The sequence below is a fragment of the Melopsittacus undulatus genome, chromosome 6 (assembly GCF_012275295.1).
Source record: "Melopsittacus undulatus isolate bMelUnd1 chromosome 6, bMelUnd1.mat.Z, whole genome shotgun sequence".
NCBI lineage: Eukaryota > Metazoa > Chordata > Aves > Psittaciformes > Psittaculidae > Melopsittacus > Melopsittacus undulatus.
In genome coordinates this window covers 3,739,244-3,883,422 of record NC_047532.1, presented here as the reverse complement: position 1 = coordinate 3,883,422, position 144,179 = coordinate 3,739,244, and the positions used below count along the sequence as shown (strand labels likewise).

The following is a 144,179-nucleotide window of genomic DNA, read 5'->3' as shown; positions in this document are numbered from 1 at the left end:
AGTATTTGCGTAATATTGGTGTGCTCTGGTGCCTATTGTGTTATCCATCGAAGATAAAAGCCAAGATTTTTGAGATTTATTGTGGGAGGGGTGAAAATTGACAAAGTTAATCCTCATCTCCATTTATTGCTTTTGTTTGGGGTTTGAAAAATGTCTTAATCTTCTGATCTGAGGTTTTGGACTGTTTTACTCCTTGGGTAAAGTATGTCTGCAACTACATGAGTATACGAGTATGAACCCACAGCCCTGCCCTTCTCACATAACACCAACCCAACTGTGAGCAAGAATGCAAAGCATCCAAAGCAAAAACAAATAATTGATTTTAACCCGGCAAAACAGTTTTTAATGTAGTCACATTGGACGACAGTTCAGCGTGTTCAGAAAAGACAGCGAGCCCCATTTCATTACAACTCAAAGCAAAACCTCCCTATCTGTCCTCACACGACCTCAGCTCAAAAGACAGAGATAGGACATCACATTAAGCCTGAAGTGTAGCTAACCACTGGTTGATCTCTCCACCAAGGTCAGTTCTATCTCCTACAGATTTACTTCTCCTGTTTCTATCTTCTTTATTGGTTTGTTTCAGGATCACAGCACCACAAAATCAGGTGTCTTAATAATAAATTAAAACTGAAGTAAATTCCCACTGTATTAAATGGCAAAACTCCCAATCCCTTAAATAGGTCCCTGAAGAAGTCATACTGAACACATACTACTGGAATTAGACACATTTGAGTGTGCTCTAGTGTTTAGTGTGTTCTAAAGGTACACTTCATACTTTTCACAGGCAGACTCCCACCCACTTCATGTTCTTTAGCCAGCACTGTTACTCCAGCCTGTTCTTTCCCAGCTCTGTTCTCCCCTCTGCCAACAGCTAGGATGGGACAATGAATCTGAGTCCTAATTTTAGAGGCAAAAATAGGAGTCAAATGATGCTTAAGGTTTATCTGCTATGATATTTTTGTTCCACGTCTCTAAATGAGGACATTCAGACTTCCCCTATTAAAACACCTAGCTTGAAATTAATACGGTATTTATTTTAATTCCATGTACTCCAGTGTTGCACAGCATGGCCAGGTTGTGTGCTGGTAAATTGTGCTGTTTGAGGTAGCTGTCACTCAATAAAGGCTGAAAAGTTGCTATATAAACTTTTGGGGTATGATCAGGGTGGAATGGGAAATGCTGTAGAAGCATCAAACAAGACAAGTGAGCTCTTGGGCCAGTTCTTTCATAAATGAATTGAAAAGACATTATGTAGGAGTATTTATAGTTGTGGCTGCATAACTATCTCATAAACTAACACAGAGCAGTCACCAACTAATCAATCTTCACAAACTCCTTCCTAGAAATAGGAAGATTTGATTATAAATATGGTTATTTAGTTAGCAAATATTACTCTTAGAGACGCACGTACAGCTCCAAATGATATGGTCCAGAAAGCTGTGCTTTGCTGGGATCATGTTTTCAATTCTGTGCTATTAGATAATATTTTCTTGCTTGGAATGCCATATTCTATATTCACACAAGCAAAGACTCACAAACTCCTTGGGTTTAGATCTAGCCAGACAGTGGCATTCTTTCAAGAACAGTCCAATGATAGCATTGAAAACGTTAGAGGATGTTTACAATCAGAACTGATTACCCACAAAGTTTAACTTTGCCATTTATATTAATGCAAACCACTTGTAAAATCATGCAACCAAATCCTACCGGTAGCACTTCTCACTCCCTTCACGCTTTGTAACTTACTATAACCAAGTCTAATTTAAAAAAAAAGAAAAAGAAAAAAGTTATTTTGAGCTTCAGCAAATGTGTTAAATTTCTGGAAATAAAACCCCTGCTGCTCTTTTGTGTGAAGGGTTCAGGTTATAAATCATGGATTGTTTTCACAAGTGGGAGGGGAAAATGGCAGGGGTCTTATGAATTCAGAGAACAGCCTGGATTCTCTGTGATTTTGCAATCATAAGCAACTGAAAGATTCGATTGATAATAATGGTCAAAGCCTACAGAGACTGAAGAACTGACAACAGCTTTTCCCACCCTGATTTTTCTTCTTAATTCAAAGTCAGATATATTTCAGAGACTTTTGCACTGATGAATCCCTGCTGAAGAGACCGGGCTCTTGCCATGACATCAGCTTATAACAAGCTCCCTATTTCCTTATAGTCAGCATGTGCTGGGAATTACTTACCCCATCTAAATGATGCCCATGATGAGGTCACTCTTATTAAGAGAAAGCTATCATGAGTACTATGCTCGGGGTGAACATCACTCATATCAATACATAGAGTCCCTTAGAAAATGTAGTTTTCAAGTAAATTAGTGACTTTGTAATTTAGTAAATTCAAGGAGTTAAGCAAACCCTAGAGAAACTGAGGAACAGAGAAACTCTTGACAATTGCAGAACTGCCTTTGAGCCCTAAATGTTGAAACCTGGAGCTCTTTTTGCCTGGCGTCTGCACCAAGTAGTATATTTCTTAAGGGACATTTTATCTTTTTGCCTATGATTAAAATTCTGAAAGGAGCATTTGCCAGAACAGGACCTCAAGAATGAAGCTCCAGCAAAATCAATCTGCTGGAAAATTCTTGAAGCCAAAATTCCAGTACCAGACAATGGGGCTTCTCCTGGATTACTCAGCTCAAGCCTACCAGAAGCTCACTGTCTGCCACCATTCCCTTACAATACATTTTCCTGTAAATCTACATAATAGACATGATAAAGTCTGAAGGGTTTTATGAAAAAGATCCATGAAATAGGATTTCAGAGGAAATTACCAGATCAAATACTGTGTAAATCAGTGTATTTGCACATTAGAGGGACATCTCACCCGACAGAGGAATGAGCACTTCGATCTGGATGAAAGACACAAGAAAAACATATGAAAAATATGCCGTTCTCTGTTTTTAGTGTAAGGAAAAAGGTTTTTTTCTCATCTTTTCCTTTTAAATTGCATTTTTTTAGAGCCATTCCAAGTTATTCATTGCTACTCCTGCAGAACAACCTGTGAAATTCGAACACAGTTCCAAATAGAGCTTCCCAGGGGGCTGCTTTGCCCAGAGGTTTAGTAAAGAGAGTAGAGCAGCTGGTACTATGAGTTCTACTTCAGGGCAATGGGATGAGTAGCTTTTATTTCCATAAAGCTCAGAAGATGCATCCAAAGACCTTGCTTGTAAATAAAGACTGCTCTGGTCTAATACATGAAAGGTAGTCAAGGTGAATTCCAGGATCCCTTTTGGGGCTCCCTCAATCAGCCAACACGTCTTAAAGCCACTGCTAATGGTCTCTAATATGTTACCTAACATATATTAACAAAAAATAGTGAAAAGATACAGATTTCTCTCTTGTATCGAGTCTCACCTCCTTCCAGTCCTAGAGCTAAGGACTCTTTCTCCCTGTACCTATTCTGCTCTGAAATAATTCTGGTAAAAGAAGGTTTTGTGACCAAAAAAAGCAGCAGAGACACAAAGTTCTTCCCAAGAACTCCTGGTCCCCTGGATGGGAGAAACTGTAAAATTCCAGCGCTGCTGCCCTGGAAATCAAAAGAGATCCCTGTCCGTTTGTGCAAGACTTGTGAGAAGCCAGCCTGCCCCTGCTGACAGCACAACAGTCATTTCCCTAATTGCCAACGGAGAGAGAATCCTAAAAGAACGCTGGTGATTAGGCTTGGGAGACCTCGGGATGATGTAATGTTTGACAATAAGCTGTTGACTTAAACCAGGTAGTCCAGTGAGTTGAAAGTACATTTAATTAAACTATTTTATAGATCAAAGGGTTTTTGTGTCTGACAAATCTTCAAGTGCCACATAATCATGCACTTTACAATTTGCCTTCTGCACAGGAGATACCAAAATCAGGGAGGAAATGAGAAAATTCAACATAACCCCTTCAAAATGAGCTTTTAAGTTAAAATAGACTGATGTGCTCTTTCTCACATCTTAAATTTTGCCCTATATGGTAACCACTTTGGATATGCTTCTATCTTCTCAATTATAAAATCCCATGAACTCTTCACTGGAAACACATCATCTTCCACTATCTACCTTGGAAAAAACTCATTTTTTCCAAAATAATAACAAATAAAATAGGTTGAAAACAATCTTAAGGCAGTGATGGAACTCTTTTATGTAGTGAACAGGTGGTCTCTGTGCCAATACAGTCCACTCAGTCACAGCCTAACATGTTAATTATGTATATAGCTAAGCAGATCTGCATTGGCTTAATTATTCTGCATGATAATATGAACAAAGGGCCTCTGTTAAAGTAATCAACAAAAATGTTAGCTGGCTGAGTTTCCTCAAATGTTCCAAGAGCAATGAAAGATCTGATCATTAAGGATTTACTGCCCCTCAGAGCTATTTTAAACCTGTTCCCTTCATATCACAGCTGGCCCTTTGAGTAGCCTCTCATTCTTTTCATCTGAAAGCCCCAGTGAGGCTGAACAAAAGAATGTTCCTCGTTTGGAGTGAGCTGTCTGTGTCATCCAAGTGATGTTCACTAGCAGGAGATGTCTATCTTAATGAGCTTGTGGCCAGGAACTGTGCTGCCACTTTCTAACTTTTGTCCAGTTCACAGGACTCCTGATGCAGGGCAAGATGGATGTGTTAGAATTGTAAATGAGCCCCAGCAAGTGCACAGGGCATCAGGACCCCACCATAACAATTAAGCAATAGTCTCTGCTGTTGTGGGCCTCTCCTGCTGGATAATTGACCACGACGGGAGGCATGCAGAGAACCCACGCTGAAGGTGAGGACACATAACAGCAGTGAAGGTTCATTATCGTGCAATGAAAAAGAAGCTATCACCAATGGGAACTGGGTTTTAAAGGACCCAAGGGTTAAAACTTTCACTTTTTGGAGGCATTTATGAGTTTCTCCTTTGCCCAAGAGAAGCCAAGTGTTTCGAAACATGCTCCATTTTAGTGGGCCCTGGGAATCAGATCAATGATAGTCATGTAAACACTCCGAACCTACCCACATATATGGTAGAAGAGAGTCCAAGAATGCTGGCAAGCTGTGCAGAATGTGTGTCTTTAGTAAAAAGCTAAACATTCTGTCACTGTAAAAGCTTTCCATGTAAAATCTGGAAGCTCAGGAAGAAAACCAACCGCCAACATATTACAGCAAAGGAGGATCTCTGTGGTACCCAGTGAGGGCTGAAATCCAAGTACATTTTGATCCCACCTTCCTGTAAGTGCCCTTCATCAGATCACACTCCCCATCATGCACAACCTACTCTCACAAAGATGACACAGCACAGCAGCCCCTGTCCATGCTGCATCTTGAGAGATAAAGCCCCACCAAGGAGAACAGAGGTGGGGGGAAGAGGACTACAGGAGTCATCAGTACCAAGGTGGGCATTTCCATAATTCATGTCTTGAGTCATTCTTTAAATACTCATTTTCTCAAGGGAAAATGAACCTTCCCAACTTCTCAACAAAATACACAAAAATGTTGGTGATGAACCCAGCAAGAAAGAATTCAGACAGTTCTAAAAGCCTGTTAACTTACTATACGAGTGTCGGATTTACTCAGGGGGGCACAGTGGGCTCTCCTGTACACCCCAGTGAGGTATGTTTCATCCATGTGACTGAGCAGAAGCTCTAGCACTGTATAATGCCCATGTCACCACCACAGCTAACTCAGTCTCACAATCCAGTGTATATCATTGTGATATTCCTTCAGCACAGTCTTTACTCCTGAAGCTGCATTCTTACTTTTGCACCCAGCCTTCTGCTTCTTGCTCTGCCAGTTGTCCTAGTCCTGTAGCATTCACCCTGGTTCTCTTCCCTGCCCCGTCACTCTTGCTAACAGGCCTTACCATTGTCCTTAGGCTTGTCAGTCCTCTTTGCCTTTCAGCTCCTGTGCCCCTCAGACTGCATATTCCTTTTCAAACATCTCATTTATGCAGTTGATCGTATCAGTGAACAGGCAGTGGTGACAGATGATCATTTTGAATAGACTTGTGCCAAAAAGAGCATAGCCGAAGGGAGAAAGTGTGGTGTCACACTGTACAATGGGAAGCACTGGCCCTGCTAGCCTACCCTGCTCTTCAGGAAGGTGCCTGTAGATGAGATACATTGTTAACACCCTGAATCATTAAACAAAGCAATAACAAATATACATTTTTCAATTCACACTCATTAATAAAGTCAAACCCATTCTAGAACTGACTATTCCCACGATCCTTCTTCCCTCATCTACATTCCAGTCCAGTTCCTGAAGCTTTTGCTTTACCTCATCTCCATTTTCTCTTTTCACAGATTCAATTGGTTTTGGCCACCAATTCAAAAATGCTGAAGGCTACTGGAGAACAGTGGGGGCTCTTCTGTCATCTTGTTGGCAAGGGTTGCCGTTAAAAAGTTAGCCTGAAGAATAAAAGGACAACTAAAATGAGGCAAAACAATGACTGAAACTCCTACAAGGCACCTGTGGTTTTAGAGAGCTGGACAGTGGGAATAGTTGTCCTGGTTTCCTCAAGTCTACCCTTCTGAGACATAGACATGGTAGGAGGAGGTGAGGAGGAAGGAAGCAAAGGAGAAGGGAAAGAGAATTTTTACAGTTGGGCAGAGGGCAGACATGAGGAGAGGATCTATAATGGGAAAGAAGGGGTAAAGAAAGCACCACCCTGGTCTTGTCTTGTGTCTTGCTGAACAACTACTGCTGACCGGCTGCTAATTCTTGAGCAGTTTCCTGCAGCACTTTAGTGTTTGTTTGCATGCAAGCCTTTCTGCTGGAGCCTTGGCTCCCCTGTTTGGCACACCTCCTCTGTAGGGTGAACCTTATTGCCAGACATACTTCCTCCCCCACAACAAGTAGAATGGACTATGAAATATTCACAGCCACATGCATGGTCACAGCACAAAAATGATTCCCTGAAATTGCTCACAAATGTCAAAATACATGGCATAGGAATGGCATGATGCCCTGCAGATAGCAGACCTCCACCAGTCCTACCTATGAGAGCTATACTGGGCTTGTACCGAACCCAGTATAGAAGGACACCATCTTGTACAGCTCAGCTTTCCCTGTCATCCAGCAGATCACCCCCAGCACATGCTGAAACAAGCAAGACATCTCAAACTCCATTGTGGTCTCACTCCAAATATACAAATCCCAGAACTTGCCCTGATCATCAGATTTTATTTGGGGCAAGGAGGGTCTGAAAATACCTACAAAGCTCTAGAAACATCAGAACCTCACCAGAAACTGCATGGAGAAACATTTTCTCATCCTGTACATTTCTCTGGCCTGCAAAGTCCAAAAAATGAGGCTAACTTAACAGTTTTCCCCACTGAACTTATTTCTATGCAATTCACATTCATTTATTAATCTTGCCATCTGAAAATACAGCTCTTTATTAGATTTGTTCTGGTCTTCATTGGGAATCACTAATAGAATTTATAACCTTTGGTTTAGGGGAAAACCAGCTCCAATTCTCTAGCATGGATTTGCCTTCACACAGTCAGCAAGAGGTTCCCCAGGAAAACATGTATGGATGTGATGTGAACCACTATGTTAAGGTCAGAAAGTTACCACCAGGCACCAGCTACACCCAGAGATCTTAACAAATCCTTGCTTTTCGCCTTCTTTGATCTAGTGAATAGCAGCAAATTCAAAACTGGTAAACCCCCCCTCTTTGAGAACACTGCTGCAGGAGACCACACACTGGCGTCCAGAGTGTTAAAATCTATTAGAAACGTATGTGAATAAGACAGTCAATAACGAACCCTCTAATCAGTTCACTTTCATAATGGGACAGCAAGAAAGAAGCAAATGAGAATGGAGTTCTGGCAGTGCACAGTGTTAGCATTCTGGCAGCATTTTCCATACACACAGAGCTACCAAAATAGAAACAACAACCATCAAACCAGTTTCAAACAAATAAACTTGCTTTCACTAGAGATAATAACACTTCTCCCCACCCTGAAAAAACATCCTTTTATTTGTCAAGGCAGGAAAATAGGTCATGACAGTTTTCATAAAGCTTGGACCGTTTTCAGCCGGCTCTAACAACAATGACAAACGACAGCTGAGAGACTTAAAGCCAGTGTAGGAGGGAGGGGAGCTCTGCAGCGACAGGGATTCGTGCTTTCCTCTATTGCACTGCTCTATTCTTTCTCATTTTTGTGTTTAGAAAAGAATTTATACACACAGACATCCAGGCCTAACTTATGCCTGTTTTCAGGCAGCTCATACCTCTGTCTATCTTGCCTGCCTGTCTCTCTTATTAACTCCAATCTGAGTTAACTTCTGAATAAGCCCCAGCCATAGTTTTCTTATAGGGAAAAAAAGAAGTCTTTGAAAAATATGACATTCATCTGCCGTTCTCCACTTTGTTTCCTTTTCCTTATGCGCTGGGTTTGGCTGGGATAGAGTTAATTCCCTTCAGAGTAACTGTTATGGGGCAATGGTTTGGATTTGTGCTGGAAACAGTGCTGGTAACACAGGGATGTTTCAGTTACTGCTGAGGAGCACTTACAGTCAAGGCTGTTTCTGTTTCTCACTCTGCCCCACCAGTGGCAGGGGAAGGGGGCATAAGCACATGGGAGGGAACACAGAGAGTGACCCCAACTGACCCAAGGTATATTCCAGACCCTACCAGCATGTAAAGCATTGTGATGGGGATGCTGCTCAGGGACTGGCTGGGCATCAGCAGGTTGATGGGAAGCAATTGTTTTCACTTCCATCACTTGTCTTTCTTGTGGTTTATTTTTCTCTCTGTTATTTTGTTTCTTTTCCTTACAATTTATTATCATCATCATTACTATTACCATCATCACCATTATTTAAGCTGTTTTATCTCAGTCCATGAGTTTTGTCATTTTCACACTTCCAATTCTCTTCCCCATTCCACCGGTTCCCTATGTCCTTTACAGGAAGAAAAAACACAGAATGGTTGTGAAAGCACAGAAGGGAGGAAGCAGGTCTGTCTGTCTCTGGTCTCCTGGAAATGCTTCTCAGCTCCTTCCTGTGCAAAGCTGGCCTCTTGGAGCTAAAGAGGCAGCACCCAGACTCATTGCTACCTATCTGCCAAATCTTCTTAGGTCCCTGCTGGATTATTTGTGGCATCCAACTTGATGCCAACTTGAATCAGTTACAAGTGTGCTAATTCTCAAGAAGATTGATAAAGACTGTGAACCTGAGTACCAGAGATTCCTCATCCTTTGGTCAGGATGTTACTAACTGGTAAGACAGTCAATACAGACTCTCTTCTCTCAATACAAAAATTATCTATCTATATTTACACTAGAAATCCAACAATGAAAACTATATTAAGGTCAAAATATCCTGCCCTCGTTTTGTTTCTTGCTATGTATATTCCAGAGCTGCTGAATTCGTCGTGGTTATCATCTCAGCTCTAGGAACAGCATCTCAGAGTAGCCCTGGTCATACCTATCATGAACAAATTGTAAGTAAGTGGGTGGATATGGTACACAGTGTGTTATTTATTGCCTTGATGCCAATTGTGGTTAGTTTCGACAGTATTTGTTATCCCCAGGTAATCTGCCTTTCACCCAAAAAGACTCTGAGTAGGACAATTGTGTTGATGCTGTGTGGCCGAGTCCACACCAGTGAATGAAGCTTAAGATGACTTGAGCTGCCTTCTTGTGTGTAGTAGTGCTTACAACCAAATGGAGCTGGGCAGCAATGACCTATAAGACCCGATTATAAAGCCAACCATGCTCTGAACACATTTCCTAGTGCAAAACCTAGCCTTTCCTTATGCAACATATTGGGTAACATCACCTGCCATGTATATACTTCAGGCAACATCCTTTCCAGGAAAGCCTCTGTTCAGGGCTGTCCCCATGGTGGCTACACACTGCTTAGTTCTCTTATGGACTGTTGGATTAGCAGCAGGGAGATTCTATCAACAATTTTCTCCTCAGTGAGTAGAAGACCTTGGTCAAGGATGGTCAGATCCACTCCATCCCAGCATTAACAAAGCACAAGAGCAGAGTGAGCCAGGACACGTTTACAGAGGCTTTGACCTGCGTTTCCAAACTGGGTTCTGCGTTTGTGCGGATTCAGTCACCTGGAGAAACCCCAGAGCACCTATTCCCTAAAAATGCCTCTTTCCCCAGTATCTCAAATTAGACACCCAAAGCATAAATAAATTGGCAGCACTAATATTCAACTTCCTATTTTCACTGGTAGCAGCTTTTGCAGGGATAATTTAATTCTTCTGTTTCATCTAGCATTGAGGCTTGTAAACTCCTTTGAGGATCCCTACCAGGAATTCATCAACATGAAGGATATATACTGGGAAGATCATAATCAAGTCAATCAAGGGGAGAAATTCAAAAGCTTTGCCACTAAAGGAATCAAACATAAAAGCCTCCCTGGGGGGGAAGAGGTTTATGTACCATGCCTGGCCAATGTTAAGAAAATTAAAACTCGTTTCACAACATAAAAGAGCCAAAGTGTCAAGTCACTAAAACCAGTTTCCAGTACAGATGCCCTTTTCTAGACTGGTTTATGAGGGAAATACAGATTTATAATACATTTAAAGAAACACAACTGACAAAAACATAACTAAGGGATATATACAAGGAAGACAGCAGAGAACATAAATTAAACAAGGACAATTTAAACGCAATTTAGCAGCCGTCCATGTTGCTATAACTAAAACCACTTCTGTTTACATACATGGCAAGCTTCTGACTTTTTTCAAAGGAAATGTTTGCAGAGCAGATACTTCTAAGGAAGCTGCCCAAGGTAAAAGTTGAGGTTTGCTCTTATTATTTCCCAGAGTCTATTCAGATGGAAGGGTACCAATGCATAAGAAAGAGAATCCAGGCTACTGCTGGGTTTTGTGTGGCAATGAATGGAAAATGTACTTGGGTTTGTTGCTTTTAGTTCTCCTGAACAGGCAATTCTCCTCTTCCCTCCCCCTTGTCTGGTTCAGTAATCTTGTTTTGAAAGCCCTCATATTTAAGGTGAAGCACATTTAAAATACATTGTTCAGAGCAGGATGCAAAGAAACCACTTTTCTGAAGGAGGCTGTCAATGTAACCTCCAGAAAAGGAGAACAAGATATAAACTGATAGCTACAGAATGCATGTCAAAAACAAGGTAGCATTTTCCTTGCATGCAAAAGGGATGATGGACTAGTTCCTTTCCAAAAGTGTCACTCCCCTTTGAAACTGCGCCATACAGAGGGCTCAACAGAAATGAAACAGCAAATCTGGCTGAGCAGAAAAATGGGGCTCTTTAAGCTTGAGGAAGTAAGATGATCTCCAGCTTTACATTAGCAGTGTTTTGGGAAATGCAGCTACATAACTGGGTAAACATTTTGCTGCCTCCAAGAAGAGCCATAAAGAATCTGGTGGAGATTTTTCAAAGCTGCCTTAGGGGATGGATGTCTAATCCCCATTAAAATTAACAGAAACTGGCTCCTCGAATGCAGTCAATGGCTTTGAAGAATCAGCTCCGTGGGGGTAATGTGTAATATCAAAGGGTAGGGATGAGTTGTATGGTTAACTGCATCGCATGGGACTGACTTGTTTGCTTGAATAAAAAGGAAGGAGGGGAGGAAGAAAACAACAAAAATGGAGAATAATAATGATAACAACAACAACAGCAATAATAGTAGTAATAATAATAATGACAACAGATTGAAGTAAATACCCAGAAGATTTTTCCCAATGGGGTTTAGATACTTTAAACACTGTGGAAGGTTTTCTCATGGAGACTAGAATACTCTGAGTGAACTCAAGGCTCACATCTTTTCTGGCATGATGCTACAATTTGACAAATCATTATTGGCTGGAACAATTTATTTATTTTGAAGTTTGCCAATTTTCTCATTTTATGCTCTTAAGGTTAAAGAGAAGCTTTTAGATACCCAGTAAGAATGAAAGAAAATAATTACAGTGTCATGGATGTAAATGGTAGGAACATTCAACTATCCAAGTGACAGCCCTCTTAAGGTTGATGGGTCTTTCTGAACATTAATAATCCGGATCACTTTGAAACCATTTCCACCAATTGGACTTAAAAAGCAATTTTGATTGAAGACTGGTCCTTGCCTTAAATTATCACAGATGTTTATGAACTGCTGGTCTTAGTAAGAACCAGTAACAGCCACTAAAACATAGAGGCAACAACTTAAACATTGGTAAAAAGAAAGTATTTAACACAGAATAAGAACTGGAAGAACTCACAGACATGGGAGGTAGTTGAGGAAAAGCTTAACTGGATTCACTGAAATATTAACGAGTACAGGAGTAAAAATAGCCACAGTTCCATAGGACTTGGTCAACAGCTCAGCTTTAAGAGTTTGTCATCATTTATTCAGGTGTGATTCCAAAAAATACACTGTGTACGGGTGGTACATTCTGTTTTCCCAGTCTTATCGAAGATACAAATTTCTTTCATACTTACCTGAAACAGATACTTTTAACCTCTTGATGACCAAGGTCCTTGGTCCCATTTTGCAGACTGGGAAACTCAGGCTCAGGGAGATAATGCAGTTTGCCCAAGGTCTGCAGCAGAGTCAAGGACTGGTCCTTGCTCCTCACATGTCAGCAGCTGCCCATGCCCAGGTCCTAGAACACATTACCCATCGCTCAGCAATGAGGTGCCCATGTCATGCTCTGCAGCGTGGTTCCATGCAGGCTCACCTCTCCCCCTGATCCCACCTGCACCAGAGGTTGGCACCATTAACCATTATGGGCCTTATGTGAAGAGAACCACATCACTGATGCAGCCACAACACCCAGTCCCATTGTCTTCATTATTTTAAAATCACTTGTTCTTATTTTTTTGCACAGAAAACAAGCTCTTCCCTACAAAGATTCCCTCAGCAAAAGATAAAATGGGTTGTTTTGAGGATCAATGAGGCTGACTATGTACAAAGCATTTTTCCTTTGGCCTCTTTCAATACTTGGAGGTGGCGTTTGTTGTAATGCAGAAAAACACACGTGAGTTGAAAGGAGAGATCTGACAGTATTAAGTTTCCCTTTCAATTAACAGCTCCTGCCTTCTCAGACATCCCACACTTGGTGTTTCACTCAGCTTTTCGCCTGACCTCTGGCTTAAGGGTTTGATTTCTGCAGAGTAAAATGAGAGTGAGTCCATTCCTAGGTGCCAAATTGGGGTAAAAGTCACCACAAAAAACATGAATAATGCTCAACGCTACCTGAGGTAAATTAAGTCTAACTAAACAAGGCACGGCAAACAGGGTGAACTCACACGGTAAGGTGGACTTTCACACAGAAGGCAGCTATAAACTGAGTGTGGCCTGCAAATCGATCAGCCCCCTGCCTCTACCTAATGAGACCCTTTTCTTTATTGCATTTTTATAGACTTATAAAACCAGCAGAGGATGGATTATATGGGCCGTCTGTCTGCCCTGTCCATCTGTCGCTATGCCACTGGTGTTCTCCCTGTAGACCAGGATAGTGCTTGGCAGGAGTTGGGACTAAGGGAATATCGAGGTGATTGGAAGACTTTGAAAGAATTAACAAAACAACAGCTCCTCATGCTAAAAGACTGAATTCCAGCAGTCCAAGTTTGTAAAAGGACTGTAAAATCCAAACGAGTCCAGGAAAACTCCTCTGGAAGTGCAGCACAAGCTTTGGCAGCCTTTTGTGTGAGTGCGCATGTGAACATCAGCCCTAATTCACATTGAAAACACAGACAGTTTCTCAGAACTCTTAATTGTAACATAATGACTTAAAAAAACAGGTTATGTCTATTTGGGTAGAATTATTTCAAAGTTCTGGGATAATGACTTCATTTAACATGCATTACACAAAAGACATTTTTGGAGCTATTCCCATAGAATCAAAGCTTTCCTGTTCACGTAACTCATTTTTGTGATTCTTTATTTTGTCAGTGTTGCTGTAAACAATGTGCTGCCCGTGGCAGGGAGGGGAGAGGAGAGACTGTTTAAGGGAAAATAGTCATCCCTCCACAGCATTTTGTAGTTACATTTACCAGCTGCATAAGTGTTCTGATAAACTGCCAAAAAGGGTCACTATAAAGCACAGCTCCTTTAAAGTTTTAATCCCTATTAAAGGAAATTATCTGGACCCTCTCCAGAAACATTTTGGGGGTGGGGGAGAAAGGGGCAAAAGCTTCCGCAGAAGATCAAATGTTGTTGATTATAAATTCATTACCAGCATAGCTGCTAACTTCAGTAAATTAACAAGGAACTTTTATTACATCCAATCAAGCTCTTGTTAAAGATAACAAGTTCTTTTCATTCCTTGTATTTGTATAACAGTCACTTTTCTGGAACTCATCAAAGCTCTTTGCGAAGCCATGCCAAAGTACCACTCTCTCTTTTAACAGCTTTAAAACAAATAATGAAACCTTATGATCACAGTGCAAAAGCACTGATTATGTTAAAATATTCCAAGAGAAAAGAGTTGGAATTACAGACAAATCTGCCCCAGGATCAGCAAAGAGGCAGCAGAAAAGTCCTAAAATGATGAGGTTTTCACACTTGTGTTTTATTGGTTTGTTTGTACAGAACAAGCTTGGTTAAACAGCCTTTTGATGAAACCTGATAGTGTAACAAAGATCCATTACCGTCTCACTTGAGAGCAGGCTTTCACTCAAGTATTAATTGCTAAAAGGCTATTTTACATAATCAGTTTAACCATACGATTATGGGAAGAATCCCTTCAGCTAATAATCAAAAGTGGGAGGGAAGAATGTTTTCCTTTGAAGCTTCTCACTAATAATACATTTTACAGCAAGTGAAGGATTTTCTAAAAGCATAAGTACTTCAAAAGGAACTCTCTTGGTGACAGGCGATTGCACCAAGATCCCTTTCTTCCATGCCATGATCTAAATACATATTTTTCCTCCATTTCATTTGTCTGCTGTCCAAGTTCACCAGCGATGAAAGAAACCTTGCTGGAAAGTATTCCAGGACTTTCCGATGCCTACGGAAAGCAGTGTCCAGACTGGACTAGTCCAGGATGAGAGGTTTTCATACAAAACTTCCATTTATCCCTACAGTAAAGTATGATAAAAGCAAACACAACCGATGAGATTCATCCCTTAGTAAATGGCAATGCAAAACAGTTTTTCCCAGTCCCACCCCTCTAGCAGTACTAAAGAAAATCAAACCTAATGACTAATATGTGCCTTGTTAGGTAGGTCAGCTACAAATTCCTCTATGTAATTTGTCTTCTACAGTCAATCAGTAGTTTCTTGCTTATTACTAAGATTGCTTTAAACTCTTTGTTCTCACAAGCTGTTTAAGTAGGAGCTTTTACTGAAAGTGCACCTCTTTTGTTTATTTCTTTTCTATGTCCCTTGGCCAAAATGAAATCCTCATGCACAGAGAAGCTGAACATGAAGATGGTCATTTCTTCTCCTCCCAGTAGGACACAAGCTGTATCTGGGCAGCCTTCCATTATCTGTTGTCCCGACATAGAAGTGTTTGAAAACCCTCTGGAGAGGCACAGTCCAAAAGTCAAGAGGTGAAGCTGAGAGAGCAGCCACCTGCAGTCTTTTTATATCTGCACAATATCAAATACATTCGACTTAAAATGTTCTTGGACAGCCCTAGCATCCTGTAATTATCATGCAATGCATCCCTCCTCCTGAAGCAGCCTAAGGTTCATTGGCTCTGCTTGGATAAAAACAGTCCTCGCTAATAAGACCAACATTATGTAATGAGCTAAAGGCCTATGGAGCAGCTCTGTGGTTCAAAGCATAAGCACCCATTTGCCTCAGGAGATCCAGTACTGCCACTGGCTTTCCATGGAGCCTCAAGCAAGTCACTTCATCTTTGTGACATCTCCTTTTGCTGTGCTGACTGAGAAGGAAAGAGCTCCATGTACTCTGGTTTAGCACTTGCTCCTAGCCCAGGTCTCCCAGGTTAGCTCAGAACATGGACAGAGCAGCTTTTTCCTTGGAGTCACTACTAGCAGTAGTTACAGCACTGGCCGTGCTGTGTTTGCTCTTCTCTCTGAGCCTGTTCCTCTGCAGTCTGTTAGCACTGACCCCTGAATAAATCAAGCTGTATACTTGGACAATGGGAAGTACTGTGGTAATTCACCTTTGAACATGAGGGGAGAAAAGCTCTGGACACAACCTGAGGCTTGAGAGGTGACAACAAGTGCCCCACATGTTGCACTGACCATGAAAAGCCTAACTAAACCGGGTTTTACTGGCACTGCTGGAAGGCGAAGGGCTCCTTGCAGAACATGCTACCCTGTTACCACAGCACCGGTTCTTTCCCACAACATAAAGGTTCTCTGCAGAAAACAGGAAGACAAGACTTGAAATCAACAAGTGGTGTCCTTCATACCCAAGGATGCATCGTCCCAGTAAGATTAGGATGGAGAAGAAAGCAAGCAAATAACTAACCTAAGAGAAGACAAGAGGACTGAAAAGAAGTTGTGCAGAGCAGACGAGGGACTGATGATGGAAGAGGAACTACAGAGAATGAAGACAATTGGGCTGTGCTCACCAAAAGTCTCCCGTAAAGGGCTGTAACAATAAATTTTCCCTGTGTGCCCAAAAGTGCCACAAATTAGCTCTTCTTCCTTTTAACCTGTGTTTAAACAAATCTGCTCTCATCCAAGTTTGATGGTACATGACCTGTAATACCAAGAAAACTCAGTCAGCCTTCCCTTTAGAAACAGCAGCAGTCAGTGCTGACAGAGCTGCTCCTTGGGTTGGGACAGTTTTGCTCTTTACAAACAGGAAAATGTCAAGAAAGCAACAGTGCCACAACACATAAAGAACATACTGAAGAGTCTGCTCACAGCAGCAGGCGGCAGAAAGAAACACTCACCAAAACTGGGCACATCCCCCAGTGAAACACAACATGAGTATTTGGGTTTTGTATTAAAAACTTAAACCAGCCCATGAACAGAAAATATTAAATAATGAGTTGTGTGATAAGATAGGTAACACACATAGATACATTTCCTCCTTTGAACCATACGTTTATTGGCTGATGCAGGATACGTAAGCGTTCTAAAACTCTTCCCAAGGGGTTCGCGAAGTCAAGCCATGATGATGATGATGAAGCGTTCTAAACCTTGTACAAGTCAGGCACAATCTCTGCCATTGATATTTATCATGTGTTCAAATGCTGATTGAAATTTGAACCTCTAAAACTGAAAAATGCCCTTATTAGTTATGGAAAAAAGTTTCCTTCTGATACCAACAGCAATTACACATTAAATACAAGCTAAAGCTCCTGTGTTGGTTTGTTTTTCTCCTTTCTTTGTTTGCTTTGTTTCTGTACTTGCCTTTCATCCCATTAAATTCATTGGCCAAATTAGTCACTGTTATCTGGTTTAAGAATCATTTCATAATTAACCAAATGGAAAAAAAGATCAGGTTGTTTCCAATTCCCTAAACCCCAAACCTTATCCACCCACTCCAACATCTGCAGATGGTAAACACAGCATGTCTCTTCATTAATATCAATAATGTTAGTTGTTAATATCTACACACAATGATCTTTTGATCTATACTGAAACTATTTGTAGGGCCTAGTTCTGCACTCACTGCTCAGGCAAAACTAGCTCTTGAATCAAAGAGAGCTTAGCTCAATTAAAGGCTACAAGGAAAGAGCTCTTATTTTGCTCTTGGCACTGATGGTGCTGGAAGAATCCCATAAGAAGTAGCGTTATTGTGGGGATAGATGCTTTTGTGTTCAGCAGCTGCAAGAAGGTGTCTCAGCTCTGTGAGTCAGCCTTGTTCCAGTGAAGCAACTACTAGTGGTGATACATGAAGAGAGTTTTTCATGCAGCCAACAGGTTTTTGTAGGGATTGGGTGCATTCTGCTACATTATCTCTTATATTTCAGAAGGAATATAATTAATAATAATCGAGTGTGAGAGATATTAAGGACTGCCTATTTGAAAAATAAGTCAACTTCTCCTTCCCTAAAAGTTGAGCCACATCAAAATACTCTTTGTGATCAACCTTGGCCTTTTTTGAAACAGATTTTAAGTCTTGGAGCTTTGTGTTCCTGAGCTTTTCTCACAAGGGGCTCAAGAGCTGCTTCTGAAAACTAGGATCCCTGCAGAATCAAATTATTCTATTAGCTGAAGCTGTCAGGAAGAAAAACTCCTAAAACTCCTTAAAAAGCAGTTTAAATAGCTTTAAAATAGTTTTATAATAGCTTAAAATAGTTTAATAGCTTAAAAAGCTATTTCTGTATGTTCTACAGATTCACAATTTGCTTCCATACCAGTGCAAGGGCAGAGAAAAGAAAATCTCTGAAATACTTTCAGTTGTGTGCATTTCCTGCTGGACAGATTTCATCTACAATTTGATAATCTGCAATAAAGAGGCAAGACTTGAAGCAAGAGCAACAGGGAGCTCTTGAAAGTGAAAACGTGACTTGGAGAAAGTCTTCACAATTGCTTTCAATAGTCAAAAAAATGAGTGCCAGCAACAATTCCACTGAATTTAGTCAGAAAGCATCAGAAATTTCTAGCAACCTCTGCTCCCCAAAACACATTACAACCCCAAAGATACGAGGTCTCAAACTATGCATTCAATATGCACCTATGTATTCATTATCAAAAATCCACAGGGAAGAGGTAAGGGACAGACTCTCACTTTCCCACAGACTTCTGTTATTGCTGTAGCAGGTCAGAAGTCTTCCAAACTTCCAGTTATACTCACTCCTTGTTTAAGAACAGTTTTAATTACTGCAATATGAAGCCTACCTTTATGCAATGTAGAGTGACTATAGGTGCTGAACTGGTTGTTACCTACTAAGAAAAGGAAACCACTTGCTGCTGTACTTATTATCCATCTCCTTATTCATCACTGATTCACATTCCTCTAAATGTCAGGAGCTAGGGGAGAGGCATCTCTGTTTTCAGTCTGACAGTAGCAAACTCTCATAGGCTGCTATACAATGAAAACCTGGTCATTATAAAGACCTAAGTCCTTTCCAGTTAGTGAACCCTCTCTGAGGTGGCAGGTGTGGTTTTGGGGTTCTTCCCCAAAACTTGTTTTTACTCTGCAATTCAAACACAAACCAGTAAAAATTGCTGGTTGTGGGTTGCATCTACTTGGAGAGAAGGCAGATTCACAGGGAACAGTGGCTGGAAATGCAGTTACTGAAGAGAGAAAAGACCCCAAAAATGACACTTGACAGAGGTACGTTTTAGTTACCCCAGTAAAACAGTACACAAACTGGGCCATTAGGACATAGGCCTGCTTGTTCAAGAGGAGGGCTTTCTCCAAAGATTACACCAACAAATCAAAGTGATGATGCCTCCAATGTGGTTTTAATTTCACAGTCACCAATGGAATAAAGGTGATTCTTCCTTCTAGGGAATAATCTACCTTTATTGCAGTAACTGCATTTAAGGTATGACTAAGCATTACTGTATAATTTTAATAAAACATAACAAGTCAGACTACTCAATCATACCTCAGTAATGACATGTACTTGCTGCCAGTTCAGTCCATGTCAAATATCAATATATAGAACATATATATATATAGCTGCTGAAATTTTTATGATATATAAATCATGCTTATTCAGACATATCCTTAGAGATAGCCAAGCTCATCTTTCTTGTACAAATTCCTAACTCAGAAGCCATATGATGGATTTTTAAAGCTAAGAGAAAAAACTGCATTTGACTATTAGATTTTCATGGTTATACTCTAATGTGCATCGTATCTATCACCAGACCAGGGAGAATATAGGAAAATGTATGCTCTTCATCTCTGATAACATGCTTATACAATTCAGTTCCAAATCACAACATACCAGATAATGTTAGTTGAACAAATCAAGAAATGACGAGCTAATGGGAAGAAAGAGCTCATGAGAACTATCAACCAGTTTTCATCCACAGCAAGAATGTCTCAAGGTCTCTTTTTGGCCTTCAAAATCACGAGTTTTCTTGCCCAAGCCCCAGTGGGTAGCTCAAAGGCTATTTGTTTTCTTTCTTCCTCTAAGTTTCCAATTGAAATCCAATTGTGATATTTATTATTCCAATAGCAACTGGTGAAAAAACACAGGAATTTCCAGGACTGAGCATAAAAATGACAATTAAAAAGCTCTTGAGAATCATTCTCCAGATCTAGTTCTCTCTCTTGACAGTATCACCTCTACCAATCTCTTCTTAGAGAGAACAACCTTGAAACACTGTCCCTAAAGATGCTTTTAGTGAGCTAATCCCTCTTTTTGCAAATTCTAACCCAGCAAACAATCACATCTAAGCAGCAATGTTGGTTAACACTCAATTCCTACACATATTTGAAGAACTCAGTACCGTTCTAGAATAAATATAGTGGATTTTACACACAAGCAAACATATACACTGATACACACAAAGGCACATATGAGGCATATACCTGAGATATAAGCAAATAGAAATATTCTCTGGTAAAAGATTCTTTCTGCTAACAAAAAGGAACATAATAGCAGTCCAAAATTACCCATCTGCTTGCCAGTGGCTGGAGTCTATAGATGCTGTTACCCCTCAGTAAGAGCATCAGTGTGTGGTAACAAAACTTGGCTGGTAGCTTACAGGGAACCTATTGACAAATAAGGATTTATATGATGGTATTTATCTTAAAACATCCATTTTCCATCAAGAAGCATACGAGAAGCAGTTATTCTGAAGCTTTGAAGGGTGCTGCAGAGTATCTTCACTGCTTCTTTCATTAAGCCTTGCTGGCCTGGTTCCCATCTGAACTCCTCCACAGGCCATGGCACAAGCAAGGGGGATTATGCTGATGCAAATAACAAACTTCTCCATTTAAGACATTTGGAAAATGTCCATCTGAAAATCCATAAAGACATATCTACATCCAACAGGCCACTGGGAGTTTGAATCAATCCACAAGCTTCACCTCAACCACATCAGTCGAGAATAATTTTTACATATGAAGCTCACAACCTGAAACTACAGGGTATAAATAACACCACAGAACAAGATCATTACACCAATCATTCTGCTGTACATAGGAAGAGACAGCATCACAGAGAGAGATTTAGAACTTCTCCATTAAACTTTGGTACTTCACATTTCGAATCTGCACAGTGCTTTAGAGAACAGAACATACACAGGGAGGTTAAACTCTGGTTTGGTTAAAAAATATCCCACTAGGTTCCCCTTAAAACTTCCATTAGCCATTCATTGCTATGCAGTACATTTGTCAAGTGAGGGAAAAACCCACCAGGGTTAATGCCTTAAAATATGCACCATCTAAAGCAACACTTAAAGTCATGCTTAGAGAGAAGAGATTGCTCAATACCCTCTTACACTGTGTGGTTATCACTGCTCACATTACCATTAATCCCATTTGTAGGCATCAAGACAAAAATGTGACTTCAGAAACCATCAGCCACCTGCATTACACATTGACTTCAGTTTGTTTTGCAGGCATTTGTTTCAGATGGTACCCAACTTCAGTCAGAGCCCCTCCACTTCTGAGTGCTCTTTCAAAGACAAATGTTGAACAGGCCCATTCCTTCCTCCTGTGCAGTGAATGGATTCTTTGAGGAAATGGGAGTATTAACTGTGATAGAGCTACCCTTTATTTCAAATTCCTTCACACAGAGATCACTGCTTCTGGGACCCACAGGCCCACGTATTATTCACAGACCACACACTGGGAGGAGATGCACTGACCTCAGGTCTGTTACATCACCATTAATGTTACTCCACCCAGGATCCGAATAGTTCATTTGGATGAAGTTTCAGAAGTTATCAAGAGCAGCCTGCATAATAAGCCACAAACTTGGGCTGATTCAGGTTTGAAAGTCTGAACAGTGCTCCAAGAGTCAAAGAGATCAAACTTTCCTTATGTTTCTTCTTGGTGTTTGGGTTTTTGTAACTCATATTCCCTGTTTTATTGCTTGGTCACAAGGAAATGAGGCAAACCTTTCATCTGTCCTCATTTATCTCATCTATCATGTAGAGGAATCATACAAAAATCCCTTCTGGATGACATGGCCTCCTGAATTCTACAAGCTGGATGGGAGACTCTGCACAGTCTCCAGAGGCAGACAGGAGGGCTCTCCAGCTGAACCAACACAAAGCAAGGGAGAAATTACTGAGGATTCCTTCCCTTGACACAGGGGATCCTCTGGGTGGGTGGATGGCAGGATAACCCACTTAACACAACAAATGCACGTCCTTCCCAGAAGGGGCCTGTCAGGCGTGGTAAGGCAACTACATGGACTGGGAGCAGACACAATAATGTAGAACGGCTTTGAGCAGCAGGATGAAGGACTGCAGCCCAGCCTTGAGTGTGTGTTCAATTAGACTAAAACCAGAATGTCACCACGACTGAGGGAACACAAACAGACTTGGCTTCCATGTCCCTGCCTCTTCAGATGTACTGAGCATAAACCCAGCAAGACTGAGAACCATGTTTTAGGGTTTTCATTCCTCAACCCACTTGTCCTTTCACGTGCCCATAGGACAAAAGGTGGAAGTAACAGAGAGGGTTAATGGCTTCACTACAGTTGACTGGCATTAAAGCCGGGGCAGATGTGGGCTTTAATTAGAAAGCAGCTGCACATACATAAACCACAGCAATCTTAATCCAGAGAGTGGCAGTGTGAATACAGACTCTCTTGCAAAAGCACATACCTTTAATCTGCATTTGTCTGTGTTTTTAGAGGGAAGGGGTTTCAGGAGAATTCCACGCAGGAGCTCACAGGAGATAGAAGGAGAAAGTACAATATGTGTCTAGAAATCAGAAAAGGGTACTAAGAATGTAAACAGAAAAGAATAAAAATAACCACATAGATCAAGTTACTCAGCACCAAAACAGAACAGTAAAGTTTTCCATTACCTTTCACACAACAGAGCTCTGAGCAAGACTCCAGCTGTTCTCTTGGCTTTCCCCTGGGCATTGATTAAGCTGGACATCCTGTGAACCCCCTAAATCTGGCAGTTATATCTAGAATATCCCAGCCCTTTAGGAATTCAGGTACCCAATTTGCTAGAAATACTGCAGAGGAGATCATGAATATCAGGTATACTCTGTTCAATTTTACCATGGTCCACTGGGTAGAATGTCCATTAAGTCTGAAGCCCACAGGCTTGTTCACCCTATGTGTAAGCATATGCCTGTGTACTCCAGAGAGAACAATTTTATTGGTACTCTTCAGTATCCACGGAGGAGCGTTCACATCCTGCCTCACCATGGGGCTGCATACGTACTGTAAATGGGTGCAATGCACTTCATGTTGTCAGCTTCACTCAGCTCTAAGAGTCTAAATCTTTAATGAGATCTGAAGGTCGAGAAGAGGGTAACTAAGCTGGAAATTTGTGTATCTCAATATACCAGTAAACCATTGTCCTTTCTGTCTTGAGAGATGATCCATGTGCAGTCTTACTCTTTGGATATTTACAGCCTACTAATGTTCCCACTTGGATGAGAAGCCCCTGGCCCTCAAAAAGAAATAGAGAGGACAGAGGACAGTCCTATCAAGAATTATAGTGGGCCTGGAAGCTTCTGTGATAGCACATTGTGCAGTGCAAATAGAGAGCCATGTGGTGGGTTTGCAAGCTGCATGCCTTACAGACAAGATGAGAGAAGTTAGCTCTCCCATAACAGCTCTGACATACCTGATGCCAAGGCTAAGCATTATTCTTGCAGTGTCAAAAGGCACAGGCATCTTTAAAGAGAGCATTGGGTTTGCATGGCAAGCTTTTGGTAGTGGGGAACTACAGGGGTGGCTTCTGTGACAAGATGCCAGAAGCTTCCCCCATGCCTGACAGAGTCAATGCCAGCTGGATCCAAGATGGACCCACCACTGGCCAAGGCTGAGCCCATTGGGAGCAATGGTGGCACCTCTGGGATGATGTATTCAAGAAAGAGGTTGAAATTGCTGACCCACAACAGCCAGGAGAGATGAGTGAGTATGTGTGAGAGAAACAGCCCTATGGATCCCAAGGTCAGTGAAGAAGGGACGAGGTTCTCCAGGCACCAGAGCAGAGGTTCTGTCGTACAGCCCATGGTGAGTCAGGCTGTGATCCTGCAGCCCATGGAGGTCCATGGTGGAGCAGATCTCCATCTGCAGCCCAGGGAGGACCCCATGGGGAAATTCTAATATTGGCTTTTGTCATTTTTCAGCTCTAACAAAGTGCCTATTTCCATACTGATGAGGGGCCTGATTTCCTTGAGTGTCCAGCAGTTTCTGTGGAAACTGCTATATAAGAATCTATCCTCTCACAAGTGACTAAATATGCATTTGAACAGCTAAAGCTTGGCCACTCTTCTTAACAATAACATCTTGATACTTTGGTTTACATATCCAAACAGCTGGGGATGGTGCAAGGCTGACCAGGAAAGTGAAGTGGGATTACCACAGAAAGCCAGTATTAATTGTATTATTGTGAAGGTCAAGGTTGGTAACCTTTCATGTGCAGGCTGAGTATTAGAGGAGAACAACTCCTGCAGAACCTGACAGATTTTCTTCACTGCAGCCAGGTGGGGAGGGGGATGCAGAAGCAAACAGTCATTCATAGAGAGGAAACAAGAGGGGAAGGAAAACAGGAGGTTAAACATTCCTCTGACAGGCGGATGGGCTGAAATCACTTGGGATGACAACATTTTTAAGCTCCTTGGGCCTGCTAGCTGAGGATTTTGTCCCTTGTCCTCACAATTGCTACAAGGCAAAGTGTGAGAGATGGAGATTATTGCCTGAGGAGGCTGTAAAGTGTAACCCCAGGAGGTGACACAACTGTTCTATGATCTTCCTTCAGCAACTGATTCAAAGAAATAAAACCCATTTACAAGGATTCCTTCCAATGGAGTGATAGCTTGGCAAAGGATGACACTGAGACACTTCCCCGCAACGTTCACATAGAAACATTGTGGATCTGTCCTTTTATCACAGCCTTCAAGGCAAACTCTACACAGAGTTCTAACAGAGCAAATCTGGAGGATGGGTGTGGATTTCATGGATTCAGAATTCCTGATGATTACTGCTACTGAGATTGACACTGAGCAGAAATCAACCCTCAGGCTGACCAGAAACCCACCCTTTATAATGGCAGCTGAATCTGGAAACACACCTACATAGTCCTTACCTGGACCACTGCTCAAAGGTTATGATTCACCTTCCATTTCATTCGTGAACATGTACCACATTTCCTGCATTCCCCCAATGTCCCAGTGATGGCTGCTGGCATTTGTGGGCACAGAAAAGTAACTAGTGAAGTGAAATATTGCAGCTTCTTCAATTGAACCTACCAGCAGGGAACAGGCATCGCGTGTGTCCAGGCTCCGGGGACCCGTTGCCAGCACCTGATACAATGCTGGCAGACTCAGTGGCAGTGCAGGAATTAGTGGCCTAGTGTGAATCATTTGTGAGTGAACTGTGTTACCTCCAAATGAAATCTTCCTCCCCCAGTCTTCAGCTATAACATAATGTGCTGTGGCCATTTCCTAACATCCAAATTGTGCTGCAGCTCCTTTTTCACAGGTCTTCTTTTGTACAAAGCCCATCGAAGGGGGAGCGATGGGAAGGTCACATTTGTTTTGGAAAAGTCCAAAAGCTCTTTTTGCAGCACAGTTATTAGGAGGACTGTGAGAAGGCCCACTGGCAATGATATATAGATAAACATCTGCATTCCTTACATACCACAATCATTTTTGCCTCAAGTAGAACTTCACACTTCCAATGTTAAACAGATTGTGCATGTGCCGATCAGACACCCAAATTCTCTCTCCTCGTTTGGTGTCAGGTATCCATTTGATAATTTGCTTTTGCATTATGAAGAGCCATCACTGCCTCTGTGATCCTTTAGGTTTGTCAAAGCCCTCTTGCACGCTGAGCAAACACTTCGTCCCTTCCAACACTGCATTAGCCGACTCCTGAGTCAAAAAGTATTCCACTACCTTCGAGTTACATTGCAAAGATCCCCAACTATTTTATGCACTGCCTACTTAAAAAATAAATACAGATTGAATTACATTCCTGAGCCCAGGATCCTCTTGCACTATACGAATGTAAGTATTTAATTTGGCTTTCCCTGTTTATGTTAGTTTGTTTTAGTTGCTCTGTGTCTTACTCAACCACAAGAATGCAGCATAATTGGACTTATTCAGTACTGTGTGTCTTTGGCTGCTTTTTACTTCCCAGAAGTCAAAAAAAAAAGAGAAGGTTTTTAACAGAAAGTCTAAAAGTGTTTTTTGTTCTTTAGTTGTGAAACTAAAAACTAGACAAACAACCAAAAGAAATTTCATACTGAGAGCCTGCAAATAAAGGCATAGAGTTAAAAAATGAACTGATTGTATCACTGGAAGCAGACTGCCAGCCTGTAGAGACTGGAGTCTGCTGCTCACCCCTGCAGAAACACATCAGACATTAGACCCGTGTGGTACTTCCTCCAGAACTCTCTTGCCAGCATAAGCTGGTTTGTGGCAGGTACAGGGGAGAAGAGGGAGACAACACATTACAGGCGGTGATGGGGTGACGTTCCCTAGGGAAGGTTATTCCAGCCAGTGAGAACTGGGAGGTACCAAAAACCTGTTTGAGCTCCCACTGTAGGAAATGGAAAGGCTGCTGTTTGGTGTAGAAGGAGCTGCTGCAGGTGGCAGGAGAGGCTCAGGTGGTTGTCTCAGAACCTCAGCAGCAGGATGGACAATACCAGTCCCATGGCTCCTTCACTGGGACTGTCCATAGTGGCTGTCAGTAGATTCTGGTTCCTGTGGGGTTCATTGGTCTTTCAGCAAACAAACTGTCAAAGCTTTGACACTTACTGAACTTCTGACTCTCCATCATCCCATCATTTTATTAAATACAGACTAATTCCTTAATTCAGCCTTTTTTAAACCAAGACGTTTGAAATTACAAGCTGTTATTTTTATTAGCAGACATGACGGGCAAAACACAAGAGGTGAGCTGGAGCATGTTTGTTGCTGGTGTAAGCCAGTTCATCCCGTTGGTTTCAACAGTACACTGCTAATTTGCACTTCTTTAGAAGGTGGTTTTGCTTCTATAACTTAATTTAAAATGGTTAAATACTTTATCTGAGTCCAAGAAATTTGCATCAGCTTCAATATCTACTATGCCTAAGTAGTGACATTCATTCAGTATCTACTACACCGATGTAATGTCAGTCCTCGCATTTAGAGAGGCTCTTATGTCTCAGCTCTTCTCTGACAGGTTCCTCCTTTCTACTCTTAGGAGTACAAAGCAGGTCTGGGGGCAGCCAGGTAGGGTGAGGAACCATCTTTGACCATGAGGGAAAGAAACGCTCCTTGAACATCAGGCTCTAAGGAAAGAGGGGGCCATAGAGGCCAGCAAACAGCAGAGGAACTTAAAGAAACAACCCTGGCCTCACAGATCTTGAAGGGCTTCATTAAAGCTTAAGAGTCGCAGGGATAGCATCTGGGAGAACACGGAAGGAACTTTGTGACCGATGTTACTGTTGGTATCTTCCCTTAGATTCACACCAGTTTACAAGTCAAGTTTCCCTACAGGGACAGGGAGGATTCTCCTATGAAGTGTGCTTTGTCTGGCAAAATAAACTCTGCAAAGCAATCGCTCACATCCAGCTCCACATCCAGCTCGCCGACAGCTCCTCAGTGCAAAGTGCACGGCCAGGGTCGGGGCTGGAATGTGAAGTCCAGCCCCTCCCAGACACAGGGAGCATACCCGAGAGCTGAGAGCTCAGGGCAACCCTGCGGATGCTTCTGCCTATTCCTATGAAATGTGTAAAATGAACAACCACCAAAATAAGTCTCCACAGGAGGCAGAAAGCAGCAGTATCCAGAGCAACTATAGTCAAATATTCACAATGAGATCCCAATTTGGAGATGTCCTTAGTTTACAGATGTCTGATAAAGATGTCCCATTCAGCATCCCCAGATCAGTTGCTATATTTGAATAGACTGGTTTTCTTATGCTGACTTCTCATCAGCTGAAAACCATGACCCTTCTATACCACAAAAAGTTCTATCTAGCCATAAAAAGCTCAATAATCCTAGTGAAACTAAAGGAATTTCAAATCTTTCCACTTTATAATTGTCCATAATTGAAAATTGGGTTGTACAAGCATTTGAAATGAAAATTTACTGTAAGTATTGTTCTAGTGCTTTATTGTTTCTGAGGACTGTCAACAAAACTGATTCTATACTCAGTGTTAAAGTGCATGCACAGCAAGCATTGCATTGGGAAAACAAGGAATAGCCAAAGAGGAGCCACATAAAGCAGAGGCACACCCTTCTGAGACAGGATGCAAAGCAACACCCATAACTAAGAAATAAATAATTCATCACAAACTTTATGCCTTACTGTTCTCTGTTCCAGGGACCAATACATCAACATTTTGCAGATGCCATCTACTGGGGAAGCAGGAAAATGAATCAATTGTACATGATTCTCAGGTAGAAAATAAGATACATTAGGAAAATATTCCTCAAATCTCATAATTTCTTTATTTAACTGTTGCAAGAATAGTGAGCAAGGCCACTATTGAGCATTTATTTAGTCTCTTGAGCATTTATGATGAGCCAAAAAGAAACCGAGGAAATATAGATACGTGACTGTTAACATTGCAGAGTCAGCAATCAGAGTAGAAATAGCTTTTTTAATTAAACCCTGATCACAGAACTGAGAAACCACTGGTATCCCTCAGAGAACCACACTTAAACTCAGCCCTGGGATGCTTACAGCGCTGAAGGTGCCAGGCTCGTTGTTTATGTAATGCTGCCCTCTAGCGACTGAAACCAGCGCACAAGGTTCGTGCAGGCTTTGCTCCCAACACAGGTGCCTTACGTTGTTTGCCACATCTGTGATTTAAACTGCATTTTAAAGCTCTTATTCGGGTAAATTTTCTACACTGGTTGTGTTTCTCCCAGCTCAAGAGAAACAGCAAAATTGGGAAGTTGCTTGTGAGGGTGAAAGCTAAACATGTGGAGGCAGCCCCTGCTTTATAAAGGTATACACACCTGACTAATTTTGCTCCATTAGACACTGTATTATCAGGGAATCTGGCTGCAACCCTTTTCTTACTCGGTGTAAATCGCCCTATAAAAAACAGACTGGTGCCAGTGAACTAAAGCTCTTCATGCTTCCAAAGACATAGGTAATATCTTCCTGGTTTTCCTAGTCCTACATGTACAAAGCACATCCCAGCTCAAGGCTGGAACTATAAAGCCAACCACACTAGATAACACTCATGGGGTTTGACACATCCTGACCCATTCTGCCTTTTGACATGTTCCCCCTGTAACTTGTAATCACTCTCAGCTGCTAACTCAATCCGCATGGGAATTAAGATGCTAATAAAATACATATTCATTGAAATTAGAAAGTAAATCAATTTTAAGGGCAGTTATAAAAGAATTAGTTATAATTTTGTTTCTTTGACACATGTAAATTCCCAAGCCCTGGCTCGGTACTCAGGCTAGGGCTAGGAAAGCATCAAGCTGCATGCTCATCTCTACAGCGCCCTGAACAGCACCACTGGAGTCAGTGTGAGTGGCAGACAGACTTACATACTTCTCTGAATGCCTGCCCTGAACAGAAGTTAAGATTCTGATCTGTAATTGAGTTGAAAGCCACTGAAAAAAAGGCTTCATTTAGAAAATCTTGTTCAAATTAAAACAAACCCAAACTGGCTCCAGACCTAAACTGCAGGGAAACTTAATTAAATATTCTGATGAAATGGCTTCCATGTTTACCAAAACTAAATAAACACAAGTTTTCTGTTTAAAACAAGAAGGAAAAAGAAAGCCTCATGTCAGGGAAAGCATCAGAAGTGCTGCCAAAACAAGGAAGGTGAGCTGCTGGCAGGCACTGGGCTAAGGGACCCTCTTTAGCTACTTGTAAGACCAAGCTGGTTTTGGAATGATGCAGACTGGAAAGTCATAGCAAAGGAAAGGTCAGACATCAATAGAAACATACTTCAAAAGGCAAAGAAACTTGTATTTTACATATACATTTACATACTCCATTTACAAAACATTACATATTTTACATATACATTTACAACAGTATGCTCCCTAAAGACCTAACAAAAGATCACTGCTGTCATGTGAACCCAGTTGTGCTGAGGAAACATTGAGAGGAAGCCATCAGCAAGAGGCACTTGACTCCCTGCTTCTCTCCCAGCTGAATTAGACCCCCACAGGGCATAGCACACATAGGTTGGGGACCCACGATGGCCACAGCAACCTACGTGTCCTTCTTCCCTTCTTTCTTCTCGATGTCTTTTGTACACAGCCCAGATGGATGGGGCATCACTACCAGGAACAGCTCATTTGCATTAGAAAACCTAGTGGTTGTGTATTTGAGGAGGCTTTTGCATTGCCCCAACAGGAGAGCAAACTCGATCGATTATCAAACATTAAATAGACATACAAGGGGCAAAGACATGGCAATGGATGTGCCTCAGGGACAGCTGAAATCTCATTTTACAGTAATCTGCTGCTTTGCATCTGCTGAGAGCTTCACATTAAATTCAAAGCATTCCCTCTAACCTTTTCCCCATAAACTTAAACCTTGGGAGGGGTTTCTAAGTGACACCACTGAGAAGCATGGTGCAGTAGTGGAAAAACGCGTTACATGGAACAAATCAGTAGATTAAAACCTCCACTTCTATTTATCCAAACAAACACTCTTTTCCATGAGCCATAACATAGGAATCCTGTAGCACAGTCTTCGAGGCTGATTATGTGCAACTGCTTTGAAATATTACTTTGGGGTTTCTCTTTTGACTTAACCAATGGGACGGGCTTAAAATACCATCAAATTATTACTCTTAATATTAACAACACTTTCTGAACTGTTCAGCTTCTTGACCGCACCCAACTTGCTGAAAGGTCAGGACTGGATCCACCAGGGATTCACACTGGATAACTTCTCTATGTGTTATAACCAGTAACTGTCCAACAGCGCCGTTACATCTCGGGTAGGATTCTACAGGCCTCAGGCTAAATTCCTATTGTAGCCAGGAGTTTTCTTGAGAAAAGACCAAGGGATTAAACTGTTGAAGGAAAAGCATAGTTTCACGAAGCCCTGCTGGCCAGTTTACACATCAGATAACGTGGTGTTGGAACCTGCAGGCTCTTCGGACAGGAGTGGAAGAACTATCTTACCCGGTTGGACCTCTGATTCACCTATTGCAGACTCTTGCCTCTGGAAATCCAAAGTTGGTATATGTAGGGGAAGAGGAGAAAGTCCCAGTACTGAAGGTACCTCAGAATAGTGCTGGTGTGCCTCAGACATGAAAATGACACTTAATCAAAGAATGGTTAAATACAACTCTACTGCAATGTAAACTTATTGGCATGCTTCAGTGCTTTCCTGATTCAAGATATTAATGAACACACTGTTTCCTACAGACAGTACTATTAAACCAGGAAACACAAAACTTCAGGAGTACAAGTACCCACGGAAGATGTTTGACATCTTCACTCACACCGTAAGCTGATAAAAATACTGCCATGGGGAAAACAGATCAAATAGCCCTGAGAGACAGAAAAGGTAGCAACAAGTCTCTAAGGCAAAGGGTTAGGGTTAGGATGATGATACACGCTGCAAAAGCTTCCTGACATTGCATTTTATTCCTCTTTATTCCTCTTTGTTTGCATTTATTATATCTGGTTTTGGACACTTCCAAATTTTCCCAGTATACAATGCACCACAAATCAGCTATAGACTGAAAAACCCCACATGCTTGGGCTCCAGTCAGGATCCTGCTATATTATTCCTGCGCAGCTCCTGACAAGTCATTTAACTTCTCTACTCCATTTCTTCTCCGTTATAAAATCCGTATCCTACCTCAAAGGACTAATGTGATACTATTTGGTTATGCACACTTTCCCAGGCTATTTAGATAGTCTGACTGCAGGCAGCAGAGATATAAAAGTATGTTTAAACAAGAGGAACCTCAAAGCCGTCTTAAACAGAAACACTGCACTGGAGACAGATAATAATGATCAGAGAAGGGAAAGGCAGTGTAGCAACTGTGAACATATTGGACAGAATGACACGGATGGGCTGCAGGCTGCAGCTGGTTTTCAAAGGAACCTTTCCTGATCTGTACACTTCAGAATAAATGGAGTCTAACAATAAAGCCCAAACTCTCTTCACAGGAGTCCATGCATTTAGAAACACAGCTAGTCATAGCTATGAGATAAAGTATGTTTCCTTTCTGTCACTGTGAAGCTCATCTCACAGAAGGGTATGTCAGTTAATCTAACTCAACTTCTGCACTCATCTGAAATGTCTAAGGTTAGAAAGAATTATTTGGATGTACAGCTGTACAGTGCTGTACCAGGACCTTCTTGCTCACTGTTCTCCTCAACATCTGGAGTAAACCTTCTGGTAATGGAGATGCTATTCTATGATTCTATGTTAGTGCAGGAGTCAGTTGCTTTGAAGTATCCTGGTTTATACTACTGTAAGGCCAAATTGAATGCTCTATAGCATGGGAATAATAGTGGTTTGGGTGGTTGTTAATAGCAATTTCTTACTATATTGATTTCTTCCTAAAGTGGACCTGCCATGCTCAGGCTAAGCAGATCCAGAAAGTATCAAATTAGTACCTTAGGGCAAGGAATACAGTAAGATGTGCCATTATAAACTCAGGGAAGCAAAATATATCCTTGACATACCCTGCTCCCAGACACTGCTGAGGCGATTGATAATGCTTTATGTCTCATGTGAAGATCACCAGAGGAAATCTCTGCAGCTAGGCATGAATCAAACAAAGCACAGCACAGAGTTAGACTTACTGAAATAGTGCCAAAAGCAGTTGTGGAATCTGCAATGGCAACTGATGAGAAACTCAATGCCCAGAGGAAAGGCAGGATTGTGCCCTTCCTCTGGCTTTGGGGGCTTTATTGGCTTTTTCACTGATCCTTATAGAACCTTTACAGGGATCTCACAAAATCTTCCAGTCAGTCCTCTGGAGAAGAAAATCCATTTTACAAACACCTCCTGTTATACTGGCACCTTCCCTGTAGTTCTACAGGATGAGACTTACCCATCCTAACAATAGGTTTCCAACTAAAGAAGAAAGCCAAAATACAGGGCAATACTCCTCTTGGCAAGGAGATGGGGATTAAAAGTGGGTTTTAATCACAATGGAGAATGTCCCAGACAGCAGGGCAGAAAGGCAAAAAATAGAAGAGAAAACAAGAGTGGAGAGCTTCTGGTAGGTAACAGCAAGTGTCTCAGCCCCATTTAGCCATAGCTAGAATGGGAGACATGTATTGCAGCAAGCCCATGTGAATCAGTTGTGAGGTGCAGGAAGGGCTTTCTGGGTTCCTGCCATATAATGAGGTATTTTGCACAGTTCTGCACACTACATAAACAGCACGGACCGCTGTACTGGAACAGGGAAAAGGCACTTGCAGTAGTCAAGGCCATTAGCCTCAGGACGCCTTCTCCTATCAAACCCAGACCCTTCCTGTCGAAATAATCCAGCTAGACACATTCTTCAAGGCACTAACACTTATGATATGCCCTGGACACTACTGATGCCTCTGAAGACATAGCAGAAGGCAAAAAATATCCATATTAAAAATAATGCACACTCAAAGAACCCCTGGTATTCCAACCAGAACTTATTTAGCATATAATACTGAGCAACAGATATCCTAAGATCCAGTGGACCTAATCTTAAGGCTTTTAGACTGGCATTTTCCAAACTACTGTTTTGACTTGTCACTTAATATCAAGCAAAGCATCTAGGGACATATTACATGAAAGGCAGCACAGAAGAAGGTTGATTTGATACCTTAAACAAAATGGGGGAAAATGTTTAAAGACCCCAAGGAAGTCCCAGTTGTTTTGATTCAATAAATCTTGTTTAACCCCACATTATTAAGCTTCAGTAAAAATACTGGGGTGTTGATTTGGTGATAACATAGTAAAAACCAGGAGTTTTCCTATTGATTTCAATGGGACCAAGATCTAGTCAATGATCCCTCACGATATTAAACCAGGGATTTTCTCAAGCCAGTTAGCCAAGGTATTATATTAATTTAATGATCAGCTTGCTTTGACTTCAGGAAGATCTCCCATGAGGTTTGGTCTTTTTTCATAACCCCACGTTACTTCAGGTAAGCTGATCCCTAGTGTTTTCATACTGCAGTGTGAGATACCGCGCTCTTTCTCTACCCACTGGTCTTACCAGGGCTGGCATTTGATGCTGTTTGCTTCAAATCATGGTCACAGTCATAGAATCATAGAATAGTTCGGGTTGGAAAGGACCTTAAGATCATCCAGTTCCAACCCCCCTGCCATGGGCAAGGACACCTCACACTAAACCATATCACCCAAGGCTTCATCCAACCTGGTCTTGAACACTGCCAGGGAAGGAGCATTCACAACCTCCCTGGGCAACCCATTCCAGTACCTCGCCCCAGTAATGCAAAATGTCATTTTTGTACCAAGTCTGGAGTTGTCCCAGAACAACCATTATCTGTCAGTCCATCAGAAATGTTCCTACTTCAGTGATCTGCATGTGCCAGACATTATTCTGAAGTTCTGATCCAAAGAGCTCCCTGAACAAGAGACTTTCTAAGAGGACAAGCTGGTGGCATCCTGCCCAGTGAAGTGTGTAAAACACTCACCTGCATTCCCAGTTTATTCTGCTGAACAAGTTTCTGTAATAGAATTCTCATTTGCAGCCACATTAGTGACTCCACTGCACTGGTAGGGATAGGACTTTGTTTCTCCAGATCAACCAACACCTACAAACAAGGATTCTCAAACATTACCGGATGCTGAAATCCAAATCCTGATGTGCACAATGGCAAACCATTTACAGGCTACACAGCTCAGTCAGCCCCAGTGGGATAGCACTAGTTTTGGATACTTCTCCCCTTTTGTCCAGGGAAATCAAAGATGAAAGCCAGTACTGTGCTTACACTGGGTGCTCAGGCAAAATTCAAGTCATATGATATGAAAGAAATGCCTGAAGAAGAACAAGAGCATTCAAACATTTAGCTCTCTGGACCGCGTTAGATAATTTAGAGGTATCATGGTATAAAGTATGATGCTTAGTGGAAGATGTAATTTCTCCATACATCTATGTGATAGGCACCATAAGTATTAGTGCTTCGCTATAAGAACGATGACTGTACACTGACATCTTTGTTTCCATGCCAAACCACCCATCTGTTCTCTACTCACAATTCTGGCATGTTCTTTTCTTTTCACTTTTGCCCTATGCTATATGTAAGTTAAAAAATACAAAAAAGTGCATTATCTCATATATATAATTTATGATCTAGACTCTCAGTACTATTGAAATGCAACAAAGAAAGAATAGAACAAAGAGAGAATGGTTCAGAATACTAAGTTCCCAATTGTTTGAGATGTGGCAGTGCTTTATTGTGTTGCATTAGCAACCTCTTCATAGCAAGGAGAGACAAAAAGAGTGTTTGAATTAATGACCTCATTTGTGGGGAAAAAAACCTCTCATTTTTTAATGCATACTTCATCTGCTAACACACAGACACTAGCCTCTAATGATAGTCTCGAGCTCATATATCACTAGCAGTGTACCATACATGATGAATTACCTACTAACTGTCATGATTACTGGCTTTAGGTTTTATTAGCTTACAGAAAAGGTGTCTACAGTCTTTTCTGTTATCACTTGGTACTTCAAAGACAGGAACAAAGGTTTACATTAGGAGTTTTTTGGAGATTAGCAATCAGACTGCTTGAGGTCACCATGAAATTGATGAGATAATACATAATAATGCCAGACCTACAGAAGTGCTTACTGCCTTTTGGCTGAGAGTGAATGCTGCAACAACAGTCACAATTATTTAGGCCGTAATTTGTAATACTCTAAATTTCTTTTTGGTCAGAAGTACTTCAGAGAGTACCTGCTGGGCTATAAATACAAATCCAACCATCAGCCTACCTCAGGGACTGTCTACTCTTCTGGCTCCTAGAACAACACTCGGGATCAGAACAGAACTGTAGATAGACCAGAGGACCTGACAATGGGCCTTTTTCCCCAAAGCATCAGTGAAAGGGAAGCTCATAGTGAGGCATCTTCAGCTGCACTTGAACATGTGCAACTTAAATGCCTGTTTATTTTCACAGGACAAATGCTTAGCTCCTTAGCCCCATGGAACGTCACTTTGTGTGAAACTGCAGCAACTGGTATATGGTAAATACATTCACACACATACAGATCTGCAAGATTAAATCCCCAGATAGTCTTACAGAAGTACAGCTTCATCACAGAAAGTGGACAGCACATTCTGAAGTAAGGGCATTATCCAGCTCCTTTCACAGATAGGCAATTGCTCTCCAAAGCAGCAACCTCTCATAACCCAGTCCCATGTGGCTTGAATCTAACCCAGTTAAGAGTACTGAAGCTTTTTCCCTTTTCAGTGTTAATACAAAGAAAACTGGGGACTAGCTCCTAGTCCATGCTTTGCAGCTTTAATACTGTCCTAAATAGGTTACTAAGGATTGTTTTTGGTGCTACTTGGGAAACTTAACTGATGTGAAGCCAATGTACCAACTTTGTGCCAACTGCTTCTTGTTTTCTCCTAAATCAGAGAAGTAAAAAGCATCAGAGAGCAAGCTGTGGATTGGGCTAAAGTATGCTATGCTCTAGTGATCTGTGTAAGCACAGCAAATCCATAGGGGACACTTACAGACCAGAACAACTTGGAGCAGTCCTCAAGCTACCATAACACGTTCTGGGCACAGTATAAACATAATTGTCCTCCAGCACTGTGCCAAACACTCTGGCAACTCCTGATATTTTGTCCTTAAGTGAGAATATTTCCTCACATATTGTGTTATCCTTCCTTAAAACCTTACGAGTTCCCTTTCACAAACAGCTTAAAAGGGATATTTAACATATACCCTACACAAGACCGGGCTTTCCACAAGTCAGAACAGTTCCCAAGACCTCTGCAAAACATCACCTTGCCCAGCTGCTTTGAAATTAAGGAAAAAGGTCACTCCATAAAATATCATCTCTACATCCCAAACATGGCAGTGGAAAATAACTTGGTTTTGGTCATAGTTTTTGGTCGTATTTCCTCTTTGTGTTCTTGCAGAACCTTCTTCCATGCTGAACTCTTAAGGGTTAACTGGCATTGGGTGGAGGAGGGGGAAATCAGAGGTCAGCTCATGTTCTGATACCAATGAACTCACAAGTTACTCCTTAAGCATGTGGTTTCATCCTAGGTTCTTCCTGCCAGCAATTTCTCACTTTAATCATACACCCACAGCAACCCAGATCTTTAAATTCAGCAATTCTTTCTCAGGTTTCAGCAAGTCATTGGCAGCCTGAGCTATTTTTGGGATATTTTCTCTACTGCAGATGCAGCTCAGGCAAACGCAGGGAGCATGCTAAAGACCTGCAGCTATTTGCCTTGTACCATTTGCTCATTTCTCTTTATTTCTCTGTTTTCCTGCACTGATCACTTAAAGGACAATCTCTCTTGCAAACAAAATCCCCGGAGCCTGATTAGAGGGACCGAAGGCTCCCAGACACGGATTGCCTGCCAGCCACAGCACGGTAAGGACATGGACACTTTTGGCTAGCCTTGCATCCCAGCCTTTTAAGCTTTGCTGAATGTTTATTTGTGTCCATCGCTTCCAAATCAACACTGCTGGCATGGCAGGCAGTCTCCAGCTCCTGCTCTCCATTTGCATCCCCTAAAATCCTCAGCACTTGTAAGTAACAAATTTATACTCTTTGTGTGTTCTAGAAATCAATGACTGCCACGAATTTAGTTCAGTTCCAGGGGTTGGGGTTTTTTCCTTACATTTTAGCATCTTTTGGAGATCTGTAATTTGTAATCCTGATTGAAAGTGGATATTTCTATTGCCTGATCCTCCCTGTTTTAGGTATATTGTTATTCTTATCCTTTAGCTCAGCAAATAAACCAGGGAATGGGTGTATGTACGGTAGATGGAAGCGTTATAAAAAAGACCTGCTAGTGCTGATTTACTCTGATACACACGGAGCTCTCCGGGCTGGTGTGCCAGCTCTGCTATAATACCTCTAAGCTGCCACATAGCAGTGCACTAACACTACAAAGACATATACAGCACAAAACCAATGCAGCAGAGTGAGATATACTCAAAATGAATAGGTTTTATCATGCAGTTCTTTTCTATATGCTCACCCAGTAAGCTCTGCAGGATGGTGACATTCCAGTTTCATAGGACATACTGTTGTATTGTGAGAATTGTTGAACATCCTCAGGGATATATGACTTATGCATACTACTGCGGGAAGATGAACACAGTTCATGTCTAATGAATGTACAAACCAAATCCTGGGAATCTCTGGTGACAGAAGGTGGAAAAGAGCTTCTTTTGGTCCTTCCCTGTACTTCAGGCTTTTTACAGAAACTCGAATTACTTTATGCCTTATACTTTCATGTTCAGTAATAAGATGATTGCAGAGAATTCCCCTAAGGGCTTAATGTACATTGCCCAACTATATGACTGCAACTCTGTGTTTGTTGTTCTGTTAGGAGAGTGTTTAGAAAGCCTGACTTTGTGCTAGAGCTAGGCAAGCCTTTAGATAGAACAAGCAATAAAATCTACCTGTGTCTGCTGCCAGAATGGACAAGAGCATACTGTGCACTGGTAGCCCCTAATATTTCCTATCAAAATGCTTAGACATTATGGACTGCAGCAGAAACAAGTTACCACAGTCTTTGAAAGAGTATTTTAGGAACTTACTAAACTGCATCTTTCAACTTTTCAATGTGGGAGAATTTCTCGTTCATTTTCTAGCTTCCAAATGTTTTGTGAGTGCTTTAGAAAACCAGTTGGAAGGATGGGAGAAATGCCATATGTGCACAAGTGGACTGAAGGTCTTTATGGCTTAATTTTCAGTATGGAAAAAGTTCTGAGGTTGATACACAAAGAAAGGAAAGAAAAGACAGAGGCATGCAGGATATAATGACTTGCAACTCAGAGCAGCAGGAGCAAGAAGAGAAAACTTCAACTGCTATCAACAGATTTAGGATCAGGCACTGAAAGTGGTGGTTTTGCTTCTGAAAGCCTCTCATCAATTTTGAGACAATTTCTTTGACATTATCTATGTTGCTTCTGAACACAAAACCAATCTCTGAGCCCGGCTTCAGTGGTGAATCTCTGCCTCAGTTCCACTGATGCTAAATTAGCCGAATGAGAAACAGAAATCAAACCTTTAAACCTAAACTCCATTTTATGCTCCATCCCAAAGGTTAACGCTCAGCTTGCTGCAGATCCTGAGACCCAACACATTTCCCAGAGACTGCAGGAAGAAAGGAATTATTATAGCTGGATGTGTTTTATTAAGAGTTAGCCAAGCATGTGACTGCTCACTGTTAACAGAGGAACTGTTACATCATTAGATAAGTTACATGACACTAGGCAAGACGCATGTAAATCTAGACCCCAGATTGCTCTCTCTCAAAAGTTACTCTCAGCACGAATGGATATGGGTTAAAGGAAGTCCTACTGACAGGACAGGTCTGTGCAGAAGTGCACATTTTGGGAACTGAGTGAGAGAAATCTCACCCCAGAGATATATACCTGTACAGAGCAATGGTGCCATTCAAGTGGTGCTTGCTTGGGATCCTTTTAGGAAACATCATACTAAATTGTGCCATTGATGACAGTTATTTGAAAGACAATGCATGTTGTTTCACAATATGTGCAGAAATGAAACAATCTAATAATGAAAAAGCAGATGTCCTCAAGGCTATCTAACTTTTTATTCTTAAACCAAACTGTTACACGTAGGAGCTCTCTGGAAGTTGAAAACCACATCTTGGCTAGAGGAGGAATATAGACCATGGGGATTAGCAAGTGTCCACATGTTCCCAACTGAGGATACACCCATGCTATGTTAAGACACTTTCTTCTTGTTGTTTTTGTGCATATACATTAACCCAACAAGATACTAAAGAAAAAGTGACTCTATAAATGTACTGATTTATTATTCAGCAGCAGCTATGATGCCAGGCACTCCATAACTCGCACTTGATGGTCCTTGCCTAGAGACAGCTATATATAAAGGGCTAATGTATATCAATAAGGTCAATGGCTAAAGTGGAACCCATGCTGACTTAGAGTAGAACTTGCTCTGGAGTTAGAACATGAGTCAATCCCACAATTATTCCTTCAGTTGAACAATCACAGATAAAATCAGTCCCCCGATTTTAATGACATCCTCAGACACACTCTGAAGTTACAGTAAGTAAGTTACTGTGCATGGGCACAGCCATGGCAATTGGGCAGTTCTATTCTCTTCACCTCTGAAGCAACAAACAGACACATTTTGCTGGCAGTATGTTGGGAGGCAACATCAATTTAGAGGAGTAATATCACAGAGTAACAGAAATAAAAGTAGTAGAAATTTAAGGCTTATCAGAGGCAGGAATGAGCAAATGATGGAACAGCAGTGAATGGCAAGCTGCAGGCCTGAGCGTGAGGAGGTAGCCACTGGCTTGGCTTGACAGGAATGGAGGTGTACCAGCACATCGTGGGAGGACTGTGGGAAGACAAAGGTAGACAAGCAACATGTAGCTGCTTCCACCCAATGGGATACAACCAAGAAAAAGACAAATCTGTTTCATAGTACACCAGTAAAGACAATAGAGACAGTATAGCAATGATGGCATCCTATGGGTATGGGTGAGACCCTGTGTGGAATATTACACAGTTCTTGTCACTCACAATACAGAAAGACCCATACTTCTCATAACAACAGCCAGGGAGATGAGTGCTATTAGCAGAGATACCATCAGAGAAATGAATTATTTAAGATGTTTGATAATGTTGGCGCAGGAACAAACAGATACAAATCAAACACAGCAACTAGAACTAGGAGAACCCACTGAAACAGTGAGATGGGAGCAAGAATCACAGGATCCCAAGGGTTGGAAGGGACCTCAAAAGAAGAACCCTAACTATCTCTTTTTGTAAGATGGAGCAGGATCAATTGCCAAAAGCGCTGTTATGTTTTTGCAAGTTGCTGCAACACTGATGGCTTCAGGACTGTTTTCTAGGTCACTCTCATACATGTTAATAAAGGTGAGACAAGAATCATCTCCTGGATGTAAAGCAGATAGGTGCTATAATTCATTCTAGCAGATGTTGCTCCTGTTGACATCACTTGTATCTCTGTACAAAGACTAAGATAATATTGATGTGATAACATCAGCCTCTTTCAGACACAAGAACAAAATTAGCACTTTGAGTTAGAGAAGACTGAATGGAACAGACTTGGTTTGTGTTGATATTCTGAAGAATCCAGGATCTCTGTTACGAGGCAGGTTAGGGTACACTGAAAGTATTTTAGGTGTAAACAAGTATCAAAAAGGTATTTTCATGTTAAGGCTTTTCGTCTTTTGTCAAAACCCAAGCTGACCTGTCAGGCCAACAGGCTGCCCTCACTGTGGAGGGAGGTAAAGACAGAGCATGAGACCTAATTCCTTCTTCCCCCAGAGAAAATGAAACTGCATGCCACATGGATGAGAGACAGATCCAGCAGTATAGATCTGGACTGACCTGTTTGACACCAAAGCAACAGACCTCAGCACCAAGGCTAAAATTTTTGTCAAAAACATCTCAGAATATCATCACTCAGCTCCCATGTAGATTCCACAACTGCCATAGAGGTTACAGTATATTTGTGTACTTCAGAGGTCTTCTCACAGGTGATGGTGTCAATAAAGACAAGGTTCTAAGTTGCCTTCAACAGAAATCAGTGTTTCTGTTGCAATCAACCTTTAGAAATGGATGGCTGTTTTTTTTCAGACTAACTTCTGGAAGATGTCCTTGCAAAATTCATGACTGAAATTCCATCCCCAAAACTGGAACCAGTCACTGCAAATTCCATAATATTCAAGTATTTAAATTATCTTGAGATTCTAAGTCAGTGAGCTCTCCCAGCACCAACAGGGAATGCAACATATCAGAGATCTACTCAAAGACAACATGGTTTAGTGTGAGGTGTCCCTGCCCATGGCAGGGGGGTTGGAACTGGATGATCTTAAGGTCCTTTCCAACCCAAACTATTCTATGGTTCTATCTCTGAGGATACACAAAACCATGGCTACGAGAAAAAGTTCAACTGCAGTCACTGGGTAATTTTACTTTACCTGCACTGAAAAGAAGTAAATCCAATGGATGAAAAAAGTAGACTTCTGGCATTTAAAATACCTATTTTGTTGCCAAAAAGTAAGTAAAATCGTTGAAACAGATTAGCTGGATACTGGAAACTGTTACCTACAGAAAGACTGACTTGAATCCCTCAACAATTCTTCTTAAAACTTGCTGGGAAAACAAACCATTGCCCTTAACATTTCATGAATTTCAGTTACCATGCTTTGTAGTCTGCAAGACAGACACTGTCTTTCAGCCTTCTAGACACTGGCTCCAGTTAAACCACAGCTGCAATAGGCTCCTTAACCTTCCCCATCAAACCTGTCAACCCTTCTTTAATCTTGCTGATTCTTGATTGACTTCATATCATGGTCAGGCCAGCAATCATGAGGAGAAGCATTAGCAAAGGCGTCTAGAAGTGGCTCTCATCAACACTGTCTCACATTTATCCCTAAATCAATCATGCTGTGACTGTGCTGTTCTTGATGCCAGACACAGTATTCAGCTGTCCTCAAAACCTGAAGGTGTAAAAGGGTCGAAACGAATCATTTCTCTGTGTGCAAAGGAAAAACAAAAGGCCTCAGCTGGGGAAGAGGAAAGAGATTGTTACCATTAATACGAGAAGCCCTTCACGTAAGACATTGATCCAGTCATATTTCTGTCTCATAACTTCACCATTTTAGAGTCAGATTGGAACAAATGATGTTTCAGCCTTGCAGACCATGCTGACATCACACAGCCCACACATTCAGTTCTTTCATATAGTTTGTCTGGGCTGGTGTTATTAATAGGCACACTAAAATGGGAACTTCACCCTGGCTCAGTTTTGACTCACTGAATGGCCTTGGGCACCACATAACCTCTGTCTCCGGTTCTCTATCTGCATTATGTGTTTGTCTATCCAATGACTTTACAGTCATGGGACACATAAATGGGCCACTTCACAGAATTTTTAGGTTACAATACACTGATTTCCCTTATCCCTCTGTACTTCTACAATATGTTTCATGAATTTTAACATGAACTTCCCTTTTAAATGAAGGCAACGAAACTGTTTCAACAGAAAGAAGAACTACTTAAAACTTCCAAGTTAAGCCTCCTAGGAATAGTACCTGGAAGTAAAAGGATGAAACCCCAGCCATATAACAAAGCTTACAGTCTCACAGCCCAAAATAGCTCTTCACTGTCCAGGGCAAGGGTAGAAAGAAGAAAGCTTAATTTCTCACTGTGCAAAGAAATAACAGATAAAACAGTTAGCAAAATCTGCACTGCAAAGTGTGGTCTGGGAATACCAGATGGGAGAATCTGTTGACTGATCTCCATTAATAAACTGGCAGTGAAAAGAGCTACATTATTTGGAATACAAACTGGCTCTGAGTACAAGACAGTCATCTTCGTTCGACTGCACCAGGGGATGTAAATCCTCAGTGTAGCTGAGACAACTTGCCCAAAGGCAACTGAGATTTACTTGGTGTTGTCCACTGAAACAATTCCTATATTTTAGCCTTCTCTAGATCCTAACTTCTCTGCCCCAAGTCTGACCCTTTCTGTCCTAAAGAAAGACCCCTCCCATCAAGGAAGCCCCTGAGGGGACTTCTAAGACATGCCATAGACAAATGTTTATTTATTTATAATGGGAGCATAAAGTGGAGGCCAAAATAAATTACAGAGTGAGCTGACTTTAGTTTAAAATGCAAAGACAAATCAAGCACATTAATTACCTAAAGTTGAATAGTTCAACACTGATTATTGCATCAGTAAATGCTAAAAGATAATCTCCATGCTGCAGCTTTACAAAGGCCAGACATGAAGCCAACAAGCCTCATTCACTCACCCATCATTTTCTTATTTTTCCTTATGACTTGGGTTTGGGCCTAGATCAAAAATGAACAGACAGTAATGTAAAGGAATAATTGTAATCCTGGGATATATGAGACATATATTGAACAGAGTTGCTTTAATTCACTCAGCAGTGAGTTGCTCCCCAAAGTTAGACCCTCTCAGCTCCGATATACAGAGGCACAGATCTCCAGATACCCCAACTGCCACAGAATGGGAAATGCTGTTCCAAAACCCACTCTAAAGCTGATCTGATCATATAATCTAATAATTACATAATTATTATGATGTAACTACAAATTTATGATGTATCTAGTCTGATGATGTTATTTTAGGATGACAGTTCAAATGAGGATGCAAAAAAACCCTGGTCTAATTCATTCCCAGTGTAAACTGGCAGTATTCCCATTGCCTTCAATGAGAGATTTACTTGTTCACCTCAACTCTAATTGTCAGCCAGTATCTTTCCAATATTTAGGAATGAATTGCACCAGCCTAAAAACTACTCACTCTTAAATCCAAAGCATCTCCAGAGAGTTGGGGGAAAGTCATATTTTCATGGAAGTATTTGCATTTAGACAGAAGATTCAGATTTCCTGTTACTGGATTGACTTACCCATAGAAAAAGAAAAGCTCTTAAAAGAATAAAATGAAAGAGCTTCCGAGGCAAAGCAGCAGAGGCCAGTTGAAATTATCTATATCCAGATAAGCAGAAAGCAGGAGTCAGAAGTCACTTAATGGCTGAGCAAAATCGAGTCTAACACATAATGTCATGGCAGTGGCTCGAATGTCAGATGGAAAAAGGCACAAATTCTTAGCTAAAAGAGAATGAAAGGTAATGGGAAAATTGGGTATATAGAGCCCCCCCACCATAATTCTGCCTAGCAGACAGGTTTAACATGTCATGTTAAGCTAAAGAAAGTATAGAAAGAGTCCCTAAAATAGAGAATAACAAGGATGAAGGAACCAGCAGAGCTTTAGATACGTGCAATCTGCTTGGGTTGTGTAAGCAACAACAATAAATTCACACATTAAATAGGAATGAAATGTTTTGTTTTGTGGGAATGGGGATTTTGTTTCCATTGTGATGCAACCAAATGAGAGTTTCAAAACAGCAAAATTTCCCGAGGAAGGGAAATTTTGAGTTGTGCTCAGTGAAAGACTTTAGTCATGTTAGTGGGTGAATTGCAGTAAAACACAGAAAGTTACTCTACCCTTCTGCAAGCCAGTGCAACAGCAATGAGTAGAGGATCAATAGCAGCCCACAGCCAAACTAAAAGCATTGCAACAGAAAGTTCTTGATCCTGGAGAAAACACTTCACCACAGGCTGGGCTATCTTTATAATTGCTGTGATGATAAAGCATATCTTTAGACACTTTACCATATTATCTGAGGGATTTTGCTACAAGAGAAGCTCTATGAAGGGAAAAATGGAGAGAAAACTAAGGCAGCCAAGTGCTCCATTATGTCTTCTCAGAAGGCAAAACAGTGAATCATTTATGATTAATTCAATAAGCAAACCCACTGATTTTAGAGCTTAGCTATAAATACTTTTTTTTAATGTGGTTATTGATTTACTATTTAATGATGGTTGGTTAAAAAAATGAGGTTGCCAAAGACCTGTATCCATTAACAGTAAAGGATAAACGCCTAGGACTTGTAGATAGGTGATGTTTATTGACTTTGATATACTGCATAAATACTGTGGACGTACATCATGACTCAGGTCAGGGCGTGCTGCTCAAAACTACAGATGTTGAACAAGTGAAATGCCTGAATCAGTGTTTTAGATATTAAAACATAAAAAGAAACACAAGTTCTACAGACGAACAGGACTTGAGCAGTAGTTTCGGATCTGTTAGCTTACTTTCAAGAACGATTACTTCAATTTTCATCCACTCTAACTATTGCTTCGCATGAAAAAGAAATGCAACCGCTGGGGCTCCACTTCCTCAATGGCACTACAAAGTTTAGCCACTAGAGTGTGTCAAGGCATACGTGAGAACTAAACCTCTCCACAGTCCGTATCCTTGAACTCAAACTCCTACCATAAGCACTGGACAAAGACAAGCAGCTTGAATGTACCATTTTTCTGATCTCCTGCTTGACTACTACAACTTGTCTTAAAAGGTTATACTGCTGAGAAAGGCCTCACCTCATTACTCTGCACAGGGAGTTTCACACGAACACTGATCAACACCAGCATCCAGAAGCAGTGGAGCCAATTTTAAGATCCATTACACTGTTTCTATGTTTTCAATGTCAATGTCAATGAAATATCCCTTCCAGGCTAAGTCTCTCACATTGATGCATTACAATAACCCTGTTATTTCATAGTGAAAAGTCACCGTATCCAGTCAGCGTGTGTCAATCTGGGGATGCTGCTCTCTCTGCTGGATGTGTGCAGTGAGCAGTTGCAGTACAATTGGAGAGAAGAAAACCCCACGTACCTATGCAAAAGCTGACAGTCTGCTGTTGTGCTGAGAATGGAGATGCTCTGCTGTATTTAAGCAATCAATGTGAAGAGATGCCCCTGTCTTTGATAGTAAATTAAAAATAAAAATCAGAGCAGTTAAAATTAGCACTGCGTAGGCATAAAGCATTGCCAGGATCAAACAGAGTGTGGTGAAATGTACACATTTGGAAACGCTGAACATCAGGTTCTGCCTGCATCCTTCGCTGAATCAAGGCTTGGCCCCTTCTCCAGCTCTGAAACTGCACTGACAGCACTCCCTTCTTCTCTCTTTTTGCTCATTTTTGTCTCTTCAGACTGCAAACTCCCATTAGCTGTTTTGCTTACAAAGGCCAGCTCTAAGTAATAGTTTCTCACTGTCTGTATGTCACCCTCTTGCTGAAGATTCTAGATATTAGAGCAACTTTTCCTTAAAATACATGAAAAACCCCAACTCCCAAACAACTACCATAGGAAAGAAAGAAATCCTACACACAAATCTGTAGCCACATACATGCACAAGTGGTGTTCTGAATGAGACATGGGGCACTTGATTTCATGATCTACTTCCCTTAGGAAAGGTCTGCTAAGCCTTTCTTGGAAACTCTAACAGCTTTCTGAGCTTCCAAAGGTCCATGGCATTAAGGTGATGATGACGACTGAGCAAAACACCTTTTGAAGTCCTTAAGGATCCTTCCAAGTCAGCCATATAGGGTCAATGCAAATAATGGGAGAAGAACACCAGATCTGAAGATTCAGCCTTTGCCTAGATCGGCTTGAGAAACAGAGTCTGACTGGGCATCTGGAGCTCCCATCTTCTGCTCTCTAACTTTACATGAACATTTAAAATGCTGCATTTATCTGAAGTGAACTGGTGGCTGACATGAGAACAAGGAACATAGAAGAACAGGAACACAGAAAGATTTGTGGTGTAAGGTCTCCCTTACTCAGTGTATACCGAGCTAATGGTACATTAGGTAGGTATCCCACAATCCCATCAGAACTAAGAGATCCTTCTTTTCCCATGGAGCCAGCTGAAATCACAAATCCTTGCACACCACATTTGCATCCTGAAGAACAGGAGTGCGGCACAGGCAGAGTATACAGCAAAGCTCAAGGTGTAACACTGGCACAGCATGAGGGAGGAAGGACACCCTTACACACCAACACAGGTGTAAGTAAATGGCTTTTCACAAGTCACCTGAAAACTGTCAGGGCAGTGTTTAATGAACATTCCCTAACTAGAGCTGAGCAAGTGAAGATTTCCCCAGCTCAGCAGCAAAACACAGGAGTCAGGAAGAACCAAGCACAAACCTCAGTTCCCATAAAGCTCATGCAGAATGGTTTTTACTTACAAAATAAAAACTTAGTAATTTCAATTTGGGGTAAACCTGGAATGTACATTGAATTAAAAAGAAAATTTTTCGTGCCATTTGAACCCCCCCATAATTTACAATTTTTTAACATAGATACATTTTAAAGTGGAAAATGCCATTTCAGTTTCAATAGATAAAACATTTCATTTTAAGCGTATTAACATATTTCCTTTAAAAAACTGAGACAATGTTTCCATATTTTCCCTATTATTTCACTTGAAGCTATTTGTCTAGTTCAAACTAGTCTCACAAACAGTCCCAGTCCTTTCAAACCTCTGTTATTCCAGGAATTTAATAATCATTCAGCATTTTTGTCCAGCTCTATTCACAAAGCCACGGAATATTTTGGCTACACGATCTTGGGAAAGGAAATCACCAAGAGCCTTTTTCAAACACCTTTCCGTTTCCTACCTCTGTGTCCCCAGTTGATGCTGCTGTGTCTTTGTGCAGCAGCAGCTCCACTCTCCCTGGCAGAGTCCCTCATTAAACCTTTTGCAGAATGAGAAGGCTGGAAAGTGAACTTCTCTACAGAGGGAAGAACACCCAGGAGAAGGGATCACAGCTCTGTCCTGAGGCAGGATGAAGTTGATTTATGTCAGGGATTATTTTTATCTCTCCAGTCAACTAGAAGTTATGCAGCAAAGTCCACGCGGGCAGGGATGTGCAGCACTGCTTTGTAAAAGACCCTGACAGGGTCTGAAAACAAAGGGAATGCAATAGCTCTGCCCCTTCTGCAGCCCTTCACGTAGTCCTCTGCAGGAAAGGTTTCCCTGGCCCACCATCCAGGAGCTGCCTCTGCTCAGGTACACATCAGATCACAGAATCACAGAATGCTTTGGGTTAAAGGGACCTTAAAGTTCATCCAGTTGCCATCCCCTGCCATGGGCATGGACACCTTCCACTAGAGCAGCTTGTCTTGAACAGGGATGGGGCAGCCACAGCTTCTCTGGGCACCCTGTGCCATATCTACCCAGTTTGCACAGCTCAGGCAGTACAAGACAGACTTGGCTTACAGATTGCCTGAGGAAGGTGACTGTTGGGTTTAGCTCCTGCATCCACCATTCCACACCTGTCCTGGCACAGTGATGATGGAAATCCTTGGATAAAACCCTACCCGATTGTCTCTGCAGAGTTACAGCAGGAAAAGACAAACAAAACCTCACAAGTGTGAAATTACCTCTGAAAGGGAATGGATATTTCCTCAAGGTTTTTTAGTTTGAAGAAAGGCAGTGTATTTACTGAGTTTCTAACATGGAGAGGCATGTATTTAGATGTAGTGCTTGAGGAGACAGGTTAGTGGTGGACTTGACAGTGTTGGGTTAACTCTTGATTATCTTAAGTCTTTTCCAACCTGAATGATTCTATGTATTCAGCTGCCTGAAAGAACATGATCTAAACCATTAAAGCTCTGCATTTCCTTTTCATGGGGAGAGAAGGAAAAGCAGTTTAAAGCTGCTAGAATTAAAAAATAGAGCAATGTTTCCAAGCAGGCCACTAAAACAAATAGATGACTTGGACTTCTACATTCTCTTGCAGTTTGGAAGTACAATCATTGCAGTGCATTTCCAGTGCTTGCAGCAAGAACAAACTCATTATAAACTAAAGCACTGGTAAACAAGCAGTGACGTGCAAGCGCATAAATAAGACATTTAAATGCATTTCTATGTTAATAAATGTAATGATGTATATAGCTGAATTTTAATCATCTAGGAAATAGAGTTCCTAAATTACAGAGGATAAGAAACTAATTGGATTCTGCTCATCTTCTCTGTTGGCTATGAGTAGCATATTGTGTGTTCCCTAGAACTGATAAAAGAAACACTCTGGAAAAGGAAGGAGTTACATAAAGAGGCCATCAAGTAGCTTGAACTTTATGATGAGGGGCTTTTTATCTTCTTTTCAATTTTCTAAGTCAAAATACCACTTATTTTAAGAGCCCCTCCATCCTTTGAAACAAATACAACTCAGAACAGTGAGATATGTTATAAAGAAAAAGATAATTATCAAAACAGTGGCTAAAGGAATAGCTCTTAGAGCACCTCACATAATTTAATCCCTTTGAAATTTCAGACAGCACATCTTCATGAGAGGCAAGATGTGATTTCCCATTCTTTAATACAATGTAGAGATGCAGTGGATATATATGTTTTCCTAATAAGCCTATCTCTAAGTACTTGACATTTTGAATCAGAGCAGCAAAAAGCACTGGGACATAAGATGGGGTAATGCAAAAATAAAACATTATAAAAAGAAAGCTGTACATGTTTTCTGCTAACTACGCGGTATGTACATACTACACTCAAAGGCTTTATTCCTTTCTTGGCATGATTTTTTATGGTAACATTACTTGGAAGCAGAACAGGAAGACTATAACATATATTATAGATTTAACACATAAACTGTTCTGCCAACTAAGATCCAAACATTTTTCTCAGACCTGTATTACACTTGGTTATCTTTTTTCCTGTTATGAGAGAACTCTCATCTCATTCCTATGAGATAATGACATCTAATAAGACCAGATGATATTTGCACAGCAGTTTGCAAGAAAGAGAACTACCTTTTAATCGCCATTTTCCATAAACAGAGTTGATAATACAAACCTCCTGGTGAATAAATTATTAGCAATTAGCCTTAATTTGGGTGGTGGATCCTATTGGAGCATTTCAGTGGTAGACAAATGCAATTTGAGAGAGGTTTGTTCTCTAGCAGTAAAATAACAGGCTGAGGTCACTTTAAACAAATGTTTGAAATGTAGTGTATTATTAGTATTTCAATCACTGCCAATTGCCTTTACTTACTATAATTATTGTTTCATAAGATTTAAAACAAACATGTTTTGCTATCTGCTGCAGGACAACATCTCACAAATTGAGGTGATTCAGACTTGTCTTATTGTAAACATATTCTGAAGCCAAGACTTTAATCCTAATATAAATTATTCAAAACTCATCACAATTGTACCTGTTTTCTTTAAAAAAATAAAGTAAATCTTGTATGACTTCTGCCTCAGAGATGGCTGCTCTCTTATTCTCTTGTTCATAACTCACCCATTCAAAGTATTAATTCCTTTCTATTACTTTTTCTTTCCTAATTCCTTTGCAAAAGGAATCTTAGTGACCACAGCTGTCTGATTTTGTCAAAAGTAACTTACAGCTTTCTACAAGCTTTGTGGAGTGGATTTCCTTCTTCCACATGAGTGTGATGGAACAGGCCACCCTGGTTTACCTAGCAAATGAAAAGCAAACACTGGAATAACTTACCTGCAATCTAATGTGCTGCTAATGAACAGAAAACTACCTGATAATGCTTCTCATGATAATGTTTTGTACACTGATGTTGGATATGACCAGCAGTGGCCTTGCTGAGGGAGCATATAGTAGGGACACAGATGACAAAAGATGATGTGAGGTTGACTTAATGACTTACCTAACATGTTTAAAGCAGACTGCCTTTTGATGTCCTAACTTCTAAGTGGCTATTCGAAGATAAAGCCATCAGACTGTCATAAGCAAGAAGTACATTTTCCATTGCCATCAGCTGGAGAGCTCTCACAGCATTTCTCTTGTGCACTCCTCTACAATAACCATTACCTCAAATATTGACAATCCTAAGTACACTGTAATATTAAATGCTGTATAAGCAAGCAACTATCTTTCCAACAGATGTTAAATGCTTTCAAATAGAAACTTCAAAAGTTTCACAAGAAATGCACTCATAATGTATCAGCTTTGCAAAAAAAACTAACCAACCAACCCAACCTCCAAATTTCATTTATCTTTTTGGGGAAAAAAGGTGCAAATGCACTCATAATGTATCAGCTTTGCAAAAAAAACCAACCAACCAACCAACCCAACCTCCAAATTTCATTTATCTTTTGGGGGAAAAAAGGTGCAAGTAGGGTATGTTAGCAGTATGTTATCTCCTTGGTCTTGGAATCTATGAATATATGAATACAACAGTTCATAGCACTCAGTTCATTTGCTGCAGACAAAACAGGTTTCCTGCATTGTTCTCATGGGACCCATAAGAATTGAAACTCTGCATTAAGGCAATCATTGTAACCAAACCACATTCTTCAGCTGGCAATTCCCGTGACTCAGGAAGGAGTTAGTCCCCCTGATGCCCAACAAGTTTCCCTAATACACAATTAGGTTTTATCTATTTCATTTAGGTCTGGGTGCTTTTCACCTCCCTCTGAAGAATCAGCTCAGCCCTAGATGTCTGGACATACCCAAACTCTACCCACCCAGATCAAGCTAGAAGCCAAATCAGATAGTGCCACCACTTTTAAAATTAACAGCACTGCAATTCAGCAGTGTATAAATCATCTCCTTCCACTGGCAGCTCTGCAACTCCTAAATCTGATCTGGTGCTTCTTGTCCCAAAGGAGAAAGAAATAATTTTATCACCATTTAAGTTTCTCAACTTTGTATAGCACAAATGGCTTTTCTGATATTTGGATTTATTTTTCCCCAGTAGTGACAATTACGTAAGCAGGACTGGAAAAGTGTACTATTATGGTGCAGAATTCTGCTTTGGTTAATATATTTCCAATAATCATGACCTTTTTCATGACTGTCCAGCATGGCCCTCACCCTTCACAATCCTGAAACCCTAATCCTCAGACCTTTCCCTCTTTACCTCCTCTCTACTCTGCATTTATTGGTTTTTACTGCCCTTTTTCTCCAGCACACAGCTTAGCTCAGGTCAGGGAGTCCACCTCATGGTAGTCTGCAGCTTCAGACCTCTGGGTGAAACACAACTATGATCACATTTGACATGGCTTCTTTTCCTCCTTGTATCAGCATGACAACACAACTGATGGCAACACAGCTGGCCTATGGCCATGGCCTGAGCTGCTACTGAGGAGAAGGGAACTTGGGAACACATGGTAGCAATTTGACTTTTAAAATCTATATGCACACAAGGTCTTTCATACATCCCCTTACCTCTGTACTGTGAAGAAGAATACAGAAGTCACTTATGGCATTATTTCTGTTTCTTGGATAAACAAGGAAGGCTGTCCATGGGGTAGACTTTACACAGAAAATCCCCAGTCGTCTTCACTCCACTTCCATAAAGGCTATCAAGATTATATATGTAAAATTTGGGGAAACAAGAATCCTGCATCTCCTTAGGTGCTGACAGCACTTGGAACAATCTTAATCTACCTCTGATCCCTTTTCTGTTTGTGTCCTTGATGCAGGTAGTTCAAAGAACAGAATTTTCCTTATCCACCCTCTCCTCCTATGCAAGTCCTCTATGTTGTTCTCTGAACTTTGCTCTCGGCATCTCTTACTTCCCTCTCTGTCTGGCAGACAAGGCAACCTTTGAGACCCTTGTGCTCTTGGTGTCACCACAGGGCAGAGGTTATAATTCACAGAGGAGTTGTCTCCTGCCAGGCTGTGAGCAGTATGCTAATGTGACAGCTTGGCAAGGATCTGAGAATGTCACTTCTAGCAAAATAACTGTCCTGCATATTATTTGTCATATACACAACCATATATCCATCCACAAAAAAACCTTACAAAATCCAACTCTAATATATATTTCAAATGAGATGCCCACAGGCACTTAGAGCATGAGTCTATGTCAGTAACCATATGTGCTGTAATCCTCCTCTTTATACACAGACCCAGCATAATCCTTTCATGCATCGTATATCTAATCTGTATTCTCTGCTTTGGAAGCAAGATTAATCTAAACATTTCAGAATTAATACAAATACATTAAATAGAATATGAATCTTCATTATTTTGGCTACCAAGCAGTTAAAGAATGTGGCAAATGACCAAATAATCAGTCTGCCATTCAGCTATATGCTGTGCTACCATTTCATTTCAGGTTCTTCAAAGCCCTGCAGCTGAACTACAGACGGGTATTTAATGCAGAATTGTATCTTTTGGGGGAATGTGTTATTTTTAAATGCTTAATAATTATGAATTCATTTGCCATTCTTTTTATAAGCAGGGGATCATAATGAACTCATCTGTTATTCATGTGAATGTCAAATGTGTTCCCACAGGAGTTTTATTCTAATTCACTATTAGTTAGTGGACTCATAAAATAAAACGCTATCCATTTATTACTCTGAACATGTAATGCTGGGTAATTGTTCATCAAAGGGCAAATGTAGTATTTTTCTTCTATAAGTTCAGTTCTGATTTAACCAGGGTAAAAAATCAGGTTTAAAGGAAGTGTACCTTTAGAAACAGAAGTAAATGTGACAAGCTGTGAGGCTTCCATTTAAAATGCAATGAATGAGATTATCATGAGCTATTTAAAAATGTAAATGTATTATACTATTAGTGTACATGCTTGAATTACACACATTTAACATAAGACAAACTGCACCCCAATATATAATGCCTAATGCTAGTTCAGTGAAAGCCACATTTTTAGTATTCATGAGGTGTTCACAACAGTTTTCACACAGCTGTTCTACTGCAGCAGAAGATTTAGAGGTGAGATACTTACACATCACTGCAGGGTTTGAATGCGATGACACCGGACAGTGGGACTTTGACCTGTGAAAACAAACACAAACTAAGCAAGAGGAAAAACAGAGAATTCAGACTTCACTTTTTCAGAGTTGAATAAATAGGTGCTATGGAATTATTTTCAGTTTTCCTCTAAATCCCTACTGTAAACTGCATGTTGGCTGTAAGGACTTAGTCCATGAAATGATAGCCCTGAAACATTTCAGTGACAGACTCTTAGCTCTTACATGCCCTGATAGGCTTCTCCTCAAGTATGTTGCAGTGACTCTTTCAGTCTTGAAATCCTAGAATGGTTTTGGGTTGGAAAGGACCTTAAAGCTCATCCAGTTCCACCCTCCTGCCACAGGCAGGGACCCCTTCCACTAGAGCAGGTTGCTCCAAGCCCCTGTGTCCAACCTGGCCTTGAGCCCTGCCAGGGATGGGGCAGCCACAGCTTCTCTGGGCACCCTGTGCCAGCGCCTCAGCACCCTCACAGGGAAGAACTTTTTCCTAATGCTTCATCTCAATCTCCCTTCTGTCAGTTTAAAGCCATTCCCCCTTTCATGTCATTAGATGCCCTTGTAAAAATGAATGAATTATTATGAAGATACATTTGCAAGGGAGATGGTAACAAACACAGAATCCTATTTGTAATCAGAACCAAAAGATTGATGTATTTATAGTTTTACTTTAAAATACACAAGCAAGGGAGTTCTTTATTTTTTTCAGTTTAAGTAACAGAAGAATATGATTTTAGTGTTAAGGATTATCTCAGTTACTTTATTCTGCATGGAAATGGTCATTTCCTCAAACCAAGTGTACAGTGTTGAAATCAAACCATGGCATTTCTGTGCAATCTCTGTCAGTCAGTGGGTTACTAGAATATTAACCATAATGAAACCACTGAGAAAAACAAGCATGCAAACCAATGCTCAGATGTGTTAGAACAGCAGAAAGGATGAATGAAGGGAAGAGTGCACAAGAGGACTAACACTGCTATGCCAAAACCTGCATGAAACTTGGTTGAAGCTTGCATGCTTATCAGCTGCTTTTTATTCCAAATGAAAATAATATGTTTATTTTATACATTAAACAACTATGACAAAAAATTATCACTACCAGCAGGCAACCTAAAGGCCATTCTCTAGAGAGAGAAACAAATGGGGTAGATAAGAATAAGATACAGAGTGTTATTTAATGGAATATGTGTGTGCATGGACATATATATATGGTATAAATGTGATATAAATGCCACTTTCTTTAAAAGCAGAGGACAGCTCAGGAGACCTAGGAACAGACAAACCATTCATCAATTTATAAGGGAACCTACAGGTTTAAAAGGCCTGACTTTGAACTCATCATTCTGTAACAGTGAAATTCTATTGACTTCATTGGACTAACTTGATTTATACATGTCTGAAAGGAGATGTGACTTGTGCAATAGAAAGTACGTCAGAAAACAGTAGGCTGGAGAGCATGAAATCAACAGAAAGGAAGCAATAAAGCTAACATATAAGTGACTAACTACGCATGAGTGAGGTACAAGTAACAATAGACAGGAGAAGAGGTAATGGCCTCAAGGGGAGGTTTAGATTGGATATTAGGAAAGATTTCTTTAGACCACATAGAGGGTGCTCAGGCATTGGAACAGGCTGCCCAGAGCAGTGGTGGAATCACTGTCCCTGGAGGTGTTCAAAACCAGTGTAGATGAGGCCCTTAGTGACATTGTTTAGTGGTGGCCTCGACAGTGCTGGGGTAATGGTTGGACTTGATGATCATAAAAGGTCTTTTCCAACCTGGCTGATTCTGTGATTCTACAGAACACTACCAGTTCCCACAGATTCCATTCTATTCAGAGGCTTGCAGGACTCGGGGCTCAGGCTTGCCAGTCTCCTCTAAAGCCTCAAGGATCCAAGGAAGAATTATGGATGAGCTGCACTTGAGCTGTTTGGCTTTTGCTACCTTTAGGACTGAACACAGAGAGAGGTGAGGATGAGGGGTGACCCCAGAGTGCTGCCAGGATCAACCTTACTGGGGCTGCAGTCATACATTGCCAATGATGAAAGTAACAACTGCCATGAGAAAGCCTTTGCTGGAGCCCTGCTGGCTTTTTGCCACAAAGGGTAGCATCTGCTATTAAGTAAACATTCTATTTATATCTCCAGGCTCCTCAAGACAATGTATATCATGCTTTTAACAGTTACAGGTTGATAGCATTGGAGCACCAGCACCTTTATGACAAAACACTGGCATCGGTCAGGTTTTTCTTTCTGAGGAAGAGAAGTTCACCAAAGTGATGTAAATGGTGACTTTATACAACTAGTCACAGAAAGGATCAACATGACAGTCAGGGTGACATGGACAGACCAGAAGCACTGGAAGAGACAAGGTTAAGTAATTTAGGCATTGAGTATAAAAAATGCTAATACTTTAAGGGAAAAGGGACAAAACTACATTCAATAAATACTAGCATATTGCAGTTCTGAAGGAGAAACACAACTGATGTGCATATTTTTATAAGCTGCGATAGTCTCCTGCAGCTAATGAACATTCTTTCAAAACAATAGCCAAAAGATTTCAAGAGATGTGACTAAAACCATCCAATATAAGTGATTAGATGTTCCCACCTGGAACAGCAGAAGCGGTTCTTGGCTATATTAAGCTTAACAGCTTCTTTTATAGAAGTGAGAATGGGAAAGGGCAAGCAGAAGGACTCGCTCGTTTTTCGCTGCTCTCAAAGATTAAAGAAGAAAAAAAAGTACTTTAGTCTTTGGAGAAAAGAACAGTATTGCTCATTTCTCTTCAGCTCGAGCTTCAATGCTATCTGAGCAGTGTACAATAGCAGAGCAAGTGAGCATGAACCCAAGCTAAGAACTGATCATTAGAGGAATGGAGTTCCTTCAGACCAGAAACCAGATAATATGTGCAAAACCAGAGCAAAAGCAGCAGCCAGAATACACTAAATAATTTCGGAAGAAATAACATCCAAAAACTTGAAAGTCTTACATCAAAAAGAAGATCAACATATATGCCCGTCACCTTCCTTATATGGGAGCATTTCTTTCATCCTAACCCATTGCCATTGCTAACAATCAGTAAATGTTGCTAATATTCCCCTCTTCTGGAATTTCTACCCTTGAAGTAACTAAACTGATATGAAAGTTTCATTTTGGTGGGTTTAGATGAGCTATAGAATCAAGTGCTGACCACTTGGGATGGTTAAAGATCTCATGCAATTCTTTGACACAAACAGGTAGGGAGTCATGGTGTCCTGATTAGATTTTAATCCCCAGCAATTGCAATTCCAACCTCTTCATTTCCTCATTCATTGAATATTAATGATGACATTTTTCCTAATACACCTCAATTGTTGTGTCCTACCACATTGTTGCTAGGTGTCATTAGGGGTGGTTGTGTGACTGCATGGATAAAGACACCTACATCCTGTCCTACATTTATTAATTTCAAAGTCTTAAAGCTAGCACTTCAGCCTCCTCAGAAATGAGATGTGCTATTAATATATATGGTTGCTCTACAGGAGTGGAAAACATTTTGTGAAGGAGAACTACAAACAGCCATGTCAAAAAATATGTCCTAAGGCTTATTATTAATGTATCAGCTAGCATAAATCACTGTAGCTCCACTGACCTCAAATGAAACCATGGTGAATTTACACTGAGAATATAGCTCTGTAAGCTATGGCTTCTATTATCACTGGACTATGGAAAAATACATTCCAAAGGGGAGGTTATTGCATTAACATAACATTTGAGGAACGTTCCAGCACAAAGAATTAAGTGAAAAGAATTCCATTAAAAAGCTACTCCTCATCTCACCTTCATTTATTGAAGGTACTTTGATCCTCAGGTTTTTAATTAAGTAACTTTACTGACTCCAATGACAGATTTAATGTTTCTGTCTCTGGTTAGAAAACTGTGCAGTCCTGGATATTTAGTTCAACAAACAACATTTTAGAGCACATTGTGGTTTGTTGGTTTTCTTTTGCTTGTTTTTTCTTGGGGGGAAGAGTTGTTTGTGTGTTTGGGGTGTTCTGTTGTGGTGTTTCTTTACCTGATGTCCAGTTTTGCAGAGCAAGCTCCATGCACAGATGGTTCAATGGGACCAACCCCTAAATTTGCCTAAGAGTGAAAAACGCCTGCAAAACAATGTTAATGTTAAAATAATACAGTCAGGATTCACAGTATGGTGAAATTGTATCATAGCTCAGAATATGAAACGGGGCCAGGATTCCAGCTACACATGTGAGGACCTTTTGTCTGCTGGCTGGTATCACATCCTGAGATGGCTTTTTGTACAAGATTTTTTAGAAGAGACTTCAATAGGGGTTTGATATATGGAACAATAGCAGGATATGGCCTCTAACTGGTAGGAACAATTACTGTTCTCAGACATGTGCAAGTTAACTTTCATTAACTTTATTGGATTTTGTGCACACTTTGTGGCCTAGATTCAGAGCTGCATCTAATTTCTCCTGGGGACAGCCGAGAAAGGGAGCACACTGAAGAACAGCAACTATACTGTCTAAGCAGAATAGACTGAGGAAAACTCACATGAGCCTCAAGAATGTGATAGAGCAGTTTGGGAATAATGTGAGAAAGTAACGCAGGCAAAACCCAGTTTCTTTCCAGCTACATCTATAAAGCCTCATAGGCTGCAGAGTGAGGGAAGAGTTGTCTAGACTGCCTCCACAATGGGTGGAAACTCCTCAGACCAAAGGAATTCTCAGCATGTAAATCTTCCAGTTTAATGGCAGGCTCGTCCAAAAAAGATCATTATGATGTGAAGACACAGAGATAGAATTTAACCATTGAATCTGGGGAGATGTAAGTACAGACCCTTCTCTAGACTAATAACTAGAGCAATAACCAACAACTCCATAGAGATGCTAGCTGGTTACACTGCTCAATTTTCAGAGTTTGGTTTTTACAGAATTAACTGTGGTATAATGTTTCCTTTGGTTCCAAGAAAGTGGAAAATGATAGATTTTGAAAAGAGAGCTTTGTTTCCCCATTCACTCCCCAGCTCTGACTTTTCCACAGTCTCAAGCATTAACTACTTCAAGGCCCCTTATGCAGCCTTTATCTTTCATACATTTCCTCCACTGGCTTTCCTCACCCATTGTTTAAAATTCAGGCACTTCTGTGATCTCTGACAGCTTCCCTACAAATACATGCACTGCCACTTTAGGCTACTTCTCATTTTCCACCAGTACTGTTTAAGCTGCCCAGGGCTATAAATCCTCAGTTTTGTACAGCCACTTCAACAGACCAACACAGACCAGACTGGAGAACTCATTTGGCTGGAAAATAATTAAGGGGAAATAATAATTGGTTTTCAGCTTGATTTTCTGCCTCACATCTGCACAAACAGCTGCACGAATGCAACAGAGAGGGTGGGACAGGAAAGAGAACAATTAACTGAGGGAGAGCTGCTTAAACCAACATTACTACTACTGCAGAAATGCACATGGAACCACAGCCTAAACCTGCTATTTTAAGTAGCCTTTTAAATCCCTCACCTGTCACAGTGCCTATTAAAAGAGTTGATGCTAATAAGGCAAGGATTATATCACTCCTGCTTACCCATGCAGCCCAATTTTGGCTCATTGTTTCCTGGTTCTTGTCTTGTAATTAGATTGTAAGATACTGAGAACATAAATCATATTTTGGCCTACTTGAGAACAAACTGACTTCCACTACAGGCAGCACAAGTGTTACCTCGGATTCAAAAGGAATTGGATCATGTCTGTTAGGTGAGCGTTTCCCTCAGGCAGTAACCATGCTGCTGTTCTGTGCAAGAAGGGCAACCCTCCAGAGCAACTTTGGATCACTGAGGAATATCCTTCTGCAAATGATTCCATTTTTCTTGTCACCATTTCTCTAACAGCTCTTTTCAGGAATCATGGGTTGTGATTTTTAATTAAGAAATTAATTTCAATCTCTCATTTGTAACAAGTGATGATCCTAAAATCACCGGGGCTTTAGAACATGAGGTGAGCAATAATGCTAAACAGCTGGAATCATAAAGCAGAGCTACATCATACCTAAATTAAACTGATCTAATTGGACTACCATACTGACTCTGTTGGTACTGCTGAGAGTCTGGGTTTATACGGAGTTCACTCAGTACATTTGACTGCATGTGAGGCACAGCACAGTCATCAACCAACAGGAGAAAATCTGCTTAAGTTCACAAAATATAGTACTACATACATAAAGGAACAAACACACTTTCAGGGGTCCTTGCAATAAGAAATGTAAAGGTCTTTAGACTTAACTGAAGCAAAGGGCCAGTGGAACAGATGTTGCAGTTAAAAGAAGCCATCTTGTCCAAAGAATAATATCAATGGAAATCTTCCATTGAGCTACACAAAATGTTTTGCAAGTCTGCAGTTCTCCCCACTACTGATAACAAGATTTGATAATACAACTGTGTCTTCCTGATTCCATGTAACAATAATTTCCACAGTTGTGTTCTTGGATTTGTTGCTGTCTCTACAAAGGGAGACTTGGTATACGTTACATTGCAACAATGTAATGTACAGTATAATGTACAATACATAAAGTAGGAGCACAACTATAAGCAGATGTAGCAAAGACCATCTGCAGAGGGAGAGGAAGTGTTTTTAATGAGTAAGTGACATGTTTAATTTACCCTTTCAGGGACCACTGCAATACAATCCTTCATCAAAGTGATTGCTGTGCACTACCAATAGTCTTGATACTGCACAAGAATACCAGCCCTAGCTCTGAGCCTTGCACTGACCCCACAAGTACCTATCCCAGTAGAGCAAACAATCCTATTTGTGAATGCATCATAGGCTTTCACAATTACTTGATACTTTGATAAATGCTAATGTTAAGGAATGTAGGATGATAAAAACCTGAGAAAAAGGCAAAATTCCATACCTGGAGAAACTATTTTCCCAAAAGCAACAGAAGGTGTCACTGCTAACTGATTTTAAACAAATGAATCCCCAATGTGGAAAACACTGCCTTTGTTTTGAAAGAAACTTGAAAGTTGTTTCAGAGAGGGGAACTGGGTTCCCTCCTCCAGTATTGTCCAGCTCCAAACATAAACATCACAGTTTAAAATGGAAAAGGCTGCTTTACACCATCTAATTCTTCTCCTTCTGTTTGCTATTATTCCCTGCAGCTGTTTCAGCTCAGGCCGTGATTCACAGTCAAGAGAACTTTAGGCCAGTATTTGGACAGAAACCCTCAGTGGGTTTTTTAACCCATTAATACTGGAGCTCTAGGAACCGGCCATTTTCCCTTCAAATCCACAGTAATCCAATATTCAGGCAAAATTAAGATCATGAAGATGCTGGAGAAAACATTTCCAACAAGAAATGTCAAACAGAGTCTCAAATCAGCTTGCAACTGTTGAAACTTTAGACTGCATTTTAGCTTGGACAATGACTGTGTCCCTAAAGCTGCAATATTATTTTAACCCTATGTGGCAACCCTCACTCTTTGTGTTCCTTGATAGTGTAGTGTTCCTGCTCCACATCAAACAGCTGTTACATCCCATACCAGAGATGGCTGCATAACACTGACGGCTGAGGTAGTTTCCTAAATACACATACATGCAGCTCTGGAAGTACTTTATGGCCGTCTGCAAGTCTCTCCACGAATTCAGACACATCCACACGTGAGGCTAATATAAAACACATTTCCCCTCCTACCCCTGTAGCTCACTAAGCTTCATTTTAACCATCTGAAGCACTGCAGAGCTCACATCCTTTCCCTCTGGACTTCCATTCTCTCGAGGTGTCCCCATGAGGAAGCTGCAGGCTCCCTGGGCTGTGGTTTCACAGGGTCACGGCTGCTTGCCCTGAGGCTGAGGGCCTACGGCCTTGATCTGCTACTGACAGGATGTGAAATAATTGCTAATGCTGTCATAAAAAACATATATATATATGTGTATGTCTATATATATATATACATATACCTAAAGCCTATGTCGTTTAGCCATCACGACTGCACGCTCAATAATAGGTTTAATAGGTGCATCCAAGCACTCTTCCCGCCTGCCGGCACCAGCACAACCCCTCGCTTGGCTTCCCTTTCCCTTCCCCTCCCTTCTCCTCCCAAGGGGAAGGCATCTCAGGTCACCTGCATTATTTATCGGGGTGTTTTTAACCATCTCCATGGCTCTGCCGCGCTCCACAAGCCGGGTTTGTGGGGTTACTTTCAGCTGATTCCTTTATTTTCCAGCACGGGGGGTGCAGTTGCTCCACTTCCCCGGCAGAAGGAGGAGAACAAGCACCGGGGTTGGGGGGGGAAGGCGAGAAGGGGTGGCTCACTGTGTGGAGGGGAGGGGAAAGGCAAGGCCGCCCGGCCCCGGCGGCCGCCACACCTGCGGGCCGTGCTCCCCTCAGCCCCGGGCCACTCACCGGCCGGCTCTAACGCGGCTCTCTCTGTCTCTTTCCTCCCCCATCTTCCTCTCCTCATTCATTTTTCCCCCTTCCCCGCTCCCTCCCCGTTGCAGGCGGAGCGGGCCCGGCAGGAGGCGGAGCGGGCCGCCGCACGTCCCCCGGCCGGTCGGCCGGCCCCCCCGCCATGGGTCGGAAGCGCTGCGTGGGGGGAGACGGCTCCAAGATGGCGGCGGGTTGCTGCGGGGTGAAGAAGCAGAAACTCTCCAGTTCCCCTCCGTCGGGCTCGGCCGGCCCGGGAGGCGGCGGCAGCGGCTCCCACTGCGGAGGGGCGGCGGCGGCGGGGGGCGAGCCGGGGGCGTTGCCCCCGCCGGGGGGTCCCCGTCTCAACGGGCTCGGGGGGCTGGCGGGGGGCGCCGCCGGCTGCGCCCTTTCCCCACCGCTGCCGCCCAGCTGCGGCGGGGGCCCCGCCGGCCTGGCCCCGCCGGCCTCCTCGCTGCTCTCGTCCCCCGGCGCCGGCTCCGGCGGGCCCGGCTGCAGGAAGATGGTGGTGTCGGCCGAGATGTGCTGCTTCTGCTTCGATGTGCTCTACTGTCACCTCTACGGCTACCAGCCCCCGCGGAGCCCCCGCTTCACCAACGACCCCTAGTGAGTATCGCCGTGTCCCGACCGACCGACCGACCGCCCTCCCTCGTGGGCGCCTCGTGCGCGCCCGGCCGGCCCCTGTCCTCGCCTGGCCCGCGGGCGCCCCCGCCCCGTGGCCGTGCGGGCTCCGGTTGCTCTCGGCGGGGCCCTCGCTGCCCGGCCCCGCGGCCCCGCTGGCCCCGTTAACCCCTGCCGGGGCACCCGCTGCTCCCCGGGCAGTGCTGGCCCCTCCGTGCTCCGTTCCGGGCCACCCGCCTTTGTGCGGTGCCGGATCTGTGCTCCCCTGGCTTCCAGCGACCTCCGGCCGCAGGGGCTGCCCGCAGCGCCCCGCTCCTGTCCGTGCTCATTGCACCAGCGGTCCTCAGTGGGACCCTTTCTCTGCCCATATGGCCGTGTGAGTGCGGGCCTCAGTGCTGGATGGGGAGTACCCAGTGTGGGAGACCCGCGGTGTTTGCGAGCACTGGTGTACCAGTACGTTCCCCGTGCCAGGCACTCGTAACGCTGCTTCGGTCTCAGACTGTGCGGGGTCCTTGCCTTGTGACAGCTCTGTAGATCACACAGCGTTAGACATCCCTGAGTAATCCACCACGTCAAATTCCCAGAGTTTGGAGCAGATCACATAAACACCTGTTACTCCCATCCTCCTTCACCTCCCTGCAGGAGTATCCTCCAAGGGACTGCTGCATTCCTGTCCCTGGCCACTCGTTTGGTGTTCATCTTGAACCCGTGTCCTTCCGCCTTTGGAAGTGACCACCACAGTGTTGTCCAGCATGTCAGCACCTGCAGCCTGCCCGATCCGGGGGTGCTGCTGCACATAAGATCTCACACACTACAGGGAGTAACTTCTCTCTGACAGGAAGTTACTTCCTCTCAGTTGGAATGAGTTACCGAGTTGCTGCATGCTCCAAGGCTGTTTGAATGTACAGTTAATGTAAGAGGTTGTTGAAATAGAGTTTCCACTCTTTTACTTTTCTTTTAAATGGGATGGAGCTCGTGGCGAGTTTCCAAGCTTCAGTTGAGACTCGAGTGTGTTGGTCCACCAGAGAGCATCTCACTTGTTTCCTTGTTATGTACAGCATCACTGTTAAATCTGGGAGAACCCGTGCTTAATGAACACAAGTTAGTTTGTGTATGTCCTCCTCCCTCATGCACCAATGCAAATGGTTATCATGCAGCCTGTGTTTCATTAGTGACATGTGGTGTATGCTTCTTAGTGTTTAAAATAATGTAATGTATTAAAGATTTTATTTGGAGTCCGTGCTGTTCTAACACCCAGGATCTATACATCTCTTGCATACTTTCAGCTGCTGTCATGACAACCCGGCTCTGTGGATTCCTACTTTAACCTGCCACTCCATCAAGTCTTCCCTGTATGTTCTTCATAACTCTCGTGTGATTCCATCAGTACCAATAATGAAAGGAGGGCAGGGAGGCTCCACTGTGAGTTTCCTTCCCCAGGTCTTTTGCAGATCCATGTGTGTTCTTTTGTAGATACCAGTTGCTCAGGAGCTGCTGCTCTGAGTAGCCATTTTGCTTTGGGTTGTCCTATGTGTGTGTTCTATAGGTTACAGCATCAGTTTTGTACCATTTCACTCTTTCATTGCTGTAAGAGAGTTAAAAGTGGAGGAAACTGAGACAGGAGTGAAGATCTCACCACTGAAATGTTTTCCAGTAAGAACTTTGATTCCTCTCAGTAATCAGTACATTGCTTCACCTTTCTCCTTCCACTTCTTACCTTGACAAGAACGCAATAGTGAATCAAATACAACTATTTCTATTCTAAAATTCACATGTGCTGAAGTGTTTTTCAGTTGCTGTGTCAATGGACTGCTGAAAATGGCACCGCCATTAATAAAATCAGTGATATTTCTGCTTATTGCCATGCTCGAGCAGCATGCACGGTTGTACAGATTGAGAAATGAGCTAATCATGGGTTTATTTTTTCCCCTGGTTAGTTTTCTCATTCCCTCTGGATCGTTACATGGCTTCACAAATACTTGTGCCCGCACAAGTGTGCGGTGGGAATAAGCAGACAGATGGCAGAACTGCTGCTTTCAGCAGCCTTGTGAGCTGATTACATTTGTGCAGTTGGGGAAGCAACTTTGAAGAAGTTGCAGTATTGCATGTGAAATTGGAGGTTGGTTGGTGAGTGAATCGCACTGTCAGAGGCAGCAGGACTTCCAGCATTGGAAAGGTTCACAGGCTGTCTTATCGATAACTGGTTCACAAAGGTGTGATGTTGTCTTTGAAGCTGAGCTTCATCCTGTACAGCAAGAAAACCTGAATGAGAACTGACCTTTTCCAGTGAATGTATGTTGCAGTTTTCTGCCTGGAATGCTTTTGGAAGCTTTGTCCATAGGCCAAATTCCCTGCTCTAGGAGTAGTAGTCTAAAATAAGACTTTGGATGTGAATTCTAGAAATGGTTTTTTAAATTACATTAATTACAGGGAGGATGAAAGGCCTGGAAGCAGGTATCCTTACACAAGCATGACTCATGTTCCTTGCAGGTCCTTGAACAATGAAGCTGAGCATGATCAAAGACAGGCAGGTGGCTGAATCACTTGGACAGGGGGTTCTGATGTGTTGTCTTTGAACAAAACCTGCTTGTAACACCTCTGGATTTCAGTAACTTTTTGATGCTGGTATGAGAACCATGACAGGGTTCAGAGGGATAGAAATTTGGAGCAGTTACTAGGAACAAGAGGAAATGCCTGTTTTGCAAGGGTGTGGGTTTTGGACTCTAGCACAGCCCATACATGGATGAAATAGCTGGCTTTTCATACCCCTGACTGTAGTTCCCAAAGCACAACATATGGGATGTTGGGTGAGGGTATTGCTGGGGAGCTGTTGGGTTGGGCAGAGTGACTCAAGGAGTCAAAAGAAATTAGCTGGAAGATACTGAATCTGCCCAGCAGTGTCTTGGTGGGAATAGGCTCAGCAAATCCTTCCAGCCACAGGCTTCCACTGATCTGCCAGCATTTTATTCTATCACTGTCTTCACTGAAGAGCTTTTTTCTATGTATAACTTCACTTGACTTTGCTCTCTAAGCCACCCCTTCCCTTCTTCAGAGGGTGTGTTCTGCAGAGCTTGCGCTTTCCCCTTGCTTCTACCATTGTGGTGGCTCTCAAACTATAGGTGTGGAAGGAATGCAAAAATGACCCTGTGGAGGTGGGGATGGTGATTCAGAGTTTGACAATTGCTGCCCCGGACAAAAATTGTCTTTATAGAAAGTGTCATTTGGACACTGCTCTTAAACACAGCTTGATGAGTAAAGTTATGGAACTCTGCAGTTGGTGAAAGGCAGCTTTTTCAGGGATGGCAATAGGATAGACTGTAAGGGGATGCAGGAAGAGTTGTGAAAACATTTTACCCCACTCCTCGAGGGAGAAGGAAAACTGAGCAGCTTTTCTTCCTGTGTTTCTTACCTTTCTGACAAGTAACTCACATCCCTTTAGTTCTTTTATGTTACGGTCCCTGATCACTAGAAACAGTATCATGACCTGCCTTCCATTGTGGAAGTGGGAAAGTACAGCCCACCAGTGTGAAAAGACTCAAGGTTCATGTTGCTCACTACTGTTTTTCTTCTAGTAGGAAAGTGTTTTGGCTGGAAGTGCAAGCATATGCAAGAAGGTTGTGAGAGGATGGGAAGGGTAAGGATCGAAGAGTGCAGCTGAAGCTGTGCTTTGTGGGTGAGAAGGACTTTCTTCTCATATCTCTCACATCTCTGTTCACTCTAAAGACTTCCCTTGACACACAGAAATCACCCTTCTGAGTTGTTAATCCTGAACAGTGTCTGCCTCAGGCCTGCCAGCTTAATGTTGACATGTCTGTAGGGCAGTCCAGGAGGTTAACTCATTTGCCTGTTGTTTGCTTCTCACAGTCCCTTCCTGAAGGTTGCCTGCTAGCAAACAGTATTATTTTACTGGTCATCACCCATACTTGACAAAATTTGTAGTGGGAATTGCCTGTTCTGCTCCTCTAATCTGGTACATGGTAACCAAGAAGATTTTGCAGCTGGAATGGCTGTTATGGCTTGTGCCTTGCTTCCCATCTGGCTGAGGATCTGTTGGGAAAGATGTTTACCACAAGTGCCTTGCATCAAATGCCTAGATGATGGCTTGTTCATATCCTCCTCATCTGGCAGGGTGGGTGGACTGTGCCAGAGTCATTGAATGGTCTGTAGCTCATCTGGGTGCCTGTTGTGAACCTGGTGCTTTAGGGGAGGATCAGACCTGTTGTGCCTGTGCAGGCTGCCAGCCCTGGAGGCTTCAGCCCTAGAGGTGTTGCTGGCAGCCGTGTACTTTGCAGCAGGAAGCGTGACTGTCTTATGTGATTGCTGGCCTCTGGATTAATGCACTTGCTCGGTTATATCCAGTCTTGACCTAAAGTCTTAGCTTAGAAATCCATCAGTTCCTTTCTTCATTGATGACTCATAGGATTTTGCAGCAGTTATTTCCATTCGGCTGCAGGACAGAGATACAGATATGCTCTGGTGTTGATATACCTGACCTTTGTATTTCATTGTCTTTTCAGGTCTGAAGTCTGTCAGTTTGCCTGTTCTAGAAGGGTCTGGGGTGGCATTACTACACTACCTTAATTACTCACTAGTGAAGGTTGGAGTCATTTGAATTCAATACAGTTTAGAAATGTGGAGTGCGCTAACCTTGTACCCATTCATTTCACACTCTCACACGAAGTTGTCATCCTGCTCAGCATGAGTGTAACTTCACCCTGCAGTGGAGAAATGGTTTGTTATTGGCCATTCATTTGTATGCCTTAGTTACCATGCCTTGAAACTATGTTGGCACTGGTAGATATGATTTGGCAGTAATTTGGATGGAAATAGTTTTAAATCTTCCTGTACAGTCCCAAAGCTGGCCTTTTTTCCCCCAAAAAAGTTACGTTACTGTCTGATGCTTTGTTTTAAGGCACTGAAGTAGAATTAGGCTTGTCTGTAGGTGTGTACATATGCTTACACATACATGTAAATAACAATGTTATGGCTTGCAAGTTGATAGGATTACATGCTTTTCTCAATTTCTTGTTTCTTGGCTGCAGCCTGACTTCCTGTTTTAGTCTGCAGCTTATTGCAGTGTTTAATGTTGGAGCCTTGTGCTTGACTCCTCGCTTGCCTTGGTGTGCGGTTCTTTGCAAGTGTTTCTGTGGAATGTTGCCTGGAAGCTTACCAGGGAATGAGTTTCATATTGTCTTAAAACCCCAACATTCTTCCTCCGCAGTCCCGACTCAGTGTTCAGCTGTACCTGTTGACATGGCTATTCTTGCTGTCAGAAGGACTTGTTGTGTGGCGATGGAGACTTACACTGTTGTGTGGCTGACTGCAATAATTCGTATTTATTGTCCCACTCTACCATTACACAACAGCTGTAATGATTGTTTGGTCATGGCTAAAGATCAGCACCAGTTACAGAATGAAAAACACAGCAACAAACAGGCACACAGGGAAATGTTCTTGCATGTCTGTGTGTCTGCCTGACTTCATTCTGGTTTCTATACATGTGTTGTGTGGTTTTGCATAAGCTTTGGTATTCTGACTTAGTGCAGTCTTTACTCTTGGGTATTAAATGCTGGAATCTGAAGTGGTGGTTCTCTGAGTGGCATTCTGCAGTAGACTTCTTGTACAATCCAGGGCAGTAGAAGATGTGTATTTTGGCTGGTGCTGGCAGCGCTCAGCAGGGAATTCCCAGCCTCTCTGACAGCAGAACTGGTGAATGCTTGGCACAGGGGAGGAGGAAAAGGGATAGAGCTGCATGGCTTCAGAAAGAACTTTCCTTTGACAGTAGGTTCAACTCCTGGTATGGCTGGTGAATGGAGAAAATATTGCAATGATAATCTCCAGATTAGGGTTGCTATAATTTGAAGGCTTTTTTCCTTCGTAAGCTCATTCAAGTGAGCTGTTCTTATGTCCAAATGAGGTTGTTTCTATTAGTACAGGAGATAGCATCACAGACAGTATTAAGGATGGACCCTGACTTTCCTTCTTCAGCTAAAAGCATTCACCATAAAGTCACAATAAATGCTCTGATTCACTGCAATACTCATGTTCCAGCAGTTTATTGTTCTCAGGATGGGGTGAGGAGAGGTGAGGAGCCACCTGTGCCATCACTCTGGTCACTCATTTTTATTGCCTTGTTTTGGTTCAGTTACATTCCTGTCTTTCATCATGTTTTCTTTTACTCTGTCTTGTACTGAGGATACCTTCCTGATAAAGATTTCCATGGATTTTGCAAATTGTAATTGACATTGCTGTTAAGGTTACATGGCCTTGTGTAACCTGTCTGCCTGCAAGGAAGATCTTGGGTCTGGATTTGGCTTGCTTCATGTGTACATCTAGGTGTGAGTTAAATGTGTTGTTTCTTATGATACCATTATAATTGTAATGTTATCTAATATTGAATACTAAACCAAGAGAAATCTAATGTTGGCTTTTTTTTTGTCATATTTGTTAAGAAACAAGTAGATTTTGTCTAAAAGTACAGACAGTTCTGTTATAAAGCCCTAAACATCTGTGAACTGCTTAGCTCCAGATAGACAGGGAGTAGTTGCTGTTGTTGACAACTAAGAGATAACCAGGAAATAACAAGTTTGGAAGACTGGCTTGCTCAGTTTACAGATCCAGGCTGTGACCAGTCAATGAATGAAGTATACTTAGTCCATGGTTTAATTCTCTCAAGACTCATGCCATAATGAATGGAGCAAGCTCAGTATGCCAAGCTGTCTATCTTCACCTTAAGTACTTGTTTATAGTTAACTGCAGGTTTTCCATAGCATCAAATGATTGTCTTCAGAAGCAGACATGCTAGTGTGCTAACACAGCAGCTGTGTGACTGGTGGTTTCTGTGATAAGTCTCTGTGGAAGGCAGGAGAGATGCAAATGATCTAGAAATAATAGCAGACTCGTCAGAGTTTGGCCAATACAGAAACTGTTGCTAGGCTGGAGGCCAAAACAAGTCCAGTCAGGCCCTGACCCTCATTAGCAAAGCATTATGAAAATGCTTGACCTTTTTATGATGTTCATGCTCCTACCGAGGGGGGTATTATATTGGTACTGGGTTTAGCATTGCAAACTTTGCATTTAAATAACCAGACGGGGCAGCTCTGCTGCAGTTAATTCACACATGCTCAAAACCATGTCTGTGATAACAAAGCATGGTAGGGAGTGTAGTAGCTATAAAATGGAAAGTAGCTGTTGAGTGAGTCCTAGTGCTGCATTCAGATAGCACATAGTTAATAATTTGAACTTGGATCGATACAGTATCTTGATTTCCTTACTGTTAGTGCTGTGGTATATGCTGACTGACCAAAAGCTGTGCTGTTTCCAGTCCAGCTGTGTAAACAACAGTAGGCATCTTTTCCTAGGCTACTTGTATGACCTTTTAAAAAGCCTTGCATTTTAATAGCCGGGGTCTTGGCAAAAGGGATCAGTGTAAAGGGCTTCATTTGCTAAGTGCAATACCCCTGCTCCATTGGCCAGAAGCATTTGTTCAGCTAGATAGTTGTTGGATTTGTCACCTGTCTTCATTCCTGCTCTTCCCCTAACTGCACTTACTTTGCTGTGGTGTTATAACACACAAAAGTTTCTGTGCCTTGTAGGATATGCTTTAACTTTGGGTGATCTGACTGCGCTTTGGTGGCTTCCTGGAAGGTAGGGCTCTTGTGAGTATATGGATATTGCTTTGCTACACAGAGTACTTGCAGACGGTGTTTTAAAGTGCTGATTTCATGAGAATGACATCTTATGGGATGCAGAGCAGCTCCACTGAGTTGTGGCAAGGTCACTGGGACAGCAGCCATATAGAGATCTATATGTCTTCCCAGAGCACTCGTGCCTGTTACAGGGAGTGAATGCTCATAATCCTTAATGCCATAGAAAATCTTATTTTATGCTCTTCTTCCCATTAGCTTGAACTTTGTGGCATTTTTGCGAGGTCCTGCCTGTGGCTGTGGCGTTTGTAATACATGAGCCATATATATATACGTATCCTGTAATTTATCCTTTTCCCTTTGCCAGCAAAGATGTGTCCTTTCCAGGCGTGGCTGGCACATGATGGGTTCCAGCACCTGCAGCACTGCCTGCTTTACTGGGTGGCACTTGAATCTATGTTTGAAACAGGAGAGAAAGGAGGGAAGGATCCTTGCCATAATCCTCTTCTAATCAGCATCAGAATTATTTTTGCTCCATCCTCTCCAGAGAGTTAAATCACTTTCCTTGTTTTCCATGTGGCATTTTGCACAGAGATATGTACTATGTGGATGAGTGTCCTGTGGTTCTGAGTTACTGCTTGGGCTTAAACCACAACAACAAAGCTCCAGAGTTCATGAGTTTAGGTGTATTGGGAAGGGTGGAATAAAAGCACACAGTTATCCCCTGATGGGCAGCCGTGTGGGTCAACTCAGTAAATGTGATGGCTTCCAGCCCCTTTTCTAGGTGACTGTAGGAATGTAAGGATTGGGTGCACACCATTTTTCTTACCCAGCAAGTGAGCACAAGGATATGTTCAGCTGCCAGTGAGTAACGAGTTGCAAGGCAGTTCTCTTCTGTGTAAGTAAAGGTGCTAAAAGACTGACTTCTGGGGAAGGTGATGTGTAGGTAGAGGTTCCTTGTAAGCTTTATAAGGACTAAACTAATTTCTGGTCCTCAGTACTTTTAATTTGACTGCCACATGGAGGAGGCAGTGAATGCCAGTGAGGAGAGTGTTGCACCAAGCCTTCCTCTGAGTAATCTTTCTGCAGAGAGAGTATTGGAGGCTGAGGAGATGGTTGAAAAAGGAGCACTGGGGAAAGAAGCCCTCTTCAAAGGCTGCTGCAGTGCCTGAAGGGAGGTGAGTAATTGCAAATGATGTGTCCTTTACAAATGAGAAGAACTTCAGCAAGCTGCTGGCCCAGATGAGAAACTGCGAGCCAAGTGATAGAAGGCAGGTTCGTTTGGCACAGTGTTGTGCAAGTGGTTATCCAAGCTTTGAAGAACCAAATGGAAATGGAATATTAAAACTAATCCCTATTAATATGGTGATAGAATGTGAAATTCTAGGGATTAGATGCACTCTTTCTTAAGAAAAAGGAGCATAATTCTGGCTCTGGTTCAGTTCAACTGGAACTGGAAAGTAAACAGATAGTGAAGAGGCAGGTGGTAAAATCCCACGTGGGATACTTGCCGCCATAATATCTGTGAAGTGCTGGGAATAAGAGTTGAAAGAAGGTAAAGACTGGTGCTGTTAATTTGGAAGGGATGCTGGATAAAACCAAACCTTAAAAACAAAGGGTTAAAAAGAAGGATAACTAGAATACAGGGTGAATTATTGCAATTTGCGGTGCTCAGACACAGAAATGTAAGCCACTGTGAAAAGTAGCTCCCAGTAGTGCCTCTTTTTGGAAGCACACAAAGCCTGTGTTAGAATGTGGAGTTCAGGTTATTTGGTGCCAGCTTTTTTATTTCCTTTTTCATTTTGGAGGATTTCAAGGTGTTCAGTTCTTTGACATATCTCATGTGAGTGGCTTGGAATAACCTCCTCAAACTGCCCACTACTCTGTACCATTCTTCTGACTTAAGCGTGTCTTCTTCCTCTTTAAATGTGTCAGAGATGCTCAGCAGCAGATGAGTCTTACTTGTCATAAGTTGAAACAGTTACATGAGACAGGATAGATGAAGACAGAAGAAGGGATGAGCACTCTGCTGCTACAGTGTGTTTTGTGTTAAGTGGTTGGAAATAAGAAACTTTTGTCCCTGCTGTGTGAGTGGGCTGTTCCTGAATGGCTCCTTGTATGGTTTCTGTAAGCTTTTGCAGCCTGTTGGAGCTCATAAATGGAAATCTGGGGCTATAGGTCTGAGTGTTTCTGAAGCAGTCACTGAAATTCTGGTTAAAAAATGTTCTTGGTTGTTGGGTTCCTTTTTTTTCCTTAAGGAAAAGTGCTAAGCCATTGAGATGTGCTTAAATATGGTTTCGTCTTAAAAGTCCATATGCTACAAATTGGAGATGTGAGATATTTACTCTTCCTCTGAGCAGTAGTCATGTAAATGTGTGGCTCACAGACATTCATCCTAAAGTTAGGCAACATAAGCATACTATCTTGGCTGTCATTTTGTGTGGAATGTTTAATGGAAGTAGCTCTGGAGGAGAAAGCCAGAGCAGTCCAGTGTATGTCTGACCTTTTGATACTAAAGGTTGGGTGTCTGGAGATGCCAGAGATTTCAATGAAGAGGCCATTGCAGAGAGATCAGCAGTCTGCACATGGTTCCACAGATAAGGCCTCTCTTTGTTTGTAGTGATTGGATAGTCTACAAAGAAAAAGATAATCTTCCATAAAAACATTGATTGGCCATTGGACCCCAGAGTGTTTCTATGGCTTTGCAGGCTCTGTCCAACTTTGCTGTATGCAAGTTATTTAGAGGAGGCAAGTGTGACTTGGTGGATAAATCACTGCACTGAGATTTATTGTTCCTGACCATGTGGTGATCATGGACAAACCTGCATGAGCCCCTCAATCTCTTTACCTTGTGTTCCTAATCAGAAAATCAAGGTGCCTCAACCCACTTGAAGTTAGTAGCGAGAGAACTTGGCTATTGTTGTGATTGTTCTTTCCCTTGACTGGAAGCTCTCCAGACTCAGCTCAGGGTGTTTTTGCCTAAATTGGTAACTTGGAAGCATACACTTATTTTTTTAACTGTTATCCATTATATCTGAAATGAATCATGGTTGTATTCATGTTAGCTCAAATCCTTCAAAGGCTGTTGTTGCTTCTCAAATAAGTCACAATTTTCAATGAATTTGGTTTTTTGGGGGGAATAGTTTTCTCTGTTTGGGTGTTCTTAGTCACAGTCTCCTCCTTTGTAGTTCTAGGCTACTGTTCACTGAATCCTTTCTCTGAGAATAGTTCAGACAGCTTTAACTCTGGTAGCACAAGTCAAAGACAAGACCTTCCAACATCATATTGTATAACAGTTTCTGCTCTACACATCCTGTTTGTCCTGGTTACGTGAACACCATTCTTGTATGAACACTTCAGAACTGGGAGGAGGGTGTATGGTCACCCATTCACTGCCCTCTTAGAGCCAGATTCCTTGGTTTACTGAGCATTGAGAAGTGGAGATGAGCAGAAAGAGAAGGTGGGTGGCAGGGAAAGGTACAACCAGTGACCGTATAATGATACTTCCCTGAATCATTTTCTAGTCCTCAGCAACTTGCAGTTTGGGATGGCTTGAGCCAGCAGTGATGTCTTTTATCAGTAATTCTGCCTGTCACCCCACCCACCCCACCCCACCAGCAGTGGGTAGATTTTAATGACATTTAAATGAGACAATGTTGGGAGGAGGGTCAGAATGCTGCACTGGCATGAGTGCAATATGTTAGGGGCTAAACTGTTAGAAATGGGATGAAAACTAATATTTTATAGAGCAGCTTCATGTACTGAAGGAGTAAATAAAACCTGATTCTCTAAGTCAGGAGTTTGTTTTTCTCCTTAGTGGTTTTACCAGTATTGACTGCCATCTGTTTCTTATCATAGAATCATAGAATAGTTCGGGTTGGAAAGGACCTTAAGATCATCCAGTTCCAACCCCCCTGCCATGGGCAGGGACACCTCACACTAAACCATATCACCCAAGGCTTCATCCAACCTGGTCTTGAACACTGCCAGGGATGGAGCATTCACAACTTCCTGGGCAACCCATTCCAGTGCCTCAGCACCCTCACAGTAAAGAATTTCTTCCTTATATCCAGTCTAAACCTCTGCTGTTTAAGTTTCAACCCATTACCCCTTGTCCTATCACTACAGTCCCTAATGAACAGTCCCTCCCCAACATCCCTGTAGGCCCCCTTCAGATACTGGAAGGCTGCTATGAGGTCTCCATGCAGCCTTCTCTTCTCCAGGCTGAACAGCCCCAACTTTCTCAGCCTGTCTTCATATGGGAGGTGCTCCAGCCCCTGATCATCTTCGTGGCCTCCTCTGGACTTGTTCTAACAGTACCATGTCCTTTTTATGTTGAGGATGCAGAATCCTTTATTATGCTATAGATATGTAAAGGGAAGGTGGCTATTTCAAAGAGGAGTTATCAGTAAAAATAGAAAAGGTACAGAAATTAACAGTTTAAACCAGATGCCAGTACTGCCAGAAGAACAAAAGGATATAAAATGTCAGTGAATAGGTTTTAGGTTTAGAGTATAAGGTTTCTACTTGCTGGAGCAGTATGGCTTTTTAGTAACCTTTAATAGGATTAGTGGGGGCAAGAATCCAAACAGTTTAGACAGATCTTCATCACTCTATGATAAAGAAGTAGATGGTGCATTGCCTTTAGTAGTGAGCTTAGTAGATTTCATAGTTTAAAAGGTCCCTCATTCTCTCTGAGTTTGAGTTAATTTGGGATTTAAGCATCAGTGTGGGTTTTTGCCTTCTTATGGTCCCCCTGTGGATGGGACTGATGGATGGCAATAATCCTGGTCCCTTAGTGACTTCCGCTTTGGTAATGTATTCTAAACTGAGGAAACTGGTGATGAAGTTTTCAAGAATGAAAACATGAGTTTTTCCATTGACAATCCCCAGTTACCAGGTTGTTGTCACAAAACAGATCTTCTCTATATCCTATTACTGACAGTTTATTTCTAGCTTTAAAATTCATCTTTTTTTTTTGACAATTGCAGCCATTGATAAATTATTGTTGTCCTCTTGGTAGGTAGCAGTGATCCACAGATACTTCTGACACAGAAGCATAGTGCTGGCACTAATGACTTCTGTGTCCGAATATGGGGATAGGTCTTTTACACTGTGACACTGGTGCTTTTTTTAAAGGAAAGATTATTATTGGAGAAGAGTGGTGATAGATGAGGTTTAATATCTCTAAAGACTGATAAATGAACTCTCAGGAGGCAGCTTCTGATAGAAAGTGGAATAACTTCTTTTGAAGCAGCTGATTTGTTTTGGTGTGAGTTCAGGTTGGCTCTCTGTGACCTGTCTCACTCTAGCAGGAAGTGGGGTTTGCTTTCTAATAAACTGGTTTGCTTTGCAGAGGAACTTACTGTTCTTTCCACCCTGCTTCTGCCTTGAGTAAGATTTATGTCTCTGTCAAGGTAGAGATGAACAAAGGCAAACATGGTCAGTACCAGAGCTCTGTGGAGGTGATGGATTTGCAGACTGTTACGTGTGTAAGTTTTCACTGAACTGAAGCTGAACCATGACTCAGTAATGGTTCATATTGAACAGGAAATGAGGATATCGCTTCTCTGAACACAGATCTTTGCTGTTAATAAAAAGGGTGCCAGCATCAAACCCAAGGAAGCTGCAGTTCAGTTGGCAAACAAAGTGTTTGTTAGGCAGTAATTGTTTTTGAACTAGTGCTACTGGAGACTTTGCTCCTTGGCTTCAGCCGGCTGACAGGATGGATTTTGGTTTGCACAACCATTCATGACAGCAAAGAAATGGGGCAGTTTAGAAGCACAGCTTCTGTGAAAGGGAGTAAAGGGGGGCTGAAAATGCCAGGCTCACTGTGAGGTACCAGGGGAAACCAGGGCTTCCACGTTTACTTTGTGAGAAGACTTCAAATCGATAGGGTTTGAACTTGTGGGATGCGAACAACTTCTTAAGCAAAGCTGGGGTTTTATAGGGTTCACAGTAAAGTGAACTAGTAGGTGACTGTTGCTCCCACAGCTGGTAATGTTTATTGGTTATCAGTGTTTTGAAATGGTGGTTATTGTGTTTGCCTTCACCTCAGCTGAGGTTCTCCCATCAGCTCAAGGATGACCACTGCTACCTGTGTTTTGGGCTTGGATGCAGTTGAGGAAGTGGCAGCCTCTAAGGAGATACAACTGGAAACAATGGTCAAAGAAGAATTTGGTATCCATGAGGTAAGAGTTTGGATACCATGAGGTATCGCTAGGGTGGAACATACCATCTCCTCTTCATGTGTATGGTCTGGCACAGAGCTGTGTGCTGTTGATGGGGTGGGTGCTGTGCTGATTCCTGTACCTGAGCACAGTCAGGTATGTAAATCCATGCTTCAGCTTTCAATGGAATAGGTTACTGAAAGAAAAACAACCTCCAGCCAGTCTTGAGCTGTCAGGTCTGGTGTGCGAGTTGCAACCTGGAGTCTGGTCAATGAATAAGATGATTATTGGATTCCTCTGCCTTTAAGAGGTGAAAATGAGAGGCCTGGCACCTCTCAGAGCATTGCATTGAGAAATCCAAAAAGGAGCAACTTGGACCTCTCTCTGCTGTTTGCAAGGAATTGATAGTCTTTTTCATAGTACTTTAAAAGCCATCTGCCATTATAAATGTGTTGATATTAAAAATAACTGGGCAGTAGGATGGTTGAATCTTTAGTCTTCTGGAACAAAGATGCATCTTCAGTGGCGTGAGCCTTTAGAAACTTCATTGATTAACCAATGTACAGATTTAATAACAACAGAATACTATAGCCCTCGAGGTCAGTGATGTGCTCTACAGCTGTTTTATTGCAGTTAACTCCCAGTATAATGATTGAATTATGGTTGTGTGGGATCCGCTCATGGATACTGAGTAGTTGGGGGCTTTTTGGTAGTTAACCAAATAACTATCTTTAACAAAACCAGCAATTTTATATGTTTTTGTGACAGAGTTGTAGTATACAGTATTCTTAGAGAACTCCTGGTATTACTTTTTGAAGTGTGTATATATATATATATATATATATGTATATATATATATATCGCTGTTGAACAATGTAGTTGTAATTTCCTGTCAGCTTCAGATATGTTATGTAGTTTTCAAAGTGAGTTTGGAGATGTCATTAGCTCTTTGCTTTCATCAAATGGTGTCTGGTGAAGAAAACCAAACCAACATGTGAACACACAGGTTTTAATGCATTACAATTAAAAGGTACAGTGGTTATTTTCCAGTGTTTCCAGGCTGATGAGATGGGTTTTGAAATTCAGTGTTGCCATCATCCGACAGGATCTCACTGAAGGTGTTCTGTACATAGTTACCAGAGACTGTTTGTATCTCATGTAGTGTTTGAGAGGGTATTTAGAAAGAAATGTTTAAGCTTTGTTGTGGAAACACTGGAGTCTCTTCCTTGAGGTTACTTCTAGGTCTTCCAGGATTTGTTTGCTTTTAGTACTGTCAGTGTCTAATAGCTGCCTCCTTTATACAGTGTATTTGTATCCTGTGAACCACTTTAATGCCATTATAGAACTAGGCTGTAGTTTCACAATCACATACCAAAACTATTGCAGGCATAATTAATGGTGTGACTGCAGCCTGCTGGTTTGAGGAACTAATGTGAGTTAAATGCACCTTTTTGATGAGACTACATGTCCATGGCAAAAAACCAGTCCTGATTTCCAGGCCCCACACCCTCGCTTGCCCTACTGGCATTGATCAGTGGATGCTTGCTGTGCTGTTTCTGCTTGTTAAGTCAGCAGCAGATACTCTGCTGCTTTTTGTCAGGTTATTTTTTTGCTGAGTTGTAAGGCTTTTTTTTGCTGAGTCTTTTAGCATGTTAATGCCAGAGCTGGCTTAAGGAACCGGCTCTTCCATGCAGGCTGGGCAGGCATTATTAACTTTAGGCTGCCAAGAACTGCAGCTTAAGTTGCTTTAACCTGGAGTTGTTTTGTGCTCTGAGAATGTGCCTGCTCTCCTGGCTGACACCATTAGCCTGCTGTTGTCTCCAGTGGTGCTAAAGGTAACAGTGAAGAGAAATAGAGTTGCAACCCAATTGTTTGATTTGTGTGTGTGTGGACTCACCTGCATGACTTTTCCAGCTTTTGGCACCATCAGCAGGTAGGTTGGTGCCTGTGAGTACTGCAGAAGCTATGTATGACAAACTTCCTTTTGTGTACCTGCTGTTAGTACTATTGCCTGTTGTTTGCCCTACATCCAACTCCCCAGTCATCAGAGCAGAGTTTACAGGCTGGAATATAAGGCTAAACAAGGTCATAGGATTGTTTTTTCCTCCTGTTGAGTTCATCTGGATGTGTCATGGTGCTTTTAAGCACATAGTTTTAAACACTGCAGTGTGCAGCAGACCTTTGTGTCGTGGTATTCAGGTGGTGAAGTTTACCAGAAGCCTGCAGTATGCAGCAGAGAATGTGCAGGTTGTCACGCAAAGTCCTGAGCCCCTTTTGTGTGCCTGAAGGTTCCATTTACAGGTTTTTTCCAAAGTAATCCCGATTGATCCCTTCATAAGATCATCTGGTGTTTGACCCAGGTGTTCAATGGATCCATCCAGCAGCCTAGTCCCCAAGTTCAGAGGGATCTGTAAGCTGGCACCACCTGGGAGAAGAGTTCCTTTTGCAGAAGCTGTGGGTACTCTTTCCAGTCTGTGTGCAGTGATCTGATCCAGGGTTACTTTGCTTTTTGGTTGTGCCAGCCCCATTAGGGTCTTTGTGTGCTCTGGGCTTACACTGGTGACCTGGGGCCCAGCAGTTCTCCTGTTTGAGGTTTGGAACTGTCCTGGAAATGCCTGCTCTGGGTGAACTACACCTGCCTTCCCTGTTCAGCCCAAAGCCTCTGTACTTACTTCAAGTTGCCCCAGTCCCTCTGACCTATATATTGTGAAGGTAGGTATGAAAGTCTCCCCAGTTGCTTCACCAGTAAGGACTGGGAACAGAATGTTCAGTGAGCTCCTCTGCACTGATGCTGTTGTCCCTGTATCCCTTCTTCACCTTGGTCTGCAAGAGATCCCACTGTTTTTTCTGGTTGGTTTCCTGCTTTTGATATAGTTCAGTAACTTTACAAGGTGCTACCAGAGCATTTGTAGTTATTTATTTACTGTTTACTTTTGATCAGCCATGTGTTTGACAAGCTCTTCTCATTAGGCAAGCGTTCTGCCTTGAAAAGCTGACCTCTCTCTGATGCTCTCCTCAACTTCCCTCTTCAGTCATGCAGGGTGAACTTCTACCATAAGAAGTTCATTGGGTTTCTCTTCTGTAATGCTTTATGCCATTTATATGTTTTCACATACAGGGCCGCTCCCCACCTGACTGTTGTTTGCCATTCCTGTTGGAATTGCTGAGTAAGGTGGTAGTTTTGTACTGTATTAATCTGTCATCCTTCCACCAAGCCTTGGAAATGCTTGTTCCTTTGAGGTGTCAGGTGAGGCCAAGCATTTGGGCTTCCTGTGTGTAAAGTGTGTGCAGGTTCCAAAACTTATTAGCATGCCGTCTGCTTGACTCTGGCATGATTAATGTGCACGCCTAACAAGTTCTTCCTGTTCCCATCATACCTAAATCCTTTCACCCTGCATCACTGACTTCCGATCTCAGCCTCCCTATTGCCTGTGGAACTGGCAACGTTGGAGAAAATAACACCAAGAGAATCCTGAATGTAAGTCTTCTTCCCAGTGACCTGAGTTTACACTCCAGAGTATCCATCCTGTGTTTCCATACACTACTGTTACTACCATGGATCCCATGGACTACTCTTTTCTTTGCTGAATCACCAAGTAGTCAGTGTAGATGCCATGTGAGATTGCTACCTTTGCATCTGATGGGCCATGTGCCAGCTGGTTGTCAGATGCCACAAATACAGCTGGCTGCGTGCCTAGTAAAGGCCTCTGATACCCCTAACTGCTTCTTCCTAGTCTTTGAGTCTGTCTGCTATCAGGAGGATCCCTAGTTCAACAGGACGCAGTAATATCAACTGGAGGGTGGGTTGTTTCTAAGAGATTAGCTCTGACCCAACTTATGTCTGAATGTTTGAGATGGCAAAAGACATGGTGAAGTGTGGAACAGAAAACAAGTAGGCAACATGAAAGCACCCTTTTCAGTGACATTGCTAGTTATAGTGTATAAAACTGTAGTGAGGTTCAAACGTAGCAGTGTGGTGTGGTTTGTTTGAGGTTGGTTCCCTTGTAATGAAAGCATAACCCTTAGCTTGTCAGTCTTCAAATGCAAAAAGTGCATTTTTTGGAAGCAAAATTACTTTACTGTAAACAGCATCTCTGTATCTGTGTGAACCTGTGTTTGGTAAGAGACAGAGCAAGAACTCGTGTCCTAAATGGGGATCCACCTATCCCTGTGAGCTGTCTGCTAGGGCTGGCTAATGGCAGATACCACTGCAAGAGTATAAGCCCAGGGGAAGCTTGTAAAGATGATGCTATATCCACCAGTGATTTTCTATACTAGAGCTAGTGTCTTTGTGTTTAATGGTTGCCTAATTGCATAGTTAGTGACAGCATGTGGTAACCAATATACTTGCTCAGAAAATGCTTTGTCTGTTTTGCTGTCTGAGAGTAACTAAGGCACGTCTGCTGCATGCTGAAAATTGGGGCCTCACTTACACTGGCTCTGTATTACTGCATCATTCTGTCACTCTCTGCAGTTTATCCCCCTTTCAAAGGGACCAGTGACTGGTCATCTGGCTTGTCATGCACACACTGCTCCCTAAATGCTGAGTGCTTTCCTTGTTCAAGGTTAGCACAGTTATGTTTACATGATGACAGTTTTGTTCTGGTTTGTGCTTTGCCTCATCTGCTGAAGCAGAGCTGCCTCTGAAAGCTCCTCTGCTTTTTGTAGCTATATAGTCTGGTCTAATAAAAGTAATTGTTTTTCTTAAATCCCACTGCTGTTCCTTGTTGCTCAAGCTGTGCTGCAGTTCTTCTCGAGGGGTGCAGATGTAAGCAGTCATCATCCTTGCCCTTTTTCACTGCCCCTTTTGCCTCTTCCTCTCTTCCTGAGCTGATGTTCCTGCATGGTGAAACAGAGCAGAGAAACAAGCTGGCTCTAAGTTAAACTGGCAAAAAGGAGAGATGTTTTTAACCAGATCAGCTCCCCAGTCACACGTTTGTTCCAGAGCAAGAAGGAGGCTGCCTATGTGGGGATGGGAAGGTTGGGTGAGGCTGTTTTTATTTAAGCAACAGCTCTGAACTTCGCTGTTACTCAACCATCTCTGCAGTCACTTGTGATTTAAGTGGTGGAAAGACACTAAGAGATGATCTACTTCATCTGAAGTCATGGTATCTGTGCTTTATACCTATGCTACTGACAGAGGTCTGTCTTGAAAACATCCGGTCAGATATAGCAGACATGACATTACCAATGAGAACTCTCTGCTTTGGGATCGTTTTGTCAGTCCTAAAAGCGCTGCCTTTAGTATGTCTTTTCTGGGACAAAAATACCAATTCCATTTGGCTTGAATTCCAGCACCGTATTTAGTCTGCCTTTGAACCTTTGTCTCACTGGTTAAATTACATGGCTAAGTTCTATACAAATAGTGCAATCTGCAGTGCATTGATTTAATAGTAATTCTTGTGATCCAAAAGATTAATTTATTCCAGCTGTAGAGTTAGTGAAGTCTGAATTAGAGACCAAATGCACATTCTGCTGAGGCTTGTTTTTTTAGCTTGTCTTGCAACATTATCATGAGCTGCTTGAAACCAGGACCAAAATAACCAAACATTTACTGTATTCCCAAAGTTAGGCATTTAAAAACTATTCAGGTACACTCTGTTGGATCTTGTTATAGTTCCTGCTGCTTCAAGTCTCTTGCAAACTACTGTTATGCAGCCAATCTTTAAGGTATGTAGTTTAATGTGACAAGGGATCAATGATTCCTAGAGGAGTAGTTGTGGAGGTTTGGCTGCATTGCAGTCTCTCCTGTCAGCTGACACCTTGGCATATAAGTTTTGTAACATATTCCTGCTATAAAAAATTTCCTGTGTAGTTCCAGTATTTTCCTAGGTTTCTTTAAATACTTCTCATTCCTTTGAAGTAAGTTCCACTTCAGAAGCCTCCTCTGTGTTCATTTCTCAACAGGCTTGGCAGATCCTCAGTTATTGGCATCAACGTTTTGTTCAGCTGTTGTTGTGCCCCTAGGTGCTTATGGCTCAGCGGGCATCCTGCATTTGGCAACCAACACAAAGCATTTTAAAGGTCCATGAGGATGCCTTTGTACGCACAAGACACTACACATGGACATACAGTCATAAAGTGTGTGAATTTAATTAACCAAGTTATTTTCCAGAACAAACTGCATATATTTCTGCCTGCTTCTACTCATTCATCTAATACTTTGAAAGATCCATGTGTCTCACATGTGAAGTCATTACAACAGAAGCTATGAGTCGTCTGGAGCAAGAGAATCCCAGTTACAGCTCTAATAAAGTTTCGTGTGACCTTTGAATAACCACAGCTCCTGGTTTTCATGATGTCCTCACTATCTGCATCAGGTAGTGTTTCAATAGAACAAAAAACCTGGTTTATGAAAGCTCAGCATCCCCATTGCTAATGGTCACTGGCAGCTGGGGTAAAACTGTCAAGTAATCAGAAGGAAAAATGCAGTATCTTGGCTGGCAATGAACACAGACTTTCTTTTAAGGTAGCATGTGTAGACTCTAAAGGCAGGAGTTGTGTGTTAAGTTGCTGTCTGAAATCTATGCAAAACAATATTCCCTGGCTCTTGGTTTGTGGTTAATACACAACAACTACTTGGGAGCATGGAATTGCCTGCTCTTGAATGGAAATGGTGCTGTGGGGCTCAACTGCAGACTTCTAGTCTAGTAGAGAATGCTTTTCCTTTATCAACTTTATGCCTGAATCACCCTGTGATAGGAAGAGAAACATACTAGCACCTCAAAACTAAGTTTGCTGCGCTTTGGTAGTGACTTCTAAGGAAAGAAAGAAAGAATCTAGGATCTGGGGCTATTCTTATCCAATCTTTTTAGCATTGTCTTCACTATCCATTTATGGAGTAGAAGTTCTGTGGACCTTGTGCAGCTTTCTAAAACATTTTGGATGTGGTGTTCTTAAAACATTTATTTTTGGCCATATTTTACTTCATGGAATGTTAGGATAGGGTTCTGCTGAACCCTTTCAAAGCATTAACTGCAAAAAAAAAGGAAAATGCTTTCACTGGAAATATTTTGTCTCAGTTCCAGTTTGTAAGTAGAGTTATGATAAACTACACTGGGTCTTTGATGGTACTGAATTTGTTTCAACTTTGACTTGCAGAGGTTCCAGTTATATGGTTTTTAGGGTTTTGCATCCTTTATGATGTTTTTTGTTGGCATTAGTATCTCTAATTCAGCACTACTTGCTTCTCCTCAAGAGGAGGCTGCATAGTGTTGCTGGGGGAGGATAAGCAGTGTCAGTCCTTTCGAGCAATGGTTAATTTGCACACTTGGTAATTTAACATGTTTGTAACCTGGCTCCACTTTGAACATGGGGAACACAGGGCTTGAGCTCGTTTTTAGGTATGGGAGCAACGTGTGGTTTTTAAGTTGCTCAGTTTCTTTGACAATTGGGTGGGGAGGTGGCTTTTGCTGGGAGCTCTCCAGTTGAAAACACTTAAAATGCAGCCAAAGTTACTTGATGCAAACTATGTATTGGATCAAATGAAGTATTTTCCTGGGGTTTTTTTTTTTGTCTGCTGCTATAAAAGGGAACATAAAATCATTTAATGTGTTCAGGGGTATGAGAAAGTTAGGAAGAGCCAAGGAGAAAATAACCAGCTTTGCTTTAATAGGTTTTGTGACTAGTTTTTGTTAACAGACCAATAGTTTAAGTGTATAATCTGAAGTTAGTCTGAGTTGATTTAAAGCAGTATAACTGATAATAAGTATTGGGAAACAAAACTATTAGAAACCTTTACATATGCCCCATATAAAGTCATAGTCAGGTGACTGCAGGCTCTGAAGTAATAACATTAATAATTTGTAATGACACTGAATTGATTTATTAACTTCATAAAGTCTGATTTTTCTGCTCCGGTTCATAATTGTGCAATTGGGGAAAAACAATTTGCTTAAGTAGGTCAGAGCATAAATATGAACAGTCTTGTGTAAATGTATATATATAGTTATATGATTGTGTTAAGTGTTACAGGCTATGTTGTTTTGATAACCTAGAATACGTTGAAACTTGGTTGCTCTTGACATGAGAGCAAAAGTTTATCTGAAGGTCCAGTCCTTGCTCTGGATGCTTGAAGAAGCATGTGTACTGTCTTGAAGGCTTAAGCATTCTTTTGATAAGAGCAGCTAAGTCTCCATGTTTGCATTCCAGAATTCAAAACCTCCTTTCTCCTAAGTTTTCAGAGTTTTTGGGAATGTTCTGAATGCTCCAAAGGTTTTAATCAAAATGAGGGTTCCTGATTTTATGAAAGCAAAGAGTGACCTATTTAGGGAGAAAGGCCTCAACCCTCACTGACTTCTGATGGGCACGTGGAATGCAATAACTTGAGTATTACTTTATTTCTTCTCCTTTTATGAAAGCTGGTCACAATAGGAGAAGATGGAGAGAGGACAGAAATGGAGGTTGAAGGGGAGAAGGAAGGGAAACAAAGGATAAAAATACATGAAATACAGAAATGAGCACAATGGTCAGGAGGATGGACTTGCATAGTGAGTTCAGCATGTGGTGGAGGCAGGCGTACTACTTCATAATACCAATTGTCTTCTACATTTGTGTATACCAAAGGTATTTAGCCCTGAGGAAGCATGAGTGCCCTACTATTCCTGTAAGGAGCTGCGTAGAGATGGATTTCTGTCCTGATGCTGGATGCCTATGGGATGGAGGGTGAGAGATGGGAGCTGATGAGTCCAAACTCACACTTGCTTTTCATCACCTTTACCTTGAGCACTCTCAGCAGTGCCTGTTACTGATGTATTTCTGTACTGTTTGTTGAATAAATCATGATCTTCTTTTTGGTCACTTACTCCTATTCTGTAATACCTTGTCACATCTCCAACGGTGTGAGGCTGATCATGCTGATCAGAGGGGTGTTACATGCTTGTGGCTTTGTTACACAACAGTGTACAGTTCAACAGTTCATGTTCTAGTGCTTAATAAAAGCCAGAATGAGCTAGGCTGAGTGCAGAGCCATCCTATCTGCACTCACAGGTATGGTCCTGTGCTGCTCAGATAAGTGTGCTTGCCTGGAAGGAGCTCTTCAGGCTGCATTGCTCCCACCAGACCTGTACTGAGAGGCTGGTAGACACCATTAATGGAAAAAATGTGTGAAAAAATAAGCCTCTTGAAAAGAACAAAGCTGGTTATTTATTGTCTGTAGTGATTTTTGGTGTTGAAATAGAGGTATTAGTTCTCCTTCATGGTCAAGACTTAGGGTTAGCAGAAGTTTACAAGATAGAAGGCTAAAAAGACTAGTCACGGGTAGATACAGAATAGCAGGGGAGCATGGTGTGCATGATCACAGAAAGTACTGCGATGATACCTGGTAGGGAGCCTTGGCATCACAACTGCTGTGCTTTGAAGAGGATGTAAATCCTTGTCCCATTCTGGTAGTTCTTTTTTACATCCTTTGTTTAGGATTTACATCCTTTTTAAATAGCATTTACTATTTAAGACTAACAGACTTGCTCTGCTCAGCATTCAGAGGAAACTGTGAGAAATCTCTCCCCAATGCTCCTTCACTCCTGCAGTCTTCTCATTTTACTTCTTGCTTTTGTCTTCCTCATGTCTCCTCTCAAATCGTGCTCTCCTCTCCTGCTTTTGTGGGGGTGATGGCTTCGTGCCACTGTTCTTCATCATTGCAAAGAGTAGTTTAAATTTGAAATGACTAATAGTTTCCCTGTTGCATGCACGATTCTGACAAGCAATAGTAAACATTAAGGCTGTGTTAACACTGCTGTTGCTAAGATCCACAGCCAAGGTGCTGGAACAGCCTTGTGATACTGCATTGGCTAATGCTTGGGTCATACTTGGAAAGCTGTCTCTGCAGCTGTATGGGCTAGAAATACTTTTAAGGTTTGATTTTTATTTATTTTTCAATTAAACCCCCATAAACTTCAATAAAAAATAAAGCCATGTCTATACCTTTCCCTAACCGCATAGGATCTGTGTTGGATCCTCACTTAATGTCTTGGAGATACAAATGGCTTTAGTGGCTGAAGTACAGCCCGAGGGATTGATGTTCTGAAGATAACTCAATTCTAGGTGACTTAATTTAAGTTAATGATTTAGCAGCTTTCCAGATGTATAAACTTGATATCTGCTCACTGAAATATAAACCAGCTTGATGAACTTGTAGTTTGTGGTGGACCATGTCTGCAGTTGGAACGGTGTTGAAGCACAGTGATTGGAAGTGGTATGAGCTGATGAACCGGTGTGTCCTTTGGGTTAGTGTGTGCATACGCAGCTGTGTGTCTGAGCGTGACAAGTCAGTCCCTTATACAAACTCAATTTATACCTAGTTGAAGTTGTTGTCATGGGAATTTAGGGAAGAAATGTTCCATTTCAGAGGAAAATTCAATTGTCTCACCCTAAACCAAGATATATGGATTTACAGATGCATCCTTAACCCTGAGCAATGAAGGGAGTAATTAGATGGCCTGTGAGGAAGGTGCCATCCGAAGGAATTTCCAGGTGCCCTGTGGTGCTGCAGACCAAGTGCTCTGACCTTGCCACCTGTATTTCTGTGGAGGATGCTCTAATTTTAAAGGAGCTTTCCTGACAGTGCAGTTATGTCACACTGCAGAGTCCTTATGTTCCCTTTCACATGCACTTGTGGGCTGGCAACATTAAAAACTGGAGTATAGAGGTGGGTAACACCTGCTTTGTCCTGAGCTGTGATGCTCTGCTTGTGTGGAATGCGACTTTGACTGTCAGTTTTGTTTCTCTGAGGCACTGTGAACACTCAGCTCTTTTTTTAGCGCAGCTGAATAAGCCTCCATAAGTAACGTGTGTGATTGCTTGAGTGGTTCTGGAGTTTGTTACATGTAAATATTGATTTTAGCAAAGTGAACAGCAAACTCACAAACATATGTCATAGAAACTGTTTGTTTCATGAACCGGAGGGGTCGTCTTGTGACAGCTGGAGGGGAGAAGGTGCAAAAGAAGGGCTTTGTAAATACAGAGTAGTGTCTGAGTGTCCAATTGAGCATCCTTAAAAGTCGTTGTGTCCATCCCCCCCTTTATAAATTGTTTCTTTTACCTTCTCTTTTCTGGAATCCTGCCGGTATTGCCTTGGCTCATCTAACACCGTATACGAGAGCAGCAGCACTGGTCCTGCAGCTGAATGAGCAGCCACATCATCTGTCTGGTTTTGTGACTTTATGTCCATTTTTCCAATGAGTTGTAATAGCTTGAATGCGATGTTAATGAAGGTGTCACAGGTTCACTTCAGAAGATGACCTGCCAGTAAGCAGCCCTCTTATTTTTAACCCCGATTATGCCTTTGTTTAAACTAGATTTTCTTAAAATAGTAGCTGCTTTCTGACCTTCCCTAAGATTAGCTGCTTAGATAAGCACAACTTGCTAATGAATTCACACCTAGCAGCTCAGGTTTTGATTGTAAGGCTCATCTTTAGGGCATGTAATGATTCCTGGAAACCCACCAAATACAGGAAGTGTGTTACCTGGGTAAAGAATGAAATCTCTAACGTGTTTCTGCAATGGAGTAGATAGGAGAGCTCCTCATTTGATCATTTAGTCCTGAGAATGACTAAAGGGCAATGTTGTGTCCTCACAAAAGTATGTAACAACTTTTTCACTAATTATATAGTATTTTAAATGAAGAAATTACAGAGCTGCAGCCTCTGAAACCAGATTGTGGGGATTGTTTTGTATCACCATATATTGGCAATAATGAGCGTTCCTCATCGACTGAATGTGTTGAAGGAGTAATGCAATAAAGGCTGGTTATAAGGATCTCAGCATATTTCCCACAAGGAAGAAGGATGTTATCACAGAATAAATTTCCTGTGGGTTGTTTTGATGTGCTCAATCTTTATGAGTTTTGCTCGATGAAGTCATTATCCTGGGAAGTTGGGGAGGTTTTGTGCCTGTGTGTAATTGAACACAAGCAGGATAATGGGTTTCAAACACTTCACTCAGTAGCTGATTCTTTTTTGGCTTGTGTAAATGTAGCCAGGCAAGTAGTGCTTTTGTAATGCATGTCAAAATACGTGTTAAATGGCACTGTAGTGGAAACCCCAGCTTTTTGTTTGCACCTAGCCCCTAAAGGCTCTTTATATGGCTTTCAGAACAGGAAAAATGTATCATCTATGGGCTTCTCTTAATTTTCGCTTCAGAGCCCACTTTGAACTTTGGATAAGCTGCTGAATAAACTGGCTGCTATTCTTGATTCAGGAAATGCTTGTGCACTCACGGCAGTGTTGAATAGCACCTTGAACCTCACTGAAGCAATACATGAATCAATGTTCTTCTGATCTTTAGAGTATGGTTAATGTTACATATCTCTGTTTCTCTACTCACTGCTGTTATATCGCTACACAGAAGGAAACCTACAGACGTTCCAGATGAATGTGTGTTTTCTCAGATGTTTTTTCCCAGTCCCGGAGGTTTGTAAGGACAATTGTCTCTCCCACAGTTTAACAGATAGCTTCATGTGTGAATTATCCCTTTGTTCTCCTACATTGCATCAGACAAATCAGAGAAGGGGTCTGCAGTAAACATCAGGAGGCCCTTTGGTCTTTTCTCTTGTTAAAGGATGGAATCAAATGTATTTAGGGTATGCCTGACAGTGGCCTGTGTTCAGAGGCCTTGGAGGATGCTGATGCTGGCAGCTGTATGTCCTCCCTGGCAGTCCATCAGTCCCAGCATTCCTGTTTCATATTAGGCTTTCTTAAATTGAACATTTGACAGTTTGGGTTTCTTAGCATCGTCTGTTACCAGGTGTTCCCCACAGTGTCCCGAGTTAAGAAGCTGGCCAATAATTTCCCTCTTATTTCTCTTCTCATAAATAATAGTTGGTTTTCCTTTATGGTCATTAATATTTATATGTCATATTGCAAATTTATTATATTCCTTGTGCCTCTTTTTCTTGTGTTTTGCTGTTTTTCTGTCTTTTCAATAACCTGGTTTATTTCTAGTTTCTCCAGGTGGATCTGTTACAGTGATGGTCTGTTTTGCACTTGTGCCTGTTTCCTTTGAGGAAGTTTCCTTTCCTGTTCTTCCTTTTTTTGCTTCTCTTCCAGGAAATCTTATTTTGTTAATTGTCAAATTCTGCCTTTATAAATGGGGGTGAGGGGTTGAAGCCATTCCTCCTTATTCTTCTTTGGAGGTTCATCAACTCTTGCCTTGACTTTCCTGTGTCTTCCCAGGTTCTTTCTGGACTATATCTGCTGAAGTAGAATGTCCTTGCACCATGCTGTGTGCTTGTATGGCTGCTGCAGGGAGGCACTCACCAGGTTTTGTTGTTGTTGACCAGTTCCATATCACCCACCAAGGTTCCCTTTTCATCACCAACTGGATACTTACAACATATTTGCCCCCCTGCTGTGCCTCAGAGGTATATACAGATGCCTGGCAGAAGTGTCCCCGCCTCCTTCATTACTAAGCTGTATTCTCTGATACTGAGTAATGTGAATTAGGTCACTGAATTGTCACATCTGGGAATGCCACAGCAAAGTTCAGAGTGCCTCAGTTAGCAGGGAGGCTGCTTGCTGTGATTCTAAGGCTGGCATAGCTGGTGTGAGGGATCGCAATGCATGGTTGTAATGATAAACTCTCATTTCTGTGTCTTCAGATGCTTCTAGTTTGAAACACGAGGGTTTAGCATGATCCCTACCCAGTAAAATAGAGTAAACTTTATGTTAAGACATACAAATGTTAACATTTCTCGAATGTGGGAACAATGGCTTGTTCCCTTGTGTGGAACAGAAAGGAAAACACTGCCAGTGCAATTTTGCTTGTTTCGAGTGCTTTCAGGGTGTGCTGTGGTTGGAAATCCTCAGAGCTGGGCTGGAAGCCTCTGGTCTTACAAAGGGATGAGTGTGCTGACTTTTCAAAGTGTCTGATCCGACAGCCCTGGGTATCAGGTAACATTAGGACTGTAGAGGCTTTCTTCCCTTCTTTGGTTATAAAAGATGGTAGGTTAAATAACTACAATTAAAATGCCTGTTTAAATATTATTTTACTCTGTTCATCAGGTTTAATCCTTTTCACTTCAAAGTCCTACAAGGTTTTTTTATTACTTGGAAGTTTTCCAAGTGAAACTAAACAAGTTCTCACTTATCTTTGGTAAAAGTGCAGAAGTATTCTTGATCTGTCACCCTTCCTTTTCCCTATACCCACCTTCCTCCCCTTTCTTTTCCTCCCTACCCACAACAAAGAAACTTTGCATACTGCTGCTGATGGCACCAGAGAAAGACCAATGTATTCACACTTTCTGCCTTCTCCCCCACAACTTCAAGAACCCTTTCTTATTTTTATTAAATATACTGATAAATAGAAGGCAGCTTGTATCCAGTGCTGCTTTATATTAAAAGAGATAGCCTCTTTTAATATAAAGCAGCACTGGATACAAGCTGCCTTTTAACAGTGCTTTCTACATGATGTCAGTGTGATAAGTTAGTGGCATGCTGACTCTCACTGTGATAGCTGAGCCATTACTAAAATAGCTTGCACACTTTTGCTTTCAGTCTAAATATTTGCACTAGCATATAGCAAGCAGGTCAGGATTTGGTAAAGCATTAATAAGAAATACACTGAGGGCACTGGTAACTGTGGTGTACAAGAGAATAGTTCAATGCTTTCTTTCTGTGTTTATAGAGGTTTATTCCTTGTGGCCTTTGTGGCAAGGGCCTCAGTTCTCCAGAAGGTGTAACAGATTAATGCTCAAGTGAAGCACAGGGCTGTCCTAGTTTCTTCATTAATGAAAATAGTGTAATAGTAGCTGAAGTGACACATGGGGCAGCACTCTGATCGGGTGACCCGTGCTCCTGTGCTTCAGCCACACATTTTCTGGCTACCCTTTAAGGTCAGCGTTTAGGCTCTTGGGTACATGCATGCGTTTCAGTAGCCTGTCAGGGAGACAGGCCATGTATGTATGCCCCTGTTGATGACAGCGGTTGTATATAAGGAAGCCATAGTAGTTTGAACTCTTACTGTGGTGCAACTGTCTCTTTAACTCAGTTTTGCAACTGAAAGTAGGGAAAACCAACATATAGGATCAGCTGCTTTTCATGGGGTGGTGCCTGACAACCTCTGTTGCAAATAACTGAAACAGTTGCCTGCTATTTAGATTAGAGCTGATCAAGCCTTTCAATGAATAGTAAATTAGACAATGGCTGAATGCAGGTTTATAGTCCTCAGGTCACTTGTGAATTTGCTGCAGCACCTGTAGATAGTGATAGATGGAAGTCTTTCTTCAGTGTTTGACTCACAGACAAACAAATCACAAAACACAGACCATTATGAAAGAAGAATGAGATATTTACAGGTGCTTATAAAGGTCTGGGTTTAGTCCCTTTTGCTTCTGTACCATTTGAAATGTATTCCACCAACTTTTGGGTACTGAGTATTTGTGGTGCTGTGCACCTCTCCTGTTAACAGTCAGCAGGGTATGGCAGAGGTGTTTGCACTGTGATGAAAAGCTGAATAACCCATCAGACAAGTAAGTTTCTAAGTCTTGGTTCAGGAAGGCTCACTCCTAAGCTTGGAGCTGTTTTGCTTTTTAATGAGATGCTTCACCCTAACATTAAGAGCTACTCAAGGCTGGGTTTTAGAGCCCTCCCAGGGAAGTGCAGCATCTGGTTTGGTGATTCTTGTTTGTAAGACAGCAACAAAACCACCCCAGCTTTCCTACTGGATCAAGAGGGAGCCAGAGTCAGAAAGGTGGGCACACTCCACCCCAGTATGCTCTCCCACTCTGTGCTGTGTGTGGGTTCAGGCTGCTTTAGGCAGAAAGAGGACTTGGATCTCCAGTGTGCAGTGCACATCCTTGCTGTCTGTCATTGGATGAAAGGGACTCCTCTCATCACATCTGCTTTCTACTGAAGGTTTCTCTTCTGTTGTTCTCTTTGGTTTTCTTTCAAGTGCCTGGAGGTGCAAATTTTCATTTTAGATCTAACCGTGTTGCTCAGAGCCCATCCTTTTTTGTGCTAAGGAAACCAGCAGATGAAAATAAGGGTTTTTGTCAAGTTGAGAATGTACATATTTACTTAGCTGCTCTTGACATCAGTATCTGTGGAGTTTGACACTTTAGCCTCAGATCTCAGATTTGCAGTTATGTTAGATGGCAAGTTTATTTGTGGGTTATTGTCTTTAGAACACAGAAAAAGCATTACAGGCTTGGAGCAAATAGGCAAGCAGCTGAAACCAAGGATACCAGTAAAAAGCAAAAGCATGTCACTAGGAAAAAACAAGTTCTTTTCTCTGCATACCTTGACTACGTTCTGTGAGCAGGTTTTCCATTGTCTTGTTTAGTGTAAGGCTAGAAATGCTCTGTAAAGGTTTGAAAGGCAGACTTGCACTTTATATTAGGCTGTGAGAATTAACCCTAAAGTGTAGCAGTCAGTATTTCTGGGTCAGAGATGGAAGCACTAACTGAGGTATGAGACCCTCTTCTAATTCTGTGTATGGTTCTGGACACTGATGTTCAAGAAGGCCAAATTAAACTGGGAAGAGGTATAGAGTAGAGCTGTCATAATAAGAATGGAAAGATCCCCATTAAGAGGAAACTGAATGGACACAACCCATTTAGCTCAGCAAAGGGAGGTCTGAAGAGGCATATGAATTCCTGCTATAAATACTGTGGTGAATAATAACCAGGAAGGGACGAGAACTATTTAAACTAGAGGACAATGTTGGCACAAGAACAGTGTAGGTACAAGCTGACTGGGAAAACATTTCTGCAGGAAATCACAGTCTTTGCAGAGGTTCTGAACCTCAGTGAGGTTTTGAGGCCACCTTCTCATTTTTCGTTTTGAGGGTTTTGTCTCCATTAGTTCTAGTACGTTTTAAGGTGGAGAATGTGGAACGTTCATGGACATTATATGGTGTAATTATTCCTTACAACAGCTGGAACTCTGGAGGTCCCTTTCTGTCTTATTTCTTGAATCTTGAGAGTTAAAATCCTCTTGGGTCACTGACTGCTCTGAACCCTTGGTCCGTGTTCCACTTGGAGGACATCTGCAATGGTAGTTAAGTAATTCCATTCAATAGGCATATATCTTCTTTGTAGACATGCTGATACCTTTAGTGGCTCCTGGGGAATAGGGAGGCAAGCGTGTGGGAATAGAGAAGCTGAAAGGCTGGAAAACCATTTTAGTCAGATTTTGGGATGTATTTTTAGCATGTATGGCTACCAGCAGTGAATAAAGGTTTAAATGTATTCCCAACAGTACATTTATACTACTACACTAGTACAAAAAGTGTGTATCTAACCTTTACTTTTTCTGTTTGTACTCATTGACAAGGACCTTCAAAGCGTATGCAAACGTTTCAGTAATCTGTTTAACATTCAGTGATGGTCTCTAGGTGTTTTCTTCTATTGTCCTTTTAAAGTATCAGTAACAGTGCATCCTAGAAGGAATTCTGTTCTGACAAGAAAGTAAATGTGTGTATGTTTCCCTGAATTACAGCCCTGCACTAAGTGTATTACAACTAATAAATCTCATAATCCAAAGATAAAGGTCAGGAGAATAATCCTAAAGTCCAATTTGAATCTTATTCAGGCTTGTTTCTGTGCAAGGGGAGAGTGTTGTCAGTGCCATTGCAATCTAACAATTTTGTTGATGCCATTTAGGGGAACCTTTCTTGAAAACACCTATGAAATGCCACTTGTTGATTGAATGGAAGGTGGTGTAATAACCTGCATTCTACTAACTGTTAGGTAATAGTCCCTTCTGCCTTTATGCTCTTCAGCTTTTGTCAAAGAACATAAAAAAAGGGGGGAGCAAAGGGGGGAAAGAAATAAAAGGAAATCCAAATCCAAAAGAAAGATATGACTTCAGCTTCCTCTTCTATTCATCACCATTGAAAGAAGGGAACTTGTCCAGCTTAAGTAAGGAGGAAGTTGCTCACCAGCAGGCGATAACAGCAGGGTTTGAAAGTTAGGAGAGGGCTCGATGCTGCTGCTTTGGTGCTGTACAGCCCCAGGGGCATATCCTTCTCTGCCATCACATGATGAGTGTCTTGTGCCATGGCAGACAAAGAGCATAGGATGGAAGCAGAAAAGGAACATGGACTATTCTTTGAGAGTCCAAAACCACACACATACTCATATATATATACCCCCTGTATGGTTACATCCAACTCTGTTACACTGTGCAGCGATTCATGCAGTGGTGCAGTGACTGATCTGCTCATACAATAAAGCTCCAAGCCCTTAGTGTATTTTAAGACTCAGCATAGCTAGAAAGGGAGTTTCTCTTCACAAAAACCTGCAGATTCACCTTGCAGGTTCTGTTTTTACTGATCCTTCAGATGAGGAGTGAGACAAAACAGTTACCTAAAGGCTGTTGTGCAGTGTAGCATTGTTGAACTTGCACTGCATTGTTGTAAACCTGCTTGGTATTTGCAGCACATGATAGTAACAGAAGATTGGGATTTTTTGATGCAGCCAACTTGACTGTGAGTTTTTGGCTGTACCTGTGCTTCTGGATCTGCTCCCTCCTTAAAGGCACATGTAATCATGTTTGCTTTGTAATCCCCTGCTTCTCAGATGTTAGCCTCACCTCACGGGAGACTCCTTGATCTTCACAGCATTGGCTATGGACTGCACAATAAGGACACTGTAGGAAACAGCTATAAAGGAAAACAAGATGAATCCCATATGATGGTCTGTACATGTGTATAATGCTGAAGAGCAGTGCCTGCCTCAGCACATAGCTTTTGGAGAGAAATCAGTCGTGCATCCCTAAGCAAGACTGTGGTTGTCGCAGGTGCTTTAATGTCAGAGATGCATCTTGTTCCTTCAGGGTGGCTGTACTCTTCCTATTGGGAATGATACATATTTGTGCCTGAACGGCCTGTGTCTTTCCACAAAAACTAACACTGGGTTTACTTGAGGATTTAAGGGGGAGGTGCTCTGCAGATGTGGAGGGCAGGATGGGGTTGCTTGTGGTGAGCCTGTCTGTAAACTCTGTCAGGTTGGGTTTGTTTAACTGAAGTGCCTTTTAAAAAGTTATCATCATTTATTTTTTAAAGCCTAACTGTAGGGAAGTGCAACTTGTTTGTGTAACACACTTTGATTGTCTCCTCCATGGAAAAAGAGTACATTTGCTGTGCTTTTCTCCTCTGCACATCCCTGTTCATCTCAGGATTAGAAATCTCTGTTAGAGTTGAGAGGACTGGGAATGTGCACTCCCCTGGGAGGTTCAAGTTGGTGTGTGTTGCTGTTGCTCTGGTATTGATGCGATGCTTTAGAACTGCAAGAAAGACTTTGGTCCCAAGAAGTTGTGTGGTTTGTCTCTTGTTAACTTGGTGTAGGTGGGTACAAAGTGGTTTGGTAGTAGAAGTGGTTCTTGTAACTGTCACACTCATATGATGGAGACATGTTCAACTTCCAGAGATTCTGCTCCACTTCTGGCAGGTTTTGAGATTCTTAAATACTGACTTTGGATTCATGGAGGAAATATCCTTTCCTCAGGCTGTTCTTTGAATTTGGAGAGTGTTCCTAAACCTTCTTCCAAGGATTTCTGGTAGTTGTTGCTAGCAGTGTTGAGGACCAAAGTGTTTGTGCACAGGTGGAGGGATGGCTTGTGTGACAGGGGCATTTTTCCCTTCTGTAAGGGGTTCCTTATGTACAGGTGTATAAAGTGAAGCTTCCCATTCACAGGAGAAGCCTGATGGGTAACAGTGAAGAACACCGAGCATGTTGTGTCTGTTACCAAGCACTTTGATTCTGTCCATTAACTATTCCAGTAATCTTATTTTCTATTGTATCCCATAAGCAACATTTCTACAACAAAGGACCTTTCTATGTACTATGGCCCTGCTCCGATAAACTTATTGAGTGATCTGCCCCCCATTGCCCAAAATGGAAGAGCGCTGTTGCTGAAATTTCACCCCAGCTGTCAGTATTGCTTCTGTGATCATGTATCTCTTTCTCTTCCCTAAACAGCCCGCTGTTTGTAACGTGGAAGATTGGTCGAGATAAACGATTGCGTGGATGCATAGGTACTTTTTCTGCCATGAACCTGCATTCAGGACTCAGGGAGTACACACTTACTAGGTAAGACATTGTTTTCTGTAGCCTTGACTTAGCTATGTAAATAGTCTACTGAGGAGGTGCTAGGTGTGCTTTGGTTTGGTTTGGGTTTTGTGGCTGTGTGCCTGTATTGATGAAGGAAAACCTGGATCTCCTTTGGACGCTAAGTGTATTGCCTGGTTATTTGACTAGTGGTGTCATGAGGCTATGGTTTCAGTTAGAAACCATAACTTGAGCCTTTTTTCTTGTGATTGGTCTGGAAACCTCTCCAGTAGCTTACTGTAACTGACTATTAGAGTATTTTTTCCAGTGTTCAGACAGATTGTAACCTTAATAGTTAATGTCAGGGCAGAAGACCAGAAAGTCAGGTTTGGGGATTATCCTATTCACACTTCTAAAACAGCAGGTATTCTCACCTCTTCTCCATCAGGTGCTTCCAATCAGCTGCAGTTAATTTAATGCTACAAATTTCCATTACATGTTACTCTTCAGATACATCCCAGCCCCTGAGTGGGAAGCTTCTGGATGAGGGAGGTAAGTGATGATAATCCTTCACTCCCTGGCAGCATAATCCTTCATTTTTTGATCTACACCTAAATTCATTCACCTTAATATTGTTCCATTTCCTTTGCATAGAGTGAAAACTAATAAGTTTATCACTAGAGCTAGTAGCAAGCTTTCTACTTATTGTTTCTAAGAGTTTTCTTAAGTATATTTTCTAAAGAATCAATGGAATTTTGTTCCACTGAGTTACAGTAGACTGTTAATAGTGCTTTAGAATAGAAACTATGTTCTGGCATGTGTAGACCTCTAAAATTGTCGTCACTTAAAATACTTGGTGCCTCCGGATCTCTTTAGATTTAGGGCTTTCTTCCATTGCAGGATCTTCCTCTGTGTTGTTACAATGCCTTGTCAATCCCAGTATGAAGTAATATTAAAATGGGACATGTTCTTTCTTACATGTCTCCCTAGTTTGTTGCAAGCTGAAGTTCATTTCATGCTTCTCTGCTCAGCTTGAAGGAATCAACTGCTCATCTCCTGGAGTCCTATAGAATTCTGAAAGACCTATTATTGTGTTGGCTTTATTTATTATGTGGTCAAGGATGTTTTTGATTGTGTCCTTTAAAGACTCCGCAATCAAACTGGTCAATGAGAAGAAACTTATAATGAAATTCAAAGCAATTTCTCTGTTGAAGGTTAAGAGCTTTAAAATCTTAACCGTTAGTGAGCCAGCTTGGAGTTAAAACAGCCTGTCTGCTGCACTGGAGGCTGTTCCAGTTAAGTGTGTGCTTCACAGTGCCTGATTGAGAACAGTGAGCTTGTACAGAAAATTACCCCCTAGGACTAGGAAGAAGCTGATGGTTCCTTACAGATTTGCCCATTCTTCCAAATCAAACAGGGTTGCACTCTGGCATACCTTTAAAATTGCTTACAAGATCCCTGTCACTGCATTCTAACTCTGAAAGCTGAAGTCAAAGTACATGAAAAGTGATGCAAATTAAAGAGAACTGAAATACTTTGAGTGGAGTATTTAAACAATGACCACATGCTGTGGAAGATTATTCTAGGGTAGCCAGAGGTTAGTTCAGTAATTTTCAAGATGGGAGAAATGGAGCTATATACCAGCCTGTTCTTCAAAAACCTGTGTGAGATCAGAAGTTGTTTTACAATAATACTTTATTTAGTGACACATTGGGTTTTGTTGCCTTTTATGGGGAACTTTTTTCATGTCTGTGGCACCAGAAATGTTTCTTGTTTTTAAAGCAAACCAAAAAGCCAAATAAACTTTGGATGTGACCACTGAAATGTGAAGTTTGTATCTGCCCTGAAGAAAAAGTCATTCCCTTCTATCAGTCACAATGTAAAAAGAGAAAGGGAGGGTTACCTGCAGTCAGTTCCCTTCCTGTGTTAGTCTCTTCAACTACAGAGCTTCCAGAGGAGAGGACTTGAGGAATAACTCTTCAAACACTTACGAGCTTTGCAGAGTTTCAACCTCCACAGGCCTCTCTAGCAGGGCTCAGAAAGTAGGACATTATAGCTTGATCCAGCAGGGTGTGGGCAATAGGCTCCTGCAGAAGACAGGACAATTCCTGAAAGAGGGAGAAAATAAAAGGCTTCTTCAGGGAAGGCAAATGTTAATCAATGGAATACATAGAATGTGAATGGGCTGTCCGCTGCAGAAAGTGGAATTTGAGCAAACTATTCAGTTGAGGATACAGGCAAATATTCTTCTGAGTTTATTTGACACTGGGAGGACCTTTTCTTGGGTTAATGTGAGGACAGAGTGTGGATAAACAGAACCAGGTTGTTTGTCTAGTTCATTCTTATCTCTTTCAGCACCTGTGGAATTGTGGCCCAATGTTCAGTGAGTAAAATGGTACAGCAGAACAGCTGCTCCTACACACTGGTGCTTAGTGATCAAATATCCCCCATTTCCTTCACACACATTACAAATACGCTGAGTAGTGCTTGGGAGCATGAGAAATAAACTTTTCCTTAATTCTAGTAGTGAACTCTAGCTGTGTATTGTATACAGTGTATGGTGTGTACAGCTCTATCTGCATGGGATAGTGTTGTTTCTTTCTAATAGCATAATGATGGTTCATCTGAAGTGAACCATTTCTTTCTTGGGACACCTGCACCCCCCACTTGAAACATCTTTTTGGGGTCTGTAAACTATATGGTGGTGATGTGTGACCAAGTGACTTTCTCTTCCCTGTTTTGAGCTCTGTAGGCTGTTCTGCTGGTATTGCCAGTATGTTCTAAACAGGAAATTTATGGAGAATGATTCATCATTAATTGAATGCATCTGCCTAAGTTGTGAGAGGAGGGATGAGAATACCCAGAGTTAAAAATGCTAGTACTGTATCCTAATAAAATCGTATGTGTTAGAATTTGATGTTCTCTGCAGTTTTCTAGTGAAATACAGGGGAGAGGAAGTGTGTTATTAAAATCTTCTGCAGAACTTTATGAAAAGATTCAGATTTAGTGATTTTTAGATAATTTTGCTAAGAGATTAGTTGGATAAAAACCTTAATCTTGTCTAAAATGGTTTTGTATTGTAAAATGTATTGTATATTAGGACCTGAGAAGTTTATCATGGGCAAAGTAGTCCTTTAGACTGTGTTAATTGAATATCCCACCTGAACATGTGAAAATAAACCAATCCAGATCATGAAAAATACCTTGTGTTTTACAGCTCCTTCAAGAAAATAGACTGAACTTGGAAGCAGGTTACCACAGAGTTTCATAACAGGTTGATAAATTACTTTTTCATGTATTCTGTTCAGCACTAGGACTTAGATTCTGGCACTGAAGTTTTAAACTCCTGCTCTCTTGCACTTGAGATAATGGATGAAATGCTTTCATTTATTGATTCTTAGCTTAATTTTTCTACCCATTTCATATAACTTGAAGTCATATGTTACGTCTAATAGATGTAACAAATAGAGGTGTATAAATTAAGATTTATCTCTGGTTTATCCTTTCAAGGCTAGAATATTTATCTGGGGAGAGAAACAATAGGGAAGAGGTGGATAAAGGGAGACATTATATGATAGAGCCTTCTGTCATTGAAGAAAGCAGTAAGAAAAATGAGAGGGCTCCAAGCCTTAAGTGGGTTAGCATAATGTCCGAAAACTGGATTTCAGTTCTAAACTAATATGTAACCCACTCTCCTTAACCAGCATAGGCCTGTCCCTACAGACTGTATGATGCAGTCAGTCTCGTGCTGTGTGTTCTTCTGAACCACTCCATGGCTGCTGTCACACATTCAGCCTACATGTGGGTAATCGAGAAAACAAAACAGACGGAAGCTTGGGGTAAGAAGCACAAGACTGAAGGAAGTGAAACCTGCAACGCAGCTTTCTCCTAACTGAATTTGGGTGTAGTTTCCATATGAACATTTGCCTACCAGTGGCATCAACCAAGTGCTCTAGATTTGTCTGCATTTTCAGGATTCTCAGTCCATGTTGCTGCCATATCAGCTGCCTGCTCTCTGTGAAAAACACTGACCCTTTCCTCCTGGCTCCTCACAGTGAAGTTAACCACCCAACCCCAGCACTACAGGATGGCAAAGGGGTGACAATAAAAGATACTACATGTCTGACACACTGATAATTGGTGTCGGACTGACTGCCTTAAGACTAGAGGCAAGTACTTGTGCAGAGAGGGCAGCTTCCCTCTTGTCTTTAGCTGAGGTTACCACTGTTTAATTCCCGTTTCTTTTTACTAATCATAGACTTGTTCAAGCTTCCCTGTAATCAGCCCCTCCAACTCAGTGTAAGCTTCCCAAAGCCTTTCCTGTGGGTTGCTGTGGTTTAGATAGTCATGGCTGCTGAGCCAGGGCAAAGCACACCCATGTGTCTGACTGCAGTTCTTGAACTGCAGAGTTGAGGGAATTATACATGGGTTTGACATTTGCTGTGACCTTCACTGTTCACAGAAGTCATGGTCAGAATTAATTCCTGCTGATAATACTTTGTGGGTTGTCTTTGTTTGTGGCTCTGATTTATGGTAGACCACTGCTGAAAGTCAGCTTTTTTTATTCTACTGCTGCTCTGTCTGGGGGCCACCAATGCAAAATGCCTGGTAATTGTGAGATGGAGCTTACACTGTCACTCTCAAGATTAAGCTCTGCAGGGAGCAGTGTCACCTCTTGACAGCCTGAAATCACCGTATCTATACATATATATACAATGTCTACATATAGATTTATGTGTATTTATTATGGTGGTGACCTCCAGAGGTGGTGATAATAATCCTACATTTCCAAAATGCTTCTGGTAAAATACAGAATTCAGGTATTAGCACTTTAATTTTCAAATGACTGGTTACCTTTAATGGGATTGGGCAAAATTATGTTGACATGGAGATATTTTGGAGAGGCTCATGTATTTTGCCTGCCATATCATCTGTACACAAATGAGACTTCAATGAAGCTTGGAACTGTTCTAAATTTCATGTAACCTGAAAAAAGCTTGTTGCTGAACTGTTGTAGACATCAATTTAACAAATAACATCCCTTTAATTTGGCTAAATCTTCAAATCTGTTCCAGTGGAATATAATTGTTTAGTAGTAAAAGGGATTGTGATGTAAACTCACAGTGCCAGAAACTCTAAATGAAGTATACAAATGTGAATTTATTGAGCCAGGCTCAGTTACTCTGCATGAGTCAGTTCATTAAGTAGGTCTGTAATGATTTTGTGCACTGCTGCTCAGCAGAACTGGCTACTGCCTTTTCTCAAAGGGCAGAGCTGAGCAGCAGACTGGCTCTAGAGGTGGAGGGAAATCCAAACATTGCTTGAAGAATGGGTTAAATGCTTCTCCTTAGTTCATTATGAAATCAAAGTGAAACAAGTTTGTATAGGAGGGAGCAGCAGCATGCCCTAGTAAATATATGGTTCTTGTATGTAGATGATGTGTGTTGGGGATGCAGTAATTCTGCTTCATTTTTTCCCTTTATTAAAACCAATTAATTACCTGGTTTGTAGCTGTTCTGTTTTTCCTGAGCAAAGCCTTGCTAGACTCTTGGACCTAACGGTAGGTGATGCCTGTTTCCTTAGCAACACTTCCTGAAAGAAAGCAAAGGGAAACACTACAGATGGAAGCAGAGGCCTTAGATTGTTATCTTTATGAAAGGAGGGACACATGACAGTGCCCTACTGAAGCTTTTAAAGTAGATCCAGGGTTATCAGATATTGATAACCATTTTATGGTTTTGTGGGGAAAATTGAATTAGAGCATATGAATTCTGTGGCACAAGGGGATGCATAAACTTACTCTGTCAATTGCCTGTTTATGAAAGGGAACCGTAAATGGAGGAAAAATGATTACAAAATTGCTATATCTATATAAAGTGGCTCAGTGAGGGTTGGAGGGGGTTGCTGAAAGTGTTGTAAGTCTCAGGTTTTAGTAGAGTTTGGTGTAAATAAAGGAATTGATAAAAATACTGATTTCATCATCATGTTTTTTAAAACATGCATTAAGAGTTAGGAACTTCACAAATACGCAGCTCCCAAAATGCATGCTTTGAAAAAGCCATGATGAAGGAATGTAGCTTGCAGTAGTTGATGTCATTTGTGGCATTCTGAGTAAATCAGATATTCCTGAAATATGATTAAATGCAAATGAGCAACTGGGGACATGCAGTACTTACTCACATTTTCCGGATGGGTTTCAGGGAGGAGCCATGTCATTTGTGACTCTGGTCTTTCCCACGATGCTCTTGCATTTCATGCTCTTCCCACACAGTCTCCTTCTGTTAGGCTAAGAAGAAGGTGCACACCCTGTAAGTTCAAAGGCAGAGCTCTAGTGGACTTGAAACACTAGTTGGGTTGAAAGTCAGATTTGTATTTGTCTTTGAATATTACTTGCCATAAGTGTTTGGGAGGGAGGGTGGAGTTGGGGGAACTGGTTGTCCTGGTTTTCCTAGCAAAGCTCTTTGTTGCCCTAACTTTTCCATCATGTGTATGTACAGGTGTTGGTACTCTGTGGTTTTGGTCAACTTTTTCATCGTTTTGTATGATACTGTTACAGAGAACACCTACAAAACGTTGCCCCAAACCCTTGTAGAATGGAGTTTGCTGTCATTTGGGACTTGGTGACTTGTGGATTCCTAAAGCACTACAATGACATCCTGGGTTACAGGCCAGCACTGAAGAGGACAGGACAGGACTATGTTCTCCCGCAGCAGAACAGTGTACATGAAGTGTGTCTCAGAGCACTTGCCTTTTAGAGGAAGGTTTTGCGTGCTTGGAAACTTAGCTAGAACAGAGTGCAAGAAGTTGGCATAGATGTTCCCTGCTTCTGGGCCAGCTTCTCTCTGGCTGTTCTCAGTGTAGCAGTAGGTGTTTAATACAGAGTAAAGGCTTTTTCCCCACAACTTTACTGCTGAGGTGGGGGGGGAGCAGGGGGAGTAGTGGAGAAAACCTCCCACTACACGTACTGGCCAGTGCTTGTGTGTGCTGAGTATGAGAAGGGTGTTAACGTAGTTTGTCCCTCACTTCCTAAGACACTGGGAATGGAGGTGCAGCAGTGGTACATCAGATACCTCACCCAGGAGAAGTGAATTTAAAGGCCTTGTTTAGCTCCAGGAGCTGATATTTGGTGAAATCTGCTGGTTTAGTCCAATTTAGCAGGGATTAAATGAGGGCAAAGGAAAAAGAATTGTCTCTTATGCTTATAGGCTGTTAAAATCTTTAAACTCTGCAGCTTTGTGTGGGAGGCACTGTGGGAAAGGAGTCTCAATTAAAGTTTTCAGTCTGTCAGCACCTCCTCCATTTAGGTGTTTTCTGATGCTTCCTTTTAAGAAGTATAAGGAAGAAATAGCATGCGCTGGGTGTGAGGGACCAGGCTCCAAAAGCCCTCCTTATCTCTGTTCACTAACATGAGATGTCGAAACTGCTGAAATGGAATTTACCACTTTCCACAGACCAGAATAATGAGGATTAAAATGCTCTTGTAAACTGTGGCAGAATTTGCTGCTGTTTTTAAATAGATACTTGCGTCTAAAAATCATTCCTGTTGAGACAAGGGGAAGAGAAGTTGTGTCCTTTGCAGAGATGTACAGTTGAAATGGTAGAAGAGCTCTTGGAAGAAGAAATAGCATATCCACCTATGACATAAGGACATACGCAGGCATAGAAAGGGTATGTCCCACTATAGTGCAGCCATTGAAAGTGCTGAAGAATGTCTGGAGATCTCTAAGCCTTAATGCACTTTAGGGTCTGAGCTAGTCCAAAAGTCATACAGGCCCCAGCTTTGCATGGTTTCAGCTCTTGTCATGTATGTACTTGTGAGCATGTGATCTCTGGGGGAAGTTGACCTGTCCTGAATATCATCATTTACAGGTGACTGAAGTTTTACTATTCATTTGATGCATTGTAGAAAGTTAGGAATAGATATTTACCTGAAAATAACAGTTAACTCTTTCCTAACATGATTTTCCAGTGTAATATGAGGACTAAAAGTACTCCACCTTTGTCTGTCCCTTTGATCTGTTGGTGCACTTTTCAAATTCAGCTGTACTCCCTAAATGTGGATGGAGTGCTACACACTCCATACAAGTGTGTATGGGTGATAGCCTTTATTTGGGAAACAGAAATTGGACATCCTTTGGTTTCTTAGCTATGTAAATGACGGTATGGATACAGTTTGCGAAGCTTCTAATGCTGTGGAAGTATGTAAATGAAGAGTTCCCTTAGAAATATTTGATGCAGATCCAAAAACCATTTCTGACCTCACAGATTCCTATTTGTATGTGAATTTTCAAAACTTTAATTAAAACTTCCCTAATTAACACACAGAGAATAGCTTTTTGACCATAATGGAGAATAACATTTTATGGCCATGACAGCAGCTTCAGTAGGACTAATAACACTCGGATCTTAAAGTGATGATACTGGGGGGGTGGGAATGGTGACATATGCCTGTGTTTTAAAACATAACATGCAGGCTACAAAGTCTTTTAAACTCACATGCTTAAATTTGGATTTGCTGTTCCAGTGCAATGGTGTTTTGTTTAGTGCAGATGACTTGTAATAGAGAGTCAATAGTCAGGAGCAGTCTCTCAGCTGGAGGAGTACAGCATGTAAATAACTCCCACAAGGATTTAGGGAACTTGTACAGATGTTAAGATGTGCCTGAGCACAGCTCCTGAGAACTTCCCCATCTGTCAGAAGCTGCAACCCCAGCTTTATTGAAAAGGGCCTTTGTGATAATGGCAATTACTAACAGCTGTGTAAGTCAGGGTGTGAAATCAGGTAGAGCAGATTTCGTCCAGCAAGGAAATGTGGCTTTCCTGGAGTGAATGTTGTTACACCTTTTTGTTTGTACTGATATTTTCCAGCTGAGTAAATCTTCCTTAGTTTTAATTTGGTTTAATTTGACTGGTGAAGAAAAGAACAGCTCTTGGTTGTTTTGAACAGTACAGCTTTCTGATACTTGTAGTTCAAGTAATTCCACAAACTGAAATAAGTCCAAAGCTCCCTGTAACACGCAATTAAATCACCATTTTAGGTACCAGCCTAATTGCCAGTAATGTTTTCGGTGTTTTATTCAAAATACAATCTGACTCAATTATAAGACAGTTGAAAGAGATTTGAATGTATTAAAAAGAAAAAGCTGTGTGTGCAAAGGTGTATTTTTAACAGCATTGGTCCCTATGAGAGACAATTACAAGAACTGCTTCTGTTATCTCTAGGCCTGTTCTTACAGGTGCCATTGTTAAAGCCCCACAGGTAGCATGTTGGTTTTGCCACCAAGAAAAAGCACTTGTTAATTCATGAACACAAAGAAGAGAAGGGGAAAGAAATGCAGTTTAAGTGTAACTGAAAGGTCACTGCAACCTCAGTCCTCCAGCAGAGCATCACTGCTGTTCACCAGCAGTATCTGTATGTGTTCTGTCAAGAAGCGGATGCTGGAGTTGTTTCTGCTCCCAAAAGCTTCTGCACAGTTTGCAAGCTGGTTCCATGGCCCTTTCTCTCTGTGCTGAGGATGCATTCTGCAGTTTGCTCACTTAGCTACAGAGATGCTTTTTTTCCTTTGACCTAGACTGCTAATCCCTCACTGCAAAGAGCAGCAGCTGTGCTTTGTCTGTGAAGATCTCTGTGCTGCATGCAGCCTCACTCGGCAGGGCAACCCCCTCTTTGTGTGTTCTGCTTTTTCAGTCGCTGAAAGGGTGACATCCTGTCTCCTTGCTCAGAAAACTCTCCTCAGGTTGGTGCAAGTCTACAGTGCAGGATTGTTTTTTCCTCCTCAGATAATGTAGGTTTCCAAGAGCAGTTATGTGCCATTTCACAAAACTCTGACCGAAGTCTTCCTATCATTCAGGAGGTGAAACATTTGAGGTGCTTTTAGAAAGGTGATGTAACCTATTGCCATTTAAATATGAAACACTTTGGATAGGTTGAATTGTAGCCTTAATGGATATAATTATGGGTAGACCATTTTTTGGGGTGTGTCCACAGTGTATCCTCTTTTAACATTGAATAATGAGGCTTCAGTTGCTCTTGGTGTAATTTTCTCCATTCAACATACTTCATTACATAGAAATGTAAAATCTTGGGTGGTAGGTGAAAGTGAAGTTAGTACAGGAACAGAACTGATAGGCATTTGCTGGATTAGGCTTTACTGCAGTCATGGCAAAACTACTTGCCTTCAAAGGGAAAGGAGTTTTGCCATTTGCTTCAAAGCCTGTAGTTCCTCTAGGAAGATAAGATATAAAATACTGGTCAGCACAAATCTCACATTCATGTTAATCTCACATTCAAACATTCATGTTTATACTTGCATGGTTTATAACAACCTTTTTCCTGTAGCTGAGCAGGATTTTCAAATTTATGTGATGCTGTGGAGTTAAATGCAGTCTGTGAATGCTGAAGTTGTAGGCTTTGAGGCTGTAGGACAAACATGAACTTTTTGTCTCTTCTTCATTTCAGAACTTCCTTCGTATTCCATTTCAGCTGGTTTGATTTGCCACTCAAAACCTGGTCTGGATGGAAATCATAGAGTGAGAGCAGGCAGACTTGGAAATGAATTACTGGTTAGCAGAGCTTGCAACAGTTCTGTTTGTTGAGCATCTTGACCGTAGATACAGTGAATGCCCCATGCTGAGTAAGTTGCAAGTGGCACTGAATGTGTCATCTAAGTAGACAGAATTGTGACAGAGAGCTAGAAGTAATAAAGAGATGAAATGGGGAGAACAGAGAAGTGGCAGAGCTGCTGAAAGGAGAATAAAAATGTAGTTTACAGAGAACTTGTACGTGTGTAACAAGATCAAGGGAAGGAAATGCAGGAAGCAGTTTCCAGCTGTATAGAATGAGTTTATATATCTAAAGCATGCTCCGTTTGTTTTTAACGAGTGATTTATAGAGCTGTAGAACAATCCTGGCTTAATCTGTTAATGAGATTCATGTATGAAGTAAAACCCTACACCAAATGAACAGAAGAAAGTGTTGGGAAGCCTTGTTGCCTTGAGTAAGGAATTAAGTTTTGTCCTGATGCAGCAGTTCTCAAGTCTGCATTCTGGGATGGCTTCATGATAGCAGGAGTAAGTGTCCAGAAATCAAAGTTCTCATGGAATAAGGAGTGGCTCTTTCTTTCCCTGAGGTCTAGTTACATATGACGTGCCACAGGGGATTCATCCTGTGCCTTTTTTACTGTATTTATAAAGCCACTGGGAATTAGTAAGATGCCACAGGCCCTTTACACTGACAGCACTCAGATTTGCATCTCTCTGCAGATGTGCTTGCTGTATGTGTAAGAGTTTGCACTTAAATACAAACCAGCTGGTTTAAATCCAAGCTGAGTTGTGATATTGATGAAACACGTATCTTGGGAAGCAAGTCAGGATATTATTCAGTGCCCTGTGTTCTGAGTGGTCATAGTCCAGTCTGTAAGACAGTGTTGCTTTGGGTTATTCACAACCCATGTCCATGTTCAAGAATTTCAAGATTCTGTGACCTTTCATTTAATTTATCAGATTATTCATCAGAACCTTCCTATTTCAGAGTATTTTGTCTTAATCTTTTTCTGTGAAACATTTAATGCAACACCTCATGATCTTTTTTCCTTCTCGAGTCAGTTACTGCACATTCTACCACACCTTTTGCTTTCCTTATTCTTAACCTGATTATATATATAATTAATTAGTCCATCACTGTGGTTTCAGAGTCCTGATCACAGAATGTACTCTCTGTGTTTGTGACAAACTATATCAAACCTGAGCTTAGCTGTAGAATTCCATACCCAGCATTTGCCGTCTTGGTTGTTTTTAAAGTGAATCATATTGACAGCTAATAAAAGTACAAGTACATTTTGATATAAAAACATAGTTTATAGAATTCCTGGTAACAAAAGAAGTACTGAGAAAAAGAAGCCTTCTTGTTCCAGGCTTTTAACAGTCCAATAAAAATAAGCCCTCTTTACAAGCTGCAGGAGATTGAACATGTAAATGTTCAAGTTATATTCGTGTATTTATGTGTCATTGCATTGCTGAGATGTTTAGGAATGTATTTTTCCATAGGGGCTTAAGATGAGGCTTTATGTTTTTAAAGTTCATAAAGAATGAAAGATATTTCATGGGAAGTTCTTCTATTTATTTATTTATTTAAGGAATTGTGACTTGAATGCATGTCTGGAGGGGAGTAATAGTTTGTGGATTGATCAAATGAGGGTTGAATTCAGCAATTAAAGTGGCCTTAAAGATCTTTGTCTTGACTTCCTTATCTGTTTTGGGATGCAGTGGTGATCTGAGGTCAGTATTGGTAGACATGCTGGAATGTAGTGTTTTAGAGCCTTCTTTTCAGGCTCATAGTGATCAGAGTGGTTAGTGTTGCTCAAGCTGTACACTTCCAAATGTAACTGAGCAGTTCATTTTTGTTAATGATCTAAACTTTGCCATCTGCTGGAGAGCCTTTTCCTGACATTATAATTTAGCCCAGTTGGAGCTCAGTTAGAGTTTTCTGACTGGTCTTTTATCATGTGTTCACCAGTCAAAAACCCTGGTCACTTTTGTCATCCAGTTTTTCAATAAGCATCTGGAATGACTGTGACTAACGTACTGTGTTACACTGTGAGATTGCTTTAGGTGCTGTGGGTCTGCTTTTCTGCATCAAACCAGGACATTTCCGTGTCAATTGACACCTTTCAGCTTCCTGAATGTCTGCATGAGTATGACACAAAAATTGTCATGCCTTTTGAATTCCATTGTTCTCCTTCATGTCAGCATTATGAGAGATGTAGGGAGGGGCAAGGGACAATATGGGAAAAGGCAGAAAAGAAGCTGCCATCCACAAAGAAACGACTGCATATATTCACCTCATGTTCCACTGGAGTCAGAAAATATCATTTGAGGTCCATGCTGAGCACTTTTCAGTACAGACAACTGTACTATTCCCAATGGATTTTGTTCCATCCTAGAAGGATAGTGTGTGGAACATGAATATAGCAGGTACCAGGGTTCTGCTGCACCTGGACCAATGCACTAATTGCATGCGTTGTGTTGGAATTTGCTATAAGCTGTACTTCTCACTTCCTGACCTGTCATGTGCAGACTTTGGACTTAGCATTCCTCTGTGAGGGCATACCTCTAAACTATTGCTGAAGCTCTGCTACATCTTAAAGTTAGGTTAACTGAAGAGTTACTTCTTCTTCAGTGCAGTAGGGCATATTGTATAGTAATGCAAAACAACCCCCCCATGCCCTGCAGGATTAAAACAGTATGAGAAAAATGCAGTCTTTAACTTGTTTGCCCTTCACATTCAAGGAGAAAATTAAGTCCTTTAGAACCACAAAACAATATAGTGTAAGATTTGTGGCTTCAGGAAAGAGCAAGGAAGTTGAAACCATAGATACTTGACTCTCACTAATGTAGTCAGGAACCTACAATATTACTCTGTGGATTTTTAGTTCTAGCTGAGTTATGTTTTCTGAAGGGAGCAGAATGCAGGAGCTGTGACTTTTGGGTCAGACTTTTCCACTCAGAGGCTGTAACAGCACATACAAAACTTCTCACGAACTTTAAGGACTTCTCCATGCAAACCTTCATTGTTTCCTTGCTGCATTATAGCAGTAAGAAAGAGAAATTAATTTCAGGCATTATGTCCACGCAGTGTAACATTATTGTGGCATAATGATGAACTTGGTTTGTTTGGAAGAATCCAGAGTGTGATGGAATATTTCTCTGGGTAACTGTCAGAGCAGTAGGAAAAACATCTTTGTTGCTGAGGTTTTTTTCTGCTAAAAAGCTCTGTTTAAACTTATGGAAACCTTAACTTTTACAGCTTCATGGTTATGAGCTTTCTTTACTTAAGATGTTTCGTGATGGCACGTGAGGGGTTTGATTGTTTTCACCTGTGTGTATGTAAGACTGAGATCCAGCTGAAGATCCAGCAGTAGTTCAACCTCCAGGAGTTTCTGGAATGGGTTGCCCAGGGAGGTTGTGAATGCTCCATCCCTGGCAGTGTTCAAGACCAGGTTGGATGAAGCCTTGGGTGATATGGTTTAGTGTGAGGTGTCCCTGCCCATGGCAGAGGGGTTGGAAGTGGATGATCTTGAGGTCCTTTCCAACCTGAACTATTCTATGATTCTGTGAGTTTCAGACAGTGGCTACTATGCAGTTAGCTCCATGTCTTAACAGGTACTCACATTTGCGGATCCTACTATGAAGCATCGCAGACGATGTTAGTCACTTCATATGTGCTGTGCAGTTAATCTGTGCAAGATAGAGTAAGAAATGAAGGTTAAAATAAGTCTTTTTCTGGAAACTTTTAAGTATCTCATGAAATGCTCTGTAAATAACTCTTCTGTTGACTTAAACAGCTGATGAACTTGTTTAAGGAATAACAGCAAGGTCCCAGAGCCTTAGCAGCAAGACCAGTATGGTTTGCTTTTAATTGTGTGTATGGGTGGCACAGTGCATGCACGCACACACACAATACTGCTAAGGATCTAATTGAAACCATTCAATAATTTTCCACTTGTGGCTGCAGTCAGTGTCACACTCACAATGTATTCAAGACACTTTTTAAGCATTTCCATAGCTCTTTGCCTACCTGCTGTGATGCTTTAGTGCCTGTGGATTGCCTGCTATGGAATGGAACTTGATTGATTTGCATGGATGCAATATCCCTGTGTTCATATGAGAAACAGGATGAAAAATACCCTTCATGGACAATTGAAATAGGAATGATGGGGAAACAGTTGAATGCAACATATCCTGATAGTCTCTGCTTAAGGACTACTCTAGCATACCTGAATTTTGTTTATCCCCTTCATGTGTTTGACTAATATTCCAGTTAAAATTTGTGTAACTGTATCTTTCCAGAATTCCCAGTTCAGTGATGAAGTCATGACACAAATCTCTATTTTGCAGCCAGAAATACCATTTTTAACACTGTTTGTTAACTTTACCTGTGCTACAGTTGGGGTTTTTTCAGCATTCTTCTGGGTTAAGTCATCTCAGTGAGGGGGGATTGATTGTAAAGGGTTTTGCTGGGTTCTGTTATCACCAGCAACAGCTACTTCTGGTTTGTTCCAAACCGTGAGCCCTTTCGATAGGGTTTGCACAGCACTAGTGTTAACAGACCCCACAGCTGGGTGCAGCTCACAGCATCCAACACTGATGGCCTTCCCTGTGGGAAGGTGGGAATTACTCCTGCCTTGTGCAGCAGGAAGCTGCAACATTGATTTAGAACCTTGTCTTTTATTGTATTTTTACTTTTTAATTTACTTTATTTTAAGCATTTTTTAGACTTAGATGAGTAATTTTGCCAACCAGGAAGTTTCAGTATCTTGACTTTAAAGTCCCTAAAGAAGAAGCTTTGACATCTGCATTTAAAAGCTTTGAGCTGTAGTTGTCTTGTCCCTATGCCACTGTTAGCTGATGGGGAAAGGAGTTCAGGAAACTGGTGAAGTGGGCAAATAATGGTTTCTTTCTGTTTGGTAGATGATTCTTCTCTCACCCAGAAGCTCTGTTCTTCCTTGTCGCTCAGCAGTTTGAAAGCAGTAATAAAAACTCAGTGTGTTGGCTTGTCCTTCAGAATATTGTGAACAAATCAAAGTGTTCTCTTAAGAAAATGTTTGAAATGGAGCACTGTAAACTTGTTTTGTTGTTCCTGGGTCTACCCTTGATAGATATTGTGTGTTTTTCTTAACTCTGTATTATATTCGTGTCCTCTCTAGCATTGTAAACCATCTGCAAGAAGTCTGACGATACCCACTCCTGCACAGTTGTTTAAAAATAAAGGAAGCTGAATGACTCTTGGTAAATTCAAACCCACCAGATGTGTTTGCTAGCTTAGAGTACCGTGTCCTGAAACTGCAGCCTGACTGATATTAACCAGTTAACAGTTTCCACACTCACTAGAGTAATGAAGCATTTTGGAGGACACGTAGAGAGCTTACTGCAGGCACCTCTGGCTGCCTAAAACAGACTTTTAACTGTCTTATGTAGTCAATGAATGGAGGTCACTTTTATGATGAGCCTTCAGTCATAGAATCCTAGAATGGTCTGGGTTGGAAAGGGCCTTAAAGCTCATCCAGCTCCAACCCCTGCCACAGGCAGGGACACCTTCCACTGGAGCAGGGTGCTCCAAGCCCCTGTGTCCAACCTGGCCTGGAACCCTGCCTTCAACCATGGCTTCTCTGGGCACCCTGTGCCAGCGCCTCAGCACCCTCACAGGGAAGAGCTTCTGCCTAAGAGCTCAGCTCAGTCTCCCCTCTCAATTTATGTATGTGCTCTGGGTTGTCTTTTAGAGAAATGATACTATTTTCACAGCTAAAATAACTATCTAAAACAGAGTGTCAGTGTTTCTTCCTGTTAAGCTACACATCGGAATCCAGGCACAGCCTGGGAGAGAGTTTCTGACATACTTCAGTTCTGTGGCATTGAGAAACTAATTGATTGAAGAGCCAAAATCCCAGCTCAGTATTTGATTCCTGCCACCTACAACACTGTTACATCACCTGCTGCCCCCTGCTAATAAAACAGGCCAGGAATTCCAGACAAGTACTTCTGTGCCACACAACAAGTGTGTATTTCTTTTTTTACCCCGTGGCTGCCACTTAGCAACGTGATGTGCAGGAAGCATAAATGTTGTTCTTTCCCTTTCTGTCTCCCAAATGTAAGGGAGGGTTCAGGAAAAACACGTCAGTCACAGTTGTTTTGTTTCCTGGACATTTTTCCAGTATGACCATAAAAAAAGAGCCTGTATAAATGTGTTTCTTTGCATTCGAGTGATGTGATCATGTAAATCATTCCTTGAAATCTTCATTTAATTTGGCAATACTCTGCTGGTCATAAATGAGAGTGGTTGGCATGCTGTCGTGTGGGTTGCGTGAGGCTCTGATCTCTTACACTGAAAGCTGGGAGAATGTTACCCATAATAATTTCACTTTCTGAAGAAGAGCACATTCTGCCCTGCTTTTCTGGCTTCAAAATTGATTGCACATCGTGACTTGGAAGCTGCCAGCTTTTTCTGGTCTCTGCCAAACTGAGTTATGATAGCTGATTTTCATTAGGAAAATACTGGTGATCTGCTTCAGTGTTCCTTAGTTTCTTCCTATTTAACTTACTGAATGAAGAAGTGAAAATCATCACTAACTTCACTGGTCAGTAACCCAGGAATGAAGGAACATTGACCTCTTTTGTCAATGATACTGCCTTTCCCCCCTGCTGAAACCCTGGCACCAACATCTCTGGTTGCTGTCATCTCATTGCTGTTATCTAAAATGCAGAGAGTTTGCCACTCATTAATTTCAGGATGCTTTGAGTTCACTGCAGAGCAGATTCTAGGCCCTTTGGGCTCAGTTTATCAACATAGGTTCATCTCTTTGTGACATGCTTTTTCTAAGGTAATTCTGCTAAGCGCATCTTTCTCTATAAAAGAATGGAGATCAGGGTTATGGTTACTGCACTAAATGAAGAGGGGGCTTCCAAGCAGATGGAATTCAAGTCCTTTGCCTGCCATCTAAAAGTAGTGCCAATGTGCTGGTTATCACAAAAGAGCAATAGTTTGTAAAATGAGATCTTTGGCCTATTTCTCATAACTCTACTGATAGCTGAAGGATTGTTTAGATGCTAAAAACTTGTGGCGTGGGTTAGCTGTGCTCAGTATCAAAATGGCTAAGAGAAAACTGACTATAGCAGAGTGAACTGAGAAGGCAATGGGAAACGTATTGTTCTAAATTGGATTAATTTGACTATATTTATCAGTACTATTTTGATTAATCATCTGGGAGCTATGTTCCTACATGGTAGGCAGAGCAGATTGTGAAAGAGGCTGTCACAAAAAGTAAATTTTTAGGAGTTGGGGATCTTGGATGCTATTCTCGATCCTGTCACTGACTCACTGTGCAAGCCTCCTAAATTGCATGAGTCACTTCATGTCTCTGCCTCGTTTACACTTCCTATAAAAGTGAGTATTACTTATATCATGCCCAGTGTTTGACAGCTTCCCTTGCATCTCCGTTCCCCTGTGTCATGTTTAAGTCCCCAAAGTAATTTCCAGTAATGTACAAAACTGTATCCAGTTTTGCTGAAGGTCTCTAGTTTGGGTCTTTAGTTGTGACTGTCCCCAACAAAGAGGTTTAGTGAGAAATGTCATTGTTAATAAAGAATTTCATTCATTTAATACCTTCATTCATCTGCACTTAAATCCTTCTTTCCTATTTTTGATACTTATATGCTATCAAACCTTTTTAAAGGGTCCTTTCAGTTCAACCACAAACATGTTCACATGCTTCTGAACTGAGTAACATAGCTTTGCTATTTCTTGTTTCCCCAATTTGTGTGCTACTGTGTGTTACCCGTCTGCCACATCACATTTCAGAGCCATAGGTCCTTAAAGACTGGAGCTGCCAGTTTTAGAGGCTGCAGAAATGACAGACAGACAACACAGTGATGTGCTGCAGTTTGCTCACCTGCTCCTACTGTGATTTCCAGTGATTCAGAGTGCCTCTGGTGGTATTTTACAAAATCAAGATGTAGTCCTAAGGAATCCAAACCTTAATTTTATTTTCTGTGGAATTTTGTGCTCTTTGTCATGGGAACTTTGAACTATTTCCTTTGGTTTAAATTTTCTCGGTGTCCTTCAAGTGTTTACAGGGGTTATTTTTTTCCTCTCCCAAATCCAAGGAGTGGTACATGGAAAATGAAGTTATTGAAAACCATTTGTGGAGAGCTGATGGTGAAGGAAACCTCAGCTGGGGAGAAGCTGAGACTTGCATAGCACTGCTCAGCTGAAGAAAAACTGATAGTTGAGTAACGCTTTGGTTTGGGTTTCTTTGTTGGGTTTTTTCCTTGACTGGCAATTCCTTGATCTTAGTAGGATACCCAAGACCACATAAATATTTAACCAGAAGGGCCCTGCGTGTGTGTGCATGTATTTTGTGTCTAAAAATAGTTTTCTTTGAACAGGATTCAGTTTTGACTTTGCTTGCTTCGCTTTCAACAAGGAGCAGAATTCCATGTGGAAAAGACTAATGTCCTTTTGTTGGCCAGCTGGAATTCCCCTGGCTTGGCACTGCTCCTTTTCAACTCTTCCTTACCATGTACTTTCGTGCAGTCAGCAGCAATGTATGTAAATGAGTTCTGGGCAGTGAGAAATAAAGAGCAGATGGTTTAGAAAATGCTTTTAAAATGGGTATTTTTTTCTTTAAATGTAATTTTGAGCTCTGCCTGATTTTTCCAACTTATTTTACTAATTATTTCCACTCACTCTTCCTTAATTCTAAGTCTAACAGAAATTGTGGAGTTAGTATTTTTTAAACCTAGTATGTATTATGCCAGAGTTTGTTCTGTAAGTATCCTTTTATCTATCTAATAGAGAATTAACAGAAGAACATGACATTGAATAAGATTGTAAAACCACCTTCTAATATTACAAATGTAATGCTTCCATCAAATAAGCAGAACAAAGTCTCCTCTACTAATCAATAATGCCAACACACAATTATGCAGTGACTTTTCACTCTGAACAGCTCAGACCAGTGACAAGCTTTTGAGGAAAACAAGCATACATTAGCTTGTCTGTATTTTCTGCTTGCTTTGAGCTGCTCACCGAGAGGGATATGCTACCATGACAAGTAGGTACCCATGACAGTGGGTACCTGTGTCTTTGAGAGGTTATGAAGAGTATGCCAAGTACAAACTGCTGCCCCTAGAAACTGTTCCTGGAACAGGAACAACACAAGTAAAAGCTCACTGAAGCTTTTCCATCCTTGGGAAGTGCTGAGATCTGCTGATGTCTCTCAGGGTGATGCCAGTGTGTTAGCTAGTGTGGACAGCTGCCCATGAGTAATTCCGTGGATACCTTCCACTTGTTGTACTGACATCATCAGAGCAGTCAGTAGATGGCAATTCATTCACTACTCACAGAGATAATGTTTACGATTAAAGGATCATTGCTGAGCTCTGAAGGGAAGCATCTCTAATGACACAGGTCTGCTAACTAAGCATTAAAAAAGCCAAAATGAAAGTAGTTAATCTATAGCAAGTGATACATACCTGTTCTGCTCTTAAGTTTTCAAAACATGTCTGGAACTTACTTTAGAGTTTTAATCATGGTAGAGATAATAGAATGACTGAGAAGATGACTGATACTCCAACTGTAATGTACAGCACTTACAAGATAAACCAGTGTGAGATGCACTTGGATCAAACTTAGTAGGCCAGGATGATTAAGTGTTAAGGTACTTCTAAAACTGGCACGTAGTAGAATTGCTGGACTATTTTGGGTTCATATATTTTGCATTAGAAGGCAGAGTATTTGAGGTGTAGCTAACCAGCACCAGAAAGGATTTCTTGTTGGCGTCTGCCCTCGGTATATTCCGTTCCTGTTGCTGATTGTTTGTCAACACAAATGTTTCTGGTAAATTTTGGTTTTACTCCTGTTACAGGGATAAGACAGTTTGGAAAGATGACAACAAACTGTAATATGGGGCCTGGAGTCAGGGGAAGGCTGGCAGTATCCAGTACTGATCAGTCACAGTGGTGTCAGAGACTTACTCAAATCCCTGATCTAGTTCTGCCAGCCACCTCACTGATCTTCAGCAGCCTGAGTGCTAATGCAGGGTATGTGCACAGATGCATGTAGTCACGAAGGTGTTCAGGAGCAGTGCTTCAGCAGGCTTTACAGCTAAAATAGCACGTAGCAGTTCTGAAGGAACTAGGTATAGCTGAAATGGCACTACCACTTCATAACAATATTGTAGCTTACATGAGGTAGGTAGGTGAAAGCAAAGGTATTTGTGCCAGTGTTGTTTTATTGAATAATGGAATTAGCCAGCTAAGCTTGCAATGATTACTGCAGGGCTCTGCGTTCCCTAAAACCAAACTCCTTTGTTCACCTGAGGCTTGTGTGCCTCCGTGTGTGCCTTTCTGCTTCTGCTGTGTTAACATGAAGGTTTCAGATCTTGGCTTTTTATCACTATTCACATTTGTCTCAATTCACCCGTCTTGTTTCAGATGATTATCTCAGCATGTGAGCAGGTGAGCTGAGATGTGGCTGATGCATGCACTGTATGATGTTTGTTTCTGTTTGACTTGAAAGTCTGTTAAATTAGAGGTGTTCTCTCGTCTAGTAATGCCAGTGCAGCTTTCCAGTGAGCAGGAATAAGTTGTATGTACACTGCTATCAAGCGGTGCAAAAAACCCTGCAACTTTTTGAAAGCTGTATATTTTTACAGCATGGGAAATGTTTTGCATAGTGAGACTGTTGCATAAATGATGAAAAACACCAAGTGTTTAAACGAGTTTGGGCAACAGCCACATGCGCAGTTGTTGGTTGATAATGCTTGTGTCTCTGGATGCTTTTCGGTAGTGTTCATATAGATTGGTTATATGATGCAGGTAGAGCACACCTTGGGGAAATGAGAAGTTTGCACATAAGCAAACTTGTGGCGATGGATTTGAAGAGTATTGGGATTTCTGAAGGTGATTTTTAGTAAAAGGTGGGATGAGAGTTTGAAAGTGTGTATGTGTGCACTTACTAAACTGGTTGTAAGTGCAGAGATGCCATTTCTGGCTCAGAAACACCTAAGCTATAAAGAGCTGGATTCCTGGAGAGTATTCTAAGGAAGTACCCCTGGATATTTACTGTGTTCATTCATTTTGTGAACTGCTGTTGATTATTACTGAATACTGCGTTCTGTGGACTTCTGGTTTGAGCTTTGGATGCTCCCATTACTACTTCTCTCATGTCTATGGCAACTTTAACTGGGGTTGCCTAGAATTACTCCTAAATAATGGCTAATGTAGGCTTGCTGTTATTTAGTTATATAGTGAGTTTGTCTTCCTAATGAAAGTGTAAATATCTGACCTATTTTGTAATGTCAAAATACCAAAGCTTGAGGAAGGGCTTCTAGTCTAAGTTCCAGTACTATGTTCTTTTTTGTACTTGTAGCATAGCTAAGTGAAAGCCTGCCTTCCCCTCACCAGGAAAATACAGGCTCTGTTTTAACTCTTCAGTGTGTGGTATTAATTCATGATGGGAAGCTGTTTCTGGTTATACCTATGATGCTTTCCTTTAGCTAAACCTTAAATTTTGTTGCTTACATGTTCCTATTTGGTCTACTTTGATAAAGCTACACTACTCTTTATAAAATACAGTGGTATCTGATGCAGAGACTTCAGTCATATTCTGAACACCATGGCCATGGCTGTGGTGATCTCAGCTAATGGCAATCCCCGGCTGTATGACAGGTAAAATGAGTAAGAATGATCTGATTGTTAGCTGAAATGATGAGACACATGAAGTACTTCTAGTACTTTAGTAAGTCTCTTAAATGGTATTTTACTCATCCAAAAGCTCGGTTACAGAGCAGTGTTTTGGAGATGAGCACGTTTGTATTCATACATGTCATATTTCAGACCTTACAAGAATACAAAATTAGGAGATGCCATACTCACTTTAACCTCCCCTTTTCCAATTTAACTGGTTCTTAACCAAACTTATGCAAGTAGGTTGTTAACAGATGTTCTTACTCGTGGTGCAGCTCGCTGTCTGTTAACAGCTTTGTTTCCCAAAGCGTGCTGGCATGTGCACAGGTAGTTCCTCTCTGTGCTGATTTTACCTTGTTAGGTGTGTGTTTGTCTGTAGAGCGGTGCGTTAGCCTGAGGATTAGCTTAGCTGTGTGCAAGCTTTCTTGTTACTAATCGTAACATCTGCTTTGCAGAGCATCCTCAAGTCCTGTAGCTTTACAGCTCTGTAGAGCCCTTGGATGTTTTTACCTTTATATATTCACCTTTGCCAGTGAGCATGAATGTTTGCTCTTTATGGGAGAATGTTCTGCTTGTGTGGATTTTTTTCCACTGAGTAATTAAGTTCTACAGTTTGATTCCTGTGTTGTGTGTTTATCACAGGCTATAGAATTTCCCCCTCTACTTTGTGGTGTATACTTCAATCCTGTTTGAAAGGGATTTCCTAAATTACCAGTAAAAAGCTGTTGCTTTTGTAACTTATTCCAAAACCATTCTGCTGCTTCCTTAGTGAGACTGTTACAGTAGCACAATGAGCTCAGGAAGGAATACCCCCAGATCACCACCAGCCGAGAACTGAAGCAAATGGCTAAGGAGAAAGCTGGGGATGGTGGTCAGTGTGTGACCCTGGCAGCTGGATATCAAACTGGTCATCACTTCATCGGGATTTTTTTGTCCTTTGCATTTTTTGGTTGATTCATTTGATCCTTGAACTTTAATTGAAAAAAAATCCTTTGAAATTGTGTTTTGTCTTCAACAGTGCCCTTAAAGATAGTCGTTTTCCCCCCATGACGAGGGATGAGCTGCCACGGCTTTTCTGCTCAGTGTCTCTACTCACTAACTTTGAAGATGTATGTGACTACATGGACTGGGAGGTAAGAATGTCAGATATCTCTTAAGGAAATGACTTTCATACCATGTGCATCTATAGCAGAACTCACACCATTGAAATTAGCTGCGTATATTTAGTGTAGTTGTCACTATGTATTTTGTGCTTTCTGCACGTTGTTTTGTGCACAGATTGAAAAGATCCTTTTTGATAGAACTGTCACCTTAAAAATGTGTGCCGTGAAAGTAGAACCAAGTTCTACTCTTGCTCACTTAGTTACTCAGAATAAGAATGGTCTGCACAGCTGTATTTATGTCTAATGCTCCATCAAGCATGGCATTGTCCAAGTGGTGGTGTCCCAAGACCTCTCTTGCAGCCCAGTTAACTACAGCAACATGGTAGATCAGGCTGTTGATTCTGGAGAGAGGATGTTTCAGTATGAAAGTTCAGAATCTGGTCCATGCTTCTGAAACAAACACTACCAAAACCTTCAGTCCCAAAACAAGCTGCCTTATTTAGCTTGTAGGACTGAGCCATTTATCTTTCCCAAAACACTCTGCATTCAAAACAGATGGTGTGCACAGACCCCACAAAGCCCCTATACAGTGAGGCCAAGTAAATTATTGCTCATTTTTCCTAGCATGGAGCTGAATCCATTTTAATTGTTAGGCTCTAGGAAACCTGCAGGTGTTGTTTTGGAACAGCAACATAAGAGATTAAGAAGCAAAGGCAGCTTTTAGAATGATTTCTGGGAAGCTGTACTGAAGGAGGTGTTGTTCTGTATTCTTCTGCTTTTGCCAGATTATTTGGTATTAGAGACTTGCAAAAAACAACTTGCTGAGCTTAAGATGAATTTTTCATCTCAGTCAGTGCAACTGTTGTAATGCTCTTGAGTCTGTACTTGAATGAACATGAAATGGAAATTGCAATTGTCATGTGTGATAGTGGACATGCTGTAATGGCAGCCACCACACCAGTTACAGCATTTCCCTTTAATGATTATTTAGCCCTACTAAATACTTAGGATGAGAAAAAGAGGTTGCTGTTGTGTTCCCATGTAACAAACACATATTGAACACAATTGCATTTGGTGTTAAAATGGTAAGAGGCCCCACTGTATCACAGTGGTGTATCCCACAGTAACTCCAGCATTATGAATTTTACAGTAGCTGAGAATCTGACAGAACAGCATTTCCTGTTCACCCCACAGTGGCAAGGACTCCTTCCCTTCTGGTATGTAATTTTGAAGAAGATGAATGCAAGTTTCCTTTGGGGTTTATTGGCGTTTTCACCAGAACCAGAATTATTCATTTTTTATGTAATGTCAGCCAGAAATAAACCTTTGCTGGAACTGCCTGTGCATTCCCAACCTGGAGCTTTGTTCAGAGAAGGAACTTGTCTTGTCACTGAGACGTTAAAAGCACTTCAAGCAGTGTCTTCAAGTAATCAAACCTGGAGTGACTTTTAATATTACACCAAACTAGAAGTCAAATTAAAAGTGGTAGAATTTTTCTGCTTTATTGGTTGATTTCTGATAGTAACCACTGTGATGTTTTCAGTTTCATTGCATTTATTATGGTTCATTAAAAGTCAGACTGTGAATACACTCAGAAAATGTCTCCATGTGAGGTGAATAATGAAATAGCATTTAGCTCTTTCCATGTGGTCTATAAATATTATTAGATGCTGGTTTATTCTCTCAATAATAAACTTCCAACATGACCAAACTGTTCATCCTTACAAGAGAAGCTGAAGCCAAAGCCTGAGTTTAAACCTACTCTCTACCTCAGAAAGACTGTTTTTGATTTTGTTCCTTGGAAGACTTCTGATTCATGACTAACTCTTGTATGAAACAAGAGAGGGGCTTACTTTCTATGTCCTTTCTATATCTTGGTGCAAGGTCCTTGAGACTATAACAACTGTAAAGAAGCTCAGTGCAGAACTGTAGTCTTGCTCAGTTCTGACTGATTTTATGGGTTCTTATAATCTTCTTACTGGAAAGCCCTGGCTTATGAGGGAAGAGTGGAAGGGTCAAAAATAGAATGGTCTTTGTGTTATCCATTTGCTTAGTTGCTCTCTCCTATTTCATTTAAGGTTCTTTAATGATTGTATCATATACAGCTGTGGATGATCCACAAGCTTTCCATGTAAAAGGACTGTGGGGGTTGTGTATATAAATATGGGGAAGATAAAATTTGTAATTGTGAGTCTTTAAAGGAACGATTCATCACTGTTTGTGCTCCTGTCAGTGGATAGCTTACGTCATCTGTGTTTCCTTTAAAGGAGCTGCAGTTATGCAATATCAATGGCAAAGGGACACTTGAGGATGTCTATAGAGTATGACGTACAGAGAGATTCTGTGTCTTTCATCTTGTATAATGCTAAGATTGCCCTGAAACACGTCACCCTGGTTAGGAGACCTTATTTCTGTAGGTCTGATGCTACTGATGATCCTGAGGAGGCAATTCAGCAGGTTGCTGTCAAGATGCCACAGGATTTCAAAATCACCAATTCAGATGACTCCCAGTGGTCTGGTGGCTTTGATACAAGATCATGTGAAGACCCAGCTGAGGAGTATCTCCTCTATTGTGAAGCAGAGTGTAGATACTCTGTTCTCTAAGTAATGAATTATCTTCCTGAATGAAAACAGTATGTCAGTTGTCAAAAACAATGTGAGATCCTTTTGCAACAGAAACTTCAGCCAAGTGAGGTAGCAATAGACTGCTCTTAGCTCCCATGTGGTTTTTCAATTTGCTGCTGTTTCCACCTTTTATTATAGCTAGGAGAAAGTGCACACCCTTATAGGACTAATTCTGTGCCATGGTTCATGAGCGTGCTTCCTAAAATATAACTTGGCATTCTTACTTACATGGGACTTATGTGAATTGCAGTGCACTGTAGTAACTGAACAGATGTAGGGCTTTGAAATGAACACTGGGAGTTATGAACTAGTGTCTCCAGTTTTGCTGTTCATTCCTAAAGCAGATGCACTCGCATCTTATGTTGTACTTGGGACTCTGTGTGTAGTTAGCAGCACCCCAAAAGAAGGAATGTGGAAGAGCTTGAATAGATTGCTGTGAAGTACTATGGCTTTGGGTCCCTTAGAAAGATCATCTGTTTGGTTTGTGGAGCTCGTAGGCCTGTCATTAGGGTAAATGAACCTACACTCAGAATGCCCTGTAAGTGCATTCAGATCCCACAAACGGTGTATATAAGGTATGATCAGGTTGTAGGTCTTGCAATTCCAGTTTCGGTGCTTCCAGCTCTGCCTCCTTGAGAGAGTGTTCTAGAAATACAGAAGAGAAAAGCAAAGTGCCTCTACTCATTCCCTCTTTATTTCATGTTACAGCAGCTGAACACCTTCCTAATTGATTTTCTCATTAATTTAATGATGAATCTGTGGGGGTTTTGCTAGAGGGTAAAGCCTGTCTTGCTAACTCAGGTCCTCTCACCATGTTTTAATTAAAACACGGTGAACATTGTAATTGTATGTAATTATAATTAGAAACTTTTTGGAAAACATGATTGTAATTCCACCAGGGTAATAAATAACTAGAATTGAACAGAGGCTCTTCCTTAAAATACCTTCAAAGAGATCTTTGCCCTGAAGTTGCTGTTCTTCAGTAAAGTCAAATCTGCAGAATCACTTGCTGTGTTGATAGAAAAGGCCTTTAGCCTGTGTGCTCTGGTTTAAACATTAGCCTAAACAGTTGTAGCAAACTGAGTTGTTGACCAAAAGGTGGCTTTTCATTGTTAAGAAGTACATTTAAGGGTTGTGGAAATTCTTTCCTTCTTAAAAGTGCAGCAGCAGCTCCTGCAGCTTGTATTCCTTAGAGGAAAGAGTCTTGATCTCAATATTTTATTCTCTTTGGATGATATTCATTGATTTAATGTATGTAAATAAATGATTCATTTAAAAAAGAATGCCTGCCATCAAGTGGAGAACATATATCCTGAGTAGTCTCTAGCCTCCTTTGTTAAATCAGCATGTCATATCTAAGCCCTGGTAAGGATGATCAGAAAGAACACGGAATATTTGCTACAAAACTGGGGTTAAAAAGCTGTAGAATTCAGCTAATAAAAAGTGGGGTCAGCTTCTAATAAGGAGCAATAATCACTTTGAACTGCTCAGTTTCCAGACAAGTTTGTATGCAGCTGTTTCCATGGTACTAGTTAGGTAAATAAAGGGGAAAGTTACTGTATTAGGTAGAATCAAAAGGAATACTGTGCAAGTTACAGAATCCCAGACTGGTTTGTGTTGGAAAGGACCTTAAAGCTCATCCAGTTCCAACCCCTTCCACTGGACCAGGTTGCTCCAAGCCCCTGTGTCCAACCTGATCCTGAACATGGCCAGGGATGGGGCAGCCACAGCTTCTCTGGGCACCCTGTGCCAGCGCCTCAGCACCCTCACAGGGAAGAATACGTGCCTAAGAGCTCACCTCAGTGTCCCCTCTTGTCAGTTTAAAGCCATCACTCCTTGTCCTGTCAAGACAGCCTTTTATTTGGAAATGTTTGTAGCTTGCTGCTGTTCAAAGACTGAGCTGACAAACCATAAGTACGTAGGAGGATCAGCCATAACCCAGAACAGCCTGACCTGGTTCATCCTGTGGTTAGGTGAATGCCTTTACCGGTAGAACTGGGAGGCAGGCACAGAGTTTGTCGCTGTTTAACTGGTGTGCTGGCAGTAAGGGCTGTCCTGCAGCTAATGCCTTCCAGACAGGTACTTAGCCCTTACCTTCCACCTGTGAGAGGAGTATTTTAGGAATTTTCACAAGGGTTCTCATCAATACAGGAACATTGGTCCCTTGAGGAAGTCAAATTCCTGACTGTGCCCATGCCAGGCTTAGTATGGATCATCCTTACTTCGTTTGTATGTGGCTTTCCATTTATTTAGCTCAGGCCTGGTTTTGATTAACAGGAGCTAAACAATGAAAAGCCATTTGTACTGGAGTAAGAGTACTGCTTAGCTACACAGTTGGAATTCCTGCTTCACAGAATGCTGCAAAATCTTTCCAGCCAAAGGAATTGTGGGTGCAGTTGCATTGCCTTATTAATTCTGTTCTACATCTTTCTCTTCTACAGACATGAGCCTAAAAATCCATTAAAATGGTTAATGGGAAACATCCAGTCCAATGCAATTCCTACTGCTTGAATGTTGGGTCATACTGAATACATCACTAGTGTTAACATCACTAGTGTTTCTGGTTAGTTTCTCATGAGTACTACACTATCACTACGATGCAGAACAGTTGTGTAGAATTTAGAATCTAACATTTTGAAGGTTTTGAAGGTGTGCAAAACCTGAAAATACTTGGTGTTAGTGCTTAGGCAACTGAATATAGACAGAAAATCACCAGCTGCAAAAGCTTACTCTGTTCTTGTAATAAACTTGGTAGGTCCCTTTCAGCCTCTAACACTGCTTCATTTTACTTTCAGGCCCTTTGGGTTCCTAATTACATCATCCAAGTATATAGACAAGATCTGTAGTGATCATATACCCACATTATGAAAGTTAGGTTTAGGAGTATTTGGTAATGAAACACCATGTTGAAATTTCAGTGTCTGACTAAATTCGTTAGTCTCCAAGTAATTTTCCCTATTTAAGAAATGTGAAGTTCATGGGGAGGAATTGTTGGGGCCATGGCCAGCCACAAGAGAGACTCTTCCTCCTGTTCCCCCACCCTTGTGTCTTAGATAAAGATTACAAAATAAACTCTTAATATAAGCAAATATGTTAACCGAGCAAGGGGTAAAGCTCCCTCAATACTCCTGATTTTGTTTTCTGTCAGGCAGTTACAGTAAAATAGGTTATCACTGGGAAAACTGTTACAGCATACCAAATAAGTGCCATACCAAGTGACCCAATACCCTTTGAAACATAAACTGTTCGTTTTCACATACAAGATTGGGAACTTTGGATTTAAATGGAGATAACATCTTAATTATGTAGGCATGAAAATGTCTGTCTGCTAATGCTGTGTGTTTATGCACAGAACTCAAAAGCAACTGAAATTCACTGGCACTGGAATGTCTTTTGTGGCTGCCTGATCCAAGTGCTCTCAAGAGAACTTTTGTACCTGGAAAACTGGGTACTTAAACAGTGCCCTGCAAAGGTGCCAAGCCTCTTATTTTTGTAGAAACTTCAACTTTATCTACATCTAACTCCTTGATTTTGGTTTCCATCCTGGCATTTTCTCATATTTTAGAGTATTGAGTAGCAAGGAAATAGGAATCTGAAGCTGAATACTTTAAAATGTGTCATACATTGGCAGAAATTTGGAAGACTCCAGGCTGGAGTTCACAGTGTGACAAATGTTTCATTGTTCAGTTGTTGCTTTGAACAAAATTGATTACTTTGAAAACTGAAGCATCTTCAGATTTGCCAGCCCTGTGGTTGCCTGCAGATTTCATCTGGTGACCAGGGGATTTTATCAGCAGCAGCATTGCTGACCAAGTCAGAGGAAGACAGAACGACTTCTGCATTTCAGCTGCTTTTCTTCAGACAAGACATGAAGCTCTGTGGTGAGGAGTGAGGAGCTTATTTGTGCCACTGCAGAACTTACAAGGCTGTAAGGTGAATACCCCTCAAAAAGATGACATTTGCTTCAGTACCACGTCCTGAAACTCCTTAGAGAACGGTGTTAACCACTGGAAGGTTCATGGTTTGGGTTTTATCATGATAGAAATCTCTTGTACCTCTTTTTTCTTTCAGTGTACTAATAAAGCTGCCTATTTCTTGCAGGTGGGTGTACATGGCATTAGAATAGAATTCATCAATGAAAAAGGATCAAAACGCACCGCCACCTACTTACCGGAGGTTGCAAAGGAGCAAGGTCATTGTTGCACTTTATTTCATATGATCTGGTGAAGAATTTAAACATACATATAAATCTAAAATGCAATATTTGACCTTGCACTGATGTCAGATGATGGAGCAATATTTAATTGTAAGAAGACTCTTATATAAAATGCCGATTACATGCCTGTGTCAGTCCCCTTACAGGGATTCAGTAACATGTAGCTGTTTTAAAACCAGTCATAAATGCAGCATAGCTGTAGGAAATAAAATATGGAGGGGTGGTACATGCTGTCAACTGACTTTCCAGTTGTTAAAAGCTGCCAGTTTTCATAGTTGTTAGCTGTGATATTGATGACATGCAAAGTCTCTGTTAAGTCATGGGATGTATGTTTAACTTACAGCTGATCTGTTCCAAAATTTGCAATGAATAGGGTCTTTTTATTCAGTTACCGGTACTTTCTGTTAGTTCTTCATGCCTTTAATGAATCCTGTCTTCCCAGGTTTTCTGATGGAAGGGAATTACTTTCATTAATACTGTTAAAGTCCCTTTTTATAGAGGCACGGAATTAATTTTGTGAATTAAAACCTGTAGTAGACTTTGTGGAACAGTAATCTTTTGGACTAGGCAGCTGGCTATGACTACTATGGAGATTTTCTTCCAGGCTTGACAGCATCTCTCTCTCTTGTACCTTTTGCATTGTTGTTGGGTTTGGGGGTGGGTTTTTTTGCATTCTTATATTTGAATTGGTCTACTAAGGAATAGGATCAGACCTTTACTGAGGATCATCTTTAATTGATAATTCTGTTTCCAAATAGTCACTTAGAAGTTTAGAGGGTTTCCAACCTTCCTTTTTTAAATTCAGGGATTTGGGGGTGTGGGTTGTGTTTAAATTTCCTGATAGCTTCAGTAGCCCATGCACTGCAATCTGACTCTTTACAGCACCCACAACTACTCATGTGTATTTTTTTATGTACCCCAAACTATCTTTATTTTAATGTAACAATGTGACTAATCTAATTGCATCTTTTGGAAATAACATGTCTGACAGCTACTTAAAATATTAGGCTTTTAAAAATCAATAAATAGGGGTTATGAATAGCATGAAAATGTTATTGAGAACAGTGATGACTGAGGTTTTAAACCATCACTCTTTTAATTACCCAGACACCTACAATATAATATAGTAATTCTGAAATCACTGTAAAGTTGTTATATTTATAAGTCTCACTTCTGAAATTCTCTGCACAAATTCAGCTAATAATTCTTTTAAATTTTATACAGAAATATAGTATTTGATGCTATCCTAGTGATTTATAATGTAGAAAGTAATTGTGATACATTATTGTACCTGAACATTGTAGAAAGGTTTAATTTTGTATCCTGCCCTAGTCTAAGACACCTGGATATAGTGGGTCCACTGTTAATATATTACAACTATGAGATAGAGATGTCTGTTGTTTGTAGAGCAGCCTGTGTGTAACTAAATCCTGTATGTTGTATTTCCTTTAGCTATTCTAAGTAGGGAAGAATGTTCTATGTTTGATACAGAATGTCAGCAGAGCACTTTCATTATCAGTAACACTATGTACTGTCTGTATTTTGCAACATCTATTCTTACTGCTGTGTTCCTTACTAAGTTTTACTACTGTCAAATCCAACAGGATGGGACCACATTCAAACCATAGATTCCTTATTGAGGAAAGGAGGCTACAAGGCTCCGATTACTAATGAATTCAGGAAAACAATAAAGCTAACCAGGTATGCATCGGGGGATACCACAGATAAGTCCTGTTTTTGTAGTACTGTGATGTGTTCGTTGGTAAGTGCTCATTTCAGATGTTAATAGTAAGCTTTCCTGTATATATTATTAATGGTTTGTTTCTTTTCATGACAACAATATGGACTTCTGAGAGTATCTGTGCCTTGCATAGGGATTAGTGGCACTAAGCAAGAAAGAAAAGGCTGTTGTTAAATATCAGGTCACACACGTATCAGGGTACCTGCATGTTTTGTTTCATAACTGAAAAATCTTACTAGTGCATTAGCTCTCGCTCTGTCTGGTTTGGTCATTGGCTGTAATGGATGTTCAGGGGCTGTTGTTGGGAACAAGGATTACTTGGCGTTGTCCATTTGTGTTTGAGCAGATGGTGTGCCAGCTAGGTACCTGATCCGAGAGCCAGTTACTGCTTAAACTGTGTCAGTATTCTCAGGAATGAAGACATTAATGTTTCATTTCCTACTCTGTCACTCTTGCACATGAGTGTGTTTGATCTTGCTAATTTAATAAATATGTTCTCGAGGGTTTCTTAATGGCTGGGAGCCAGAATATTTAGAATTAGCAGCAGATATTCTGTCTCATAGTATTGTAGTTACATGGTGAAGGGTAGAGGAGTAAATGTAAGAACACCTCTAAAACTGGTGGTATAACTTTGTGGTTATAACTATATATAACTATATAACTAATTTATATAACTATATAACTAAGGTATAACTAAAACTTTGTGGTGTAAAATGACTGCTAAACTCTAGTTATCTATTCTATGCTTGAAGAAGTAAGAATTTGGTTAATCTTACATGATCAGGAACTATTGTCTGTTCATCCTCTTCAGGGAAGCCACACTTGAGTTGGAATCCTCTGTCCCAGACTGTTATCCTTCCTATATTTCATCAGTTCCTAGGGGTTCACAGGGTCACAAGATTAGTTCTACGAATGTTGTATGTATTACTCTTATTTCAGTGTCCTGGTTTTTTGGAAAGTCTTGCCAATACGGTAGTATTAAAATAGGAACCATTTCCCAGCATTCAGACAACCTTTTTCAGAGCCTTGTGTTAACAACTTCTAGTCACATAGTAAAGCATGGAAGAGCGGAGTAAGTGCCTTTAACTTCCTTTTCAACCATGAATTAAAGCAGATCTCCTATGTGTGAATAAAGCTGATCAAAACTAGTCTACTTCTAACTATCTTCACTTCAAGCTCATACCCAGTAGTTCTGGCCATGTTTTGAAGATAACTGAAAAAAAGTGGAGCTGTATAAAATGTACCAATTCTGGGGGTCTAAAATGCATAAGGACAGGAACCGCATTTTCTTTTCCATCTGCTCACATAAGATGTGATTCCAGCCAGGCTGCCTTTGGCCTACTTTGACCCGCTTACAACTAACTTCAGTAACTGCTGAGCTTACAGTTGAGTTTCACAGTGATGGGGGTTTCATTCACCAGGTTACTTGTCAACTCCAGTAGAGCAGCAGCTGATCTCTCAGCAGTGACGAGCTCTGTTACATTAGTACATCAGTACCAAACACTGGAGTAAATGTGGAGTACAAAGCTGCCTAAGGTGTTCTGCTCTGCTCCTCTGGCAGAGAGGTGACAGAAGCAAATGTGTTTGCCACCTTCATCGCTGCAGGTGGTAACTCCACAGTAGTTGTAACTTTTGTGTTGGGTTGCAAGTGCAAGTGGTTGGGCCATCTGTTGTTCTTTTTCCGAGCTAAAAGAGGAGAGAACAACCAGAGCAACTGCAGAGAAAAACATGATAGAAAGGAGAGGTGGCAGTATTTTAAATCACTGTAGCTGAATTCACCAGACCTCATCTGTCAGATCTCTTACAAAAGGTCTTTCTAAGTGAAATCCATGGAAATGTGGAATAGTGTTGGTTTTGTGTAGATTTTACACTTCTTCAGATAACATGGCGATATGTTCCTTGTTGTCAAACAACACTGATGCAAGTGTCCAAAATACTGCTTGTCAGGACCTGAATTCTGGTTTTAGTTGCATAGAGCTGGCTGATATGATTGCAGGACCTCTCTCCATCATTTGTCAATGGTCTTGGGAGTCTTGGAGAGGTCAGCTGGAAGCTGGCGCATGTCCCATTTTCAGGAAGGGTAAGAAGACCCTGGTAATTACAGGCCTGTCAGTCTCACTTCACTGCCTGCTAAAATTATGGAGAAGGTTATTTTGGGAGCTAATGAAAAGCACTTGAGAGACAATGCAGGCATTGATCACAGGCAGCACGGGTTCAGGAGGGAGGAGTCCTGCTTAACCAACGTAATCTCCTTTTATGCCAAGGTCACCCATCTAGTTGACCAAGGGGAGATGTGGGGTTTTATTTTAGCAAAGCTTTTGATACTGTCTCACAGGATCCTTCTGGACAAAATGTGCAGCACAAAGCTACACAAATCCATCATATGCTGGGTGAACAGCTGACTGATGGGTCAGGCTCAAAGAGGTATAGTAAATGGGATTACATCAGGCTGGTGGCCAGTCACCAGTGGGGTTCCACAGGGCTCAGTTTTAGGGCCAGTGCTCTTTAATGTTTTTATAAAGGACCTGGATGTCAAGTGTACATTTAAGTTTGCCAGTCATACTAAACTGGGAGGAGCTGTGGACTCCTTAAGGGTGAAAAGGCCTCACAGAGAGATCTGGATAGACTGGAGAGCTGGGGGATCACCAACTGTATGAACTTTAACAAGAGCACATGCAGGATTCTCCCCCTGGGATGGGGTAATCCTGGGTTTATGTACAAACTGGGGATGAGAGGGTGGAGAGCAGCCCCGCAGAAAGAGATCTGTGGGTTTGGGTTGCTGGCAGGTTGAACAGGAGTCAACAGTGTGCCCTAGCAGCCCAAAGGGCCAACCATGTCCTGGGGTACAAGTCCAGCATTGCTAGCCAGTTAAGGTGAATGATTGTCCCACTCTACACTGCACTGTACACTCTATCTTGAGTACTGATACTTCAGTGTAAGAAGGATATGGAACTGTTAGATTGTGTCTAGAGAAGGACACCATGATGGTGAATGGCATTGAGGGGCAAGACTTATGAGCAGCAGCTGAGGTCATTTGGTTTGTTCAACCTGGAGAAGGCTGAGGGGTGACCTCATTGTGGTCTACAACTTCCTCAGGGTGCGCAGAGGAGGGGAGGTGCTCATGTCTCTGGTGACCAGTGATAGGACATGAGGAAATGGAATGGGGCTGCATCAGGGGAAGTTCAGAGTGGATGTTAGGAAAAGGGTCTTCACTGAGAGGGTGATTGGTAACTGGAACAGGTTCCCAGATAAATGGTCAGGGCACCAAGCCTCTCGAGATGTCAGGAAGTGTCTGGACAATGCTCTTGGTCATATGGTTTAGTGTTAAGTAATCCTGTGAGGAGCACAGAGTTGGACTCAGTGATCCTTATGGGTCTCTTCTAACTTGAGATAGATTGTATGATTCTAGTCTAAAAAGAATGTAACTATTTAATGTAGCTGGGATTATTTGAAAAGCAGGATTTGGCAGACACTACACACTGATAGTTTAAAACCAGCCCAAAACTCTGCAGCAGTTGTTTACAGATTTTCTCCTGGGGTTTATGTAGAGAGCTGGCTGAAGATGCAGGACATACTCACTAAATTATCATGAATTTCTGTTCCTTCTACTTCGAGCAACGTAGTAGGCAAACATTTTTAACAGTTCTGTTCACTTAAAATGTTTTCCATAAGCACTTTGTCGTGTGATTCAAGAATGACCCTGACAACCATGGTGGTTCCCTCCCTGCCCTTGTGCAACTGCAGTTAGTCTTATTCCTACCATCAGAAGTACAGAGTTGTTAGCATTGCGCATACCACTAGGACAGTATTTTTAGTGCTGCTTACAGCTTCCTGGTAACAGTTCTTGAATTTGCTTCTTTGCTCTTTTCTAGGTACCGTAGTGAGAAGATGACGATGAGCTATACAGAGTACCTTGCCCATCGTCAGCATCATCACTTCCAAAATGGTATTGGGCACCCCCTTCCACCATACAACCATTATTCCTGACACTGAGCCGCATGACCAGTCACTGGACCTCTCTGCAGACCTCTTCCCAGGAGACCCTGCCCCTTCTTGGTCTAGCTATCTCTATTACTGTACCATTTTATGATGATAGTTTCCGTTGCCATGTTGAGGCTTCTCAGTTGGTTAAGCCCATCATGGCAACGGGAGGGAAAACTGCATTACTACTAAGATCCCATACTTTTTTTATTACTGAGTCACTGCAGATTTTTTTGCAGCCTATATAGCCCTTGGGTTTTTTATGAAATTTTAAATTTCTACTTCATTAACATTGAATTATATCAATCAAGGCTTTCTGTGACTGTGGATGGAAGGAAGAGCTTAAGGATTACAGTTAGGGATGCTTTGCTTAGCAAAAAGGCATTCATGGCTTTGCATTAGTAGGTATGACAGGGAATGAAACATATCAGATTCAGGTATTCTACTAGACAATGAATTGCATTTTCATAACGTTCTTAATAATGTTTTGTGTACAATAGTTCACCCCCACAGTAAAGAGTATACATGTAGCTATATACATGATCTTCAGATCCAGCACATGCAGCCAGAATGTTGAGGCTGACATCCAGAATGCTTTTTTGGATGAAGAGAAGCAATTAGCTGTACAGTGAGAAGTGATGTTAAACATGGCAGCATTTTCCCAATCAAGGGGTTGAATTGATAGGGCACAACATAATCCAGTTGGCCACCAGGTTCTTTTGTGTCCCGCTCTGTGCTGGGAATGGCAGGCAATCCAGCCCTGTCAAGACTAGTCATGATGATGCATTTGTAATGAGATGATGCCTTTCTGATGATCTCAAATTAGGAGTGACATTTGTGTTTAAAAACAGGTTGGTGAGTAGCAGATGTCATATTAGTAAGAAAATGGATTTAGATTTTAGTGCCTTTGTCTATGACATAACTATATACTTATATATAAAATTCATAGAAAAAATATAGCAAACACACCAGACATTGTAGCAAACTGTGTTCAGTCTGCTCTGGTGTCAGGGTTTTGGGGATTTTTTTTAAGTGAGGTTTTTTTATTTCTATAGCAAACCTATTTTGGAAAATAAAAATCCCTGTTTTGTTCTTCTGCTTTTGAACTTTTTAGTTTTTTTCAAGTCATGAATAGTTAGATAAAGTTAACTATTGTTTAAAAAAGAGCACAGGACAAGCATGTCATAATTTTACATGTTTTCATCCATTACAGGAATAGTACTTGAGAGAAGAAAGTACTGTGTAATAATTCAGATTCCCCTTCACACAGTAGAAGAGAATGGATTAGAACTTCTTCCTGCTGTAAAAATAGGATTTAGTAAAAGGTATGTGTGGTGTATTGCAAGGCCAGTATGTGGTAGGGACTAGCTCCTCTCATGTGCCTGCAGAACCCCCACTGATACCTGCTGTAGCTCAGTGCATGTTCTAGGGGACAACCCATGCCATCTATTACAGAAAAGACCTTCCTAATATGCGTGAATAAACCACAGTAAGCAGAAATTCCAGTTATTTTGAATAATGAATGTTTGTAAATATATAGATATATAAAATTCAGTAGATGAACTCAATTAAAATTAAGTTGTTAAAAAAATCAGACTAATTGTAAAAAAAGGTTTCAGTAGGGTTTCAAAACCAGATATGGCTAAATTCCGCTCATCCCTTAGGTGAGGTTAGCTTTGCCACTTAATAATCATGGAGGTTCTTGTAGGAGGTCTTTGGTATTCCTTCATCCACAGCATCTGATGTCCAAATATTAACATTTTCAGTTGTGATGCCTTAATTTATAAGCAGAGGGCCTGAAATTTCAGGAGCCAAGAGATGCCAGCCAAAAGCTGCAGAAATTCATAGATGTTTATACAGAGGCTATTTTGGATGATACTGTTATCTTGTTTCTACTTGAGGAACACTTTTCAATGGCTTAGTCTTCAAGTGGAAACTGTGAACAAGTGGCTACCTGACAGAGTTGTGTTGGTTTTGGGGTTTTTTTTCTTACCCTTATAGGGAAACTGAGCACAAACTGAATCATTCTGCTGCAAAAAACAAAAGTCATCCAAGCCCATCTTTACCTGTCATCTCGTTACAGCTCATGCTTCAGCCTGAGCTCCTTGTTAGAAGTTTTTAAAGAAGCTCTATTATATATAGAAATATATATGTATGAAAGGTGCTAATCAACCTCAAGAAGGTCACGTGACTGGTCATGCGGATCTAAAATCATATCAGATTTTTTAAAGCTCTTCGATATATGCAGATGTTATACAGAATTTCTTACCAGTGTAATAATGATATACTGATGAATAAATAATCCTGCAGGTTTTTAAGGACAAGGTCAGCAATACTTCCCACCATGGCTTGGGGGAGAAAAGGATAGTTTTGTCTCCTTTTTGTATACAGCATAATGCACAATGCATTTTTGTCTATCTCTTAGTAGCTGTTGCTTACAAATCTAGTTAAAAGGGGGTTATACAAACTGTAAAGGTGTGCTTTTGAAATGAGTTCATGCCAGACCCTTCTGGACCAGAGTTTTGTATCACTGATTAAAAACTGTTACAGAGCCTGTGGTCAATCAGATTGTATGCTATTTTTTGGGAAGGATTGGAATAATCAGTCTATATCTACAGTGTTTCTAGGGCACCTACCTCCTCAGCATGCAAGTGCTGAAAATGCTACGGATTGTTTATGTGTAATTGTGGGTTTGTTTGTACAAAACGTGCAGTTCACTGTGACATGCACTGGGACAGAATAGGTCTGTTTGCTTAAAGCTGATCAACAATTGCTTCCACCAATGTCAGTCCCTCATAGTTGCGTTTAGTACCCATTTATGTATTGCTGATTCTAGATACAGATTTTACAATCGTTTTTTGTTGTCTTTAATTTGGGTACTTGATCAGAAGGTACAACCAAGTAGCTGAATTAATTTTAAGTTGGAATGTTAATTTTTTTACACTACTCAGTTTGCCTTATTTCATTACAGAGATTGTTGGGGTTTCTTTTAATTCTTTTGCATAATGTTCCTAAACCCCTCTTCTGTAAACTGAGTTAGACAACAAAACCATAGACTTGAAATGCAGCTATTATTTAGTCATGCTCCAAGTGGCCTTCCTTCTGCCTGGCCTGCTGTAGCACTGACTTCTCACCATCTCGACCCCGACGCTGATCACAGCAGGGGAGGGCACACTAGAACTCTGACCTCAGATACACTATGAAATCAAGGCAGACGAATCCATTTGCACACCTGATGTTTGTATATGGACCTCTTTACTTGTCTTCAACTGTGCAGGTTTTTAAAGTTGTTGTCTGGAGTAGGTTACATCTCTTATGTGTGTTAGATCGAACCAAAGAAGCCTCCAGCCATGCCCAAATGCTGCTCCTAAAGCCTGCCTTCCAGTCCTTACTAAAGTCCTGCAGGATTAAATGTGTTAACTTTTTTATTTTTGTACAGTTTCTAACTGATTTTTGCTAGTGATGTTAATGGAATTCAGTTTCTCTGGGGGGGCTGAATAGCTCCTCCACTGAAACAAACTGGTGACTTTCCTTTTATGTTAAAAAAAGAACAAAAAAAGTTAAAAAAAAAAAGATAAAAAATAAAAAAGAGAAACCCAAAGTGTGCCTCTCAGATTTAAGGGTTTCTGGTTACATTTATTCTGAAGACCAGCAATGATTCTTTCTATACAAAGAGATGTTTTCCTCGTTTTTTATTACTGTTGAAGAAAATAAAACTAAAGAAGAAAAACCTCTTTCTTTGCTCTGGACCCAGTAATTGTGCTGGTACATAAACGCACTGAGAAAACAAACTTTTGTTTGGAACTTTTGTAACAACTTATGACTGTTTTTGTATATCAAAGTTGATTCTTTTCAAGATATTTGGATCTAGTTTCTAAGTTATTTTAGTGTTTTATATGTTACAAAGAAAAAAAAAAGATTACTTTAAATTGTTCACCAGCATCTTGAGTTATCTTTAATGCAATGGTGACACAATGGGCTTAGAGCTACCTGGAGTAGCTTGTAAGGCCTCGTCTTTTCCTTCCTTCCTTAGTAACTTGATTGATTACAATAATATCACGGATTACCTGAACCCCCTTCCTTTATAACTAGATCCTTCTTCCTTCCACATTTAATTGCTATTAGTGTGAAGAAACTGTTGGAATGGGCATTTTAATATTAAGTACGGCTTAAAAAGAGGAAAATGAGGAAAAAAAAATCTAGAAGGTTATCTGTGGGTCTGTGAAGGTTATCTATGGCTGTGGAAAGATATTGTAGTAGTTTTAACACTATTGTTATTACCTTTTAAATCATTTACCCAATAAAATAAGGAAAAAGAATCATCATTTCTTTTTCTGTTTCTCTGCTTCATTGTGCGGCTTGGTCAGGTTTTTACTGAAGCGTTTGACTGAGTGTGAGTGTTAAAGGCCGGTGATGTGTTGGGAGTATTTTCCAGTGTCCTTCCATTTTACCTATTTACAGTATTTATATCAGTTCAGTTTTGTACTTTTTATATCTAATTTGAAGTATGGGATTTTGCCCAGTCTTGGGCTCCTTACCCGCTGAGAGGGGGAAGTGGTTCCAACCTTTTGAAGCAAAACTTGGTTGCAGAGCTAGTTATACTGGTGTAACCAATACGTGTCCTACACTACTTGGAGCAACATTATTCAACAGAGTAATGTGGCAAAATGTGTATCAAAGAACATCTTGAAGTATCACCTAAAATAATTTCAATACTTTCCTGATATCACTCTTACAGTAGTAGGTGTGATTTTAAAAGCAAGAAAACCCACCAAGGAGCAGAGTGACCCAGTGAGCAATTGTGCAGGTGAGCTTGGAACACCAATCATGTGATCAGCACATGGATAGTGGGTGGTTTTCCAAGTCATACACCTAGGAACAAAGTAAGTTACAAGGAGTCTCTTTCCCATCGTATGCAGTTTGACTATGAGCCATCCACTTTATCCCATAGACATGACAGTGTAAGTAGCCTCCTCTGAGCTCCCCCTGCCAGGCAGCCTGGCTGCACTACAGCCATCCCCCCTGGAGCTGGGATGCCTCTCAAGGCTTGAGAATCTTTACCTGAGAGTGAGAGTTCCTTCCTTACTCATGGCAGAGAGAAGATCCCTTACTTGCACAGAGCCTTGGTAAGTTGCTGACAGCATGCTAAATCAATACTAGTGAAATCTATATAGTTTATTCCCTTGGATATAAACTGTTGTTTGAGACTAAGATTGGACCTAGCCAAACCCAAGGTCTATCAGGAGTTTTTTAGAAAGCAAGGGGATCTACTCTGAACCTCATGACTCAAGAGGAGAGTCTCCTTTACCTGTTTGCATCTTTGGTCTCTGGGTAAATCATTCAGCTCCATTCTAACTTGATTTTCCTTTGTGTGTTTTGTCCATGTAAGTAAGAGAGTGAACCCTATTAAACTTTAAGCACTTTTATATTCATGTAAAAACTACTTTTGCTGATCCCTTTGATGGTGATTTTTTAAGTCATTGAAACCACTCATTTGCCACAGATGGATGTAGTCAGCAGGATGGCAAATGGTATCACTGGTTACTTGTGAAAGCAGGGAGTGAGTTCTAGTCCCAGATTCTCAGAAGAATGGGCTTGTGATAAGTGGCATGATTGGAAAGCTGTGGAAGAACAGGGGCCATATAAAGGATGGAAAAGCAGTCCTTTGCAAAATGTTAAGTACCTACCAATAAGCCACCCATCAGGACAGGAGAAAGCATGCTAGAGAGAAACAAGATCTGCAAGAGGAAACAGAAGGCAGAAAGGCAGCTGCATTATTGGTGTCTCTGAAAACAGAGCAGCTGCAGAAAGAGTTACAGGAAGAAAAGGAGAAAAAACAAAAGGTGGCAGAAAAGGTCAGGATGATGCTTATGTGGGCTTCCAAGTCCACACACATCAGAAAATTCATTGTATCCCCTGAAGAACTGGATGGAAACACATGGGGTAACTGCAACAGGGGTGAACTGGGGGAAGATGATTCTTTGTTTCCCACAAATCCCCCTAGTATGAAGCCATCAGTAAAACACCACCTCAGGGTGATGCTCTGCAATAAACTGTACCAGTCACTCCCTGGGATCTGTTACAATTGGCAAACTGACAGTAAAAACGTGGCAGGAAACTGGAAACAGCTGAAACTGGAACAGGTTAAGTCTGCCTGAGTGGAGGTGGCACAAATGGCTTTTGGGGTCCAGGAGTTGTCTTAACTTTAGGACCTGACCCTGCAAATGGATCCCACCCCTGTCACCAGCAGGATAGCTTATTGGGCCAGGGGAAAGATACCATGGAGCAAGGTGAACCCTGCACAATCCCCAGATTGACTCTCTTGACTATGTAGAGAGATCATAGTCAAGAGCTCCCTACAGCCATCACAAAAGCTGCCTTCACACCAGCCATGCATAAATGACAATCCAGGAATATCCCAGTATCAACTGCAACTGATGATGCAGTGCTAATACCCCTACTTAGAGGAGCCCTGGCAATTCTTAAACCCTACTTAATTGCAAAATGGGATGAAATCAAGACATACAGAACACAAGGAGGGATTAGGTGTATGGGCCCATTGATTTCACTTGCTCTTTAACAATTGCTGACATTTGTAATTGATGTGGGGGCACAGATATCAGTGCTAACACAACAGGAGGCCTAGAAGCTGGGGGTATTGCCCAGATGGCAAAAGGTGAAAATCACTGGAATGAATGGAGCAAGTGTTACTTGCCAAACCACAGAAGTCAGTTAATTTGTGGCTCATGGGCATGAGAAGTGCATGAGAAGCACATGTTCTCTACTGGCTTTGCAGTTAAAGACCACAATGGAAATATTTGGGGTTTGATGTTTTGAGCCTGGCACCTGCCGGAGGGCAGCATATGCCCATTGAGTTCAAATGTCAACCCTAATCCTGACACAGATCAGCCAGCTACAGTGCCCTGTACTCCACACAGGACCTGCACTCCCTGATTCCAAGATTTCTAATGTATCATATCCAGAACACTCCCCATATAAACCACAGTATGAAAACCAGATGGGAGATGGTGACTAACAATTGATTACTGACACTTAAATGCCAACACAGCCCCAGTAACAGCTGTAGGACCTAGTACAACAATGCCAACAGCCACACTACAAGCAGCTGCATACACATACACTGTCCCTGTGAGGAGGATAAAAAGAAGTTTGCCTTTACTTGGGAAGGTACAGAATAATACCTTCTCCCTAGTCCTGAAACCATCCAAAGTGATAATGGCTCACATCTGTCATACAAGGAGGTACAAGAATGCACAAGAAGAAATTCAGTGGGTATTCCATGTCCCCTATTACCTCCAGTCAAATGGGATGGTAAAAAGAGATAATAACTTATTCAAAAAGAGTTGTAAGCCATATAAGGCCCAGTGGGATACTTGACTTTCCAAAGTACTTCTCCAAGTGAATAATCAGGATGGGCCCACTAGGAGCCCTTGAGCAAAACGGTCTTTGCAAAGGCTGAACCTGATGCTCTACCTGTTAACAAAGGAAATGGCATTACAACCAGGAAAAGCTGCTATGGTAAATTTACCACGAATTAGAACTATGCCTTTGATAACTAAACCTGGTGGCCCACTCACTTGGGAAGCTATTGGTAACAATGGTGCAAACCACAGAACTAGTGCACAGTGGATTTTTCCTTCTTTCTAATAGGATAATATATCCAGAAAACCCCACCAAATCCCATCTGGTTTACCTTGTTGTCTCACATTCTCTTCCAAGGTGAAAGCAAAACACATCATCCTACTCCTGTTAAAGGTTTAGGAACCACTTGCTTCCCCACAGATGCCCACCTGTCTCCGTTCAATTGTCAATCAGGACATGAGACACAAACATGACTTGTGAAACCCAACCACCCATTGGTAAAGGACAGATAAAATGTCATGACTATTCACAGTAATTCTTACATGCCATATAGAAAATGCTGAAATGCAAGTCACTGCTAAATACATAACATAGTGAAGGGACAGTTAAGTCACTGCTCAATACAGAATGTAGCGAAGGGACATTATGACATTAAAACATCATGCAGATGGAACGGTGTAAAGGGACAATGTAACACTAGGAACAATATCTCAGAATCAATAAACCTATCACAACAGCAGCAATCCCCACTTTGAATACTCAAGTCTCACTGAAAACCCCCTGGAGCAGCTGTGGTCTCAAACTCGTGTTAAGTACACCAGAAATATGGGAACATACTCCAGTAGGGGACATTTGAATCTTTCCACCATGGTCATGCACAGATAAAGATGAAGTTCCCTGACTTTGGAGAATGTCAGGGAAATATATTAAAATAGGACGTCAGGTGATCAATGGCTCTACCAGTGAGCTGGCAACTGAGAATTCTGTACACAACATCACATCAGACACTGAAGATAAAAACTGCACCTTTTAAAGACTGGCCTATTGGTACAATTTTACCTTATTACAATGTGGTTTTGTAACCTGCCTCTGGACTCATAAGGACATAGGATAACCATTCAGATTGAAAATAGACATTCCTGAGCCTAGTACAACATCCACTGCTCCTCACTTGCCATCCACAGTGACTGTAAAAGAAAATCTCTATCCCCTCAAATTCCTAAAATTGGACTTTTTGCCATCAAATATACAGGCCAGCAACAAGTGCTGTTCAGTCCATCACATTCTCTCACACAAGTGGAGCTATCAATGCAGGCTAGTATTGCTGCAATTAAACCTACCTGCTCACCTATGTAAGAACACATCTTACACAGGAGGGGTAGCATGGTTGCGCAGACAAACCCTCAGCTCTTGCTGCTACCTTTGGCAGTGATTCTTCAAGTGACCTAAACCACTCATCTGTGACAGTATCATTAGTTTGAATTGGGTAAACCATACCTAAAACTCCTATTCCACTGAGATGTACAGCTAGTTAAAATTTCCTACCCAAACGTTTCCTACTCTTCATTGCTACTTTAGCCAGCTCTGCAGCTATCATGCTATAAAAATCAAACTAGTAAAATAGTACTGAGTATTAATGATGTTTCAGGGGTGGAAATTTGCTTATTCTTACATATATGTTGGTATTAAACAATGAAAGGCTGACTTACAATTGGCTATAGAGCTATGCAGAGGACAATTAGCAGTGCTTGAAAAAGGAAATTGCTTGCCTAGTTCATCCCAGGTTTCCATAAAGCACTTCACACTAGATTTCTACTTAAGCTGTTTTATCAGTCTTTATACTGCTCAAGAGAAATGAAGCTGGAGAATTGGTTCTGATCCCCAGCTGCATAAGAACGTCAAACTTTTACAATGCACATATAATAGAAGCAGCACATCCAGTATGTTCTTTTTACAGGAACAATATTTGCCAGGAATCTTACACAAGAAAATAACTTGCTTGACTGAGATTTACTAGGTCACATCATTGCAGTCTATTCAAGTAAACTACAGCCAGAAAAAATTCAGAAGTGCATAAAACTAGTTTGCCACCATCTATGGTATGAGGCTGTCTGAGTACCTTAATTATAGGAGCTTTCAGAACAAAGCTTTGAGCTAAAGAGTTCTGTACATGTTCTACAATCTTCTACTAAAGTGACATAGAACAGGAACTAAAACTGACAAAGTTGTGGGAAGAACAGTGGAGAAAGCATAAAGAAAGCATCATCATACTATAATACTGTTTCCTGAGCTCTTCACTTGGAAGTCATGGACTGGGAACAATTAAACAATGATTAAAGGATTCATGTCCTACAGTTAGGTCTGCCACTAAATTCAGGCTTGGCTTGTGTGGATTGACAGGTAAAAGGCATGGGTCATACTTAAATGCTTAAAACTTCCAGGAATCCTGGTAATCATTGTTCTCACAGAAACTGCTATGCACAAAGTAGACTACATCTAGTAGTACAGACTGCTTAAGACAGGAGAATCCATATTGTTGCCTCATTTGATGATTAGCTATCCAATAATAAAATCCTTTCATGACTGTTAATATTACAAACTGAAGTGTGAAGTCAATTTGGTTTTCTTATCTTGTTTCAAGAAGTCTTAAGCAAGACAGACTCAATGCCTGGCACGATTAGAATAACAAAACCATACAGTATCCATTAAAATGCATTTATTTATTTTAATTCAAAGGTTTAACAACTATTTGCCCAGTAATATGGGCTCGGGGCACAACAACAAAAGATACTGTCAAACCAAAATATAAAACCAAGTACACAAATTACCCCTTATTTATAAATGTTACCTCATAACCAAGTTTTAGCACATTAAAAAGTTTACAAAATTTATAACACTCTTACAAATTATTCAGAACAAACAGCATATGTGGCAGTTGAGCCTCTCCACATCCATCCTCACCCTTCCCGTACCATTGTGTGCCTGGATAATGCCATGTTTGAACTAGAGAGTTCCAGAACTAGAACTGCCAGGTTCCCAAGGCTGCTTTGTGCTTCAGGGCAGTGCCTGAGCCCCACTCCCCAGCACACTCTGGTTGGCGAGAGTTGGTGTGGGTATACTCACTGTTCTGCCTGCTGCGTCCTCTGCAGCATTGAGAGAATGACTCAGTAAATGCAGAAATAAGTTAAAAAAAGTACAAAATTGGCCCTGAAGAAAAATAAAATCATTTAAAAACCAGCTTGGCTTTGACTAAGTTACACTAAAAAGCTGCGAGACAGATTTACAGCAATATCACTTTAAGTACAAGATCACAAAAATCAACAGGTTTGTTATGAGTCTTGTTAAAACATGGGAGTTGACTTGTCTGCCCACAGAAACATTTTGCCTCCTAACAGGGATGACATACATCCTCTTCCTGCATTTTGGCCTTTGCAGAGCTCTGTTAACTAACAGGACTAACATAATTCCCAAGAATCCACCTTTAGTGAACAACAGCAACACCGAGAAAACCAACACATTTGTATTTTCCATCAGCTATAGATGCATAGAAAACAGATGCCAGGGTCTATATGCAAGACTTAAAAGTACAGTAACTTAACAGTTGCAGATAGCCATTTCAGAACGAAAAATACAATTGGGCTTTACAAAATGATATCAAATATACAGAAATATCAAAACCCTGTCTGTGGCCAGAAACAGATGGATAAATCTACAATGAGGTACTCTAGAATCTTAAGGTATGCAAATGGAGTGATTTTTCTTGTCTTTCAACTTCAGCAAGGCAGCATCTGCTTAAGCACAGGGAGCCTTTGCTTTTAAGCAGCATGTATCGAGCCCC

At 41.3% G+C, this 144,179-nt stretch overlaps 1 protein-coding gene across 1 annotated transcript; it reads left to right on the top strand.

The window, feature by feature from the left end:
• Positions 1 to 37,231: 37,231 nt before the first annotated feature.
• AMMECR1 (AMMECR nuclear protein 1) lies at positions 37,232 to 137,283 on the top strand. The gene is made up of 7 exons (XM_034063590.1): positions 37,232 to 37,445; positions 62,705 to 63,236; positions 96,983 to 97,093; positions 120,311 to 120,425; positions 127,122 to 127,212; positions 128,841 to 128,937; positions 132,850 to 137,283. The coding sequence occupies exons 1-7, from the start codon at positions 37,274 to 37,276 to the stop codon at positions 132,962 to 132,964; spliced, it is 1,233 nt and encodes a 410-aa protein (XP_033919481.1). The 5' UTR covers positions 37,232 to 37,273; the 3' UTR covers positions 132,965 to 137,283.
• The last annotated feature ends 6,896 nt before the right edge of the window (positions 137,284 to 144,179 follow it).

Coding starts and splice junctions, on each gene's coding strand:
- AMMECR1 (XM_034063590.1), top strand. CDS start 37,274: ATGCTAAAGACCTGCAGCTATTTGCCTTGTACCATTTGCTCATTTCTC. Junction 127,213..128,840: donor GGAGGTTGCAAAGGAGCAAG/GTCATTGTTGCA, acceptor CAAATCCAACAG/GATGGGACCACATTCAAACC. Junction 128,938..132,849: donor AAAACAATAAAGCTAACCAG/GTATGCATCGGG, acceptor GCTCTTTTCTAG/GTACCGTAGTGAGAAGATGA.